The 105,000-nt window shown below is 36.2% G+C and overlaps 3 protein-coding genes across 5 annotated transcripts in view; 1 reads left to right on the top strand and 2 right to left on the bottom strand.

Moving 5' to 3' along the window:
* Positions 1–37,476: 37,476 nt before the first annotated feature.
* LOC115230230 (protein CutA homolog) lies at positions 37,477–68,023 on the bottom strand. Of its 2 annotated transcripts, XM_029800448.1 has the most exons (3): positions 67,855–68,023; positions 48,404–48,469; positions 37,477–37,997 (listed from the first exon to the last, which is right to left on the bottom strand). In XM_029800448.1, exons 1-3 carry the CDS (start codon positions 67,880–67,882, stop codon positions 37,570–37,572), a joined length of 522 nt encoding a protein of 173 aa, XP_029656308.1. In that variant the 5' UTR covers positions 67,883–68,023; the 3' UTR covers positions 37,477–37,569. The 2 variants fall into 2 exon arrangements, with proteins under 2 accessions (XP_029656308.1, XP_029656316.1); XM_029800456.1 differs by lacking the exon at positions 48,404–48,469.
* Positions 68,024–68,252: 229 nt separating this feature from the next.
* LOC115231323 (F-box/WD repeat-containing protein 4) lies at positions 68,253–91,258 on the top strand. Of its 2 annotated transcripts, XM_029801381.2 has the most exons (9): positions 68,254–68,742; positions 74,051–74,146; positions 77,912–78,103; positions 82,525–82,663; positions 84,301–84,398; positions 84,711–84,776; positions 86,381–86,521; positions 88,013–88,148; positions 89,842–91,258. In XM_029801381.2, the coding sequence occupies exons 1-9, from the start codon at positions 68,432–68,434 to the stop codon at positions 89,956–89,958; spliced, it is 1,296 nt and encodes a 431-aa protein (XP_029657241.1). In that variant the 5' UTR covers positions 68,254–68,431; the 3' UTR covers positions 89,959–91,258. The 2 variants fall into 2 exon arrangements, with proteins under 2 accessions (XP_029657244.1, XP_029657241.1); XM_029801384.2 differs by lacking the exon at positions 88,013–88,148 and having other exon boundaries at positions 68,253–68,742.
* An 11,264-nt stretch (positions 91,259–102,522) lies between these two features.
* LOC115224301 (tubulin alpha-1B chain) overlaps positions 102,523–105,000 on the bottom strand; it is a 33,405-nt gene continuing 30,927 nt past the window's right edge. Inside the window, exon 3 of the mRNA XM_029795136.2 lies at positions 102,523–103,910. Within this exon, the coding sequence (XP_029650996.1) occupies positions 102,781–103,910 (1,130 nt within the window). The 3' untranslated portion in view covers positions 102,523–102,780. The remainder of the gene's footprint in view (positions 103,911–105,000) is intronic.

Genomic DNA, 105,000 nt, shown 5'->3' with positions numbered 1-105,000 from the left:
GTAGGGTATTCTTGACTTAATCGAATCAATTGACTATGTCCCTGTCATAATCCCAAACTAAATGCCTTGTTTGCGTCTGATGTCTGCTGGGTCCAAATTACAGACCCGTGTGTTTCTTTTATCTATCCTACAAGAATGAAAGTTGAGTTCATTGGGTTTTGAACTTAGGAAGGCAGAACCAAATATAACAAAGCATTTTGTTTGGCGTTTCATAAATCTGAATCCATTAAACTTTCTTGTTATTCTAATCACTTTCTTTCTTTCTTTGTGCTGACTCTGGTTATAATTCTTTCTACTAATAGGCCTGAAAGGCAGGATATTGTCGAGATTACATCGACCCTAATGTTCAACTGGTTCTTATTTTGTCGACTCCAAAAGGATGAAAGGCAAAATCAACCTCGGCGGAATTTGAACACAGAACATAAAGACAGACTAAATGCTGCAAAGCATTTTGCCCGGTGTGCTAACGATTCTACCAGCTCGCCACTTTGCTGGCTCCTGTCATAATCTCAACTATTTTAGATAGTTCGTTATCTGATTTTGAACGACTTCTTTTATGTGCAATTTCCTTAAGTATGTTACGGATATGATATATTTCTATTCCCTTTAAATCTGAAACTTCATAACTAGGTAAAAAAAATCCTCCTGATAGACATATATACACATGAGTCTCTGTTATTCATCAGCGGATGTTGGATTGGCAGAATATTCTTTTCTACTCTAGGCACAAGGCCCGGCATTTTGGGAGAGGGGCCAGTCGATTAGATCGATCCCAGTACGCAACTGTTACTTAATTTATCGACCCCGAAAGGATGAAAGGCAAAGTCGACCACAGCGGAATTTGAACTCAGAACATAGCGGCATCTTTCAGTTTCTGTCTACCAAATCCACCCACAAGGCTTTGGTCGGCCCGAGGCTATAGTAGAAGACACCTGCCCAAGGTACCACGCAGTGGGGACGAACTCAGAACCATGTGGCTGGTTAGCAAGCTACTTACTACACGGCCACTCCTACGCCTCAAGATTTGAACTTAAAACATAAACTGATATAACGAAATACCGCAAAGTATTTTGTCCGGCGATCTCCCATCTGCTAATCTGTCTTACAGGAAAAATACTTTTCTTTCTTTCGTTCTTTCTTTTTTCATGTCTGTGTGTGTAGGTGCTGCATCAAACATATGTGCATAAGTCCACCTACTCTATCTCAGAATTCGAAAACATCTGGCTATTTCTGTGAGTAAAAGTAAAAATGTCTAAGCTGACTCACCGTGAATGTAATCTTAACCAACCAATTCAAATTTTTTTCTTTGTCTTATAAAATAGCTAATAACTGGAAATTATTAGTTTATATCTCCTCTACTAATAGTTAATTCCAAGCAGCCGACCATAGATATAACGTCCTTCAGATAAATCGACAGTAATATGATATTTTAATATTTTGTAGCAAATATTTTTTTCTCTCTACTTATTCAAAAGATATGAAAGTCATAGCTTAACATTTCCCGATCTCAGTGCGCCTGAGTCTTTGTCCTTGTGGAATGAAATTACATTTTGGGATTGGCAGAGTGTCAGAAAAAAATGGCTTGCGCTATTTGTTCCTGCTCTTTACGTTTAGAGTTCAAATCCCGCCAAGATTTGCTGTTGATCTTTTCGGGACCGATAAAAGAAAGTGCCAGTAAAGTACAGGAGTCGATGTATTGACTAACCCCTTTTCTCAGATTTCAGGTCTTGCGTCTACGATAGAAACATTTTCACTAGGATTGGATTATCAGAATCGTTAGAGGGTCGAAAAAGATGTCTTACGGAATTTGTCTTGACTTTTTTTTACATTCAGAGTTTAAATCTTGACTGAGACAACTTTGCCTTTTCTTTTCTAAAGCCGTTAAAATAAATTTCCAGTCAAGTTCATGTAGCCCAATATTTAAGACCTTGTGCTCATGTTAGTAATCATAATGATCGAACCAGTGGGTATCCGAATATGAAGAGTGACGACAACATGCCAGTTGTTTTGAAATGCTCACTGCGCTAAATCTCACAACCTTTTTTTTTTTTCTTTTTGTTTTCATGCTGATAAAAATTAAAAGAAAGATCTTCAACGAAAACGTCCTTCCAGTGATAATTTACAGCAGTGAAATATGGGCTCTCAACACTACCATTATGAAAGTCCTCATTGTAGACCAACGGAAAATGGAACAAATCATGCTCGGCATTACATTACGGCACAAGAAAACCAACGCCTGGAATTGACAGCGCATAAGAGTCGACAGCATTATAAGAACCATCAAGGAGAACAAATATAGATGGCCTGGCTATACCGTGTGGCAGAAGGGCAGCTGATGGACAATCAGGGTGACGGAATGGACATCAAGACAATGGACAAGATCAAGAGGCCGACTAAAGACAAGATGGCGAGATAATCTCACCCGCTACCTGGGGCCTAAATGGTCACGACTGGCCAGAGACAGATAGCTATTGAAGGAGTCCAGGGTGACTGAAACAAGTGAAAGAGTAAAAGAGTAATATGTACTTCTCTGATTTGAGCATAGAAGGAGTTACAATGTCTTTGTAGAGCTTATCATTTATTTTCGAAATTAGGTTGAAGTTTAATTATGAGTGGAGCGTAAAAGAGATTTTCTTGAGCTCAAAACAAGTCATAGAATCGATTCCAGTTTTAAGCACATCATCATTTCTTTTATTCAAGAATGAAATCATTATTAGAGCACCGAACAAAACGCTTTAGTTTTCATTCTGAGAGTTCCAACCCTGTTAAGTCAACTTTACTTTTCATCCTTCTGGGGTCGATAAAAAAAAAGTGCTGGCTTAACTTACAATGAGGAATTGTTCCGCTTTGTGGTACATATTTTCATATGCGTGAGCTGGGCTGTTAAAAAGTTAAGCGTTTGGATACAATGCAGAGCCGTTAATACGGTATGATTTGTCAACTGCTCGGTCATTCACAGTCTAGATGTTATGTACTCATTTATCTTAACTGGAAACAAAACCATTTTTTTTTTTTTAATATAAGAATATAGACGCATCCTACCCCCATTGTATTTAGTGGTGTATATTTTATCTACACAGAGCAGGTGAAAAGCAAAGTTGACCTTGTCGAAATTCTAACCCAGAACGAAGAATCACGAAAGGTGTAATAGACTGAGTCAAGTGTACATATGAGTAAATGCATGTGCATGTGTAAGTTTTTCATGCTGTAAGTGCTTCTTATATGTTGTGTAGGATTTATCTGTTTGCTGGCCAATGTAAGTAAGCAAGCAAGCAAACACATGCTAAAAATATTTGAGGCTGAAAACGTCTGAGAATATGGATGCCGTTATATCCTGTTTAGAAAATAGGCAACATTTTTGCTAGATCAAGGGGGAAAAATGGGAGGTCATTTAATTAAGTTACCAGCAAATAAATAGTTTGTAAATAAACAGCTGAGTACGAAGTTTGGAAACTGTCAGTAGATAGCCACTGTAACAAAAACTTTCAACTTTTTCTCTGAGACTGAATATACGAATGCATGAAAAAGAAAAGAAAATGGAAGAGCATAGCTTAGAACGGACGGATACTTGAGAGGATGGGAACTAAAATATCCCTCCTCGTTTCGAATATTGCCTGCAAGCCTACACGAGATGGAAAAGTAATAAACTGCTATCACAACATACTAACTACATTTCAGCCGGCTGACGCGCTCTGTTCGTTATCTTTTCTGTACCTTATCACTCAGCGATGTTGATGCTGGTGGTGTTGTTGCTGTGGGGATTGGTAGTGGTTGTGGATGCTAGTAAATTCGTAATAGTTGTAGGTGTGGCAGAAGTTGATATCAGTTGTAGTGCTTGCTACTAAACATGTTATTGTTTATACCGTTGGTACTCTCGGGGAAGAGCATGAACTTCACCACTTTCACTTACTCCAATTCTCTATAAATCCTAGTTTTCACACTTCTGTAGAATAAAGTTATTGTTGTTGTCACGGTGGTGGTTGTTGGTGTTTGTAGTAGGACTAGTAACAGAAACAACAACCACAGCAGGCATCTCTATTGCTAGCAGCAACTAGATAGTATTTGGTTTCATCAATCCAAGGTAAGTTATTAAGCTGCTATGAAAAGAATTCGCTTTATTTAAATAGCAACAATGTTGTTGGAGTTGGTGTGGGCAAAAATTGGTTATCATCTCAACTAAATATATTTCCCGACGCTCTATCATGTAAGATGATAAAGAGAAAGCAGACAGTGTAGTCACGGCAACAGTGTACTGATACCATAGGTGATGCCACAGAAACGCATATGTTCGTTGAAGATCTGAACAGATCGTTATGCAACCAGGTGAAATTTTAGTCGTTAACATTTTCTCCCAGTTTATAGAGCCAATAAAAGCGCAATAGCTCTAAGCCAGAGAACTTTCATTTCAAGAATATACGCATTACACTACTGCTGCGATACAGCTCAATCAAATCTTGTTTCATATAAAAATTATAATTAATAATTATTACTTTCCTCCGTATGTGTTGCTATCGCATTCAAACCTATTCTTTTATGAATTTGTGGAAGAAAGCATAGTTTTAACAACACTAAATAATTGTTCCACTTAAGCTACAAGAGGTGTACCTTCTGGGAATGCGTAGAAAATAAAGGAGAGTTATTTTTCATGTCCATTTCTAAATTGGTAGCACTGACTTACAATCGAAAGGCCATTTTTCTAATAAAGTTGACAACGATAAAGGTGATCACTCAAAAGATGTCATTATTTCAATCAGTGATCAGCTTAAAGTTGCCTCTTTGCTGTCCTAACAACCAGACAACTTGAAGCCTAGTTACATGACACGCAACAGAACATCAAAGGCACGTTTCAGTAAGTTATCGCTGAACGGAGACGATAACTTTGATGAAACGCGTAGCTACTAACTTAGGTAGCTGACCAACAGAGATGCAACAATGATGTAGACCAGTGCTTCTTAAATTCTTTTCATTCATTCATGACCCCGTTTTTCATCACGAGATTTTTCGCGACACCAGGTATTAAATATGCTTTTTTAAAGTAGCGTGTAAACTGAAATTCAAGTGTTTGAATTTAATTTTTGCGACCCCAGCATTTCGCTTCTCAATCCCAAAGTTTAAGAAGTGCTGATGTAGCCCAACACCTGATTAGCTAGAGCAGAGATACCTCGAACTTACACTAAAAACAAATGTGAACTGAACATCTTTACCAACCCATTACTTTTCTCAGCTTCAGTTTACAAACCGTATTATTTCTCTCCTAAAATGTGTGGAAGACAGAAAGGTAATCCTGCACGCGTTTACAGAAACACTAACACAATTGCTCGTTCACTTGACTAGCTTGGAGATCAGAGAATCTCTCCCGGTCGAGCCGTTATTTCTCCACATTAAGAAGTCACAGCTTCTATATTATGGGCATGTGATTGGTCACGCTTGGGAAGCCAGCCGGAAAGTATAATGACGGTTGTTTCTGATAGGGAGGGCCCAATGGTGGGGGTGCCTGAGGACCCTACCACAACGATCCGCTCAGGAATAGTGGGCGGAGAAGATCGATGGATAGACTTTCTACAGACTCACTTGCACGAAAGTAAACATACCATGCGAATCGCTTGCACACACTTGATGCAGGACTCAATTCATCTTGCGCGCATATCATGCAGAGCCTACATAAATCTTGTGCATGCGTATGGAGTATATTTCTGTTACTTCTTTGGTAACTCACTATCTATGACAATCATTCCCTTGAGTATATTTGTATCAGCATTTGGCAGCTCTTTTCCAGAGTAGAAACCGGCTCTTGCGTTTCAGTTGAACGAGATATCGATTTGGCGTATCTCTACTCAGCAGGTTACTCCCCAAGCATATTGCTACCTTTCCTTTCATCTCAGCGATATTTTCCATTCGCATTACAAATGTGATAATACTTTCAAAAACACATATGTAACATTACCTCTACTGTACGCTTAATTCTTATGACAGTTGTAATTGAAAATAGTTTCTATAGAAGAATTTCGGCGTACTTCTGGTGATGTTAGATGCTGACTGATATAGCCTGTCTGCTGATAGTTATGTCGCTGCTAAATTCTTTGTGATTCTCAAGGGATATGAGGGAAGACTAGATTGTTAAGCTTACCCAGCAAAAATATATTAAAAATGGTGTACACTAATTTATTTCATTAGTCAAATTCATTGAGGGGGTTATTTAGTATAATCTTTAACATAGTCACCTTGCAAGTGGTAGATACATGTCTGGAATCCCGTGGTAGATTCTGCTCCTTTTTTCTTTTTTTATTTTTCTATATTGGATGGAGTGAATCACACACACAAATGTGTGTACATCTGTGTTGCTATATGTGTGTGTCTGTGTACAAATATATATGTTCGCGCATACATGTGTGTGAGTATACATACATACATACATACATACATACATACATACATACATACATACATACATACATATATACATACATATGTGTATGTATGTATGTATGTATGTATGTGTGTGTGTGTGTGTGTGTGTGTGTACCAGATTCTAAGTATATACATATATAATTGCGATACATTGTTTATAATACGCATATTTATTTTTGACAGTGTTTTTAATGAACATCAAAATGATTTCCAGCAGGTAAAGAATTCTGGCAAGTGTGGTGTTACCACTTTAAAGCAGTGAGTAACTGGTCCCGACCAGTTGTTGCTATTCTAGTACTTTCTTGTGTGTGTGTGTGTGTGTGTGTATGTGTGGGAGAGAGAGAGAGAGAGAGAGAGAGAGAGAGAGAGAGAGAGAGAGAGAGTATCTCTGTAACTCGATATGCTATAAAGCTTCTTTTACGCAGCTTATTTCGGTCGGATTGTTTAAAGATAGCAAAAGATTTCACTCAACTCTTTATGACGCAGAAGGATCCAGTTTATCTGCAAATTGCAGTCAGCCCATGCCATTGTATAACGGCTCTTTCTTCATTTTATTTATTCACTTAAATAAAATAAAAAAAATAAAAATGTTATCTTCTTTCTTTCTCTTTTTTCTTTCTTTTTTGATATTGTTGCTCTCATAGGCTTCTATGTATATTTCTATTACTTTTTACTCTCACCCTGGTCTCTCTCACTCTTATTCTATTTACCTTTCACTCTCTCTCTCTCTTGTTTTCTCCTCCCTATTTCGGTCCCTACCCTCTCTCATCCTGCGCATATTTCTTTTCTCTTCCGTATACCATTGGTCTTTCTGCTGCAGTGCTCAAAAACAGTAACGCACATTTATGAATCTCTTTGACTAGTCGCGGACGAAAACTCCAAATGGTTACAGACTTGCGCTGGCATATAACTACCACAAACACAATGTGTCAAGAAACTAAGTATATCGATTAAATCTTGTGTATGTGTGTCTGTAGTTATATGGTCAAATGGTTAAATATTCGCAAATCGACAATATATTTTTAAAAATCTCTGTAACTCGATATTTAACTCATTAAAACAATCCTATTAAATAATTCCCGATTTATTTTAAAGGAGAAGTTATTTTATTTACTCGATCTTGGAGGGGTGAATGGCAAAGTTGACTTAGGCGAAATTTGAAACCAGAACGTAGAGAGCCGAAACAAGTGCAGCAAAGTATTTTTTCTGCTACTCTAATCATTCCGTCAATCCGCTGCCTTTAACAAATTCTATAAATTTCCAAGTTTGGTACAAGGCCAGCAATTTTAGGGGAAGGAGCTCTATCCTTTGCATCGACCCCAGTACTTGACTGGTACTTTATTTTATCGATTCCGGAAGTATGAAAGACAAAGTTGACTCAGAAAGTGAAGAACTGGAACAAATACTGCAAAGCATTTAATCCCGATACTCTAACGATTCTGCAAGCTCATTTCAGCTAATTCAGAACTTCCTGGCCTTAATTACTACTTCATTCTCAAACAGACTTGATCAAACAGGTTCACAGATATTAATTACCATAATATTGAAGTCAACTGAAAAAATAAAACTATGAGACACAAAAAGGCCAAAGAAAACGATCGTGAAAACACGACAAAAAACTATATAATATATCGGTACCTTATAGGCGGCGAGCTTGCAGAGCCGGTTGCACGCCTGGCAAAAATGTTTAGCGGCATTTCGTCTGTCTTTTCGTTCTGAGTTCAAATTCCGGCATGTTTAAGTCATTTGCTATTATTTCAAAATCAGAAATGTCGCCTTTTTTTTTTTTCTGTGATTGCTACAATTTTGAGACGTTTATAGATTTCTGTATCTTAACTACGATGGTGAGGTTTTATTCATAAATGGCTTCCTATATCTTAAATATGATGTGATGCTTTATAGATAGATTCCTATAGCTTCGCAATTCGATCTTAGTTACAGATCGATCTTCCCCGCTTTCTTCCTTATTTTTCTCACTCCCTCGCTTACTAATTGCGTTAGTCTTTGTCTTTCACCATCCCTCTCTTCTATCTCAGTGAATGTTTTGTTTTCCTAGCCGCCTTCTCTCGGAGATGATGCCGAAAGGACGACTTAGCTTTCCATCCTTTCGGGACTGATAAAATAAGTACCAGTTGAACGATGAAATTGACTTACTTCCTCCCACAAACTTGCTGGCCTTGTGTCAAAACTTGAAACTAATATTTCAGTCCTCTACAGCAATAAATAAATATTGACTAAAAAGCATGGAGTATATGTATCTGAAGATGGTTTCATAAAAACTTCGATTCACATATTTTAATAAAATCTGCTTTCTTTTGGCAGAAACTGCAAATAGCCATTCATGCAGGATAATACTTTCTATTGTGGTAAACTTTTCCAGAAGTAAAACAATTTGTTTTTCTTTGTAAGAAGTTGCTAATTCATTACCTTCCGACAGTAAAACAGCAATATTCAAAGATGAAGAGTAAATAACAGCATGTTTCTGCGCTAAAACTATTTTAATAGGTATTTTGACGTTACCTCTTGAAAGTGTTACCTCCCCAGGAAGTAGTTCGCATCCCAGCAAACGCCTAACAACTCCAGTGAAGTGATCTCTTTAGTTCTCAAATTTTCTACATTCTTTTCAGTGGTTTTGATGTCTTGGTTACGACATCTCTCCAGATCTTTTTTCTAACTGAAGAAGTTTTCGTATGTTTTTTTTTTATTTTGGGTTTTTTTTCGCGGGTTTGCAGTTTGCAATGTAGAATTTGCTGCAGTTATTGCGTGCTACGTGTGACACAGTGAAAATTGTTGTGTCTAGTATCTTGCCGTGAGGGGACCGATTTCTAGACGGGAATTTATTTTATTTTTAAAATGCGACAGCTTTTAAGAGAAAGTACAGCCGTTGATGGTATTAACCTTATCAGTGGGTTTATTGCAAAGAACTTTGGATAGCCGTTATCCTTTAGCACTTTTTGAAATTTTGACTCAAGGCCAGCAATTTCGAGGGATGGGGTAAGCCGATTAGATCGACCACAGTACTCAATTGGTACTTATTTTATCGACCACGAAAGGCTGAAAGGCAAAGTGGAGTCGACGGAATTTGAACTTAAACGGACGAAATGCCGCTATGCATTTCACCCTGCATGCTAACGATTCTATATTAGAATGGTTTTTAACAGGACGACGAATTTGTTAAAAGTTATATAGGAATTTATAAAATTATAATTTACCATAACTATTTTCTTCAAATCTAGCTGAAAATTTTCTTGCGCAAATCAAGAAATAAATACAGTGTTTATTTAGCTTGTGATGTACGACACGCACAGGGCGGTCACTTCATGTACGAGTATTTGTTGCAGTCGAAGATATGCTACGTTTAAGTAAAGAAGCAGCTAATTTGGCTACCACACAGGGAGATCAAAACTTACGTTACCACCACTGAGTAACGTTAGGATGAAATCTCAACTTTCCTGACAGACTAACAAGAAATTTAACTACAACAACAACAACAATAATAATAATAATAATAATAATAATAATAATAATAATAATAATAATAATAATAATAATAATAATAATAATAATGATAATAATAATAATAATAATAATAATAATAATAATAATAATAATAATAATATTTTAAAAAAGATTGACGTAACTCTTCACAAAGGTAAACAGTCAAGACGAAGAGCGCGATTCGATTGTAAGATATTTTATTAGTTGAACGATATTTCAACAGTTCGTCTGTCTTTGTCAAGTTCAAAATAAGAAGTGATAAAAACTGATGATGTTATTCCATCAACGTGTGGACGCTGGTTGCTCTCGTTCATACTTTACGTTTAAATTTCTGTAATTTTGAATTTTTATCACTTCTTATTTTGAACTTGACAAAGACAGACGTACTGTTGAAATATCGTTCAACTAATAAAATATCTAATAATAATAATAATAATAATAATAATAATGATAATAATAATAATAATTTATTCTTTTATTAGCCACAGGGACTCATATACAATAATATTAAAGGACATGCAACAACATATAAGACAAAACCAGGACGATACAATGGGCTTTCCGCAAGTACACAATATAAATAACAATCAAAATTGAACAAATTAAAACTCCCAATAGGGAAGGCGCTTTAAGGTCATCGTGGAGAACCCTACAAAAGCCACGGGTGCCTGATCAACAGGGCAAGAGCCCTCTTTTTTTTTTACAGGTGCACGCTCAGAGTTGGTTCTTTCACACTGGCCATTCTTCCAACATTATTATTATTATTATTGAGTGAGAGAGCAGTGTATGCCATCAAAGCGACACTGGGGTAAAATATATGAAGCCCAGTATACCCATCATGACTACCCGTCTGATAAGGGTACACTAGGCACATGCATCACAACCATATCTGCACGACATGGTGATCTCATATCAAGATAAACAGCGCATGACCTTGCAGGTGGGGCCCAGTTAGAATTTTCTTCGGGTCGAGTAACCCATCCCGTTCAAAAAGTCCCCGAATAAGGGTTGTTTAAGGATGTTGAACGAAACACCCATGTTTCCTGAAGAATCCCTCTCAATACATGGCTGTGATGCTCCCCCACTACTTCTGCTCGTGGTCAGAGATGCACATATCGTCAGCCACTAAGGGGCATGGTCAACTGGTTATGGTCAAACAACTGACAAGCAAATCTGTGGTATTGAGCAGAATATTTGCTGTAGCCCATCTTTTACACCAAGACAAAACAATGTACATAACACTTCTAATCAGTTAAGATCAGAAACCGCGAGAGCCACTGCCTAGTACTACATCAAGGCATTTATTATTATTAATATTATTATTATTATTATTATTATTATTATTATTATTATTATTATTATTATCATCATCATTAATAATAATAATAATAATAATAATAATAATAATAATAATAATAATAATAATAATAATAATAAGGATGAGGAAAATTGCAACAGACAGAATTGAGACATCATATTCGAAATAAAAAGATTAACTCATTAATTCTTATTCAGCGTCTGTGTTTCTTAACTGGTGTAGTATTCTACTGTCATTAACATAACGTAGATATTAATTCTACAATATGATACCTTAACCAACGGAAACAACACGTCTTAAGTTAGAAACTAAGCATTATATTTTATTCACGTTTAAAAATAACTCTTAGTGCGCATCTAATTCGTCTCTTTAACAGGCATACTTACTAGGATTGTTTTTTTGTAAATCTTTATAAGTTTTTAATTGCACAGAAGTAGTATTATTTTCCTGATATTCAGTACTACAGACATAATACTACTTCTATTAAAACACAATAATATATTTTTTCTCCAATTAGTGACCGGATATATACGTTTGCAGGCTTTCTTATATGTTTACCGATATATAGATAACCTTTTTGCTAGTGTTTTTAGTATCTGAAGCCAACTCAAAATGGACATTCCTTCAAAATCAGCCAAGAATTTGATACCAACTGTAAAAGGAGACCAACAGCACAAAAGCTGTTACGCTTCAGTGTCCGCCATTGCGATTCTGTTTCCTCTCTTTAAAAAAAAAATCTGCTACGAAATGGCAGAGAAGGGGAAGTCTAACAATTAGTCTTTCAGCCAAAATATCTCTAATATTTCCTGCTTTCCACTCAAATATTTTTCTCTGTTGTTGTTGTCGACCCTCAAATCTGTTCTGATTGATCAGACCCTATTATCAAAAGTGTTCCCATTTTTTAGTGCATTTAAAGACTACATTGTCTAATATTTTCTTATTAAAAAAGAATTTAAAAAACACGTTAAAGTGTGGCTTGAAGGTGTTTGACTGATATTTCTAGAAGAATGAACGACCGCATAATTTATGTTTGCAAATAAAGTAAGTATTGGAAAATACTGCATTAATCACTGAATAACTTATGTTGTTATGCATACTAAGTTTTTATATAAGAAAGTATAACAATAGAAACTGGAGTCATTTAAGAGTTTAACTTCTCAGAGATATGTCTTAGCGACATTTGGTCATTCCAAATGACGCAATATTCTATATTAAATTCAGTTTTTAACAAGTTTTCTTTTCTTTTTTTTCTCTCGGGGATAATTGCAACGTTCTTCCGTGAATGCAGAGAACAAGTTTAAACAAACTTTTTTCCAAGGGTCTCGCACCTTTTTTCAAGGTGCAAAGGTAATGAGCAGAGGAGGTGTAATATGTAGATTTGATTCCTGTCCCCCTGTTATTGAATACGTACACAAATATCTGCTCAAAGAATGTTGGTGGAACATTCCCATCAGAACAACTGTCAAGTGTAAGTATAACAGGCCGGATATTGTTCTTTGGGACTGTCAAGAAAGAGCATGCACCGTTATAGAGGTCAACTGCCCTACTGATGTGAATGTCTCTATGAAAGCCAAAGAGACAAAAGATAACTAAGGACAACTGTTTCGAAACCTCCAGCTTCTATACCTGGATTATAAGTTTATATTTATAGCCATAATAACTGGTGTACTTGATTTTGTAAGAAAATGCCTAACTGCCAGTCTGGATAAGGTTGGATTTTTAGAAAAAGAATTCAACCAACTGACTCACATATTACAAATATGATCTGTAAGTGGAACGGTAAAACTATGCAAGACTTGAAAAAAGTCTTGCATAGTTTGGAGCTTTGTATTTTTGTCAGAAACCAGCTCCTTCTTCACAGGAAGAAGTAAAATAATTAAAAGTAGAAAAGAACATACATACATACATACATACATACATACATACATACATACATCTGCATGTAAATATATATTTCTTTATTGTCCACAGGAGGCTAAACACAGAGGAGACAAACAAAGGGATTAAGTCGATTACATCGACCACAGTGCGTAACTGGTACTTATTTAATCGACCCTGAAAGGATGAAAGGCAAAGGCGACCTCGGCGGAATTTGAACTCAAAACGTAACGGCAGACTGAGCATTTCGCCCGGTGTGCAAACGATCTGCCAGCTCGCTGCCTTAAATATATGTACTATATGTATGTGTGTGTGTGTATATATATATATATATATATATATATATATATATAATATATATATATATATATATATATATATATATATATATATATATATATATTATATGGGTATGTATGTCTGTATATGCATGTGTGTTATGTATATATGTAGGTAGATGTGTGTATATTAGATTTAGTATTAGGTGTTGGGGAGTAGAAAAATAGAAACCTTAGTATACTCCACAGATCTTTCCAGTAAAGAATATGTTCACACTAAAATAGATTGTTTAGAATTATCTTAACGGTGCCTCACTATATTTTACAACAGTTTCTATCAAGTGTGTTTGTTATTGTAATGTTGATTGGAATGTATCTCTGAACGCTGGCATTAAATATCCTAATCAGCCTCGAATATATTTTAACAGAACCGGGGATATGTTGTCAGAAGTCAAATTAGCGTTATATGAAAACTACAGATTAAAAACTGAAAGTAATTGTGGCGTAACTTGTTGATTTCGCGAAAGACAGATGTTATAACGTTTAGACTGATTAAACCTAGAAAATGGTTAGCATATAGGCACAGGTATGGTTGTGTGGTGAAGTTAGCTTTGCAATCTTACTTCCTCTCTTTTAAATACACTGGTAGGTGATCCGATCCCTTCGTCGTCGCTTAGTATGCTAGAAATAGCAGTGATCACATGGGGCTCAAAACAACTTTTTTCAACAGGGCTGTAATTCTATCATCAAAACGATGAGGTAACAAAATCAAGATGCATGAAATATCCATCCCGTCCTTTTCTTTCTACATTAAATTCTTATATAATAGTAACTTAACCCATCTGGAAGTTATCTGAAGAAAATTTTATCAAAAAGTAACCATTTTTCAGAAAACTATGAAGAAACAAAATTGAGGCGTGTGAATTATCCAAAACTCCTTTCCCAAAAAACTTTTCAGCTCAAATTCTGATACATTTGTAACCTCCAGCATTTGAAACGCATTTGTAAAAACATTCATTAATGAATGTTCAATTTTCAGAAAGCTATAAAGAAACGATTTCGGCAGGGCACATTTCTGCAGTGATGCCCAAATTTATTAAGTGAGTAAGTACTATCAAACGAATAGGGGATTCGAAGAAAAATTAGACGTTACACAGGTTGGGAATCAAATGTGTAAATATCATTTAGCAACTAGCAGAAAGCCGTCCGGAGGGCAGTCTTACATTCTACATTTTTCTAGAGTATATATTTAATATACGTAAGGTGTACTAGCCATCTGAATGTGGCTAGCCACTGGGGGTGGGGTGTTACTGATGCTTTTAGCCCCAGGCGATCAACGTCACCAGATGGACTTCAGACACTATCTCAGTGCCCTTGTGTTATTTGCAAAGGGAGGTCATCCTCCCTCGAAGACCTAAGTACTACATACGGACTATAGTTTCAAGGTAATTGCCTCTCGTCAACGCATGGTATATATTAAACGTTATATATTATTTGCAGGGGGACTCCTTCATCGAAGACCGGTGCTTACCATGCTTACCATTCAGATGGCTAGTACACTTTACGTTGTCGAGCGGTTACTGTTTATATCTCGTTCAGAGATTTATTATATATTTAATATACTTTGGCAAGAAAGGTGACAGTATCCTTCTTGTGAAAGTATAGCACATAACGTGTGTGTGTGTGTATTATAGGAAAGAGAGAGAGAGAGAGAGAGAGAGAGAGAGAGAGAGAGAGAGAAGAGAGTTTAACTAGTTGCGACTATCGTAATCTTTAAATATAAGATGAAAGGGGGAAAATGATTACCGTAGAGTAATCTTTGTCGAAGTATGTGATTTACATGAATGTCCTTCATTTAGTAGACCTGCCAGATGATATATACGATCGTTTGTAGAACTTTGTGAGGTTATTTGTAAAGGTCATGTACCTATGATAAAAACAACATAACATTTATAGCGTCTTTGATGAGTTAGTTTACTTAATTCGTTATGTTGTACTGTTTTGTATAGTATTTACGACACACCATGACACCCTGGCAACGTTGGGAGATAAAAAAGGTCAAGAAAAACCAGCAGAACAAGGAAACCTTTCTGTATGGTCATTTAGATTGCTAGAAGTAGCAGCTAAATCGTCCTCTAATCACGCCCTCACTATCTAAGAGAAAGAGATACGTAAAGGATAGAATGATATACTGTTTGGAAAACTGGGTGCACTCTCTTATCTTCGGAGTTTTGAAAAGGCTACCACTATTTCATGGAGAAGGATGAGGGCAAGGAATTATGTGGATCTTTCCTTCCGTGAAAGAATATTTCGTCCAAAAAAATTAATCTTTTTTTACCTTTTTGTATCCACTTCCAATTCCTTGCTCGGATCTTTTCGGTTTGAACGGCAGTTTTTAAAAATAATTTCCACGTAACTAAACACTTTTAAACTTCGTATACTGGTAGAATGTGTTTATAAAACATCTTTTTCTCTTGGCTTTATTGAGAAAATTCTATAGTTTGTAAGATATTTGTTGTTTTTTTCTTCAATTTCTGCAATTTCAACCAATCACTGACGTCTATTGAGGTAAAAAAAAACATTCTGTGCCGTATGAATATGTCCCTCGTTTAAGAAACAGATTGGGTTTAAATAACATTTGTGAAGAAAAAAAGATATTCTTCCCCCCACCCCTAACCCTAACCCTAACCCTAAAACAGATTGAAATGCAATAGATCGATACTAGGGTCATAATTATGGGTGACAATTTCTTATGACACCGCTAGAAAAAACTGCCGTTCTAACCGAAAAGATCCCCGTGCTCTTGCAAGTTAATTTTTACAGTTATATTTATCTCATGAGATGGGTGTATTATTAACAATAAACAAAAATATAAAACTCGTAGGGTAGTCATAGTCGGAAATAGTGGCGTAGCTAGAGTGTGTGCCGCTCACAGTAGCCCTTGAGTTTGCTGCCGCCCCTATATAGGCTTTTCAGCAGATCCAAAAGTGCTAACCCGGTAAATACGGCCGGCCGCATACCTCCCACTTGTCCTCCCTCGTTTATGTTACAAGGTGGAAATACTTTTAAACATAGATGCTTGATAGGGCTGACCTGCAGTTAAACAACAAAGGGAAAGGCAGGCAGTTTTTCTTTGCCTGGTGGCCTGAGCTAAAGAGGTTGTATGGTGGACCAGATTGAAAGGGCTGAAGACAGATACTTGCTTTTTGGCCAAACCCTCAACTTTTTCAAGTTTCACTTAAGAATGAAAGTGAAGAGAGAAAGGGAAGTGCTGCCAACCAGCAATTTTGTGAAAAGGTGGATGGATGTTGAAAGAATGGTCCGAGTGAATTTCTCTAAGCATGCGCCTGTAGGTTGAAAGAGAACGATGTGGAGAAGGCACTTGCTCTAATCGTCAGGACATCCATGGTTTTGTGGTGTCTCCACAAGCAACCCTAGAAAGTTTCCATCGCTTGGGGAATTATGCATTGTTATAATTATTTTGTTGCTTTTTCTTTTTACTTTTTACAAGCTTTTTATGTAACCCCACATTGTATTGTTCTGTACCATCCTCAATGTCTTTAGTAAACTGTTAGTGGTTAATAAAGAAAACATTATTATTATTATTATTATTATTATTATTATTATTATTATTATTATTATTATCAAGGTGATGAGCTGGCAGAATCGTTAGCACACAAGGCAAAATGCTTAGCGGCATTTCGTCCGTCTTTATGCTCTGAGTTCAAATACTGCCGAGGTCGACTTTGCTTTTCATCTTTTCGGGGTCCATGAAAAAAGTACCAGTCGAGTATTGGAGTCGATGTAATCAGCTTATACCCACCACCAAAAAAAAAAAATAATAATAATAATAATCAGGACTTATGCCTGTAGTAGGGTGTTTCTCCCATGATCTAGCATCGTGATTTCAATTCTTAGTCCGGAAGGTGCGTTGTGTTCTTGAGCCACTAGCGTAGTTAAGGGGAGGGGGCGTGGCCCCGGGCGGCACACACTCTAGCTATATTAGTGTCTTGAGCAAAACACTTCATCTCACGTTGCTCTACGATCTGCGATCACTTCGACACCTGGCGAGTAGTACACAGCGCACGTGTTCAGACGACGTCGATTTGATGGAGAGAGTGAGCTAATGTGAGGCACAAATATTTGATCGCTATAAACAAATCATTTGTGCTGGTCGTTCGGCAAAAGCTGAATGCTCATTCGTCGTCTTCGACGGAAGACTCCATCGTTATTATTATTATTATTAAGGTGGCGAGCTGGCAGAATCGTTAACACGCCGGGCAAAACCCTTAGCGGCATTTCGCCCGTTCTTACGTTCTGCGATCGAATCCCGCCGAGGTCGACTTTGCCTTTCATCCTTTCGGGATCGATAAAATAAGCACCAGTTGAGTGCAGGGGGCGATGTAATAAACTATTCAGGGCTTGTGCCTATATAAGTAAAACGGATTATTATTATCATTTCAACATAACATGGAATAATTATCGCAAATGGTAATGATACGAAAATATATAATAGCCAGATGGCTTTTACTTCATCATCTCCACTTGTCTTGAGAGTAGCCTGCATAGTGAATCCTCCCCCTCCTCTTCATCATCATCATCATCATCATCATCATCTCCTCCTCCTCCTCCTCCTCCTCCTCCCCCTCTGCCTCCCTCTGAAAGGATTAATGAAGGTATTTTGGCTGTTGATATTTAGTTCATTATCTGAACTAGTTTCCTCCCCATCCTCCGCCCACCACCAGTTCTTTATCATTCACAGCTGGAACGATCATATTACATCAAGTCCTAGCTCACCTAGATAACAAAGCCGAAAAGGTTAGTTGAATTTTCACGCATTATGACGATTTGTTTAGAAAAAGACACCACATACCAATGAAAGACCGGTGTGTTTCGCACGAGGCAGAGGTACTTAACAACCGGAAAGCAAATCTGGAAGCCATTCTGGAAATATGTGATGCAGGCGAAATGGATTAAATGGTTAACGCTTCCAACTTCAAATTCTGTTTAGTTGGATATGTTAAGAAGTTTGTTCCGCAACTAAATGGTCTCGAGTGCGGTCCTTCTGCGCGGTATCTGAGACATTTACTGTTACTCCAAGTCGACCAATATCTTGTGTGTGAAACAGGTGAATTGAAACTGTTCTGAAGCACGCCGTATGCATGTATGTATGTACGTACGTCGGTACGTGCATAGGCCATCTTTCAGTACAAGTACCATAACTGCCAAATCTGTTTGTTTACATTTGAAGAAGAAGATCGTCACTTTCCGTAAAGTTTTTTTTTTTTATATATGTGGAGTTAGGGTTAGGGTTAGGCTTAGGGTTAGGGGTAGGGGAAAAAGGTTTCTTTTTTCTTCTGAAATGTAAATAAACCCACGTGGGTTTATAATTGGCAGTTATGGTACTTGGTCCGTAAGATTGCCGTATGGCAGGATGGATGGATGAATTGGTCGCGTCTCTCTCTCTCTCTCTCTCTCTCTCTCTCTCTCTACATTGATACCGTTTGAAAAAAAAAAAGGAAAATTGATCGCCAAATATTTAAGCACTAAGCTGAAACCAATACTAATTCACTAATAATCCTCAAAGCAGTGCCCCGTCACTATTATCTTCGGTTTTGACATCCATTTTGTCCATGCTTGGTTACATGTAATTTATTGAGATAGATATACTACAGCCGGATACTCTTCCTGGTACCAACACTCACCAATTTCCAAGCAAGATAATATATCCCTATTAGAAATGAATGACCCTGTTTGTATGGCAGACACTCATTTACAACTGTCACGTGATGTCAAGACAAGGACACATACTCACACGCATATGTGTGTGTGTGTGTGTGGAGGTGCGTGCCTTAGTGGTTAGAGTGTTAGCACCATGACCGTAAGATTGTGGTTTCTATTCCTGGATCGGGCGACGTGTTGTGTTCTTGAGCAAAACACTTCATTTCACGTTGCTCCAATCCACTCAGATGGCAAAAATGAGTAACGCTGGAGAGCACATACACCATAGAAACCGGGAAACTGGGCCCATGAGCCTGGTTAGGCTTTAAAAGAGCGCATTTATTTATTTTACACACACACACACACACACACATATATATATATATATATATATATACACGACGGATTTCTTTCAGTTTTCGTCAATCAAATCCACTCACAAGGATTTGGACGACCCGGAACTGTAGAGGGAAACATTTGCTCAAAGTTCCACGTATTGGGTTTGAATTCGAAACCATGTGGTCGGGAAGTAAATTTCTCGACCACACAGCCACACCTCGTCACATTGTCAATGTAAAATATCTAAAGCTTGAAAACTGACCTCTATAACAAATAACTACCTTATTAGTTATGTTTCTCGAGAAATCGATGTGATTATTACCAGTCTATTCTGTAATGGTCGACAAACATATTTTCCTCGTCTCCGGATTTCAATAATTGCTTACATCCATAATTGTTGTCATCCATCACCATATCGTGAAAATGATCAATGTTTTCCTCGGCGGTGGCAGTTGCAGGCCGCCCAGACCTGCAAATGCAATTCGAAGTTGGTTTTAATATGGAACAGCACGCAGTTAAACTTCATACTACTTCATAAAGACCTAACAAGCTGAACACTACAAAACCATAAAACTCTACGATAAGGGTGAAATATACACCAGAGATGCTTTTTCCCCTCTCAGAAATTGCAGGAGTTACTCAGAGGTTTCGCAAGCTCTTCTATATGCATTGCAATGCCGGAAATGCTTCCGTGTCGTCAACAGGTTTCTCAGGGCCACAAGCGTTGAGTTGGATCAAATAACATTGGAAAAGATTAAAATAAATGAGGAAAAAAAAGAAAAACGAACAAATTTATCTGACAACCCAATACATACCTACATACATACATACATACATACATGCATGCATACATACATACATACATACATACATACATACATACATACATACATACATACATACATACATACATTGTGGGGTCCTGGGATATGTAACACACTGTCTAAATACCAATCTTGAGAAATTAGGATTCTCAAAACCAGAAAGGAGAAAGCTAATTCGAAAACTACAGATCCAATCCATCACTGGAACTGTGAAAATCTGTAAAACTTTCCAGAAGTTTATCATTTAAATATATATGAGCATGTCTAGATATGTTACTATATGCATGAGAATAACTACATAAAACATACAAATATGCACATACATACATACATACATACATACAAAATACCCTGTTGTTGATATTAAAATTCCAATGAAGGAGCCTTGGATCTAGGTTAAAAACCGGTTCTTTCTCTATTGGCAAGAAATCTTGAAATAAACTGAATAATGACATACATACATACATACATACATACATACATACATACATACATACATACATACATACATACATACATACATACATACATACATACATACATACATACATACATACATACATTTTTAGGTATGTGCCTTTATCAACCAGGGTCATTAGTATATATTTCACGGACAATCGAGAGAAAGAATTGCTTTGAAACCATTAGGTTACAAACAGCCTGGCACAAAGACTTGCGTAGTAGAAATATAAAAATATGAAATAACATGATGTGTCTACGTGTCTGTAAAGCAGATACGTTGGTGGAAAAGCTACATCTACAACACCAGATATTGTGTCAATTGGAATAATAAAATTAAATTAGTTTTCCTCCTTCTTACCGTTGCCAGTTACTTATAACATATCTATGGTTAGTCGATGCGCAATTTACAGCTATTGTTGTCAGATGTGCACAAGGGTATGTATAAATAAATAGACGCGCAGGTAAAATTACTTCTATGGTGGAAATTTGGAAATAAAATTCTCAGTATTAAGTTTCTAACGTCACGAATTTACGTATATATATTGCAACAAAGTCCGACGCCCACGTATCGTATAATGTGTGTGTGTGTGTGTGTGTGTGTGTGTGTGTGTGTGTGTGTGTGTGCGTGTGTGTGTGTGCGTGTGTGTGTGTTGTCCCCACTCCCCTATAATAGTTCATACCCTTTGACTTCAAAACCCCAGGTTTTATGCCGTCGTATCAAAGTAATATAATTCCCTCGAAATGATAATATATAGTAATCCCTCGCCATATCGCGGACTCAGTACATCGCGGATTTTTCTGGTTAATATATGTAATTTATATCGCGGAATCCTCAGTATATCGCGAGTTTCTGTGGCCGATAGGTATTTATATTTTTTAGATTTTAATTATTTCTGTGGGAGGTTTTGGAACGTAAAACCCACGAAAGTCGAGGGATTGCTATAAATACACTGAAGACAAAATAAGTTTCTAGTAACTTCTAATGTTAATTTTATTAGTATTATCTTCGGTTGTTGTGTTTTTTTATCATCATAGAGCCATGTGGTGCTACGCAGTTTTCTGTTATCAGTCCATGTACCGCCTACTTAAATACGGGTTTACTTTTTTTCCTTTCCTTTGTAATATTCAAGAAATTTTAGAAATGTTACATTAGTGTTTAGAATTCATTTTGTGAAGTCTTTCCGCTGTTGCTGCTGACGGTGGTGATAGCGACGACGATGACGAAACATTTAAATTGCGCAGTTACGCCTCTTTATGAATCTAACAGTTAGTTTCAGTTCTCTACATCATATGTAAGAGATGTTAAAAGGTTTAGAAAATATTTCAGAATTAATATTCAATAGAGACAAACTTTTAAAAGTCCGAGAATGTCGAAGATTTCCTAAAGCTAGTGACAACATGTCCCCTGTTTTAATATATATGATTGTTACTAACTGGTGTTGCATAGAATATCGTTAACGAGAGTAAGTTAGAAGACATGAGTCAAACAAGAAGCCAAGGAGTTGATAACCTTTTAAATTAGGACAAAGTTTTCAACGCAGTACTGTTTTATATTTGTAATTAAAGGAGGTTTACTGATGTCGAAATATTTTTTCTTAATCTCTTATAGTCAAGAGAGAAGGCAACGCCCTTAATACTTTCGAAACTCCTAGGAAAGAGGGAGACTTCAAATTGAAAACCAGGCCCATTAAAGGCACCCATGATGCTGGATGATGTTAAGTCGGGTAACAGATTAAACCTGATACCCGAGTTGGCTACGGTGTGATTTGAACTCAGAACGCAAAAACTCGGGAGAAATACTGCGGAGGCACCCAATCTGACGTTTCTACAGTTCCGTGATTCAACCGTCTTGGATTACTTATTTTTATTTTTTATCGACTCCGAAAGGATGAAAGCCAAATTTAATCTCGACGGAATTTGAACTCAGGGCGCAGAAATTCGGCTCAAATACCGCGCGGCATTCTACTCAACACTCTAACGGCCGTGTCAAATCACTACCTGTTACATATATACACATTATATATATATATATATATATATATATATATATATATATATATATATATATATATACATACATATATATATATATATATATATATATATATATAGAGAGAGAGAGAGAGGGGGGGAGAAGAGAGGGAGAGAGAGAGCGATGTATATATATATATATATATATATATATATATATATTATATATATATATATATATATATGAAAGAAGGTTTGAAAATGCAAAGGTCTTTTAGAGATGTTTATTGACTTGACCGGTTTCACTTCTTTAGAAAAAGATTATCAAAAGTAAAATGTAAAGCTTTGTATAAGCTTTGTTGTGTTAAGTACTGGTTATCATAACAGTATTAAAATACAGTTATGCAGTCTCTGATAATGATAAGAAAATGCTTAAAACAGTTTACAAGAAAGTATTCAAGAAAGAGACTACAATATTTTCAGTTCAATAAAAATCATGTTTGTTTGGTAGTATATATATACAGAAGGAGATATATTTAAGAATTTACAAAAAAATTAGAGGGGAATAACTGAACTGTCTGTCTGACATTTTCTGTCTTGTGTGTGGCTAAGGAATGTTTGCTATTTTAAGGGATAGAATGGCAGGCTGGTTGGGGTGGAAGGAAGAACAATGTGGAATCAAAAGAATTTTTTTGCTTCTGGGCTGGTCTGTCATATATATATATATATATATATATATACACTGGGCTTCCATGCAGTTTCTGTTTACCAATTTCAATCACAAGAAATCAGTCACTCCGAGCCTACAGTATGAAGCAGTTTCTCAAGATACCACGAAGTGTAATAGAACTGAAGATCATATGGGTACGGAGCAAACTCCGTTTCCACTTAGTCATATCTGCTCTTATATACAAAAAATGTGTGAACGCATGTGTAAATGCATGTGTGTACGTGTGTATGTGTGTATGTATGTGTGTATGTATGTATATATGTATGTGTAGGTGTGAGAGAGGAAGGGGGAAGAGAGAAATAGTGAGGCGGCTGGCTCCTTCGTCTCAAAATACTTACTAATGATAGAATTACATACAACTATTTCCTCTGATCGGTCAACTGCAAGTAAATAGTTTCTTTACCTTAGGCACATAGCCAATTTCTTACAAGGATGAAACAGCTGATATTATTGTTCGTGGTACCTCAGAGAGCATTATTTTTGTGATTCTACGTAGAAGATGGATAAATTGTAAAGCTTACATCCCTCCAGCTTAACTTGAATTTAGACACAGAAAAATATTAAAATTAAATGAAACAAAACAAATTATGTAGTTTATAATGGAGATACACCTGGCCTGGTGACTAACGTGTCAGATTCATGATTATAAGGTCGTCGGTTCAATTCCTGGACCGGAGAGAGCAAGGCGTTTCATTTCACACTGTTTCAATTTCTTCGGCTGAATATGAGTACTAGTATGGTGCTAATGCAACTCTTTTTACCTCCTGTTCTAACTTCCTGGATATTCCGCTGGGTGAAGGATGGAAAGTCAAGCGTGTCTGTATCTGCTCATGACTACATGAGCCCCTAAAACAATTAGTGAAAGCATGGTACATGCTATCAGGTCATACACACTCGCGAGCGGCGGATGAGATGCACGTGCTTTGGATTGAAAAGGAAATGCGAAAAGTCTACCAAATAGAAATATGGAAATAGAACCAGAAAGGCAAATCAGTTGCAGATCCATAGCATCAATTCTCAAACTAACAAATAGCAGTCCCCTTAGCCTCGATTTATTAATTAGAAGATAAAACTGAATGTACATCCATATTAGAATAGGTAAAGGCATGGCGGTGTAGTTAAGAAGCTTGCTTCTCAGCCATGTGGTTTTGGGTTCAGTCCCACTGCGTGGCATCTTGGGCAAATGTCTTCTCGTATAGCCTCGGGTCAACCAAAACTTTCTGAGTGAATTAGGTAGACGGAAACTGAAAGAAACCCGCCGTATATGTATGTAAATATGCATGTATATGAGTGTTTGAGGTGGTCTCAGGTTGTCTTGATATCACGTGATGGTTCTAAATGAACATCACCGGCATACAAGCGATGTTGTTTGTTTCCAAACTTCCGTGAAAAAAAAATGTCTGACCATGGGGAAGTATTACCTAGCTTGGAAACAGGAGGGTTGGCAACAGGAAGGGCATCCGCCCATAGAAAATCTACCTCAACGAATACCGTCTGACCCATGCAAGCATGAAAATTTGTTTAAAACGATGATTATCATAATTTTTCTTTTTTGCCGGCAATTCGTCCCCCTCGTTTTTTATTTTCACAGCTATCCGCCTACACCTATGAGAAACACTGAGCTATAGGTTTGTCATTTTGTAATTTCATCAATTATTTTGTGCTCGTTGTACAAGCACTAACTGTTGTTTATCATTATTAGTTCACATATGACGAGGTGCAATCCACCAACAGCAGATAAGAACACAATGTATAGTTTAATGAAGTGGCCATTAGCTCAGTGTTTCTTATCGTGAGGATTGAAAAGAGCAGATAAATTGTCATGTTTTATATAATACTAACAAACGCACTCGTCCTTTGGACGTTTTAAGTTGCTTTGGTGGTATTTTTTTCACCAAATAATTGAACTACCGAGAAGGTTTATGAGTAGCGCAGTAATCTATGTTTTCGATTAACCTAGAAACGTAAAATCAAATTGAAGGCTAGTTATTGTGGATGTCGTTGCACTTTAATGATCATAGAACATATAAATTTGCAAGCGATGCAAAGTAGAGCTACTGAACTGATTTGGGAGTAAATTACGGATAATAGTTGTTTCACATGAAAGCGAAATTTCTTGTCAGAAACAGCCACATAAATAGTGTAAGGAAATTGAAGGAAGACGTTAAAACTTACCCCCTGTAGTTCATTTTATTCAACAGCAAAGGGAGCTATTTTATCGGAGAGATAAGCTAACAAAAGTCCCTTTATTCTGTCTTCCCACATATCCTGCGCATACACAAGCAGCGAATGCTGCATAAAGTTAAATTAGTATGGAGTTTTCTGAAAGATACATATAGCTTTCGCTAGTGGAAGCAAAACTCTTAGTTAAAGGTTGATTCTTTAGGACGAATCATATGTGGTTGTTTTAAAAAAAGTCTAGAATGACAATGCTAAAACGTATTTGAAACAATGAACAACAGTCGAAATATCATAATGGATGGATAAATTCTTAAAGTGAAACAACGCATTGGTAGGTAAACAAATATATCAACAAATAGAAGAGAGGGAAGGAAACATCACCTTTCAAGTAACTCAGAATAGATAAAGGTAAGCTTTCCAAAGTTTAATGCAGTTTAAATATGGAAATTAATATTATTTGGTATTGGATATTCATCGTGTACGCTGTTCCTAGTCAATTTAATAACCGTTGCAGATAGAAAGTCAAAATAGACAAAGTCCTTTCATTTTTATAAAAAGATTAAAAAAGTATGGTAGATCCTACATAGAAAAAAACTATGTTCATTTCTGTCTATTTACGCGGAAGCTCTGGGCAAAATGTTATAGTGCATGACCACCCTTGGGACATAAGTAATGTGTGTGTATATTTTGGTGAAAATCGGTTGAGAATTGTGGAAATGATATATGTTCGACCAATTTTCACCAAACTTTAAACACACATTACTTATGTATGCATTCGGTGTTCCTAGTCAATTTAATAACCGTCGCAGGTAGACAGACAAAATAAATAAATAGACAAAATCTTTTCACTTTTATAAAAAGATTAAAAATGTATGGCAGACCCTACATACAAAAAAACTATGTATATTTACATCCATTTACATGGGAGCTCTGGGAAAAATGTTATAGTGCATGACCATCCTCGGGACATAAGTAATGTGTGTGTGTAAAGTTTGGTGAAAATCGGCTGAGAATTGTGGAAATGTATGTGTTAGTCATTATACACACACATACTGGGATTTATATATACTAGATGATTTTAACCCTCATAAACTTATCCAGAACTATGGCTAAGAAAATATGATGATATGTATATATTATATATATATATATCATCATCATCATCGTTTAACGTCGTTTTCCGCGCTAGCACGGGTTGGACGGTTCGACCGGGGTCTGGGAAGCCAGGGGCCGCTCCAGGCTCCAGTCTGATCTGGCAGAGTTTCTACGGCTGGATGCCCTTCCTAACGCCAACCACTCCGTGAGTGGAGTGGGTGCTTTTTACGTGCCACCTGCACAGGGGCCGGGGGGTCCGGCATCGGTCACGATCGGTTCGAGCTTTTAACGTGCCAGCGGCACGGGGGCAACGGGATCCGGGGTACTTTGAATGGGTAGGGGGTATGTGGAATTGCTGCAGAAAGCAGCCCGGGTCTTTGCAGTCACAGCATATCTCCAGAGATCTCGGTCCTTCGCCATTGCCTCAGTGAGGCCCAATGCTCTGAGGTCATGCTTGACTATCTCATCCCATGTCTTCCTGGGTCTACCTCTCTCCCTGATACCTTCAACTGTTTGGGAGTGGCACTTCTTCACACATCTCTCTTCATCCATCATATATATATATATATATATATATATACATATACATATACCATATTTGCCGGCACATTGGACACACTCTCACATAAGACACATCCCTATTTTAGAAGGGTATCTTGTGGAAAAAAACAATTTTAGTATGTTTCACCATACACTTATTGAAAGATATTTTAAAGAGGTTTTGTAGTGAAAATTGTATGATTCTGTGCATGAAATACAATATTGTGACAGTGTACTGGAATAAAGCATGAAATCATATGTAGCTTTACACTCACCTTTAAAGGAAACTGAATTAAATTTGCCATAGCAAAAAAGAAATATACATTGGTATCAATGATTCCTGGTACATACAAACAAAAAGCAAATACACTGATAAAAACTGGTACAAACCAATGAGCAATGTACAATAAATGAGATAAATTCCTATAGATAATTACAATTGCTCATTCTCACTGTCGCCATCCGTATTACCAGTGCTCTCTTCATCAATAGGATCTGGGTCATCAATATCTTCTTCAAACAATAAATTATCCTCAGTACCATCAAGGGCATTACTAATGCCACATTTTTAAATGGTTTCACAACTATCTCTTCTTTTACAGCATTCCATGAACTTTTTACCCACTCACGCATTTATGTAATAGTAAGCCTCTTCCTTCTTTGTCTTTGTTGTCACTTCAAAATCTGAAGACTGCATCCACTTGCTCCCTCATTAATTTTTTAAATGGTCTATTAATTGAAACATTTAAAGCCTGTAACTGACTGGTTAGGCTGCCTGAAATTACAGCTGAGTCTTCAGTTCTCCAAGTTTCCTCTTAATAAACTCAGTTCTATGAGCCCGAAACTGGTCCCAAACTAATAAGGCAGGTTTCCTAAATAGCCCATCAAGATGCCTGGACCACATTTTATCAAGTCACAATTTTATTCTTTCCACATCCATCCAGCCTTTTGGGTGGACATGAATAAAAATGCCACTGGGTATCCTTTCTTTAGGCAATGACTTTCCTTTAAAATTTAAGAAGGTGACAGTTTTATGCATCCAGTGCAGCATGATAATGCAACTGTGAGGTGTGTCTTTTCATGGCCACATGTTTTAGTAGTCAGTTTTAGTACCCTTGCTTTCTACCGTCTTGTTTAATGGCACATTAACATCAAAAAGACTTCGTCAATATTTGCTATCCATGTAAGTTCAAAATTAACTTCTTTTTCTGCATTAATGACATACCTGTGAAACTTAAGTATTTGATCTTCGTATTCAGGGGACGTTTATTGTGCCATTCTTGTCCTAGCCCTCACACAGGTTATTTCTCCTCATAAATCTGGAACAGCATGATGTTGATCCTTTAAAACCATTGGTATATCTGTCCATTGCTATAAGTCTTGAATGGTACATAATAATTTTAGTGGATAGGGAAAAGCCCGATCTTCTTTGGTCTAAAACCCATTTTCTAAATTCTTCTAGTTCAGACTACTTTACAACTCCCATATGGAGGCAGGCAATGTTTGTTAAGTTTAGCAGCTTTCAGCTGCTCTTCTTGTTTCTTCCAAGTCCTTACCATTTCCTTGGTTGGTGGACCAAAATACTGCACAGCTGCCCTATTACCATGGTCTTTTCCATATGCTAAAGCATCTAGTTTAAATATAATGCTTTAACAATGAGGTTTTTGTTTTTCAGCCATGGGTTTGGAGTCTGTACGAAATTTACTGAAGACAAACTTACTGGTATGCTATGGGAAGCAGTACCCCAACTCTTGCCTCCTCTCAGATTAGCTGTATAGTTATTTATATTTTGGGCAATAGAGTTGATGTACAGGATTTCTAGATGTGATGTTTTGTGTTACCGTGACAGGCCACAATGTGGAAAATAAAGAAAAAAAGACTAAAGAAGCCAAACACGAATGACCAAGAAAGAGAAATGACAGGAAGGAGGTGCTGCTGTAAAAGCAAGGCCCCTGACACATCATCTGATCTGATCATTGCAAATTACTGCCGGGCGGATGAAAGTTTATTAACATTCCTTTCAAATTTTTGAGAACATTTTTTAGTTAGATAAATGATCAAATGTTTCTTAAAGGTAACCCAGTCGTTAAATAATGTAATACATATATCAGGTGTGGGTTATGTATGCTGAGAAAGGAGGTAAATTAGATGATGTGAGCTTCCCAGACTGTGATAATCCAGCTAGTTTTCAATATTTTATTAATAGTAACACAATTTACTGTAATAATTTGGCTTGTTTACATTATTTTATTACTAGCAACAATTTTCGTGCCTAGGGAACTTACCCAGTATTCTTGTTCAGCTCCCTAGCCTAGGGCACTTGCTCTCCCATCCGTAATATGGCCACATTAGACGTAGAGCAATAAGAAAATAAGAAAAGCACGTGCAATCTGCCAGCACATAGGGTATATCTCTCTCTCTCTATATATATATATATATACACACATATATATATATGTATGTATTTATGTATGTATGTATGTGTGTGTATCATGAGAGAGAGCGAGAAAGGTAGAACGAAATAAGTGTAAGTCTGTCAATACAGCACAACAGAGAGAGGGGGGGGAGAGATACAGAATTAAATGTTTCAAGAAAAAGAAACAGGTTGTTATTGAGCATGTTTGATCATTGTAGAAAGCTTCTGCTGAAGGATCTATTTCATCTTCACTTAGGTTGTTACTCGACAGCATAGCAATGGATAATGACTAGTATATAAAAGCCAATGTATATATGTATATATATTCTGAAACTCTGCATAGTTGTGGGTCTAGGACAATGTACTTTTTTTCTCTGATTTTTGTCCTTTTCAATTCCTAAAGGGAAACTAAGACTTCTGTATATCCATAAACATCACACTGGTAAAATTTACTGATTAGAAAAGTAAGCCATTTAGAGTAATTAAGTGAATTAATTCAATATTAGACATGGGGGAAAGTATGTTTTCTTAGACAACAGAAAAGTTCAAGAATAAAATTTTAGTCTCCCAACAATATGGTTTTGGGTTCAATCCCACTGTCTTCTATAATAATCTTGGGCACTGATCAAAGCCTTGTAAGTGGATTTGATAACTGGAAACTGAAAGAAACCTGTCATATACATATACGTGTTTGTACTTTCTTGTCTTGAAATCATGTGAAGGTTTGTAAACAAGCCCCATCGTTTTTACAAGTGTGATGTTTGTTTTCAACCTTTTGTAAAAACAAGTCCGGCTATGGTGAAACATTACCTTGTTTAATAAAGGTAAGGTAACAGGAAGGGCATCTGGCTGTAGAAAATCTACCTTAACCAATTCCCTCTGATTCATACAAGTATGGAGAAGTCGACATTAAAAAATCAGGATAATGGTGTATGCATGTATTTTTATGGAGATCAACTTGAACTCCTTACATACAATAAATTTGAATGAACTGACATTCTTAGTTTAACTGTCAATTGCTAGTATCTTTTAAAAGCAATTTATTCAAAATACAGCAAAATCATGTGACTGCATTTTGAATATTAACTAACCTAAGCAAGATCAAGTATGACTCCTAGTATATAAATAAGTCAAATAGTTTATTAACATAATCATATTTTAAATAAATTAGCAGCCTTAATGCTTCAAAATATTTTAATAATTTCACCACCATTGTTTAACGTCCAGTTTTCTATGCCTGCATGGATCAGACAGAATTTGCTGAACCAAATTTTCTTCTTATGGCCAACCCTCACCTATTTTCAAGCAAGTAAATTTCCCCTGTGGCTGGACATGTTTTCAAATCAGATTGAAAACAAAGGACACAATTTGTATGACAGTAATACACATTTATGGCTATTGTGTGATGTCAAAATACAACATACACACACTATGGGTTGCTTTCAGTTTCTGTCTACAAATTTCACTCATAAGGATTTGGCTGACAAAGGCTTGCAGTACAGAAAATACTTGCCAAGGTGCCATGCCATAGATGGGACTGAGCCAAAAACCATATGGTTGGGAAGAGAACTTCTTAACCCTTTTGATACCAACCCAGCTGAAACCGGCTCTGGCTCTGTAGTACAAATGTCTTGTTTTCTTAAGTTTTGATTTAAAATCTTCTACTAAACCTTAATCACAATTTATGTTCATAACACTAGCTTAATGATAACTAAGTTATTTTACTAAATTCTTTGTTATATTTAAAATTAAGTGAAAGAAACACAGAATATATCAACAGAAATATGGTAACAAAAGGGTTAATGACAACTTTTAAAATAACTTATTTTTAAGTAAAATTTAAAACACAGCCTAAAGAAACAACATTTAACAAAAGACAAACCTGTCATGTATCTAACTGATCACTCACTAGTGATATATAACAATTCAGGCTTTTACAACAGTTATTTCAGTACAAATACTAAGCTAGGTTAAAATTCTTGGCTGCTTATCATAAGGTTGAGGAGAATATATATAAACTAGCATCATGATTTCATGCCAAAATGAAAAGAAGAATCCTGTAGGAATGTTTATGATATTATGTTTTGGAAAGTAACAGAGCAGACAGAACTCAAAAGATATTGGATAGGAGCGCAATGGTACCAAATTGATAAAATTACATTTAGCTATAAGTATTACTACTGAACCAATTGGACCTAACTGAACTGATACAATGAAACAGATAACATAAAATATATAGTCTAATTCTCAAGGTACCATTCAATAACAGTTTTATATATATATATACCGGCCTAGAACATGGACTTTAAATGATTAAACACACATACACATTTCAGACTGCAGTCATGCTGGAGCATATATTTCATCTTTAAATTTGGTTTGCAAATTCTCAATGTGAACTTGAAACAGATTTTTTGGTATTTAGTGAGGGTCACTATGCTAATAAACACACACACTGGGCCTGTTCACCTCTTTTATTACTTTCGGTCAGTTAGTTAACAAATTGATCCATCAACTACATTTATCGAAGTCCTTTTCTTGTCATTTGCAACCTCATCAATGGCATGCCTTCTCTACACCAAGTCTGCTTCAGGTGTATCTACACACACACACACGTGAACTATCAGATTTCTATGAGCAGCTTAGGCAGAAAAATCATGAATTCTCAATGACTTTAGGTAAGATTTGAACAACATCAAACAACAAATTGGTGAACTTGTTTTTCAATATGCTTTTGGTTCTTGTTTTGAAAAGTATATTACTGGTTTATATTTCATCAATTGTCAGCAATTAAGTACCAATAATATCTAACTTGAGATGTATCAAACACCAGATTAGATAGATTTGTTTAATCTACTGTTTCCAAAGCTTAACCCTAACTAATCTTATAAATAAATCAAACTTGGTATGTTAGCATTTCATAAAGTAAATTTAGTCACTGGAATTAATGAGACCAAAGTTTATGTTAATGCACACAATATAAATTCTACAATTTATAGACACAGATATTGCTGTGGGGTTCAGAAGTTTACTTCCTAAACACATAATTTTGGGGTCAGTTTCAGTGCATAGCACTTTGAGCAAGTGCCTACTACCAGGGTCCTGAGCAGAGCAAGGCTTTGTGAGTGGATATGGTAGACAGTAACTGAAAGAAACCTGTCACAAATATATACAGGCATACATATGTGTGTGTGTGTGTGAGCCTAGTCATGTTGTTGATGACAGGAAAGTCATCTCACCTTAGAAAATCCATCTCAACAAATTCCATCTGATCCATGCAAGCATAGAAAAATGAATGTTAAAACAATGATGACGATATATATATATATATTACGGAGATGTACTTGCATAGCGAGTGACTTGATCTGAGATCGTGTGCTGGAACGAAAACAATTGCAGCGTGGAAGGTGTTTATAAGCCATTTAAGAAACACACAAAAAGCATTAGATTCACTTTAACATTTAAATTTAATTTGTCAAAATATTTTTGTCGCTTTGAGACTGCAATCTGTTCTCTGACAAAATTCTGTGCTGCATCAGCACAAAGTTTTGTCAGCGAACAGGTCGCGGTCTCAAAGCGACAAAAATATTTTGACAAATTAAATTTAAATGTTGAAGTGAATCTAACGGTTTTTGTGTGTTTCTTAAATGGCTTATAAACACCTACGCTGCAATTGTTATATATATATATATATAAATACATATACACACACATATGTGCGTACCTCCTTATCTTGACATCATGTGACATCTGTAAAATGAGTGTAATGCAGTGTCAAGCAGTGTCATTTGTTTCCTATCTTCCATAAAAAAAAAAAATGTCCTGTCATGAAGGAAATATTACTTTGCATGAGAAGTGAATGTTAGAAATGATAATGATGATGAAAGAGCATCAACTTCTCCTTACTTAGACAAAATAAATACCACTAATAACTAATGACAAAAAAAAAAACCAGAAGCTGTTCAAGAGTAACAAGTGAACATAAATTCTACAGAATACTCCTCAGTGCATGTTTTAATGAAAACGTCATTTACAGCGTGTAAGTTATTCCCACTTTCAAAGATTCCTGTTTGGAAAACTGCATCTGAGAATTTTCTGAGGTAAAAATAAGCAAAACTTATTTTTCATGTAATTAAAGAAAAAAAATTCACATGCAACTCAGTACGTGCTGCTCCAAATCAATGTTTGAGCAGTTGTGAATGTGCCTGACAGCTGAGCCAAAGGCCAAGTTACATTTGGTAAGAGCCAGAAACTTCCAGCCTCCCTTACTTGGCACTAATTTGCTTCAATTCAATTTGTTATTCTCTTATCAGGAAGCAAACATTAACAAGGCATCTTTCAGCAGTTTTATTTGGTTTTTTTTTGTTCATCTTGCAAAAATTTAGGTTGAAATTGTTTGATAAGAACCAAAATCCCAATTACTATAACATTTCTTTGGGAAAACTACTTCCCACTTTACATGTTCTCAAATTAGCAATGTTCTCCCTAGTATTGAAGAGACAGTGAGAATTTAAACTGCCATATCCAGCCAAAATATTCTACCTGTTTCATATGTTCAAACTGGCCAGAGCCAACCTTTCACATCTTCCCTACAATGTCATTCTAAAAAATAACCAATCATATAATCAAAATCTCGCAGCCACAAGATAATGCATGATTAATTCTAATCAAAATGAATATAGAAGCTTTACATTTGACAGAGTTATTTGAATGATAAAGAATTAACAACGTGACTATTTCTTTATTCTTTCACTTGTTTCAGTCATTTGACAGTGGCCATGCTGGACCACCACCTTTATTTGAGCAAATCAACCCCAAGACTTATTCTTTGTAAATTTAGTACTTATTCTATAGGTCTCTTTAGTTGAACTGCTAAGTTACAGGGACGTAAATGCACCAGCAGCGGTTGTCAAACACAGACACATAAACATTAGTTCTCTCTCTCTTCCTTTCTCTAATTCTTCTTTCTCCCCTTCACCGTTTTCTGTCTCTCTCTCTCTCCCTCTTCCTCCTTTATTCTCTCTCCTTGCTCACATCTGACCATCATTCATCTTTCTTTTCCTTTAGTCTGTCACATACACCAGACGCATTCTTATCTGGCTCCTCTATCTTTTCTCTTGCCAAACCATACTCCTCCAGTGTTCATTACCTTACCTCATCTAGCCTAATGGCCCTCCATCTTTGTTTTCGTTTGGTTTGTTGTATGTCTCCACTGTCTTGTTTTTGTTACCAACTTTGACCCTCCGCAAATCCCAAATTTTATTTTATTTTGCGGGAGCAACTGTTTTTTGAAGCCTCATATTGTTGTTAATTGCTCGAAATGTGGAGAAGATGAACAGCCAACAACTGATGAAGGATCGTTCTTTAAGTTACTTTTCCATTTGTTTCTCTCATCATTTGCATACCCAAGTTTGCCTTTGTAGTTCATGTTTTCATAATTCATGTTGTTTACGTTTTGTGACGTCCTGTACCCATATACGCAAATATATATGTATGTACACATATGTATGTATATATGCATGTATATATATTTTATATTTACATTATTATTATATATATATACGACGGGCTTTTTTCAGTTTTCTGTCTACCAAAACTACTCACAAGGCTTTGGTTGGCCTGAGGCTATAGTAGAAGACACTTGCCCAAGGTGGCATGCAGTTGAACTGAACCCAGAACCATGTGGTTGGTAAGCAAGCTACTTACCACACAGTCACTCCTGCACCTATGTAGGATATTTTTTATCTTTTACTTGTTTCAGTCATTAGATTGTGGCCATGCTGAGGTACTGGACTGCCATGGAGAATTTTTAGTCAAATTAATTTAAAGCCTGGTACTTATTCTATTGATCTGTTTTGCCAAATCACTAAGTTACAGGGACGTAAACACACCAACACCGATTGGCAAGTGGTGGTGGAGGACAAACCTAGACATAAAGATAAACACACACAATGGACTTCTTTCTGCTCACAAAGCTTTGGTCAGCTCAAGCTGCCATGCAGTGGGACTGAACTTAAACCCATGTTGTTGGGAAGCAAACTTCTTACCACACAACCACACCTATGCCAGGGCACAAAACAATTCCATGTATATTTAGTCTAAGTTCTTCAAAAGTTTTGTAACTAAGACATGTATGCCATGTATTTATTTCTATTAGGAGTAACAGCAAAAAACGTGTATTCATAATATTATTATTAATACAAAGAAATTCCTATAATTTTTGAGCCATGTTATCACCATAATTTATCAGATTCAGTTAAGTTTACATAAGATGCTACTCCATGGTGTTAGGGTTTCATGAAGGCATTTTAGTTGTGATATTGAAGCTAATCTATTTCTAGCTAAGTTGGAAAGGGTTTCAGATTAGAATAAACATATTCTACTACTTGAACAAAGTATTCTTTGTTGGCACTAAAAAATACCTTACAGCATTTGCCATCTCAAGTGTCAGGATAATATTCTATACAAAATACCACCCCTGGCTCTTTTATACCTTTCCTATAACATCAATAGAATGTGTGTAATAAACGTCTCTAAGTTCTAGCTAACATCTGATGTTACTAGGTAGCTTGTGCTACTCTAAGATATTATTACAGCCAAATAACATTTCTTATATTTCTTACAGAATATTTATAGAGCTGATACACACACACATGCATAGGTGAGGCTGTGTAGTTGAGAATCTTGCTTACCAGCTATATGGTCTCAGGTTCAATCCCACTGCATGGCACCTTCTATTATAGCCCTGGGCTAACCAAAACCTTTTGAGTGGGTTTGGTAGATGAGAACTGGATTTAACTGTTGTGTGTGTGTGTGTGAGAGTGTGTGCCCTTGTCATACAAGTGATGTTATTCATTTCCAGTCTTCTGTGAAAAGCTTGTATGGCCATGGGAAAAATATTATCTTGTATGGAAACAGGTGAGGTTTGGCAACAGGAAGGGCATCCATCTGAAGAAAATCTGCCTCAACAAATTCCACGATTCATGTAAACATGGAAAAGTGGGAGTTAAAACAATGAGGAAATGGTATTTCTTCAGACAAGCTGACAAAAAGAAACTATTATTTGTCTCTCAATTAATTTGATCATTTCAGTACAACATCATCATCAAGTATCAACATTTAACGTCCATTTTCCATGCTGGCATGGCTTGACAGGAACTGATAAGGTCAGGGGTGACACCTGGTTCTATATTGTTTTGGTTTGGTTTCTACAGCAGGATTCCCTTCCTAATGCCAACCGTTTTACAGAGTGTACTTGGTGCTTTTTACATGGCACCATCACCAGTGATTTTTACATGGCATCAGCACCCACACCAATACTTTATCATGTGGTACCTTGGTATTAGGATCTCAATTCTGTTGTGGTGGGCAGGTTTTCTTGAGTACTTTTAGGATTTAATAATGTATTATGTTTGAAGAACGATGTCCAAAACCCTGTAGCAATTAGTCTATTGCTTTAATTAACTTTCACATTTGTTATACAGGTTTGCTGATATCTTTTACTCACCGTGTGAATTAACTAAATCAAGAGATATAATATGAAAAGAAGGGGAAAATATAGAAAAAATAAAAGAAACAAAGCAATAAATACTGACAAACATTTTTAAAAAAGAAAAGTAGGCATTTAATTCTTCAATATTCCTACTCAGTAAATGCTTTTCAATAATGTAGCTTTAAAAAAAAATGTTTGTTCTCAATAATTTACTAAGTCACTTTTACAAAAAGTATTAGAACTTTAAATTTCAGAATAATTTTACTGTGCTTAGTTCTACTAGTTTGATAAATTAATACTGATGCAGAGCACAAATTCCAAGATAGAAAATAAGAACATTTTATTTCAGTTAAGTCTCTTTAAATGTCTAGATGGTTTACACAAACTTCAACTTCAGAAGTAAATTACTCTATTAAAATTACTTTTGTGGTACAATATCTGCAATCCATTTAAGATATGGAGCATTGCCTTTATCAATTGGTGTTGATATTACCTCTGCAACATCATATGGGTGGTTGCCACGAACAAATTCAACAACATCATTGACCCGAGAAGTCCGGGTCTTTATCATCAATAATATTTCAGGGTCTTCATTTACTTCATTTTCCCATTCATACACAGAAATAATACCAGGTATTATATTGACACAAGCTGCTAGCTTTTCTCGGACCAAACCCCCAGCAATATGTTTGGCTACATTAATATCAGGCACCGTTACAAATGCCATAGAGTAGACGCCAGATTGGTTGAAGTTCGTTTCACTACCAGACATCATCATGTTGGTTTGGTGTATAGGACCAGAAGACATAATTAATGGTGACAAGATACGGCTAAATCCAAATCGAGCTGAAAAAAGATGATAAAAACAGATATAATCAATTAAGCAACATGTAATGGAATTTAAATAAAACAAATAAGTATTTTTTGTAACATTCAATAACAGATGCAAACATTGGTTGAGTTAATATATAATCTTATATAAAATAAATAAAATATATTGTATTCACATCTCAGATATGAACAAAACAAAGTGGGGAAAAGTGAGAAGGTGTAGAGAAATGAGAAAAATATTGATATACACTATGAGAGGCAAGGAGAGAAAACAGAGTAAGTGTAAACATAAGAGAAAAAGAGAGAGAAGGAGAAAGAGTGATATTGTATGAAGGAGAAATTAGATACTAAAAACCATATAAACTCAAACTTTGGGTGGAGGAAAATTTAAAAATCTTTAAAATATTTTAAAAGTCAAAATGTTTAATGCTTTGAGTAAACAATAAAGTAAGGTTAGGTTGCTTAGTAACTGTTGTATTCAAAGTAAGCTCTGAGTAAATGTATAATAGCATTGGGTATAGGATTAAATTGTTTTAATTAACAGTAGCTGTTCAATTTTTATAATTTGCAATCAAACTATAGTGAAAGTTAAGAGTTAATTCAGATTAATCAAGAAACTTTGTTTTTATATAATTAGCATTCTAGTCCATGATCAGATAAATTCTTGATGGTGTTAGTATGTTCATTCTCAAGTACCCCATGCAGTTACATCAGAAATATGGCATCTGTCCCACGTATTGGTAAAAATCCAAACTTCATCCTATTTGTATCTCAATTCAGCCCTATATTACAAGTTTTCCTCTCTCCCTACTCCACTTCTCCCTGCCACCACCTATTGGGTCTATAAGCTTTTAGTGCTTTGTAACTTCATAACTTCAGTACATCCTCCCTACTTTTTAAGAATTTGAGTAGTGCAGAAGCAATCTCCAAGCAAGCTGAAACTATATAGCCTTGTTTTGATTCCCAACTCTAGCTATATTTCTTACCCTATAAAATCTATTTGTTCTATCTCCAAAAAATTAAATAACAAAACTGTTATCAGAGATAAATGTTTCCTGTTTGATCTGATTATATTTTAAAGTGAGTATAAGTGCTACCTCAATTCACATAAAGGTTTTCAGCAACCATAGACTTTCATAATTGCCTCACTAATTAACAACAAATTTTTATAGCAAGGCTTGGCCTTGATTACACATGCAAGCTCCACCCTTCATTTCATTTTCACATTTTGCTGAGTAACCTCTAAATGATTTATCAGAAGACCTATTTTAATAAGTGGACATTATAGCAAACTTAAACCCAGTATAATACTCACTGTATCATAGGCTTTTTGCATCACAATGAAAGTCTTTCCAAGCATAAGCTCTCCCAGTGGATGAAGTCAGAGCATTACTTTATTCTGACTTTCTCATAGTGTTTTCTTGGCAGAAACATTAAGGTGGTTTGCTATTGTCTTCCCCAACTGGATGACCATTGGCCCACAAGGAGATCATCCATCCTTCATCAGGTCTTGTTTTTAGTGTCTAGACACCTTCCTCTCATAAGAATAGCAAAGTGTCTAGACACCCTCCTCTCATAAGAATAGCAAGCTACTCAAGTGAGGGAGCTGTTCATTTGTTGACCACTTGACCATAGAACAGATACTACTGGTTTACATGGTACCAGTAGTAGGTCTTATCAGTAAATTACAAATTCTTTATAGCCAATAAAACAAGTGTAATACTAATGTACTTTTTAAATGTGCACAATGTATATATATATATCATAATGGGTACATCATGTAACAGCATCCAGATTAACACCAGACTTTTTTACATACCCCTTTCTAAATGTGTTGCTTACTTTGCACTTAGTCTCCAAAAATAATTCTACATTACTTTCTTCAAATAACAGTATATAATTAGCTGATCAACAGTTTTAATCAGTTAACAATAGTTAATTAACAATATTCTTTTGTCATAGCCAGCCATATCCACCAGAGATACTGAACTAGCCAAATGGATAATTTTCAATGTGGATACTGAGCTCTTCCACTATAAAAATGTTCTTTCTGAAATTATCAATATAAATTAGAGCATCATTTGTATTTCAGTTAGCAAACAAGGAAGAATTATCTTTGATAAACAGTACTATTGCTATTTTAGTCTATGTTTATATTAGTTTATTATACAGTAAGTGTTGTATCAATCCCCATATGTTCCAGAACCTAAGATATATTATTCTGTAACACATCCTTGACCATTTCTTCCTCATTATCAAATCAATCCACCATATTCCATATTCATTCTCTAAAAAAACCTATTTTTCTTTGCTACAATCTCAATAAAAAATAAACTATACTTCTCCCACTGTATATAGTACATAGCTGCCTATCATCTAACATGACTACTACTTCTGTTACTCCCCTGTGAGATTTCTTGGAGAACAATTTAACATAAGGAAAAAAATAAAATTACATTTTTTTTACATTAAACTTATTAAAGAAACACAAAGCAATTTGCTTCCTTGTATTACACACACACACACACACACACACACACACAAAACTAATAAAATACACAACTACAAGTGTATTAGAACAAGAGAGTTGAAGTTTCACTACCATAAATGTACAGTAAACTGGAAGCTGGTAGTCCAGAACAACTGTTTTACAGCTTCCCTTGGCAACACTGACAATAAATGCCAGCTATAAAGCAAAGTTCTGAGAAGAAAAAAGAATCTGAAATATAGATAAAGTAGCCAGCAGTAGATATTGGAAACTCTGAGTGGGCGTTAACTTTACACATACAAAAGAACTTGGTTTTAAGTAACTACGTTGTAAATAAATACAAGACAAAAAGCAAATTATAAATTCTCTAATGCCAACAAAATAATATTCTAAGAAGGTGGGGATGTAGCAGTTAGGGAAACAAAGATTTATAACAATGTATACGAAGTATTAATTTCAGAGTATTGTAATGGATATAGAAGCTGTAAATTTTAGCATATTTACAGTTTCAACTATTTTCCAAGCAAGTATCATCATCATCATCACCACCACCACCACCGCCACCAGCACATCAGTTACTTTTCCATGCTTGCATGAGTTGGACAATTTATTGAGATAGATTTTCTACAACCAGGTGCCCTTCATGCGACCATCTTCCACCTTTTTCCAAGCAAGGTGATATTTCCTCATGGTCAGATATGTTTTTGCAAACTACTGGAAATTAACGACACTGCTTGCATGGCAGTGACACACATTTACAACTAACATGTGCTGACAAGACAAGGAAACACAAATATATACAATGGGCTTCTTCTAGTTTCCATTACTCAATATATACAAACAATGGGCTTTTTCTATATTGAGCAATGGTTGCTCAATATATACAGACAATGGGCTTCTAGTTTCCATTGCTCAAATCCACTAATAAGGCTTTAGTCAGCACCAAGCATTATAAGTAGAAGACTAAGATGCCATGCAGTGGTACCGAACCCAAAACCATGTTGTTGGGAAGTAAACTTTTTAACCACATAGCCACACCTGCACCAACAAATTTCCTAAAAAGGCACAAACATTTTATTTACTAACTTTTTAAAAATATTTGTATTAGGACATATTAAAAATAATAATTATGCACATACATTTTGAGAGAGGAAGCACTTAATTAAAAAAGAGGATTAATAGTTTAAAATTTAAAAACTGATAATAAAGATACAAGAAGTTAGAGTTTTTATCAAAATGTTGCAGAGCAGAAGTTTAAACATTGATATAAAATATATCTAAAACATGTTTTATCAACCTGAGAACAGAGAACTGAACAAAACATTCTTAAGCCCGCCTTTTAAATGAGCCTAGATGACCAGAGAAAAGATAAAAGTTGGGAAAGTTAACACATTATCAAGTTATACTGTGTTTTTGTTTTGCTTCAAACAAAATGTTTGTATAACCCAACTTAAAGGAAAAGTGGATAAAAGCACAATCGTTACTCTTAAAATAGAATGATTATGACATAGAAGCACAAACATTTCAGTTTAACTCCAATAGATTATAAAACACTAGATGGTGATGTTATCTTAAAACACTGAAATCAGTTAAAGAGGGAATTTTTGAACATTTTAAAGAGAAGAAATACAAAGTTGTTCTTTATTAAAAGCAGGAGAGAGGCTGGGGAGAGAAATCTGCTTTCCAAACAAAGCTAAGTATTGCTATTGCTGACATTATAACAGCAAGAGGATGAAACTAAAATAGCTAAAACAATATAATAGTCAAGTTATTAAAGAACAGACAACATGCAAGCTCTTTAAATTTGTCAACCTTGGGACCTGAGCATTGTTGAGCTATGGAAAAAGGTTAGAAAACAGAAATTGATCACTAAGCCCCTATGTAAACATTGTCTAGCCATCTTTTGCCTTTCCTTGCCTTGCAAGATACATGGCCACCTCACTAGAGCTGGTGGCACAATAAAAGCACCTAGTCAGTATACATTGAAAAGTGGTTGGCATTAGAAAGTGCATCCAGTTACAGAAACCATGCATGGAGTTCAATGCAGCCCTGTCAAACTGTCCAAGAAAAAAGCTTAAAGCAAGAAACAATTGTTCATTCATTGTCTGTTGTTTGATGTTAGCATGGATCAGAATGGGGACTAATTTGAAGTACCACATGGTTGGATGCTTTTTGTGTTGCCAACCATCACCTGTTTGTCAGGTAGGAGATTTTTATATTCCAGCAGTTTTCAAAGGCATGGAGCAACCAGTTATAATTTTAGAGTCAGCACCACTTGGGTTACACAAGAAAATGAAAAATCAACATACACACTCGTTGAGGTAGATTTTTCTATGGCTGGATGCCCTTCCTGTCACCAACCTTCACCTGTTTCTAAGCAAGATACTATTTCCTTATGGCTGGGCATGTTTTCACAAAAGATTGAAAACAAATGACACTGTGTGATGGTGATGCGCATTTACAACTAATGAGCAATCAAAAAGAGGCAAAACACAAGCATATAATGAGCTTCTTTCAGTTTCAATCTACCAAATCCACTCACAAGGCTTTGGTTGGCAGATGCTATAGTAGCATGGGTTGGACAGTTTGACTGGGGCCTGCCAAGCCAGGAGGCCGCTCCAGACTCCAGTCTGATTTGGCAATGTTTCTACAGCTAGATACCCTTCCTAATGCCAACCACTTCAAGAGTGTAGTGGGTGCTTTTTACATGTCACTGGCACAGGAGCCAGTCAGGCAGCACTGACATCAGCCATGTTTGGATGGTGCTTTTAATGTGCTACCGTAAAAAGCACCATCTGAACGTGGCCAATGCCAGTGCTGCCTGACTGGCTGTTTTTAAAAAAACCACTAAATTTGAAGATGCAAACAAACCAACACATGTTAGAGATATACACATACTACATACTCTGTGTCTGTGTGTGTGTGTGCGCGCGCGCAATATCTGACAAAAAACCCGCAAGCCACAAGGAGGATTGAAGTGGCACTTGAACATTCATAATGAACAAGCGGAAAATGGAGCCATGCTGAAATGAGACATTGTTACAGGACATGTGATCAGCTTTACAAATACTTTTCAGAGCTCAAAAGTCATTTCAGATCTCCTACTATGAAAGAGCAATTATAGGTACAAAGAAGTAGTCAAGCTTTGCAAGGAGTAGATGTCCACCATAATATATCTATACACATACTCCCAAGTTTCAGTTTCTATGTACCAGATTCACTCTAAGGTGTTGGTCAGCCCAAGGCTATAATAAAAGGCACTTTCATAAGTTATGTGAGAGGGAGGGCAGAGCAGGGAGTATATTTAACTCTTTAGTATTCAGATTACTTTGTCAAATGTTTTAAAAAATTAATCATGTAGTATTTTGTAGCTTTGAGTTTTTAAAGATGTGATTGCTTATTTTTAGAATGACATTGTAGGGTAGGTGTGAGAGGCTGGATTTGGCCAGTTTGAACATAAGACAAGTAGAATATCTGGGCTGGATAAGGCCAGTTTAAATGTTAAAGGATTAAATTGATCTCATTATTAGTTTGTAGTTATTTATTTATTTATATCCTTTCCTTGAAAGTCTGTGTTGAAATATTTGGAGAAAGTAATTTCCAAAGTGTTTCTGTGTTAGAAATGACTGAAATCATAAATTTTGGAAAGTGAGCAAGAGATCTGTTCTGTTTTGTCTCCTTGTTGTTTACTTTTACTATCAACTTTTAACAGAAAGCCATTCCCTTAGGGCTTGTAGTGTTGCAAGTTGTATGGGAACCTCACTAGTGCTGGTAGTACAAAACAAAAAACAAAAAAAGCACCCAGTACATACTGTAACGTGATTGGTGTTAGGAAGGGCATCCAGCCATAGAAACAATGCCAAAGCATGATGCAGTCCTTGAGCCTACTGGATCCAGTTAATGCATGCAACCCATGGAACATCAACAGTAAATGATGATAATATATATCATAGAGGAAAATGTGAGATACAATAATCTGCTAATAAGATGTAATAGGTGTTCTGAAGAATAGATCCCTTGCTGACATAAAGATACAACTAGGCAGGGGATGGGCAAAAGATGTTCTGAGTGAGTTTACCATTTACATTGCTATCCCTTCCCTTTCCCTTACATGAAAAAACAGATGGAGGCTGATGATAGAAAGAGCATCCAACCATAAAATCCTGCCTTAAAATAACTCCTTGTCTAATTAATGCTAGCATAGGTTAATAAACAATGATGAAAAGATGAATGAATCAATGAACTTTTAGAACTATTCTATTTTATAATATATAAAATTCACTAAAAATAGACATATTTATGGATGGCTAAGAATATTTTAATTAAAATCTTAGTCACTGAAAGGAAGAGCAGAGAAAACCTGCAAACATGCCAACAGTTTAGTAAGATAACGAGGTGCTATTTATAGTAATTCAGCTTTCATTTATAATTAGAAAATATATTCAAAGTGTCAATGACAGTAATATAAATGTATTATTTGATAGAATTTAAAAGTAATTTTGTTTTCCAGCCAGTGGATAACTTTCAGTGTATTTCTTCAATAGAATTATAACTGAAAAGCTGAGAGAAAATAGTGGAAGTGTTTATGATGTTTCTGTATGTGTATGTTTGTGAAAGATGGGAAGGAAGAGGAAGACGAATAGCTTCAAATATTTAATGAATGCTGCTATGTCATACTGACTTCAGGTTTGTTGATTGAATGTTTAGATATATCCCATTGACTACATGGCACAAGGAGATAATAAAAGAAATGACAACAAACATCATTACTTAAGTATATCTAGGGCCAAATACTCAAAATAAAGAGGTACTTTTCTCCTTTCTATAAATTGTTACATTTGAAGTCTATCTCTAACAAACTTTTAACAGCCAAGTTAAAGCTAGTTTAGTACAGGACCTATATACTAGGGTAGGTATACATTCCATTCTATCCAATCAATTTTCTTTAACTCAAGGTCTATGATAAACTTTTGCTCCTTTTGAAAATCATAACAACAGGATAAACTCCTTTGGACTTGAAGCAGAATTTTAATAAAAAAAGAAAAAGGATCATCACATCAGTTTCAAAAGTGAGTATTCAGTTGTTTGACCAACTGAACCACACCTCTTCATTGAATTACCTGAGCAGGAGGGCCAAGATTTGGGTCTTCAGGTCTCTGGTCTTCCCCATCTTATTCTTGGACACCATTTAGGGCTTTTAGGACCATGGGTTACCAATGGTCTGATTTTATATCCAACCAATGATTATACTTAGAAATTAGAAGATGCATTCTATTACTTGTATGGTTTGGAAGCATCAGCTCAGACTGTATAGTCAAGCTGTTTAATTTTTCAAGTTGTAGCCTGCACATTGTGTTCTCTTCTGAGGATCCTGCTGGGGTGATGGCTTGTTGGTTGGCCACATACCATATGGTCACAGCAAATGAAGAGATATCTTGCAGAGATGGGGACTGCTCAGAGGGTTGCCTGGGATGACCCAAGCAAATACCAACAGATGGTGGAGGCAGCAATAGTACATTCTCCCATATGTAACCTAACCAAGTATTCCACAGATATGTACTCTTAACATAATATCGATGTGATTGATTACCAACTTGGATCTCTGAATTACAAGTACAATCCAACTGATGGGCTTCCACAGCTTCCCTCTATCCAATTTCATTCATAAAACTTGAATCAACACAAGCCATGATATAAGATATTTATCCAAGTGCAAGACCAATTTTGTATTAGAGCATAGTTACATGAACTGACCAGAGTATAGTAAATTATTAGTACTTCACTAAGTCCATGAGAAATGAAGGCAACAGAAAGAATTTTGATCCAAAACAACCAAAGTATTGAACTGTAAAGCATCACATCTGAAACTACTAACTTTATTAGTTCCACTTTTCTTGTATTAGTAACACATCACAATTGTTTATACAAATCATAGCTTTGCAAATAAAAATAAATTACACTAATATATTGTAGTTTATTATATGTACATTTTCCTATGCTAACACGGGTTAGACATATATACATATTACTGCAGCACTGTCTTACAATCAGATGTCCTTCCGTTTATTGACCCTTGGATTCTTATTCCACACCACTTCAAATGCAAGGAGCTAGTGGGCAATTTGTTGACAGAAAAATGTCAACAACTGTCCATAGTTCAGAACTTTTTCATGCACACTAAGGAAATATAAACATTCACACACAGAGGCACAGATGAGCTTTGTACAGTTTCTATCTAATTCACTCAGAAGGCATTGGTTAGTTTGGGGTTATTGTAAAAAAACATTTGCTCAAGGTATCAGGCAGTGGGACTGAACCTGAAACCACATGATTGAGATTGAGAAGCTGTACTGTTATGTCTATATTTCAATACTGCATTGTAATATCATGTAAATACTGACTATGCTTGCTCCAACATGTTAATAACAGCTATACAAGATATCTGGAAATGATACAAAATAAGAATCCACACATAAATATCATGCAATATCAAGACAAGGAGTCACAAACACACACACGTTAGGCTTCTTTCAGTTTCCATCTACCAAATTTACTCACAAGGCTTTGGTTAGCCTTGTTTTGTAAAAGACACTTCCCCATGCAGTGGGGCTGAAAACAAAATCATGTGGTTGAGAAACAAATTTTTTAAACCAGACAACCACATCTGCACCCATAGTTAATGAAAATAATTTGCAAACTTTTCCTTTCACAACATTTGTTGAATATGTAGTAAATGGTAAACTAGATTCTGAAAATGTATGGAAATTCAGGAGTAAAACAGGTAAAGGTACATTCTAAGGTCTTAGCTTTTTAAAACAGAAATGAAAATATTTTAAACAAACAAAACAGTTTTACTTCAAAAATGTAGGCACTAAAATATTTTGCTCACATTGCCTTAAAGATGAAATATAATCAATCAAAAAAATTACTTGTTAGAAAATTAAAGAGAAATAGCAACTAGAAATTCTACCTACCATGGTATTATATTGCACATACTCATTTCATTAACACCTATTAGAAATAATAGCCATTGCACTTGATATCTTTCATTTGTAGAAAGTAAAAAAAATCATTTCCATGTGGTTTTAAGTTCAGTCCCAGTGCATGGCACCTTGGGCAAGTTATCTAATATAGCACTGGGCTAACTAATGCCTTGAGAGTGAATTTTGTAGGCAGAAACTGTGCAGAAGCCTGTTGTATATTGTGTGTGTGTGTGTGTGTGTGTGTATGCTCTGCTATCACTTGACATCTGGTGTTGGTTTGTTTACATCCCTGTAACAAAGTATTTCAGTGAAAGAGACCAACAGAATAAGAACCAGATTTATCCAAAAGAAAAGAAAAAAAATACAAAAAAATCCCACAAGAGTCAATTTGTTTGATCAAACCCTTTAAGACAGTGCCCCAGCATGGATACAGTTCAATGATTGAAAGAAGTAAAAGATTAAAAAAAAAAAAAAGAGGGTATAGTAGTTCACTGGAAACATTGTATTTTTTGTGAAATGCAACATGTCTGGAATGGCACAACAATGCAGAGTGGCCAATAATAACTGTTATAAATAATTTAATTATTCATAGTCTATTCTTTTACTCTTATTTGTTTCAGTCATTTGACTGCAGCCATGCTGGAGCACTGCCGTTTTCAGAATATAAAAATTCCTTTTTCAAATGTTACTAGGAAGTCACTGTTATAGTTGGTTTTCCAACGGTTTACAACAGTGATTCCATTACTTCCTAGCAATATCTGAAGAAGGAATTTTTAATTAAATTATTTATAACAGTTATTGTAGTCTACTCTGCATTGTTGTGCCATTCCAGACACATTACATTTCATATGAAAAAAAAAAAAAAATTATAAAGGTTGAAATTTTAAATTCTGTCCCAAATTAATATGTATTGAAGCTATAGAAACCCAATAAAATAAGAAAACACTTACACGACAGTTGTTGGAATACTATTAGCAGCAAAATTACACTTATAATCCCTTTTGTACTAAATATGGCTGAAATCAAATGTGGAAACAAAGAAAATGAGTGTATAAATATGCAAATTCCACTTAAAATATCTAGTACTGAATATTATAACTGAAAAATTCATTTTAGAATTAAATACAAGAGAAATATAACACTTATTGCTACATCTGACAATGTTTAAATGTATTTGATACATGGTTGTAGCAGCTCCAGAGGGCTAAACACAATAATTTCACATAAAATAGGCTTAATAAATAAGTGAATAAATAATTTAATCAAGTAGAAACTAATTTTGAGTAGTGGTTTATTATCCAAATGTTCTTATATTTTTTCACTCAGTACATGCCTCCTTTTAGATAATGGGATAGTGCTCCCTAAGTTATATTTTTATAGAAATAACTTAAGAAAGTGAGGATTTATATAATGAAATATTATATTGGATCTTTATTTCCATAAGTCATTTTTCTGCTCATTGATAATATATCCTTCTTATATTTTAATTTTGATAAAATTTTTTAAAGAAATATTTTTAGGCGCAGATATGGCTGTATGGAAAGAAGTTTGCTTCCCTACCACCTGATTTTGGGTTCAGTTCCACTGCATGACACCTTGGGCAAGTGTCTTCTACTATAGTCTCAGGCTGACTGACAGTAGACAGAAAATGAAAGAGTGGTTGATGTTAGGAAGGGCATCCAGCTGTAAAAACTCTGCCAAAATAGACACAGAAGCACAAGGTAGTTTTTCTACCTGGCTAGCTCCTGTGAACCATCCTACCCATGTATGCATGAAAAATGGACATTAAACAATGATGATGATGATCTACAGGTGTCTGTGTTTGTCTCCCACCACCACCACCACTGCTTGACAATCAGTATTGGTGGGCTTGTGCCCTTGTAACTTAATGGTTTGGCAACAGAGACTGATAAAATAAATACCAGGCTTCGGTATCTCAGACAAGTAGCTTTTATTTATTCCCTTCCCCCGCGTAACCTTGTTTATGAGTAGGTGGATAAAAACTATATAGCAAAACCTGTAAAAATAGATTGTATTTGTACTTCAAAAGACCAGCCGTGCTACCCAATTTTGTCTGGAGATTACGTTAAAGGTACAACCACTTTTGAAATTTTCAATTACTTACACGCTAATTCAGTGATTAGGCATTTCAGTTAATCGAACATGGAATAAATCGACTAAATGAGTTAATAACAATTTCTGGAAGAAAAAGAAAAGGCCGAGTTGTTTCCCCTTATAATTGGAAATACAAGGGAGATAAATCACATATAATACGAGTACGGCTGAACTACCCAGTAACCACCCACGAGGCTCACGATTCGAAGTCCTAATCAAAAGCTGCGTTGTCCACGATAAACACACCTCATTCCCATTTATAAGCCAAGAGAAAAATGTCCACCAAATATAATAGTATTTCATAATTGGATAATTTCGTTTTTAAACTATTGTTCATTGAAAAATTCCGACAATAACCAACATTAATGAATAGTTCCATATTTACACGAACCCCCGGCAAATATCTTGCCAAACAGCATGGCCACACGTCTTAGCTGAAACCAGTAAAGGGCAGACAGGAACTTATCATGATCATCTGCCGAGTACTTGTCAATCTTTGCAGAGAGGTTGCAGCAGCAATACCTAGTAAGCATCGAGGCAAAGGCCAGCAAATAACTGATCCTGTGATATTTGTCGCTACAATATCTGCTATACTTGATAAATGATTTGGAAATAAAACATGTTGATGTTTGAAGAAGTATAATTCAAAACGTGTAACCGAGTGACACTTAAAACCCAAAGCATTCAAAAAAAAAAAAACGATATATTTCTATACTTTTTTTACAACTATAAAATAGGAGTTAACTCAACACATTGATTACGTCCAACACCAAAAAAAAAAGAGAAGCGTACAAGGGGAACAACTCTGAGATGTTTATCTGGACATGGAGTTTCCTCTCCAATTCCCTTTCTTTTAAAAGTACCAAAATTAATAGATAAATAAATATAAATAATGGCGATGGACCATAGTAAAATGGGTAACACACATTTGTAGATTTTTGGTAGATGTGCGAGGACATCATAGATTTGAGAAGATCCTTTCATCCTGTTTTGTCAATGTCAAGACAACTTTCTAGTGGTGGCATCATAAAAATGCACTCAGTACACACTGTGATGTGGTTGGTGTAAGGACATTCAGACTTAGAAATCTTGCCAAATGAAAATGGACAAGAGATATGTTCTAGTCATCCACAGGAGGGCAGTAACTCCAAACAAGCTCCGACTTGAGCCATGATGACCTGTCCAATACATACTAGAATGGAAGGAATAGCTATCACATTTAACTATTGGTTAACTAAATATATATTCACCTCTCATATTTCCTTGACGTTTTATGTTTATATATCGCCATCATTTAACATCCGTTTTCCATGTTGACATGGGTTGGATGGCAAGCTGGAGAGCTGTACCAGGTATCAGCCTAATTTGGCTTGGTTTCTACAGCTGGATGTCCTTCCTAATGCCAACCACTATACAGTGTGCTGGGTGCTTTTTACATGAACAGGTATGGGTGTTATATAAGGGCATCCAGCTTACCAGTTTCAGTCAAACCGTCTAACTCCTGTTGGCATGGAAAGCAGACACTAAATGATATCATCATCATCATCATTTAACGTCCGCTTTCCATGCTAGCATGGGTTGGACGGTTCAACTGGGGTCTGGGGAGCCCGAAAGCTGCACCAGTCCAGTCAGATCTGGCAGTGTTTCTACAGCTGGATGCCCTTCCTAACGCCAACCACTCCGAGAGTGTAGTGGGTGATTTTATGTGCCACCGACACAGGTGCCAGATGAGGCTGGAGACGGCCACGCTCGGATGGTGTTTTTATGTGCCACCGACACAGGTGCCAGATGAGGCTGGCAAACGACCACGATCGGATGGTGTTTGTTACGTGCCCTCAGCACGGAGGCCAGTCGGTGCGGTACTGGCTACGGCCACGTTCGGATGGTTTTCTTGTGTGCCACGTGCCACCGGCACTGGTACCACAAAGATACAAATTCCATTGATGTTCATCTATTTTGATTTGTTTTGATTTTCACTTGCCTCAACAGGTCTTCACAAGTGTCACAAGAAGGAAGGTATGCACAGGTGGACTGACTACGTCCCAGGTAGGGGCCACAGGTTATGGCCTGACTAGTCTTGCCGGGTCTTCGGATGGTGTTTTTATGTGCCACCGACACACAGGTGCCAGATGAGGCTGGCGAACGGCCACGATCGGATGGTGTTTGTTACGTGCCCACAGCACGGAGGCCAGTCGGTGCGGTACTGGCTACGGCCACGTTCGGATGGTTTTCTGTGTGCCACCGGCACTGGTACCACACAAGATACAATTCCATTAATGTTCATCTATTTTGATTTGTTTTGATTTGATTTGATTTGATTTGTTTTGATTTCATTTTGATTTTCACTTGCCTCAACAGGCCTTCACAAGTATCACAAGGAGGAAGGTATGCACAGGTAGACTGACTACGTCCCAGGTAGGGGCCATGGGATATGGCCTGACTAGTCTTGCCGGGTCTTCGGATGGTGTTTTTATGTGCCACCGACACAGGTGCTAGATGAGGCTGGCGAACGGCCACGATCGGATGGTGTTTGTTATGTGCCCACAGCACGATGGCCAGTCGATGCGGTACTGACTACGGCCACGTTCGGATGGATTTCTTGTGTGCCACAGGCACTGGTACCACAAAGATACAATTCCATTGATGTTCATCTATTTTGATTTGATTTGATTTGATTTTCACTTGCCTCAACAGGTCTTCACAAGTGTCACAAGAAGGAAGGTATGCACAGGTGGACTGACTAGTCTTGCCGGGTCTTCGGAAGGTGTTTTTATGTGCCACCGACACAGGTGCCAGATGAGGCTGGCGAACGGCCATGATCGGATGGTGTTTGTTACGTGCCCACAGCACGGAGGCCGGTCGATGCGGAACTGGCTACGGCCACGTTCGGATGGTTCTCTTGTGTGCCACCGGCACTGGTACCACAAAGATACCGATTCCATTGATGTTCATCTATTCTGATTTGTTTTGATTTTCACTTGCCTCAACAGGTCTTCACAAGTGTCACAAGAAGGAAGGTATGCACAGGTGGACTGACTATGTCCCAGGTAGGGGCCATGGGTTATGGCCTGACTAGTCTTGCCGGGTCTTCGGATGGTGTTTTTATGTGCCACCGACACAGGTGCTAGATGAGGCTGGCGATATATATATATATATATATATATATATATATATACAGACACACACATAATTGTAAAGAAGTACAGGGGTCTCCAATGGTTTTTATAAGAGCATTCCAGCTACTGATTGAACAAAACTGCTAATCCACTGAATTACAATGTAAGGATATTCCATAGACACTTGTACTAATATAATTCTCAGATAGAATCAGCATGGCATAGAGTGTAACATAGCTAGTTTTTTGAATTACAGGTACAGCCTATTCAATGGATTTTCACACATCTATCTAGCCACATGCACACAAGATGTCATACAGCAGACTATAACAACAAAGTTATGAGAAAAGTGAGATAAGAAAATAGGGAAGGTGATAAAGGTGGAGAAAGAAGAGGAAAGAATAAAACTGAGCAAAAGAATGTTGCTAAGTTCACCTGGGTCATATATGCTCAATTGAAACATCCTTTCTAACTCTTTACGAGTCACTAGGTTTATGAAGTACAGTAATCTCTCACCATATTGTGGTTCACCTATCGCAGAAACAGTACATCACGGATTTTTCTGACTAATATATGTAAATCTATATTGTGGACTCTGTACATATGGGGATCTGCGGCCAATAGGCATTTATATTTTTTTAGATTTTAATTATTTCTGTGCGAGGTTTTGAAATGTAACACTCATGATAGTCAAGGGATTACTGTAATAGGACATCACATACAAAAATATTGTTTTTTTAGAGCCAAGTCTGGGAATGAGTTTGAAGATATCACCATTATTAAGCACAGCTGTGACTGTGTGGTTAAGTAGCCTTGGGTTCAGTCACACTGCTCAGCATCCTGGGGAAGTGTCTTTACTAGAGCCCTGGGTCTACAAGGGATTTTAAGTGGATTTGGTAGATGGAAACTGAAGAAACATATTGCGTGTATACACACACACATGTATCATCATCATCGTTTAACGTCTGCTTTCCATGCTGGCATGGGTTGGACGATTTGACTGAGGACTGGTGAACCAGATGGCTGCACCAGGCTCCAATCTGATCTGGCAGAGTTTCTACAGCTGGATGCCCTTCCTAATGCCAACCACTCAGAAAGTGTAGTGGGTGCTTTTACATGCCGCCGGCATGAAGGCCAGTCAGGCAGTACTGGCAATGGCCATGCTCAAATGATGTATATATGTATGTGTGTGTGTATATATATATATATATGTTTGTGTGTATATCATCATCATCGTTTAACGTCCATTTTCCGTGCTAGCACTGGTTGGATGGTTCGACTGGGGTCTGGGAAGCCAGGAGGCTGCACCAGGCTCCCGTCTGATCTGCACCAGGCTCCCGTCTGATCTGGCAGTGTTTCTACAGCTGGATGCCCTTCGTAACGCCAACCACTCCGTGAGTGTAGTGGTTGCTTTTTACGTGCCACCGGCACAGGTATCACAACTACTATTTCCATTTGATATTTATTTTGATATTGATGTACTTGACACAATAGTTCTCCTCAAGCACAGCAGGTCACCCTATGATTCAAGGTAAGCACAGCGGGTCGTTCTGCAATCCAAGGTACTTTGGATGGGCAGGGGCTATGTGAAACTGGTGCAGGAAGCAGCCCGGGTCTTTGCAGTCACAGCATATCTCCAGAGATCTTGGTCTTTCATCATTGCCTCTATGAGGCCCAATGTTCAAAGGTCATGCTTGACTACCTCATCCCATGTCTTCCTGGGTCTACCTCTCCCCCTGATACCGTCAACTGTTTGGGAGTGGCACTTCCTCACACATCTCTCCTTATCCATCCATAGTACATGTCCATACCAGCGCAAACGTCTCTCTTGCACACCACATCTGATGCTTCTTATGTTCAGCATTTCTCTCAGGGCGCTTACACTCTGTCGTGTGTGCACACTGACAATACACATCCAGCGGATCATGCTAGCTTCATTTCTTTCAAGTCTACGCATGTCCTGCAGTCACAGCCCATGTTTCACTACCGTGAAGCATGGCGGTTCGCACACATGCATCATACAATCTACCTTTCACTCTGAGCGAGAGACCCTTTGTCACCAGTAGGGGTAGGAGCTTTCTAAACTTTGCCCAGGCTATTCGTATTCCAGTGGTGACACTCTTTGAGCATCCACCCCCACTACTAACTTGGTCACCTAGGTAGAAGAAACTATCAACTACTTCTAGTTTCTCCCCCTGGAGTGTGATGGAATCTGTTTTCTGAGTATCTGTGGTGTCTATTGCCCCTGTGCATCTGCCGCACATGAAAGCTATCTTATCAGTTAATTTTCTTTTGATGGTGCTGCACCTCTTATGCATCCATAGCTTACACTGGGTACATCTTATGGAGTTTCTACCTACACCTTTCCTACAGATCGAGTAGGGCCACCTGCCTGAGGGTGTGTGTCATGAGTTCGCCTTTCTGCTTACTATAACTTTGGTCTTTGCTACATTTACTCTAAGGCCCGTTGATTCTAAACCTTGCTTCCACACCCAAAATTTCTTTTCTAGTTCCAGTAGTGATTCTGCTATGAGGGCCAGGTTATCAGCATAGAGGAGCTCCCAGGGGCAACCCATCTTGAATTCCTGTTATTGCCTGGAGGACTATGATGAATAAAAGGGGACTGAGGGCTGAACCTTGGTGGACCCCTACTTCCTACCAGGAAATTTTTCACTATACTCATTGCTAATCCTAACCTTGCTGACAGCCTCTGTATAGGGCCTGTACAGCCCTTATTAGCCATTCATCAATTTCCAGTTTCCGCATCACCCACCAGATAAGGGATCGGGGGACCCTGTCAAAGGCTTTCTCCAAGTCCACGAAAGCTATGTATTTCTCCTGCAGTTGTCGAACCAGGAATATGGCATCAGTGGTGCTTCTACCCGGCACAAAACCGAACTGCATCTCATCTAAGCAAACTCTCTCCCTAATGAGATGGGCTATGACCCTCTCTGTGATATGTATATATTATGTATATGTATATATATATATATATATATATCACGTGATCATGTGACTGACCAGGCTATTAGATGTTGCTAGACATCGCTGGTCACAATGCGCTTCGCATTGTTTTAGCCTTCAAATGATGCCGCTAACAGAAGAAAGAGTACAGCAGGGATCGCCACCACTCCCTGCCAGAGCCTCGTGGAGCTTTAGGTGTTTTTGCTCAATAAACACTCACAATGCCCAGTCTGGGAATCGAAACCACAAGTCCGCTGCCCTAACCACTGGGCCATTGCACCTCCACACACACACACATATATATATATATACGTTTCCCTCCTGGCCCCTCTAAACTTCTCTTCACTCTCAACATCCAGAGCCTTTACACGGTGATCCCTCATCATGTGGGGCTGCATGCACTCCATCATTTCCTTGACCTTTGACCCAACCCCCAACCTGACACATCCACACTCGTTTGTCTGGCTGAACTTGTCCTCTCACTCAACTACCTCTCGTTCATGGTTGATTTTTACCAGCACCTCTCAGAAGTGGCCATGGGAACGAGAATGGACCTCAACTATGCAAACCTGTTCGTTGGCTACATTGAGACCCAAATATTTTCAAGTTTCACTGGTCCCACTCCCAAACTATATGAATGTTATATTTTTTAACTAAAATGTTACTGTGTAAATTAAAATCAAATAAGTTTTAATATTCAAATTTTATCCTTAGCTGCAATATTTTAAGTAGAAATTTTCTTGTTCTGTACTTTATCAGATGTAATAAGTTGTCCTGAGCTTTTCCAAGTGTAATAACTTGTCCTGTAATTTTTCCAGGTTTATAATCTTAAGAATACTATTTCTCTTGCACAGGTTGGACAGTTGAACTGGCAAAGTTTCTACAGCTGGATGCCCTTCCTAATGCCAACCACTCCAAGAGTATAGTGGGTACTTTTTATGTGCCACCAGCATGAGGGCCATGCTTGAATGGTGCTTTTTACATGCCATCAGCATGGGAGCCAGTCAGGCAGCACTGGCAACAACCATGACAATGACTTCACTTGACTCAACAGGTCTTCACAAGCACAGTTTATTGCCCAATGATTGAAGGGTACTCTCAAACGGGCTGGTTATGCTGCACTGGCATAGGCCACAATTACAGTCTCACTTGCCTTGCCAGGTCTTCTCATGCATAGCATATCTCCAAAGGTTTTAATCACTCGTCATCGCCTCCATGAAGCCCAGCATTCAAAGGTTGTGATTCACCACCTCATCCCAGGTTTCCACAGGTTCCCTCTACTGCTAGGGTGTGACATTTTTTCACACAGCTGTCCACATCCATATGCAACACATAACCATACAGTGCAGTTGTCTCTCTTGCGCACCACATCTGATGCTTCTTATGTCCAACTTTTCTATCAGGGCACTTATACTCTGTCATTACACATCAAGCAGAGTATATTAGCTTCATTTCTTTCAAGCTTATGCATGTCCTCAGCGGTCATGGCCAATGTTTCACTGCCATGTAGCATGGCTGTTTGCACACATGTCATACAGTCTACCTTTTACTCTGAGTGAGAGGCCCTTTGTCACCAGCAGAGGTAAGAGCACTCTGAACTTTGCCCATGCTATTCTTATTCTAGCAGCTACACTCTCAGAGCATTTACCCCCACTACTGACTTGGTCACCTAGGTAATGGAAGCTATCAACTACTTTTAGTTTTTCCCCCTGGCATGTGATGGAAGCTGCTTTCTGCACATTTTCATTGTTTATTGCACCTGAGCATTTGCCACACACAAAAAGTATCTTCCCAGTTAGCCTTCCTTTGATATTGCTGCACCTCTTATGTTTCCATAGCTTACACCAGGTACATCTTATGGAGTTTCTACATACGCCTTTTCTACAGATTGAGCAGGGTCATCTACCTGAAGGGATTTGTAATTTGTCTGCCTCCCTACTTATTAAGACTTTGATTTTTGCTAGATTGATTCTAAGGCCCTTTGACTCTAGACCTTTCTTCCACACCTGAAACTTCTCTAGTTCTGATAGTGATTCAGCTATTAGAGCAAGGTCATCAGCATAGAGAAGCTCCCAGGGGCACCCTGTCTTGAATTCCTCTGTTACTGCCTGAAGGACTATGATCAATAAGAGGGGGCTGAGGACTGATCCTTGGTGGACCCCTACTCCTACCCAGAATTCTTCACTATACTTGGTGCCAACCCTCACCTTACTGACAGCATTCCTGTATATGGCTTGTACAGCTCTCACTAATCACTCATCTATCCCTAGTTTCCACACTAACCACCAGAAAAGGGATCGGGGGACCCTGTCAAAGGCTACCCTCAAGTTTGAGGAACAAACACTCATAACTTTTTCTTTTTAAACTTCATTACATGAAACTGATACCATGAAATTCCTTGAATTGAGCTCTATCATTTAAGATTAATTAAAATAAAGTTTGTTTTTAAAATAAAAAAGTTAATTATACTTAAATACAATTTTTTTTTCATGATATTTTACCTCATAACATTTTTGATACAAATTTTTGTTGCATGGGAACAAAACTATGAAATTCTTCATTGAAGCTAAGATAAATATGTTTTGCTTTTAAAATAAAAAAAAACAGTTATTTAGATCCAAACCTGATCAGTGGTATTACTTAATCTCCTATAACGTTGCTACAAATTTTGATGTAAACTTTTTTCTACTGGATCAAATCTCGATTTTTTTTTAATGCCAAAATGTAGCTAGGGACCAGTCCTCTTCAAAAATGTTCACAATTTGGTTAAGAACTGAATTAGCGACAAGCTCTGAAAGATACTGACTGTGGATAAATTGCAGCCTTAATAATATTATTCAACTACTACTGTAGTTGAATGATATATCAGTTAAAAGGATTCATTAAGAATTGAGGCACATCAAAGTGTAGAATGCCACTGATTGACTAAAAGAATCACACAGAGCAGACAATGAAAAAATCCATTATTGTAGAATTATACAAAATTGGATACTGTTATTGGGTAATTTGCAATTCCAATTATCTGATAAATTAAGAAACTCTTAATCTGGAACAAGTATAATGAATTATTGGCCAACCATCAGTTAACTATCCAATGGATGTTAAGTGTTCATTATGATGTACATATGCATCTATGTATCTAGATATCACACGATGGTTATAAATGAGCATCACTGTTGTACAAACGGGGTTGTTTGTTTACAGTCTTCTGTTAAATATAATATTACCTTGTTTGAGACAGGTGGGGATTGCTGATAGAGAGGGGATCCAGTCATAGAAAATATGTCTCATCAAATTCCATTTGACCAATGTAAGCATGGGAAGTGGACATTAAATGATGATGATGAATGATGAATGACCATTCAACATACAGAGATGTTTGTTAACATGGTCATTGAAATAACAGCCTATTTATTCAATATATACAATAGGTTACAGTGTTTGCTTGTGATAAAATAAGTTGATATAATCAACTATCTTCTCCTTATATAAATTATGGGTTCTTTGCATGTTTGTCAAACTTGAGCATATACACTGAATATAGCTCACATGTCATGACCTGAACTCATGTTACATGCACATAAACTTCATTAAAAAAAAGCTATCCAGCTGATTAGCAGATTCACTCAATACAACCACTAGTTCTAATATATATATATCATCATCATCATCATCATCGTTTAGCGTCCGTTTTCCATGCTAGCATGGGTTGGACGGTTCTACTGGGGTCTGTGAAGCCAGAAGATATATATATATACATATTTCTTGTTAAGTTTTCCTTATTAAGTAGTTGTCCTTAATTGCTATATATATATATATATATATATATATATATATCTTCTACTGCTACTATAATGACTTTTGATCCTGTGAATATACAAATTGTGTCTACCTTCACCCAAGACTACCTGATCCCCCATCATCTCCTGTTGTCGTCCTTACTCGTCCCATGCCCTTGCAACAAAAAACACCTCTTTATTCCTTGCTACAATTCACTCTCAGCTCACACTATCTTTACAGGTATGAACTACATGAACAAAACTTAAATACCAGTCATATCAACCTCATCGACTCAATAAAAAATACCACTTTGGATAAAAGGTTGCTGTCAATGGTAACAGTGATGTATAGCTAAGTGACAATGATAAAAATATGCCAAATAATATCTGAAGGATTAAAATTGTTAATAAGGCAGATGAAGCTGACGAGTTTCTCCTTGACAAGTGGTAAATATAGGGATTTTCATGTAACAAAGAGGTCAGCCTGATTACAGCCTCCAGTAACTTGTATTTTTTTAACATTTTCCTCTACCCCCTTTGAATTTAATACTTATATTTAATAATCATAAGTTTCATAATTTCTGACACAAATCCCAATTATTCACTTGATGACTGACCTAGGTAACAGAAGTTTACAGAATAATTGCCACTAAAAGATATCTTGTTTTCTGGGATCTTTAATATCTCAGAGTAATGAGGTTACTGAAGCTAATATTACACAACCAACCACAGGAATGTAAAATCTTTCTTAAAAAATGTGTTTCTCAAAGGGTACTGTTACAACTTTGTTAGGTTGTAACAGAAAATTATATGTGTGGTAAAAACTGAAATTACTAGAAGCATTACATGTATATTGCACAAGAGTGGCTGTGTGGTAAGAAGTTTGCTTCCCAACCACATGGATCTGGGTTCAGTACCACTGCATGGCATCTTGAGCATGTGCCTTCTACTATAGCCTCAGGCCAACCAAAGCCTTGTGAGTGGATTTGGTAGACAGAAACTGAAAGAAGTTTGTTATCTATCTATTTTATCTGTGTGTGTATGTGCGCATCTTTATGTCTGTGTTTGCCTCCCCTTTCCATTGCTTGACAATTAGCCCTGGTGTATTCACATCTCTGTAACTTAGCAGACTGGCATAAAGACCAATAAAATAAACACCAGGCTTAAAAAAAAGTACTGGAGGTTCAAGTCATTTGACTAAAAATTTATCAAGGCATTGCCCCAAAACGACCACATTCTAATGACTAAAACAAGATAAAGGATAATATAAATACAGGAAGGAAGGAGTGTTGGTCATTTTATAAGATCAAAAGGAGCCATTTAAGCAAACACTGTTAAGAACCAGTGTTCACGAAAAATAATAGACCTTTTATTTTTTTACTTGCTGGACCTGGAGAAAAGGGCTATACCTATTACCTTTGCATTCCCTCCTGGACCAATAAGATTGATGTTATTAAATGTTCCTTTTGAAGCTTTGAGTCAACACCTGATGGAATTACATGAATGTAGTGATTAGTGCAGGGCCTGGGAGATTGAACACTCAATGAAATAACATGGAACTTGGAAAGTATATTTGAGATAACCTTCACAATAAATACTCTGCAAGAAAACCTGAAGATCAGAACTGTGGGTACTATAGAATAAAGATAACAAAGAAGAGACTTCTTATTTTTACTGGTGGTGCAGAGGCAATAACAAAACCATCTGAATCAACTGAATAACTGAATCTAGAGAGGATGCAGATATATGGAGATGATGCAATTATATCCAGAGGATCCACATATAATAATTACCTTAAGTGTTTGTTCACTACCATATAAATGATATAGTGTTGAAGTAGGAGGCTGTTGAATAATAAATATAACAGACATTTTATTTTTGATTTAGTTTTAGTATATTTTCTCTTATATTTGTGTGTGTGCATGTGCATGCATGGCCTGGCCCTCAGTCGTTTACGATGATGAGTGTTCCAGATGATTCAGTCAATGGAATAACCTGCTCAGGAAATGTGTGAGTGGCTGAGCATTACACAGAAATGCATACACTTAACATAGTTCTCAAGAGAGATTCAGCATGATACAGAAAGTGACAAGGCTGGTCCTTTGAATTACTCATTTTTGTCACTTGAGTGGATGGGAGCAATATGAAATAAAGTGTCTTGCCCAAGGACACAATATGATGGCAGGAATCCAGCTCACAACCTTATGATTGTGAGCCAAGTACCCTGACTACTAAGCCATATACTGTCATATACATACCCATCCACACACACACATGTAATCCTTTCATTTTAATAATTTTATGGCCTGATTTCCATGTTAGCACAGATTGGTCAAATATATTATTGAGCTTTTGTTTTGCAGCCAAATGTTCTTCCTGTCACAAATGCTTACGTGATTTTCAGGTAAGGGATCTCTTTTTTTTAAACAACTTCAAAGGCAAGAAACAAATAGATTATTTTTTGACAGAATTAACAATAGCAACAGTGCTTGTAGCTCATAAATTTTGTAGACCATAAATAAATACAAACACAACAGGCTTCTTTCATTTTCTGTCTTCCAAATTCACTTACAAGGCTTTGGTCCAAGCTTGGGTTAAAACAGAAAACACCTGACCAAGGTGTTGTACAGTAGAACTGAACCAAAGTCACATGATGGGCAGCTATACAGTGTATATGTATGTACATGTTTGTGTGTGTGTGTTTGTGTCTGTCCATCTGTCTGTATATGCTGGCATTGGTTGGACAGTTTGACTTGAGCACAGCTATACCAGTGTATATATGTACATACATGTGTGTGTGTCTGTCTGTATATGCTGGCATGGGTTGAATGGTTTGACCTGAGCAGGCAAGCTGGAGAGCTGCACCAGGCTCTAGTCTGATTTGGCATGGTTTCTATGGCTGGACACCCTTTCTAACACCAAACACTTTACAGAGTGTGCTGGGTGCTTTTATGTGGAACTGCTGCATGAGTGCTTCAAACAAGAAAAGATTTTGCCTCCTTCTCATGGGAAGACCTTGGTATTAAGCTGAACTCTAACTATAAATTGATCAACAAAGTATTTTGTTAGATCATATGCTGACTTGTCATTAAGAATTTGACTAGTGTTCTCTCTACAGAGAAGAGTTTCCTTGGGAGGTGGGAAAAACACTTGCTGATCTCTTAAATTCAGTTGCAATAAAATCTCTTGGAGGACATGAGATGCATCTAGAGGCAAAGACTAACCACACAGAAGTTAAAGTCAGAGATGGTTAAAGTACTCAAATGTGACAAGACTACTGGGGAAGAATGAAATTCAGCCTGAGATACTAAAAGTCCCAAAGTCAGAGAAGGTATTCTGATTGGCTTGTATATGCCAGGTCACTTGAACCCTTAGAAAGGCACCAAAGCAATGGCAATCCAAACTGATAATTTTAAAAACGTGAGAGAGACACAGGTGTGGCTTTGTGGTAAGAAGCTTGCTTCCTAACTACATGGATCTGGGTTCATTCCCACAGCATGGTACTCTGGAGAAGTGTCTTCTACTATAGCCCCAGGCCAACCAAAGTCTTGTGAGTGGATTTGGTAAACCAAAACTGAAAGAAGCCAGTTGTATATATATTTATGTGTGAGTTTTTGTGTTTGTCCCCCAGCACCACTTGACAACTGCTGTTGGTGTGTTTACATCCCTGTAATTTAGTAGATAGAATAAGTACAAGGCTTAAAAGAAATAAGTACTGGGGTCAATTCATATGACTAAAAATTCTTCAAGGTGGTGCTCCAGTATAGCCACAATCTAAGGACTGAAACAAGTAAAATATAAAAGACAAGAGAGAGTGCTCTAATTATAGAGGAATCTCTTTGTTGAACTTCCTGGTAAAGTCTATTCTAGATGCCTGGGAAAGAGATGTAGGTAACAGTCAAACCCAAGCTACATGAAGAAAAGAGTGCTTTCTATCTTGGAAGCAGCACAACTGACCAAATGTTCACTTTAAAGCAGGTCATCAAGAAACTGTGGGAATATTGCTAAGAGATGTGCACTTGGTTTGTAAATCTCGACAAGGTGTAGTACTACATGCCCTGCGACATACTGCAGAGGGCTTTGCAGGAGTTTGGGATTAACATGCAGTTTCTAGTTGCCATGGTGTTCCTTTACAAATGCCTTGATGTCTATGTTCAGGTAAATGGTGCTAAGCTAAAACTTTTCAACATGTGTGTTGGCAGGGGTGTGTATTGTCACCTCATTAGGTGATCTCCAACATGCACTGAATTGATTTGCTGTCGATTGCTGCAAGGCAGAGATGAAAATTAGCAATGCAAAGACTGAGGAATTGATTCTGTCAAGAAAATCTTTCCTGTGCACTCTGTATGCTAGTGGAACACCACTAAGACAAGTGAAGAAGTATCTCAGGGCCATATTCACAAATGACAGAAGGCAAGAGGTTGAAATAGATGCTAGGATTGCAGATGCAAGCACAGTAATGCACAAGCTCCAGCATTTGATCTTCAGAAAATGAAAGGTTGATAAAAAAGCCAAAACTGCATCTTCAGTTTGGTTTCTGTGCTTATCTTCACTCATGGTCATGAATGTTGGGTAATGACTGAAAGAGTACAATTGCAAATGCTTGCAGCTGAAATGGGGTCCTCTGAAGGATCTCAGGGAGTCTCTCCAGATCAAGATACTGCTTCTCTGTACTGAGAAGTCACAGCTCTGCTATTATCATCATCATCACCGTTTAATGTCCACCTTCCATGCTAACATGGGTGGGACAGTTCACAAGAGCCGGCCATGCAGAAGCCTACACAAGACTTCTGTGACTGTTTTGGCAGGATTTTTACAGCTGGATGCTCTTCCTAACACCAACCACTCAGCAGAGTGGATTTAGTGCTTTTTACGTGGCACAAGCACAAGTGAGGTCAGTTTTGGCAAGGTTTACAGCCAGATGTCCTTCACTCACTTTACAGTGTGGACTGGGTGCTTTTAAGTAGCACCTGCATTGACAGGGTCACCAAGTATGAAACAAAAATTTTGAAGAGTGGAGGAGGCGATCTTTGTTGGATGATGAAAGATTATAGTGAGACAGATACAGTTTGTCTTGTAGTAGCGATAGTACAAGGTTACCTGTCCGGAGAAAAAGAGAGAGAGAGAGATCAGGAATGAAGACAGAAACAAGTGCACAACTGCAAAGGAAATATATGGTTACCCAAACTGAGGGAAGTGCAGGAGAAGAGAGAGAGTAAGAGACAGTAAAATAGAGATGGTGGCAAAATGCCAGACATACTCACAAGGAACAGGGATCATAATATAAATAGGATAGTTGAATAAAGGAAGAGAGAGATATAGATGGTGGCAAGTGCCAGAGCAAACCTTTGCAGTTCCAACACCATAATATAAGTGGCAGGATATTGTGAAGAAAGTGTGATTAAAGAGTACAAGTGACGAAAAACCTGGGTATATATAGAGTGTGTGTGTGGAGGGCTACTGGATAGCAATGATACAAATGAACAGGGCCATGAGGATAGGATTGGGGAGGGAGAGCTAGCTATAGTGTATGAAATGTGAGAAAGAGATGTGGAGATGTAGATTGGTTTGTTGGGGTAGGGTGAGGGAAAAGTTTTCTTGTTACATGTGGCTGGAACACACAGGTTGGGGGCTAGCAGATAGCAATAATAAAAAGGCGGCGAGCTAGCAGAAACGTTAGCATGCTGGGCAAAATGCTTAGCGGTATTTCATCTGCTGTTACGTTCTGAGTTCAAATTCTGCCGAGGTCAACTGTGTCTTTCATCCTTTCGGGGTCAATAAATTAAGTACCAGTTAGACACTGGGGTCTATATAATCGACTTAATCTCTTTGTCTGTCCTTGTTTGTCTCCTCTATGTTTAGCTCCTTGTGGGCAATAAAGAAATAAGATAGTAATAATACAGTGAGACAGGGCATGTGGATAGAACACACAGGTCAGAAGCAAGCAGAGAGCAATGATACAGTGGCACAGAGTCAAGAGGACAGGATTGGGGAGTGGGAGGTAAGCATAGAACATGAAGTGGAAATGTGAGGAAGAGATATAGAGACGTAGTTTGGTTTGTTGTAGTAGAGTGTGTGAGAAGTTTTCTTAAGTGTCGGTGGGACACACAGCACTTCTAGAACTCAGTTTCGCTGACGTGGGCGGGTCATCTCAAGAACTTCATATTGCTAAACATCTCGGTCCATTGTTATTTCCTCTGTGAGACCCAACTTTCCGTGATCGGTCCTTACCACTTCATCCCATGTATTCCTGGGTTTCCCACTTCCATGGGCACTGTCCACTTTCAGTGATTGGCACCTTCTTTATGCAGCTGTCCTCATTCATATGCATCACATGTCCAAAGCAATGTAGTCTTCTCTCTTGCATGCTACATCTGATTCCTCTATTATCTCAATTTCAACCACTCCAATGTTTCAACAGGTTCATTATTTTAAGAGAAGAATGAACAGAGATAAGGTAGGGTGGAAGGGATAGCCAAAACTAAAATACACTATTCATTAATAATTCAAGACATGGACTCCAGAAGCTACATTGCAAGGCTACACACCTATGAGAGCAATACCCAACTAAAAACAGTACAAATTAGAGGGAATCCTTTAGTTCTTGTGTAAAGAAACCTCTTTGCTGCTGGTGGCATGATAAGCTCTGTACACCTAGTACATGTTATAAAGTGGTTAGTGATAGGAAGGACATCTTGTAGAAAACCTGCCTACCTAAGAAATCAGTTATTCCAGATAAGAACAAATTCAGGGAAGAAAGAAGACATCAATCCCCTTCATGTGGGACAAGCTCTCTATTGCCAGTAGCACAATAAAATACATCCAGTTCACACTATAAAATTAAATACCAAGGGTGACAGGTTGTTGTTTAGCTCCAAGTTCACGTATGTGAACTCAAATCAACCTCTATAAGACTAAGTATATTTTACATACAAAATCAGGACATAAATCCCTGTATTGCCCATGATTTCCAGCATCTCTTCCTACACAGGAGATTAAAAGATGATACGAGAAGGATGTTATTCTTGTAGGTTAATTGTAGCTGGAGAAGAAAAACGAGCTGAAAGTGTGTACACCTAAAACGCAGTTGAGGAAAAATTGTTTTGAATGTTGCCTGGAATGACACAATAAAGTGTGCAAAATGCGGGGGAGAAGAGACGGATTCACTGACTTGAATAGAAGTAGCGGTAGAGGAAACAGCGACAGATAGAGCTGTAAGCTCAAAACTTACTTATTTGGTACTGTGAAAGATTTTAGGTAGGGTACAATCTAGCGTGTTCAGGAAGATGGTGGGGTATAGTCATCTCATGCAAAAATACCTGAGTACATTTTCATCTTAGACAAACCAATCAATTTCCCTACCTACAAAATTAGTCTTGTGACTAATCAAAATAAATTATTAGTTTTGTTTGTTTGTTTTTTCAATATTTATTTTAAGATTTAACGCGATCATGACTTTAAGGGGTTTAGATTCAAATGGAAAAAGCAAGTAAATTGCATTTCATTGTCTCTTCATCTGAAGATTTAAAAAAATTAATGAAGACATTAAAAAATATTAAAAATAAAAGAAAATCAATACTCCATGTCAGTTATCAATTTAACCATCCAATTATCTCGAGTTATATTGTTCAATATATTTTCCCATCAATACATGTTTACAACGATAGTGAACATCGTATCAACGCCACACCGATATATCTAGAATTAACAAAAATAAGCACCATTTTTTAAATAGGGAGTCCGCTTTGTACCAAGACAAAAGAAAAATTACTCTTCCAATACCTAATAAATCGCTATGGCTATATATACAAAATAATTATTTTATATGTACAAATATCCGTTACAATTAAAGTGTGTATATATATATATAAGTGCCAATGAACGAAACTTTCGGCCCTTACCTCAACCCCAGTGCACCTCCAGTACTTATTTCATCGACCCCGAAAGGATGAAAGGCAAAGTCGACCGCGGCGAAATATGAACTCAGAACGTAAAGACGAACGAAATGCCGCCAAGCATTTTGTCCGACGTGCTGTCAAAAATTAACTATATATAATATGCATACATAAACTCATAATTCGAGTTCTATTTTTCTGTTAGCATCACCAAGCCTATATATATAAATATATATGTGTGTGTGTGTTTCCAAAATGAGATACAAAGTTTGGGTGAGAGCCAAGCGCGAAACTCGGATGCCCCACTCAATATCTATTTGTATTACTTTAATAATACAATATTAGTAACAAATTCAGGAATATATAATTGTTTTTCAGCTTTTCAAAAATTTTGTTTCTGATTTAGATCTAATAAGTCCGGCATCTATATATTCAAATAGTTGCTCACAAGATGTTAAATAGAAAGTTGTCTTCAAGTACACATTAGGAAGATAGAAAGACACACTGAAGTCTATATAAACAATAAACATACCTGGCCGTAACAACGTGGTCAACGCCATCGACTTATTGCTATATTCCGGTGGTACGGAATGATCTTATATATCAACACCAGTAATAAATATATGTGCCCAGTTTTAAGAAGATTATCCAAATTAGATCATTTACCAAACTGGGTCGTGAGATGAAAAAAAAGTAGAATAACCTACCTCACTTCAATGAAAATCAAAAATGTTTAAATAAAGAAGTACATGTGAGAGTGGGGAGTGACGAGAATCTCGAAATAAAACAAAAGTGAAAATAATTCACATAATATTTTTAAATTTGAAGTCTATTTAATGCAATTTTACTTAAAATGAAATACGAAAAATACCCGTGCAATGATTTTTTTTGTCTATAAAATAAATGTATTTATATTCTCTCGTCTGCGATATTTAACTGACGTTAAACATAATTTAGTTCGCAACAACAATGGCGATAAGTGTTTTAAAATATTGACCACAGTGTTTAACATTTATATATAAAAGAGACGTCTAAGATGAGAAAAATCGCAGATAACCGTGAGGGAATATATTTACTTCTATCAAAGGGGCACATTTTGTCTGGCTGTGATGTTCAAAAACTTCGTGATTCCTCCACAATCGGAGAATGGAGTCCTGGAATCACCTATGGCAACAATCGAAAGTCAATCTTCATACGAGGGTTCGACACAAACCCGATGCTTAAATGCAGAAAAGCAATTGATGGAGTTGCCTGAAGATATACTTTATCTATTGTTTCGTTACTTGGATCTTTGTTCCTTGGGACGCCTATGCCGTGTTTGTCGGAAACTGCGTCGTCTGATATATACAGATAGTGTATGGCTGCGATTCACCAGACAACAGATGGTGATTAAAGATCTGGGTCATCGGCCTAAAGGCAAGTACGTATCTCACTTCTAATCATTCTCTAGTTTCTTTCTCTCTCACAACACACACACATATTATATATATATATATATATATATATATGAATATATTTACATATAATGTATACAAGCTATTTAAAAACAATTACTCTGGTCTATGTCAAAATCATGTCAAATATTTTCAAGCGAGGGTGTTGGCATTCCTTATGATCTTCATTTGTTTCTTAAATCAACATATCCTTCAGGGTAAAAAGTGACATTTTAAACCGACACTGTACTGTCATTTATACTAAAACAATATGATGTATGCCTCAAATCTTATTTGATCGAAATTTTGGAAATACTAATCAATTGCTCCTTCATTAAACCCTTAGCATCTCGACATAGAAAGTATGTTAGCGATTATCGTCCTTTACATCTTTACGTGGACCAGTTAGAAAAAATTGACCAAATCACCAGCTTATGAAAATTTGATGTCTCACGAAAGATATCTAGAACCCTGAAAGATTGATGACGGCATAATAAGCAGGCAAACATTTCGAAAGATCGCCTATCGATTCCGAAGCGATTTAAACTTAGAAGAATCAGCTGGAAGGAATACCGCAAGACAAAACTATCAGAAACACAACACAGATACTCAACCAGACCCGTCAAAGAAGCAGGCTATTCGATGAATCACCCTCAGTCCTTATGATGGCCACTGAAGCGACTGCATATCGGAATTAGCCAGGTGACCCCTGCCCACGACGCCCACGATGACTGTGCTCCTACTCACCTTGAAGGTGCTTCAGGTGCAGTGCCGGATTTTAGATAGATGAGGCCCTGTGCTAGTTAAGTTATGAGGCCCCTTACTCAGGCATACATACTCAGGAAATTCATCGTAAAAAATTCTTTGGATAGGAAGATGGGCCCGCCTGGTGCCCTCCCCGCCAAAGCAGCTGGTCTTGTGCCTAAATTTCATAATAGAGTGTATAGTTCTTTGTGATAAAACTATAACTCTCCTCATAAATATTAGTGTTTCTTGATTATAAAAACTACCATAAAGTATATTGATAATACAACTTATGCATGAAATTTTGTTGTATCTCGGGAGGGTCATTATGCTAATAATAAATGCATGCATAGGCTTTATTTCACTTCTTTATTATTTGTCCATCGTTTAACTAGTCAAGCAATTAATCGATTGTTTGATCAGTCGTTCAGTTAATCAACCATGTTTGTCAAAGTCTGTTCATTGCCCTTCATGACTGACGACCACAAGGATTGTTGCACCAAACCGCCTAAGGCAGCTGTTTTGAAAAGTTTTCAGGCCTTTTGTTTCATGAAAATACTTTTGTTTTTGAAATTAATAAATTTATTTCCATTAGTCCAATTTTGTTTAATTTGTTACATCTCTTTTGTTCTGTAATGGAGCTTAAGGATGTTTTCAAAACAAACAGTCGCATTTGGTTTACAACTGTTTTTACCGCCTAAAATAGTAAAGATGCCATGAACTGCACTTTCCTCATCAAGCATTTTCTTCCAATGGATTCCCTCATATGAAAACCCAAACAAAAGTCTCTTCTAGACAAAAGTTGCATTTAGTTTATGTACCTTTGCAATTTCTTTTATGATCCTGGTTTGAAAAACTCTGGTGTATGATCTGTATCCAATATCCTTGTGCACTACATGTCTGATAACAGGCTGTTCAACGAGGTGGAGTTGTTGATTATGCCCTGGACTTACCTGGTTGTCCTAACCTCTGATCTCTAAGAATGTTCCTTTCTTTTGGTCTCACATGACACATCCTCACCAAAGGCTTCCATCTCTTTGCCAATGCTGAACAAGAAGAACTTGGCCTTATTCAAGAAACAGGTAATCTCTAAATCAGTGTAGTCAATGGCTAGAGTGTGACCTCAGCATGACTTTTCATTTCTTTTGCTAGATTGGTATCTGCCATGTTGATGCTGCTGGTGCATCTAAAAGACAAATGTGGAACTTAAAATTTAGTATGATATCCTGCAACATTATATAAGATTGTCTTCTATTTATGGTCATCAAAAGTTTGTTCACAAATATCCAGCACACCCTGCATGTAAATAATATACCATTATCATCAGCATCATTTAGCATCCATTTTCCATGCTGGCATGGGTTAGATGGTTTAACTGGAACTGGTTAGCCAGAGAGCTATACCAGGCTCCAGTCTGATTTAGCTTGATTTCTATGGCTGGATGCCCTTCCAAATGCCAACCACTCCAAGAGTGTAGTGAGTGCCTTTTATGTGTCACCAGCACTGGCCACAACTATGATTTCACTTGGCTTGCATGTCTCCTCAAACACAACAACTTGCCAAAGGTCTTGATCACTTGTCATGAGATCCAACGATCATGCTTCACCACCTCATCCCATGTCTTCCTGGGTCTACCTCTTCCACAAAACCAATGCCAGTATGAAAATTAGATGTTAAATGATGATGATAATGAGAATTCATCATCGTTTAACATCTGCTTTCCATGCTAGCACGGGTTGGACGATTTGACTGAGGACTGATATCATCATCATCATTTAGCGTCCGCTTTCCATGCTAGCATGGGTTGGACGGTTCAACTGGGGTCTGTGAAGCTGGAAGGCTTCATCAGGCCCAGTCAGATCTGGCAGTGTTTCTACGGCTGGATGCCCTTCCTAACGCCAACCACTCCGTGAGTGTAGTATATCTATATCTATATATATATATATATATATACACACACACACACACACATTTAGCACCATTTAATGTCCATGTTCCATGCTAGCATGGGTTGGACAATTTGACAGGATTCAATAACTGTATCATGCTCCAATGTCTGCTTTAGCATGGTTTCTACAGCTGGATGCTTTTTACATAGCACCAGCACTAGTGAGGTTGACATGCAGCTTGCAAGACTAAGGTCACCTACAATTAAGTGGGATTGCAGTAGAGAGGGAGGTGGATTTATAGGGCTCTAGGGTGAGGTATTAAAGTGAGAGAGAGAGGGCAAAAGCAGAACAAGTTCCTTGCTGTAGGGGAGTTACTCACTTAGAAGTGAGAAAAATGGTGATTAGGTATCAGGGTGGACCTTGAAATACAAGGTGAATGGAGACAGGAGAACAAGAAGTGTTAGTTGATAGAGGTTGCAAGAGTGTATGAGTGAATGAGAAATGATTCGAGATAGGGAATAGTGAGAACATGAATATGAAGAGCAAGTGTTGAGGGATGATATGTAGAGGAAGTAAGAAAGAATAGGTGACAACTGTGGAAATAGGGTAGGGTTGATAGGGGTTCAGGAATAACCAGTGATGAGTTGAAGAAGAGAGATGATGGATATGCAGAAAAGAGGATGGGGTGGTGAAGGGCAGCAGAATAGTAATACTAATCCTTTTTATCATAGGCACAAGGCCCAAAATTTTTTTGTGAGTGGGTAGTTGATTGCATCAACCCCGAAAGGCAGAATTTGAACTCAGAACGTAAAGATAGATGAAATACTGGTAGCATATAATAATAATAATACATCAGGCAAGGCAAGAAAGAGTGAGGATGAGCAAAAGGGAAAGAAGTTGGGTAGAATGTAAGAACGTAGTGCAGATGTAGTGTATGCAGAGAGGAGGAGGTGCAGGAGAGATAATTTGGTGGCTCAATAATTATTTGGTGATCAATGTAAAATGTGGATAACGAGAACAGTATTAAGAATGAATGATGGATAGCAAGTAGAATGGTTCTTGGTAGTGAAAAAGATCAGTGCCTTCAAGGAAAGTATGCAATTCTGCTCACATATGCAGCAGCAGAAAGGATATTACAGTTAGAAAGATGATGAGTGATGGGAATATCTTGAGGAAGAAATTATCCAGGTGGTGGTGAGCTGTTTTGCATATATATATATATATATATATATGTATATATATATATATTATATATATATATATGATAGGCTTCATAGAAGGAATGACAGGAGACTGAGACTCCTGGCAATTTGCTGTGCTTGAGATGTCAAGCTAAGTAAAAGTGTGGTTGTCCTTGCATACAGGCATGTCCCTTGCGTCCCCCTCCAGTTGAGCATTCTTAATCTTGTGATCTCATGGGTGCTGGTGCCATATAAAAAGCATTCTTACCAGTTCCACATAAGCACACCTGTGCTGATGCTGTGTAAAAGCACCCAGTACACTTTGTAAAGTGGTTGCTGTTAGGAAGGGTATTCAGCCACAGAAACCATGCCAAAACAAACATGGAGCCTGGGTAGCTCTTCAGCTGGCCAGCTCAAGTCAAAGTGTCCAACCCATGGAAAACCGATGTTAAATGATGAACTGATGATGATGATAAAAATAAGGTACATCTAGTTTTTAATCATTTCAATGGGTTTAATTCAGACTATTATCCCTGGGATGTCTGATCTTGATCAATAAAACTGAAAAGAACTGCTAAACTCAAACATTGTAGACACTGGATAGTGTCATGTTAAATAAACTGGAGGGTCATATCTAAAATGCCTTTAATTATAGGTGTTTAATTAGATTTGATGTATAGCTAAACAAAACTTAATTGGAGTACATGGTATCTACCCATATATTGCCAACTTCCATGTTGTTTACCCCAGGGCAGCTATGATCAAAAGCATTTCATTAATGATCATCTCATCCTTCTTCTAACAATGTATTTATACCTAGGACTTTATATTATCCTCTGCATCTTTTCTTTATGGTGTAAATTAAAAGAAATTTAGCTATTGTTTGAGGCATCCTCATGTCAGGTTGATATACTACATACTTTAATATATTATGTTACTTCTGTTTTCTGTACACTTTCCCTAGTAAAATTGAATGATGCATTGTCAAGTGAATAATTTTTATTTCAAGTGAGCCTTATAGAAATAATTTTACACTTCTGTCTTCCAATGAGATCGTTTCCCTGAAAGTATGTTGCTAATGCATTTTGGCAAATGAACGTTACCACTTCCTTTCTCCTTTAAAAATCTCAGACATTGTGTTAAAATTGACACTGTTTCAGTTGTTTGGTGTCATGGTAAGTTCCCAGCAAAATTAATCTTAAAATTAGTCTTGATGCTCAGTTGGAACCATTTCATTTCAGTTTCTTAGTTAAACCTGTAAAAGCACAACATTACAATTCACTGTGTTATTTTTTTTTAAATCATTGGCATTGTGGTAGCTTGTTTTTGTTTAACTTTTACTTATTAAAAAGGCTTATGCTTCTAGCCTTTTGAGTTGAAAAGTTAATCTGATTCATTTCTCTTAAGACACATCTCATTTTACCTCTCTAATGCCTGATGTTTCATAATTATGTTTGAAATTCTTTTTTTACTCAATTTAGATCCTGCACACCTAACTTGAAAGAACAGTACCGTGTGACTAGAAACTGGATTAAAGGGAGGAATCGAGAGACTGCAGTTGTGAAATATCGTTCAAAGTAAGTTAAAACGCATTCATTTTGTATAATTTTTATATTTTATCTGCCTGCTTACAGCTGAGTTGAAGGATGTCCATGACCAACGCACTTAGTTCTCTACGACTAGCTCTGGGTAGGCATCATAAGCTTGTATAGTACATTAATGAATAATTTGTTGGTTTGTGCTAGTTCTTCATGACCTCACTATTGTCTGGAAGTCATCGCTCTCAGTTTCTTCTGTGCTACTATGGAATCAGTGGTGTTGTATGAGTTTACTATTTGGACATTTACTAAACACATAAAGACAAAAATTTGATGGTACTTCATATGTTGTGGGGTGTTTTAAATATCATCAGAGAAAAGGCATTCATTCAAACTCAGACTGCACACCAATCTTCTTGCAGTTACTAATGTCATTAGAAAGAGACATATGTACTTTGTGGGACACTACTGTAAGGCTAAGCAAGAACTTGTTAGTGATATACTCTTAGGGACACTTCAACATGAGCTAGTTTTACAGTTTTATGGGGACATGGGATGTTATCCTACTAACCTACCAATCACTATTTAAGATTATAATTGAATCAGGCAAAGCCAAACAAGCTTAAGCAGATGATGATGATGATAATAATGTTCTACTACTTAAGTTCAATTCCTCTAAAGGGAAAAATTAACTGTCTGCTTGTAATAGGCCAGAACACAATCCTGGAGATTTCCTTCTCATATACACAGAGCTGCAGAGTTGTTACCCAAAATCTGTGACTCAAACTGTGACTGTGGTTCCTTTATTTGTAATTAGACTAATTATATATTTCTTACATTGATTGAAAGCATACGACATATGTACCCAACTATTGTCAGTGTGGCTTTTTTTTAATATTATTTATTAACAAAGTTACAAACATATGATACAACTTACCAAATTAAAAGAGGCAGTTTTTATGAAAAGGATGTAAAAGAAAAAAACAGATCAGAAAATCAGTAATGTATTTGTTTACTGTTTCAAAAATCTCAAGTTTATCAAACTCAAAACTAAAATATTGAACTTAAACCAACTATAAGTTGGTGAAATCAACATCAGAGGTGCTTTGCCCCATGCAGAAATTTATGGAGCTACTCAGAGGTTTTGCAAGCTCTTCTAAATCCACTGTAATGCTGGAAACCCTTCCATATCATCAGCAGGTGTCTCAGGTCACAAGCATTTCATCTCTAAGCCTGTACATTTCACATGAGTGGAGCAACAATGACAGAGCTAGTCTTCACCTACAGAAGGGTTTCACTTTTGGTCTCTTATCAACCAGAGTCATCTTGAGCTAGCTTCAGCTGCTGTGTTTATTTCCTCGATAGCTTTCCTCAGTTGTCTGGGTTCCAGACCTATTTTCTGCCAGAAATAGTCCACTGATCCAGCTGGAAAGCCACAGCAGCTGACTTCAGTGAGGAATGAGGCTGCATGCCATCCCTTGACAAGAGCCTCATTGACTAAATCCTGATATTTCGATTTCTTTCCCTGGTGGGAAATACTGAGTCTATCCTCCCAGGACATTGTGAGTTTGACCACAATGATTGTTTTTGTATTCTTGGAGAGCAAGAGCATTTCTGGTCAATTAGATATATAACTCTAATTTTTTGAGATTAAAATATTGTTTGCATATAAAATTCAAATGAAAGCAACATGAAAGGTTACATGAAATGAAATAAAAATTGTGACATTAATAGTTGAAATGTCTTTAGAGAATTTGTTAAAAGAATCATTATATCTATAGAATAAGAATTAAATTAGAAATCCAAATTCAAAATTGTTCTTGTTCCTATGAAGTGCTTCTACCAGATATTCCTTCATAGAAGCCCTTAAATCTGACCTGGTTATTTTCAGTGCAGAAAACATTTGAAATTTTAATGCTGTTAAAATATTAGTTTCCATTTAGTTGGTGTCCATACATTTTTACTGACTCTAGTAATTCAGTAATTGCTTCCAACTCCAACTCCCTAACCTTGCATATACAAAATACTACAGAAAACTGGAAGAAGCGTTAGCCCTGTAGATCATTGTAATTCACAACAGATTACCCAATTTTAATCAATAGATTAATTTATGTTGAATTCTGTCTTTTGCTGGAACATTGTTGTAGTGAAGATGGAGAGTTTCATGTATGGATAACTTATAATCTTCCCCTGAGAGAAAATTGCTTTGGCTTACTTCTTAGAAGAAACTTTCGCAGGCTTAATCTATGGTTTTGAGAGATATGTAAGAATTGCTTTGCCACCACCAATTATCTAGTATAATAATTTAAGTAATTCATAATTATTTTCCTTGGAACCTATTCAAGATCAGTCATCATTGTCTTTTAATGTCTGCTTTTCTTGCTGGCATGGGTTGGACGGTTTGACTGAGGACTGGCAAGCCAGGAGGCTGCACCACGCTCCAATCTGTTCTGGCAAGGTTTCTACAGCTGGATGCTCTTCCTAATGCCAACCACTCCAAGAGTGTAGTATGTGCTTTTTTACATGCCACAAGCACAGGGGCCAGTCAGGTGGCACTAACATTGACCGTGCTCAAATGGTGCTTTTTATGTGCCACTGGCACAGGAGCCAGTCAGGCAGCACTGGCATCAACCACTCTTGGATGGTGCTTTTTACATGCCACTGGCACAGGAGCCAGACAGGCAGCATTGGTATTGACCACACTTGAATGGTGCTTTTTACATGCCACCAGCATGAGAGCCAGTCAGGTGACACTGGCATTGGCCTTGACAATGATTTCACTTGACTCAACAGGTCTTCTCAAGCACATCATATTGCCCAACAATTGAGGGTTACTTTTAAACAAGCCAGTTATATGACACTGGCAAAAATGTGAAACTTGAAGTGGAATTTTCTTTTTCTTGCACTCCAAATTTCAGTCACTATTTATGGACATTAAAAGTTTTAATAGTTTTTTAAATTATGTCCTATTTTCGACTGTAGCTATACTGGGATACCACTTTATAGAGTTTAATTGACTACAATGCTTATTCTATCAGTTTCTTTTGCTGAACTGTTGTTAAGTTAGAGAAGCAAAAACAAATCAGTGGTTGTCAAGTGAGTCAAAGGCTGGAATAAACAGCACGTGTGCACATGCACAAACTGGACTTCTTACAGTTTTCATCCACCAATCCAACTCACAAAGCTTTGGTCAGCCCATTACTTATTTAGGAGATACTTATCCAAGATGCCATGTAATACGAAACCAAAACCATGTGGTTGTGAAACAAGCTTCTCAACCACATAGCTATGCCTGTGTGAATCAATTTGTGGGTCTATAATTTATTTATTTAAGAAACTAGAGAGCTGTTTAATATATGCTTGTTTAACATACATAATGAAAGCAATTACAGTAATTATTTCAATTATTCTATTGAGACAAGAGCATTCTTGTTAACAATTTAGTGGCAGATATTATAGGAAAGCTAATTACTATGAAACTGCTGGCAGTCCATCATAAACTTAGTTAAATTATGAAAAATCATCCAGTTCATGCCAGTATTAAAAGAAAATGAGCATGTCAAAACATTTAATTTCAATAAAATAATATTCTACCATCTAAAAAATTTTTTTCATGCATATAAATACCATTAAGTAAAATTAAAAATATAAATTATTTTAAAATTCTTGTAATGTATGTTAAGTATGTTGTTTTATCTTATATATATACTGCAAAACCTTTAAAGTTAATTGAATGTACTTTACTTTATTAATGTGGTTTTGAATGAATATTTTCATGAGATGTCATTTTGATATATCTTTCAGACAGCTTCCATGGATGCATTTTGATGACGATTATAATAAAACAATGTGGTTATCTATTGGCTCATACATAAAGTGCTATAAAGTTCTTTCAAATGGGCTCTTTCATGAAAACTGTCAACGAATGCTTGGACCATTGCCCAGTGATGTGACTCGATTTGTATTTAAAGATTCTGTAATTGTCACTGGATGTAGGTCAGTAGTAATTTTTATTTGTTTGCATACATATATCTGTTATCATTATATGACTATTAAAAAGGCTGTGAGCTAGCAGAATCATTAGCATACTAGATGAAATGCTTAGTGGTATTTCACCTGTCGCAGCGTTGTGAGTTTCAAATTCCACCAAGGTTGACTTTGCCTTTCATCCTTTCAGGGTCGATAAATTAAGTACCAGTAAAACACTGGGGTCGATGTAATTGATTATCTCCCTCCTCCAAATTTCAGGCCTTGTGCTTATAGTAGAAAGGATTACATGCCTATTGAAACTCTCTTTTTAATCAATCACTAAAACCTCATTAATACCCATATCAGAGGTTATAAAGAAACATTAGTAATTTTATTTCAAATCAGTGTAAATATAAGTTTCATGGAGTATTTCAGTTTAAATACTGATTCTCAGTAAGGAGTTTTTATAAATCTTTGTTCATGAAAGTCTTGCTCTGTGTGTGTGTGCATAGACATGGTTGTGTGGGTATGGAATATGCTTGTCTCAGATTCTATCCCATAACATGTTTGTAAGTGGAATTGGCAGGCAAAATATACAGAAGCTCATCATAAACATTGTGTGCATAATATATATATATATATATATATATATATATATATATAAATACACACACACACACACCACACACACACACACATATATATATATATATATATATATATTATATATATATATATATATATATATATATAATAATAATAAATATTAGGGAATAAATCCAAATTTACAGGAAAAAAAATCAGATTTAGGATTAAATCCAATTTTATAGTAAAATATTATATAATATTAATTAGAGACAAAACCACTATTTTGCAAAACAAACAAGGAAAGACTTAATCAATACATAAAATTTTAATAAAAAGTTAAAAAACCGCCACTACAATTGTTTCATGTCCTGATCGACAATCTTCAGGTGGATTTCCAATCTAAAATATCAATATTTTAAAATATAAAAAATAATAATTTTAAAATAATTAAAGTATCAATGAAAAAATATAAATATATAATCTATATATAACCTATATATAATCCATATATAATCAATATATAAACTAAAATAAACCTATCAACAATTAAATATAAAACAAAATAAAAATAAACTAAATATACACCCATACACATATAACTAATTATATATAACCATATCTAAATACATACACTAAATCACACACCTATATATATATCCCTATACATACACATAAAAACGTCTAGGCAAGGATAAATAAATAAATAAAATAGCCAAATACTTCAACACAATACTTATTCATACTCCCTCACACACACATACAACCCACATTCATAAACAATATACGTATACCCGCTCACACATACATATACAAACATACAGAACTCGATATATACACCAATATATTCACACCCACAACTATACAGATAAATAACTTACGCAAATAATTCCCCACACACACACACACACCCATTCACACATACATAAACACTCAAAAGCAAAATAAATAATTCTTTGCACTTGTTGATCGAACGTTTTTTTTTTAAATTATAAATGGAATAATATATAATCAACTTAAATATACAGAATCTACTACAAAACACCAATAAACCATCAAGATAAATGAAACCCACATACATATTATGATAAAACTCCCCCTACCATACACAATTACACATTCACACACAAATATACATACGTAAAACACACACACACAACATATACGTATACCCCCTCACATATACATATACATACTTACTAAACTCGACATATACAACAATATTTTCACACCCACACTCATATCTGTATGAGTGTGGGTGTGAAAATATTGTTGTATATGTCGAGTTTAGTAAGTATGTATATGTATATGTGAGGGGGTATACGTATATGTTGTGTGTGTGTGTTTTACGTATGTATATTTGTGTGTGAATGTGTATATGGGATTGCTATATAGGTGTAATTGTGTATGGTAGGGGGAGTTTTATCATAATATGTATGTGGGTTTCATTTATCTTGATGGTTTATTGGTGTTTTGTAGTAGATTCTGTATATTTAAGTTGATTATATATTATTCCATTTATAATTTAAAAAAAAAACGTTCGATCAACAAGTGCAAAGAATTATTTATTTTGCTTTTGAGTGTTTATGTATGTGTGAATGGGTGTGTGTGTGTGTGTGGGGAATTATTTGCGTAATTTATTTATCTGTATAGTTGTGGGTGTGAATATATTGGTGTATATATCGAGTTCTGTATGTTTGTATATGTATGTGTGAGCGGGTATACGTATATTGTTTATGAATGTGGGTTGTATGTGTGTGTGAGGGAGTATGAATAAGTATTGTGTTGAAGTATTATATATGGATTATATATAGGTTATATATAGATTATATATTTATATTTTTTCATTGATACTTTAATTATTTTAAAATTATTATTTTTTATATTTTAAAATATTGATATTTTAGATTGGAAATCCACCTGAAGATTGTCGATCAGGACATGAAACAATTGTAGTGGCGGTTTTTTAACTTTTTATTAAAATTTTATGTATTGATTAAGTCTTTCCTTGTTTGTTTTGCAAAATAGTGGTTTTGTCTCTAATTAATATTATATATATATATATATATATATATATATATATATTTAAGTAGTTGAATGAATTATCCTAGTATGGATAATTCGGTTAACCGATACCTGGGTAGCAAATTCATGCCAGAAAAACACGGTTGAAGCTACATGCCAAGGGCAGAGATCACGTGCTTTCGTGTGTAAATTTGCGTGTTTTTTTTCATACAAATAAATGAAAGAATGGAGTTGAACGACGATTTAACAAAATTCCTTTATTCTCGACATATGTTTCGAAGACTGCATATTCCTAATTTCGAAGGAATAAGGGGTGCATTATGCCGCCTTCTCATCAGGAAAGACAAGGAACTTATGTCAGCATCATGATGAACAAAAACTTTTAGATGACTGCCCATACGGAGTCCATAGCCATATGCATTATGCCGCCTTCTCATCAGGAAAGACAAGGAACTTATGTCAGCATCATGATGAACAAAAACTTTTAGATGACTGCCCATACGGAGTCCATAGCCATATGGACTCCGAATGGGCAGTCATCTAAAAGTTTTTGTTCATCATGATGCTGACATAAGTTCCTTGTCTTTCCTGATGAGAAGGCGGCATAATGCACCCCTTATTCCTTCCAAATTAGGAATATGCAGTCTTCGAAACATATGTTGAGAATAAAGGAATTTTGTTAAATCGTTGTTCAACTCCATTCTTCCATTTATTTATATATATATATATATATATATATATATATACATATGTGTGTATTATGTATGTTATCATCATCATCGTTTAACATCCATTGTCCATGCTGGCATGGGTTGGACAGTTTGACTGAAAACTGGTAAACAGGAGAGCTGCTCTAGGTTCCAATCAGATTCTGCCTCCACGAGGCCCATCGTTTGAAGCTCATGCTTCACCATCACATCCCATGTCTTCCTGAGTCTGCTTCCTCCACAGGTTCCTGCCTCTGTTAAAGTTCAGCACATCTTCACACAGCTGTGCATATATATATATATATATATATATATATATATATATATGGGATCTTCTATCAACATTGGTCATAATTTGTTAGATTTCATTTGTAAATTTAAAATGGTAAATTATTTCATGGTTATAAATGCTTTGGAAGATAGTGTAGCCAGGTCTTTGACATTGAGTAAATTATTGGTAACTGTTGTATTGACCATTGAGTGCTAAAGACTAAAATTTATTTAACAGATGTCAGGCCCTTCTCCTATGAGTCTTTCTCTGTAAAAGATGACTGTGTGTGTATGTATGTTCAGTCATGGGCTAGATTTTTTGTGGAAGATTGACAGCTGTCTGTGCAATCAAGTCTCACTTCTCCACATCACTGATGTTCATCCAGAAGAGAGGCCAGCAACTTATGCTGATACAATTTAGCATCACTGATGTCACAGGCATTTCTCTCAGAATGCAAAATGCCTGAACAGATACTACAAAAGGTATTTCCTTAACCTTCAGATAGATATAAGATTAAAGTAGAAACAAAGTTGTTTTGCTTCATTCTATGAAGTAACAAATGATAATTATTTTAACTATGTTATTTCTTTTCCTTTACTGTCTTTTAAATTGCCCTTAACTGCTTTTTGTCTTATATTTTGCATTAAACTCCATTCCACTAAAATATTGATTTTTTTATTAAATTAATTTTGGACATCAAGTACATTTTAGAATATCTGTTTTCAGAAATGTTTATTTTTTCTTTACACTTGGGATATAAAATTAGAAAAGAAAATGTTTTTATTCAAATGTGAACATGATCTTGTAACACTGTATTTTCTGTAATAGTAATTTTAAAATGTTTAACTTTCATCTTTCAGAGAAGGGAGCGTGGTGGCTTGGGATTGCAACACACAAGAGAAGCTGTTCCACTGTGCAAATGTCCACAAAGAAGATTCTCAATGCGTGGATTTTCATGGTGACATCATTGTTTCAGGTTCTCGTGATGCAACTATCAAGGTAAAAATTATCATAATTTCAGATTCTTCTGTAGTTGGTTTATTCTCAAGCCTAACAAGCTAGAAATGTACCTCTATGTGGCAGGAATTGACTATAGAAAAATATATTACCCAACATTATATGCATACTAGCAGGATACAGTGCATGAGGTTGAGTGAGGGAAAGATGTTGAGATAGGGGCAGGAATTTTGAGAAACTGTCTTTGTAATTTTGTTGTAATAGAAATTATTCATTCTAAAACTATTTTTAATGTAAAAATAATAACCAATAGTTGTTTCAAAATATTTTTTAAGCTATAATTACATTAATATCATCATTATCATATGCATAATATTATGTAAAAATGAAGCAAAGATTTGATATTGGTTCAAGATTATTTGGGCATTAATTTTCTCAGCTAGTCTGCATTAGATGAATCTAATAATTCATTTCTGTACCATAATCTTGTCTCATCTCATTTGTGAGGTCCTGTATTCTTAGCACTAAAGTCCCAATCAAGTACTCATATTGGTTCTTTTCCCCATCTCTATGGAAGAAAACAAATGTGTTTAGACTTGAGAGAGAGTTGGGTTCCACCAAATTTTATAAATGTTCAAAATGTACCATATGTTACAATGATGCCCCTACAACTCCATCAAAACTTGAGGGCTTCACCAACTCTACCGCCACTGATTTTACATAACAATAGACAATATTGGTTCCTCTAAATAAAACTGAACTTATTGTTGATTTTATGCATTCGTTGCCAGATTTCATTTCAATACAGCACCACACTGCTGTATGTATATATATATACACACACACACACACACACACCATGGCCAACAAAAGAGCCTTGGCATTGTCACTTCACCTGTTAGAAGTAGCAAATTCAGTATTTGTACTGAATGCCATAGAGCAGTTGTCCAAACCTTTTAAAATGAAAGATCCAGCTTGTAGAGCTGGATTTGTAGCAAGGCTGAATAATGGTCAAGTTCTGTAAAACAACTGGAAGTTTGAGAGAAATCTATCACATGCCTTTAATTACTAGAATTACCTGTAAGACCAAAATCTGCAACCACCAAAGGGAATAACTTGGTTCTAATATATCTCCTGTTAAAAGTTTTAATATTTCTAAATTTATATAATCTTTATCTTTCATGCTGTATTGATGTTTCCTGTTTGGAGTTAGATTTTTAAAATGTTTAGCATAGAACTCATCATTATCACCATCATCGTCATTATTGATGATGAGTTCTATGCTAAACATTTAAAAAATCTAACTCCAAACTGCAAACATCAATACAGCGCGAAAGATAAAGATTATATAATTCCAGAAATATTAAAACTTTTAACAGAAGATATATTAGAACCAAGTTATTCCCTTTGGTGGTTGCAGATTTTGATCTTACAGGTAGTTCTAGTAATTAAAAGCTAGTGATAGATTTCTAGAACTTGTGTCAATAGTTGATAATTTCATTTATGTCATCCAATTTTTTTTATGGCTTGAAAGTCTTAAACTTTTAAGAGAGTTCAAATGAAATCAATGTTATTTTAATTTTATAATATACTTATCAGTTTAATAATATACCATTTACCAGCAGTTACATGTTCATGTCAGCATTAGCAACCACTTATACGTTTGTTTTATATTCCAGATTTTAAACATGCAAGAGAAAGACAGCAAGAGACAAGTTCGAGCAACACTTCATTCTGAAGATCGTCTATGGTCTGTGGCAATGAATCCAGATGGAACGTAAGCATGTAACTCTGAACTTTTTTATTTTAGTTTTGTATGAGGAGAAAGAGTATTGGCCATATGTTGTAGGCATGATTTGCTTATGTTAGCAGTGAACAGAGCATAACAATTCAAAACAAAAGATATTGGAGATTTTTATTCTTGATATAAATTAAAGACTTCTATGTTTCACTTAACAGATGTCAGGCCCTTCTCCTATGAGCCTTCATCTGTAAAAGATGACTGTGTGTAGTAATTTGATAGTGTTTCAAAAAAATATTTTGTTGATGATGTACTTACTGATTTCTTTCTAATTGATGATTTATCCAGGTCTTTTACATCAGGAAATGCTTGCTGTAACAGTAAATTTCCCTTACAAGTTTGGGACTTGTACAAGTAAGTTTAGTTGATTTTATTTCTTAAAGTCAAGACTATCAATTCTTTCATTATAATTTCAATATAAAGTTACTACTACCACCTGTCATCTTTTGAAGTTATCTAGCTCAATTTATTTCTCTTCGAAGTTACCCTCTCTTCTGATTTCAATATCTACTACTCTTCTTGGCTCTTGCACTTTTCCAACATTAACGCTGATGCCAAGATAGAAGTTTTTGCTACCCCTAACCATCAGTATCTACTCTAACTTGTATTTCTAACAGTTGCATTAATACACCAAGTATCTTTAATCTGCTTTTCACTCAAGCTCAATCTTAACTCAGTTATCACTATCTGCACTTATTGGATTGTCTGATTACAAGGCAATACTTTTCAACACTAAAACTCTCAGTTGGAACTCTGCCAATTATATGTTAACTACCTCAGGACAGCTTATAGATTTTATGTCCTAACCCCACTGAGACAGCTAAGCAACTGAGTGAAGCAATCTCTTAGTTATGTTTATTCACATTTTGTACACAATCAAAGCCTGTAAACTCTAAATGATTTACCTGTAGTTGTACAGACCTAGAACATTGCCTACATCACCTGAAGACAGTCAGTTGCCACTACTAATGTGAAGGTTTTTACCTACTTCTAACATTAAAAAAAAAGCAGGGGATGCTTTGTGCATCACAAAACAGCTTCTAAACTTTGCTAGTAACCAAACAAATTGCAGCAGAGGGTTACCATCAACTTTGTGGAATCCTCTTAACCACCACATCTCAAATAAGATGGCCTTATTAGCAGCACTCACTAAATAAGCCTTTACATTTACTACCTACTTCTCTTCCAGCTTTACACTGCACACTCTCAACAAAGCTCTGCCAAACATCTGTTTTCCAAAGCACCAGTTTCAACATACAGACACACAATTGCAATATCTAAACTCTTCTAATCTTTTCAACCCAATAAGATGGTTGATTCTAGTAGCATCTCTTCGAGCACATTTGAATGGTGGGCTTTGGAGTTGGTCATCTTATTACCAAACTACTTAATTTCTAAAATTGTTCTAATTCCTTAGGTCATCCCAATATTTGTCACATCCCCCAAATGAAGCAATTGTCAGCAGTCACTTCTTTGATCATTTTCAGTCAGGCTGTCTCTTCAGTAATCATTAGTGCAAGTTATGCTCTCCCATGTCACTCACCAATGATCCCTTGCTTTTGACCATTTTGACAGCAGAACCTTACTAGCTTTGTTGCTAGCCTATGTAAACTTTACCCTTCAAATATTCACTGCAGCAATCTCATTGGTTGAGGTGGAGACTGCAAAGATCACAGGTAAAAAAAAAAAAGAAAGTCTCATGGCACCAAAAATATTTTAGTTGCTAAGAATGTGTAAGGTTTTTATTCAATTCTTTTTCTAGTCCATTTTCCATTTTCCCTTTGTTCATTTTTGTTGCCCTATTTCTATGTGGAACCCTACAAAAAAGAAAAGTTTGCATCAGCTTACCTTTAATATTTATAATTTATTTATCAGCTTGTATTGCTTTATCATCAAGGTGTGGATATTCTGTGTAGATGTTTGAAATAAAATATTTCGTATTTTATGTTTCATTACAGAGGCATTCTCGATTGTAGTTTGGGGAGTAATCATCGACATGGAGCTGGTGTATTGGATATAAAATATGAAACACCTTTTACTCTGCTCTCTTGTGGTTATGATTCTTTTGCTCGTCTCTGGGATCTTCGTACCAACAAATGGTGAGGATATATATATATAGTTCATTATTGATGCTGCTGTTGTTTATAAATGTCAAACAAGAATTTTGAAAAGATAAGAAGAAAAAAATTGAAATACATTAGTGTGAAGATAACATATTATCTTGCTTCAGAGCTGAAATATAACAGTAATTAAGACTGGGTTTTCAAAACTAGAAGGCTGGCTGAACAAATATTGATTTGACCAAGATGCTACACAACTCATGCATTGGATGTATAAACATAAGGAAAAGTGCACTCAGACCTCACAAAAACACAAATATTTTGTGTAATGATATAGGTACTTTTTCCAATTGTGTACTACTGTACTTTCAAGTCAGTTTAATACAAATACACTATTTCATATCCTGTAATAGGGAAAGCTGGATATATATATATTGTGTGTGTGTTTGTGTCTTCTTCCATTGGCATTGTGTGAGAATATATCTAGTCATGGGGAAATATAACCTTACTTGGAAACAGGTTAGTGTTGGCAACAGGAAGGGCATCTGACTAGAGAATTTGCCTCAAATAAACTCCAACCTATGTAAGCATGGAAAAATAGACATTAAAAAAAATTATGGTGAGAGTATTTATTTTATTTGTTTATTATGTTAAGGATGTGTGTGTCTCAGATTTTGAACTGGTGCATCATTTCCTTGTATCTTGTAAGAGATAACAAAATAAGTTGCCAACAGGACTGCCTATGTCTATTAAATACTGCTTCATAAAGGGGACCATGATAACTCTCATGAACCTCTATGGTTACCACATCTTTAGTAGGGAAAATGGCCTTAAAACATTTGTTGTATTAAGGATGTACTATGATTTTTTTCCTGAAGCTTTTCATGTTATGAATTTTCATTAATTTGAATTGAGTAATTTTAAAATAAGACTTCACTATTTCAGTTTTTAAATTTATCGAGAGATCTCTCTTCATTCTGTTCTTGCCACAATATACTCTACTTCTTGTCTTTCTGGAATGTACCTAATAAAGTTACCATAAATTGTTATAAAACACGAATATGTATTCTATGTATTGAAGTACCTTATCACTCACATCTTCATAAGTATCATTTCACTCAGAAGTCAGTTCAGTCCCTTGTCTCTTCCACTTCAAAAAAGAAAAAAAGGAAAAAAGCACAAACAGTGTAGCCTGTACCAATAGTTAGAAAAACTGTTATTATTGCTATAGTTTTAAGGTAGTGAACTGGCAGAATCCTTAGCACACTGGGCAAAATGCTTAGAGGCATTTCGTCCATTTTCGCGTTCTGAGTTCAAGTTCTGCTAAGGTCAACTTTGCCTTTCATTCTTTCAGGATTGATAAATTAAGTACCAGTGAAACACTGGGGTCAATGTAATTGACTAGTCCCCTCCCCAAAATTTCAGGCCTTATGCCTGTAGTAGAAAGGATTATTATTGTTAGTTATTTAGTGATTTGAACTTGGTTATCTTACCAGTTTAAAAAAAAAATTACTTTTAATACATTTTCAGTGAATTAATGTGGGAAGAACCTTTCAATTCTGCTGTCTATTGTGTGAAAACTCATGGGAACTACACGATGTTGACCGGTACTGCAAGGCATGGTATGACTAGGCTATGGGACAAACGAGTTACAAAGTCAATACAGGTGTGAGAAATTAGTCATTCATTTTTCTGTATTTCTCTTACAGTAAAATCTTTATACTTAGATTCTTGTGTTTTTGGAATAATTACTAATATACTTGCAATTGACAATGAAATATAAAATAGTTGTAGTTTCAATTTTGATTGTTGTCCTGACATATTCTTATTTGAAATAAATAAAGTTTACAGATACAAAATAACTCTGGTAATAGGTGTAGGCATGGCTACATGATTAAGAAGCTCACTTTACAGCTGCAAGGTTTCAAGCTCATTCCCACCATGTGGCACCTTGGGCACACATATTATATCCCCAGGCCAACCAACACCTTCTGAGTGGACTTGATACATGGAAACTGTGTAAAAGCCCATCATATATATGTGTGTGTCTTTGTGTCCATATTTGTCCCCATCCTCACTGCTTGACAACCAATGTTCATTTGTTTACATCCTCTGTAACTTAATTCATCCAGCAAAAGAGGCTGATTGAATAAGTACCAGATCAAAAAAAAAAAATAGTGGGATCAATCTGTTCAACTAAATTCCTTCAAAGCGGTATCCCAGCATAACTGCAGTCCAGTGACTGAAACAAAAAAAAAAGATGTTTACAAATAGACTATAAATGGAGGAGGTCTCAGATTAAAGACAAAACACAACAGTAATGTATTGTGTGATTAGATCTTATAAATTACAATCTGTTCCAAATATATCTGTGGAGATATACTCAGATAATAGCATGTAACATCCATCATAACACCGGGGGACTTTCATAATCCATACCTGAGATCAATTATATATTTCAGCATGGTGAAATGAATCTAGTTCAATCATCACTGGTTGATCAATTTTCTGTTTGTTGGTATTATAGATAAATAGTTCATTTTTATAGTAGGACCTTAGAAACTCAATAACTCCATTCTTGTGTGTTCTAGCCTTATACAAAGTTGAGTACCTTCTAACAATCCACATTGACTGAAAACTATTGCAATATAACTAATTTAGTTGATTGGAAGTTGATGGACAATACATAATCCATTTTTCATTAAAACTTATAATTTCTTTATCAGTCTTTTTTATCAATTTTATTGAAAATTTTATAAAATGAACCTTTATTTTGAAGTCAACTATTGAACTGTATTGGCCTTCCTAATTTTCACAAAGGCCAACAATTTTGAGGAGTTGGGGGAAATTAATTATATCCACCCCCAACACTTTGACTCCAAAAATATGAAAGGCAAAGTTAACCTCAGCAGAATTTGAACTCGGATCATAATGAGTCAGAAGAAATATCAAAAGTGTTTTCCTTGACATAACAGTTTTGCCAACTTGCTGCCTTAACTAGATCTACTATTAAAAAAGAAATAAGACAGTGAGCTGGCAGAATTGTTAACATCTGGGGCAAAATGCATTGTAGCATTTCATCTGTCTTTACATTCTGAGTTCATATTCTGCTATGGCCCACTTTACCTTTCATCCTTTCAGGGTCAATGAAATAAGTACCAGTTGAGTACTGGGGATGATCTGATTGACTTAGCTTCACCCTTGAAATTGCTGGCCTTGTGCCAAAATTTGAAACCAATATAAAAAAATAATGTTTCATGTCTTGCAAACTCCTGTAATACCTAATTCAGAACTGTAATATTAATGTGTCTTTTGCTACAAAATATATTAAATTGTTTCTTATCTTCTTTTTTTTCCAGTTTTACTATGCTGGTCAACGAAGTAGTCCGGTGTATTCAATGGCTTTTAACTCTAAACATCTTTACCTGGCTTTGGACAAAGGTGTTAGCTTGCTTGACTTCACAGTTTATAAATAATAACTAGTCAAAAGGCTTTACAGTATTACTAATGCATTGAAGTACAATTTTTTATTCTATCATGAACATTGTTGAATTATATAGATATATAGAGCAGTGCTTTCTTTAAACTGAGACTAGTTCAAATTTTGTTTAATTTCTCAGCTTTTCTTTGTAAACAAAGAATACACATCTTAATCTTGAAATTTTCAGGGTATACACTATAACATTAATAAGATTATGTATTATAATTTTGTATTCTAATCAGTCTTTTTTTATTTATTTATTTTTTGTGTGAATTGAATCAGAACAGAATGAGTTAATTATATAGCTCTACCAAATATTGATAGTTTTTTCGTTTTTGATTTTTTGTGGGAATTGAATCAGAATTTGCAAATTATATGGCTCTAGCAAATGTTGATAGTTTCTCCTTTCCTCCTTCCCCAGTTGAACCCTTTGAAAGTGGTGAGACTAATGTGGTTTGTATTTAACTTTGAATTTCTGTGAATCAGTATCTGTCTGGAACATGTGGGCAGCGAGGGAATTTTGGAGGATTATGTGGAGAAAGGCTTAGGCTAAGTGGTCAGTGTGAGATATGTTGACAAAAAAGAGGGGAGATGCACATTTCAGGTTTGCTTGAGTGGGGGAGGTGTAGTATTTAATTTTTCTTGCAATCAAATACATTCTGCTTGTGACCATTCCTACCTTTTTTTCTTTCCATGACATAGTACATCAAGAATTGCATATCTGATGTGTCCTTAATTTTTTTTTAAGATGGTAAGGTATGATTTCAGAGAGATTTGATTGCTATTTCTTGCATGTTGGGTGACCATGCAGAGGCTCCTTTGTTGTCTCTTTAAATCAAATGATGTTTTTGTCTTCTGGTTGATTCATATTAGCATTTACTTATAAACTGTAATTAATATGAATATTTGGGCATTTATCTCAAGGTGATATCTTCTTTTATAAATTTATCTTATATATTCACTAACATCTATATGAAATATAAGTTTCTGAAGCTAAAGTCTTTTAAACAAAGAATACTTTATAATGCATACACTCAGTGGATACTTGATAAAAATCAGATGGTTTTCTGTTTTCCTTTTCAACTTAGCCTGAATTCTATAAATAACTTAATTTTTCCATTATGGAAAGAAAAAAATTATTTCTCTGGCAGGTGTTTTGATGCACTCTTAAGATTTCCAAAGACCATGTTTGTGACTTTGATTCAATTCCCAGTTTGAATTGTTTTTTATACTTCAGATATTTTTTTTTCTGTGGAATAGGGCATCACCAAGATATCTTAAATCCCCTTCCCTTAGAAACCCTGGTCTGTTGTTATTATTCTTATTTTAGGAAAGACTACATTACTAACTAGTTAGAAAATGTGATAAATTTTTTGCAGTATTTGAATAATATATACACTTATTAGTTTTATTATTATTACTATTATCTCTATTGTTCATTTTAACAGTTGTTGTTTGAATAAAATATTCATAATTTTCGAGTTTATTTTTTCTTTTTATTCTAAAAATAATTTATATTTACCATGTTTTTGTGTGTGAGTGTGTTTTAAATAGGCTTCATGTAAACAAAGTCATTTACAGCAAAAGGTCAATCTTTTATATTATTTCATATCATTTTGAATAGAATATCTCTCTTTGTGTAAGTTGTGTAATCACTTCAGTTGTAGAGATACCAAGGTAAGATATCATCAACATTATCATGATCATTTTAATGTCCTCTTTTCCATGCTTGCATAGTATATTTTCTATGGCCAGATACCCTTCTTGATGCCAACCCTCACTTGTTTGCAAATATAGTAATATTCCCATGGCTAGATATGTTTTACAGTCTATTGCAAAGGAATAACACTGCTTGTATGACAGTGACACTTGTTTACAACTATCACATGATATCAGGTCAAGGAGACATGAACAAATACGTAATCACACACGTACATATATAGCCTGAGTCTATAGTAGAAGATAATTGTCCTAGGTGTCATGCGGTGGGCCTGAACCTGAAATCATGTGGATTGGAAACAAACTACTCAACCACACGACCTTTGCACATAATATATTTCTATGTGTCAGTGTTTCAGAACCCAGCTCTTTTTTAAACACTCTCATGGAAAGATTTGAATGTATTACTATAAGTTAAACAGGTCTTTCAATGATATAGTATTTCTGCTTACACTGGTATGTTGCACGCTCCATGTTGCCTATTGAAGGTAGGTGAACTGGACCATTTGAGGGTTAAGAATCTTGCTATGAACACAACACACCACCAGTTTCATACTAATTGTGGATCCTTTACCAAGTCAGCCAACACTGTGACTCTAACAAGTTATCTTGTCTGTTAATAGTACCGTAAATCCTCGAGTATAATCTGCACTTTTTTCCCAAAATTTAAAGGTCAAAATCCTTAGTGCGTACTATATACAAGGTTAAAAATGAAAAATATTTTCTAAGCAATGTCCGAGTCTATTCGGCAATGTTTATTCAGATGCATTTTGTGATGTCGGGCGCGAAAATACCTTAAGCTAAGCCTGAAAGCAATGAAGTCATAAAAGAATCATCCATAACTTGCAGTAAACAACATTTATTAGAAAAAAAGTATTCAGAACACAGAATAACATGTAGCAAAAACAATTTGCAAACATATTTACATTCCCATATAACAGTTAAGAACATCACCATTATTGTATTACGCATGCACGGAAGTGTTTGTTCAACTAGGTGCTGCTGGCTTAATTATGCATGGTTCAAGTTAGAGAAGGGGTGCGTATTATACACAAGGTTTAGGTTTTTCAGAAGTACAGCCCCCTAAAAATCCCCTGTGTATTATACTCAAGGACAGACTATATTCGAAGATTTACGGTAATTATTTTCTTAAATATCAAGAGTTAATAGTGCAAAACTTCTATTGTTCTGTTTAGTGCTAACATTTAATACAGGGGTCAATAAAAAAGTTCATGTGAAACAACTATGTGTTGAAGAAAACAAAAGAACAATATTAGTCAATACCTAATGTAGCTTTAAATATTTCATTGAGTATGCGAGGCAATTCTGGACATATTTCAGTCTCATTTTGGCTTTGTCAGCAAAACATGGACAACTTAATACTAGCTGAAGTAGTTATCTATATTTATTTTTACTCCCTTACAACATAATTATTTCTAGTTAACCTTGTAGTATTCCTTGCATAAAATATATTAACAGCAACTTTATTCCCAAAGTGATTTTACTGTTCGTCAACCAATAAACATTCTTTATATATTTACGAGGGACGTTCAATAAGTAATACCTCTGACCCACTTGCAGTTGTTTGATCTAGCTGAAATTTTGCATGTGCAATCATTTATATCTCTATAGAGTAAGTGGCAAATTACAGCTCTGAATTAATTGTGGTTTCTGATTTACAGGTGTTTGAACCGAGTCAAGTGTGAAATGGAGCCTGTTGAGTGTCGAGCAGTAATCCACTTTTTGTATTTGAAAGGACGCACACCACGGGAGACTTTTGATGAAATGAAAGTAACTTATGGTGATGATGCCCCATCATATGACCTTGTAAAACGCTGGCATCGTGAATTCAAACATGGTCGGAACTCTGTGGAAACAGCTCCCAGATCTGGTCGCCCCCTTCTGCCATTGATGAGGCATCTGTCCGTCAAGTTGAGGCTGCCATTTTTGAAGATCGACGCATAATTATTCGCCAAATAGCCCATGAGGTCAAGATTAGTACCGGGTCTGTGGAAACTATCATTCATGACCATTTGCATATGCAAAAGGTGTCTGCCAGATGGATTCCCAGGTTGCTCACGCTTTTCCAGAAGCAAGAACGCGTCGAGTGCTCGAGGGTGAATTTGCCAAGAAGATGAGTCAAAATTTTTCAAAAGACTGATTACACAGGATGAAACCTGGGTCCATCACGATGATCCAGAGACCAAAGCCCAGTCAATGCAGTGGAAGCACCGTGACTCACCCCCTCCAAAGAAGGCAAGGATGCAGCCCTCCGCTGGCAAGGTCATGCTCACAGTCTTCTGGGACCAGGACGGAGTAGTGATGACAGATTTCCTGGCAAAGGGTACCACAATTGCAGGAGCCTATTATGCTTCACTTTTGAGGAAATTAAGAGAAGTTATCAAAATCAAGAGGCAGGGCAAGATCAGCAAAGGCATCCTCCTCTTGCAGGACAACGCTCCGGTCCACAACTCGCTTGTCGCCAGATCAGAAGCACAGGCGTATGGCTATGAACTCCTCCCCATCTTTCCTGATCTTGCACCCTCTGATTTTCACCTCTTCCCAATCATGAAGTTGTTTTTGAAAGGAAAGCGTTTCCCAGATGATGCAGCCTTGATTTCTGAAGTCACGTTGAGGTTGGAGGACCAAGCTGGGTTCTTCTACATAAACGGTCTCCAGAGCCGCATCAAACGATGGGAGAAATGCGTAACTCTGGATGGTTCCTATGTAGAAAAAGACTAATAACTGTGCCAAGTTTCGTTGCTCTACTGCTATGGGAAGTGGGTCAGAGGCATTACTTATTGAACGCCCCTCGTACTCAATGATTCTCTCATTATTACTTAATTACAGAGAACCTTGTTCTTTGCTAATGAGGTCATAATAAAACTTAAGAGTTGTTTCCCATACTTTCTGAAATAAAAATTTATTCATCATCATCATCATTGTTGACATCCACTTTTCACATGAGTTGGACAGAATTAGTTGTGACAGATTTTCTACTGTTAGATGTCTTTCCTAAGTGAGAGAGTAATGTTACTGATTAAATTTGTCTTGTTCGCAGTTCAACTGTGAAGTGATTCCACATTCTCTCATGCCTAAGTTTGACAGATATTAATCATCATTGTTACAACACTAATTTTCAGTGTTTGTATAAACACAGGCATAACTGTGTTGTTAAGAAGCTCACTTCCCAGCCACATGGTTTCAGGTTCAATCCCACTGCATAACATCACGTTCAAGAATTTAATTGACTATATTTGACAGTACTTATTCGATCAGTCTTGGGAGGTTGAAAGGAAAGAATGCAGTTGGGTAAATCAAAACTTGTGTATCAATTATATACTTTTGTCAATGTCAGAGACATGGAAGCAAATTTGATGTTGATGGATTTTTGAACCCCAAAATATCAAGATATGGAACTAGTGAGTAAAAACATCCACTTCACTGCAATAGCCCTGGACCAACTGAAGCCTTACGAATGGACTTGATAGATAGAAAGTGAAAGAAGCTTACTGTGTGCATGCCTCTTTGTTTTGACATCATATAATAGTTGTAAATGAGCATCACCATCATACAAACAGTATTATTTATTCATAGTGAAGAAATATTACCTTGCTTGGAAACACTCAAGGGTTTGGTGACTGGAAAGATATTTACCAAAGAAAATGTACCTCAACAAATTCCATCTGATCCATGCAAGTGTGGAAAAGTGGACGTTAAAATAATTATGATGATGTATTTTAGGGTGTTTCTTAACATGATCCAAAAATCCAAATTAATTAGTTAATTTCAAGGGATTTGTTTATGCAGGAGTGGCTGTGTGGTAAGAAGCTTGCTTCCCAGCCACATGGTACCGGGTTCAGTCCCACTGTGTGGCACCTTGGGCAAGTGTCATCTACTATTGAATTGTGAGTGGATTTGATAGCAGGAAACTGAAAGAAACCCTTCGTATATTTGTATATATATGTGTGTATTTGTATGTATTAGTGTGTCTGTGTTTGTTACCCACCATCACTTAACAACCAATGTTGGTGTGTTTACTCCCCATAACTTAGCAGTTCAGCAAAAGAGATGATAGAATAAGTACTAGACTTACAAAGACTAAGCCCTGGGATTGATTTGTTCGACTGAAGGCAGTGCTCCCGCATGGGAACAGTCAAATGACTGAAACAAGTAAAAGAATATATATATACTAGGCTACCCATGTCCCATTGAGTCACCAATTATTCAAGGTATCAGGAAAGTCTGAGTTTTGTTTTGTGTTTATTTATTTTCTTTTCCAGGTTATTTTGCATGCTTTCAACGAATATGACATTGGAATCGCACGTATATGACTCCTTTCCCCAGAAAAGGAAAGATTTGGCTGCTATTTCTTGCATGTCATGTAACAGGTATTTTGGGTCCTTTATTGCAATTAGTTGTTACGTGATAGCAGAGTGTGCTAGAAATAACAGCCAAACCTTTGGAGATGAGTTATGTTGAATGCACTCGAAAGAAGCCTATGGAAAAAACTGTTTCACACCAAGGTTACGAATGGGTCTTTTACGAAATATTTACCGTATTTTTAAAGTCATTTTCACTTTAAAATATTTTGCCCATCATAATGTGTCTAATGGAAAGGCCGGAGTTTCTTCCCTTGCAGGGTTAAGTTATTTTCTGAGTATTTTCCCATTATGCATTTTCAAAACCCCGAATATCTCAATAACCACTGGTCCGATTTACGCAAAACTTGTTTTATTCCATTTGTATTCACATTTCAAGGACAGTTTACTTTCGAAGTATTTTCCCATTATGCTCTGGTTTGGCTGTGTAACAATTGCAAGCAAGATTGAAGTTCATTTTTAATGTAATACAAGACTACCTGTAACCTGTTGAGTCACCAGGAAACTCTGAGTTTCCCAGCAATGGAGTTCTGTTTTGTGGGGGGGGGGGTTTCCAGGTTATTTCGCATGCTTTCAACGAATGTGACTTCGAAATCACGCATCAACAGCTCCTTTCCCCCAGAAAAGGAAAGATTTGGCTGCTATTTCTTGCACGCCCTGCTACCACGTAACAGGTATTTTAGATCCTTTATCGCAAATAGCTGTTATGTGGTAGCAGGACGTGCTAGAAATAGCAGCCAAATCTTTGGCGGTGAGATACGTTGAATGTACTTGAAAAAACCCATGGAAAAAAAGCTATTTCACACCGAGGTTACAAACGGGTTTTTACGAAATATTTACCGTATTTTTAAAGTCATTTTCACTTTCAAATATTTTTTAGATATGCCAAAAAAATTTTTGTAATGTTATTCACTTGAAAATGATTTAAAAAACATTAAAATATTGTTTGTTTAAAGAAAGCTAAAATATAAATAATTGCTATACACATAACTTACATTTTTGAAATGACATTCAATTAAAAAAATTTCTAAATGATTAAAATATTGTGTTTAACAAAGCGAAAATAGAAACATTTACTGTAAAAAAAAAAAAACATTGTATTTTTTCGTTGTCAAATCACTGTCTAATCGAAAGGTTAGAGTTACTTCTCTTTCAGAATAAAGTTATATTCGGAACATGTTCCCATGATACACCGTTTTGGGTATTTATACCACCAAACCCCGAATATCTCAATAACTACTGCTCCGATTTACGCGAAAGTTGTTTCACTTCGTTCGTATTAACATTTCAGGGTAAACTTAATTCTTAGTATTTTCCCATTCTGCACCAGTTTGGCTGAGTAACATTGCATGCAAAGATTCAAAATGACTTTTAATGTAATATATATGGGTGCTAATTTGGCGTGTGATCTACAATTTAAAGGGAGATTACTTTAGGTTTAATTTTCAAATTCTAAATTTTTTTATAAATTCTTTTATACATACTTAGCATTGTAGAAGTATTTTTTGAAAATTCTTACTATTTTGATAATAATGAAACCATGTTTCATTTATGTCTTAATAAATAATAAGAAGAAACCAAGAATAAACGATATGATAATTAAAATAATCGCTTAGATCACACAAGTTTGCTAGCCTCAAGTTTTGCAACGTAATGTTGGCAAAATTTCCCCGTTTTTCCCTTTTCTTTGAGCTTCCTTCATTTCTCCACCACATTTTCTTCATCATCTAAAAGGCCATTTCTTTGTAAAAATGCAACTACCTTCTTCTCGTCGTTGATCACATTGAAAAAATTTTTAGCCAACCTCTTACGGATTTTTAGAAATTGAAAAGTAACCTAAAGTAATCTCCCTTTAAATTGTAGATCACATACCAAAGTAGCACCTGTGTGTATGTGTATCTTGCCTTAGTGTATGTGAAGAGTTTCTATCAACTTAGTTTGAATGGATTTATTTCCCTTGCTTAGTTTGTATTTAGGGTGTTAGCTGAATATAGCTGCTAATATCAGGAAACATACTTTTGTCAATATTGGTAGCATCAAGTGATATTACGTCTGCAATCAATTGACCATTAAATCGTATTATTGTAGTTGGTAATATGTATATATTGCAAATACACAAATGCGAAATTTATTTCAATCTTATTTTAATTTATCTTTTACTCGTTTCGGTCATTTGACTGCAGTCATGCCGGGGTACCGCTTCGAAGGGTTCTAGTCGAACAAATCGATCCCAGTACTTTTTCTTTTCAAACCTAGTACTTATTCTATTGGTTACTTTTGCCGAATCGCTAAGTTACGGTGACGTAAACACACCAACACTGGTCGTCAAGCAGTGATGGGGACAAACACAAACACATGGGCCGGGCTTCTTTCAGTTTCTGTCAACCAAATGCACTTACAAGGCTTTGATCAGCTACAGGCTATAGAAGACATTTGCCCAAAGTTCTATGCAGTGACACTGAACTTGAAACTACGTGGTTGGGAAACAAGCTTCTTACCACATATCCATCACTGTAATTTAATTAATATTTTTAATTAATTTGAAAATTAGTTTTTATTTGCTATAGAATTTGGAAAAGGTAAAATCATAATTATTGTACTTCTGTAACATTACTTAATTATACAGGTCGTCGTCAACTTACGACCGATCGCCTTTACGACGTTTGGCGCGCCAGCTCCCGGTAGCAATAATAGATAGTCCAGCTGAGATCTAATGGGTTTAATTTCTTAGAAATTAACCTGTCTACGAATGATGTCAGCTAACAAACGCTTCCCCTAGGTTTGGTTATTGATTGCGACAGTGTTGGATGACTATCTTGTCGCGAAGACATCGAGGCAACCTCGTATTTGTTTATAAGACGACTGCTTGAGACTCCTAAATTTTTGACTAACGCCATTATAATAGTATAATACAGAATGCTGCGTGTGACTTTTACCTGAGAATGTACCTTTAGAAAGTAAAAATATAAAACAAAGCTATGTGGGCCTGTAGGTCGACTTATACCTGTCAGTCAGAACCAATTGTGGTCGTAAGTCGACGACGACCTGTATTACATTAAGTATCAAAATACATACTCGTAACATTACTCATTACATGATGGTAACACTCTAGTTAATATATTAACATTGTAGCGTATCTGATATCCTCACTGTTTGAGAGACACAATAAGAATGATCTCGTTTGAGATTATAACCATCTTTGGCTGGTTTGACCCTGTTGTGTCCATTGATCTGATTGTTTGGCATCTAGTGCGGTTTGTCTCTCGACTTATTTCGCGCCAGTGTGTAAGCCAACCAATCACGGCCTTTAGATAAGGTCTCGTGACACTGTGTTTCAGATGCTCCCTTTTGAGCCATTTTAACCCTTTAAATAAGCCTGCTTTCACTATTCTACGTCTTTCGACTTCAGACCTTTTAAGGTCTAGTCACTGACCACAGAGCTACTTAGCCATGTTCCACTTCCAGCGACAGATGACCAACCTGCCAGCCATGCTCCTGCTTCAGTCACGACGACACTAATGTACACCCGCAACAGGACGTTTTCCATCTCCGCCGCTGTCATCACCATCGTCGTCCTTCAACTCTATGTCGTCTCCATCTCCGTCGACTTCAACAACATGTACACATCAACCACGACCCGGTTTGACTCCACGCTGTTTGTGCGAATCTTTTCACCGAGAAGGAACAGTCAGTCTACATCATCATCATCATCATCATTTAACCTGAAAGAATATCTGTATCAAGAGACTCGTGCACGTCATTGAGGTCACAACTTCTACACGTGTAGTAATCGGCCTCTGCCAATCTGACCGCTAACATCTTGTTATAGAACTCTTGCTATTGTGTACCTTATGAACTGGTAAACTAACTCTATCTTAATTCAATAGGCTGAGACTTATCTTATGCTCTGAATTTCTGTTGTAGATGCATACACCTTTGTCTGTACCTTCTGTCGCACACACGAACACACAGACACAAATACTATGCGCACCCATTCATACACAACACTTCGCTAGCACTCACAACACTTTCACTTTGTACACTGTGTAAATAAAGTCTTCTTCTCTCTCAAACAGTGGAGCGGCTTGTCGTCCTTCATTATATCTTTTGGCACTGTATTTATATCATGTATTTGGCTTCAATATTATGTTAGGGGCGACCATGCGGCGTTCAAAAGGAGACATTTGTCACCAACTCCTTACGTACGGTCGTATTTTTCTCTACAACATCATAATCATTGTTTTAAAGTCCACATACGTTTTTCGTTTGCGCAGATACGATTAACTTACTTCTTTTTAATATTAGTTTCAGTAATGAGGCAGCGAGCTAGCAGAATCGTTAGTACGCCCAGTGAAATGCTTAGCAGCTTTTCGTTCGTCTCCCCGCTTTGAGTCCTTTCGGGGTACTGGGATTGATGTAATCGACTTACCACCTTCCCCCGAAACTTTCCTTGCGAAATGTGCCGGCAGTTTTTAATGATTTCCTGCAGGTGATGAAATCAAGAATATTGCCAGCCACTGGCCTAGAGAAAAGAAACCAGCATTTACATAAAGTTCGCAAAGTGGAATTAATTATTTTTCCTGTAAAATGATTTATTCAACATTGCTTAGATTTTGTACGAAGCAGACGACACAGACCAGTGACTATTTCCATGTCAATAATTTTTCTTTTGTTTTGTTTTCGGACGGTGGAGATTGACAAGACAGAAAAATATTGAGGCACAGGCGTGGCTGTGTGATAAGAAGCTTGGTTCCCAATCACATGGTTCCGAGTTCAGTTCTATGGTGTGACACCTTGAGCCAGTGTCTTCTACTATAACCTCAGGCCGACCGCAGCTTTGTGAGTGGATTTGGTATACGGAAACTGGAAGAAGCTCGTCGTGTATATATATATATATATATATATATATATATATATTATATATATATATAATATATATATATATATGTGTGTGTGTGTGTGTGTGTGTGTGTTTGTGTTTGTCCCCCCACCATCGCTTGACAACCGATGCCGGTGTGTCTACGTTCCCGTAACTTAACGGTTCGGCAAAAGAGACCGAGAGAATAAGTACTAGGCTTTGAAGAAAAATCCTGGGGGTTTGACTTGTTCCACTAAAAGAAAAAACCCTTCGAATAAAAAAATTACATGCTTTACTCACTAGTTCAATATCTTGATACTTTGGGGTTCAAAAATTCATCTGACATTGACAAAAGTATATAATTGATACACAAGTTTTGATTCAACCAACTGCATCCTTTCCTTTCAGCCTCCTAAGTCTGATAGAATAGATACTAATCAAATACTAGGGTCGCTATAATCAATTAAACTCTTCAACAGAACAAAAGTCTGATTGTATTAATTTTTATTACCATTTCCGTTTCCAGTCTTAATTACAAACATATTGATCAATCAGTGTGTGTGGCATTTGAATATACGCCTCTTTTTCTTTTCTTTTCTTTTTTTTTTTTTTTTTTCTTTTTTTACATTGAATTTTGTTTGCCGACTGCATTCGGCTCGTACCAGCCAATATTTAGAAAAGTACCTTTAGATGGCCATCATTGAAATTAGTTACTAAAAATACTCTTCCATATCATGCATGAATCAGAAAGCGCTCAAGTATTTAATACTTTTGCTATTAAACGAAAATTTCATGAGATTTGAAAAATATGAATATCAATTAATGTTGGACCTTGAATAGAAAAGAAGAACGAAAAATATTGAACTAATTAGAAAATAATGAAAATAACCTTGATGGACGAATATATTCAGTTTCAACTTTTTTTTTATATACGGTCATCAGTTTTGAACAAGTCTATTTAAAATAATAAATTGCTTTGTACAGTTGATATAATTCTGTTGACTGGAAACTGATATTAGATGCAGTCTACTTCTTGGAATTTTGTCCCGATTTCTTACCTGATTTTATTTTTACGTTTTCGCGAACAATTTCATGAATAGAATAATCGAAATGTAGATTATAACGTATATATTACGATAAACTACAAATTTTAACAATTGCTGTGACGTCTATTCAGACATTCGAATACAAATATGAATAAATGTCTTTTTTTTATTATCTCTCTCTGAATAGAGATTTTTCGCAGTATGTTCTGTTCACGGAAAGATGTAAGATAAAACAAAAAGGCATTTGTTCACATTTGTTCCTGTATATTAGGTTAAACACCACAGCGATGGCTAAAATTTTTTGTTTATTATTAGATAAACCTTACCATTTCAGATTATGCAATATACGCTGTTTTAGTGCATCATTAATTAATTATAAAGTCTACGACATTTTCATTTTATACAAACCAAATTGGAAATAAATAAAAGACACTTCGACACAGAAATATATTTTCTGGTGTTTTAGTCAGGTTTTTAAAAAAAATCAAATACTAACAAGCTCTCTCTCTCTCTCTCCCTTACACTCTCTCTTTCTCAAATACTAACATTCTTTCTTTCTTTCTTTCTTTCTCGCTGTTATTGTTCAAGGAATAAAATCCATGTTTGAATTTATTTTGTTGTCATTTAGATTGGTATCTTTTTTCGTCTCACTCTTCCGAGCCTGGTTGGGAAAAATGACGTTTGAGAATAATTGGCTCGAAACATTGTTTCATACTGTCGGAAATCTCCACAAAATATCAGTGGACGACTTTTCTTATTACTAAAATAAGTCCTCTCTCCTTTGTCGCCATTTTAAACGTTGAACAGCCATTTTAATATTCTTCTCCTTCTTCTTCACCTTCACCTTCAATAGAATCAACACCGACTTCTTCGTAATCTTTTTCTAATGCTGCCAAATCCTCACGTGCTTCGGAGAATTCTCCCTCTTCCATACCTTCCCCTACATACCAATGTACGAAAGCTCTTTTAGCATACATTAAATCGAATTTGTGGTCAAGACGTGCCCAAGCTTCAGCAATAGCTGTGGTGTTACTTAACATACAAACAGCGCGTTGGACTTTGGCAAGATCACCTCCGGTAACAACAGTGGGTGGTTGATAGTTAATTCCAACCTTGAAACCAGTGGGACACCAATCAACGAACTGAATAGAACGTTTTGTCTTAATAGTGGCGATAGCTGCATTGACATCTTTAGGTACAACATCTCCTCTGTACAGCAAACAGCACGCCATGTATTTGCCATGGCGCGGGTCACATTTAACAAGTTGATTAGCCGGTTCAAAACAGGCATTGGTGATTTCAGCAACTGATAGTTGCTCATGATAGGCTTTTTCGGCTGAAATAACCGGAGCATAAGTTGCGAGCGGGAAATGAATTCTAGGATAAGGAACCAAGTTAGTTTGAAACTCAGTCAAATCTACATTAAGAGCCCCATCAAAACGTAGAGAGGCAGTGATTGAACTGACAATCTGAGCGATTAGACGGTTGAGATTTGTATAACTAGGTCTTTCTATATCCAGGTTTCTACGGCAAATATCATAAATAGCTTCATTATCAACCATGAAAGCGCAGTCAGAGTGTTCCAGAGTAGTATGCGTTGTTAAGATGGAGTTATATGGTTCAACAACGGCAGTTGAAATTTGTGGTGCTGGGTAGACTGAGAACTCAAGCTTGGACTTTTTCCCATAATCTACACTAAGGCGTTCCATCAACAGGGAAGAAAAACCGGATCCAGTACCTCCACCAAAACTGTGGAAAACTAAGAACCCTTGAAGCCCTGTGCACTGATCAGATAACTTCCGGATTCGATCTAGTACTAGGTCGATTATCTCCTTGCCAATGGTATAATGACCACGTGCGTAGTTATTTGCTGCATCTTCTTTGCCGGTGATTAGCTGTTCGGGATGGAAAAGCTGTCGATACATACCAGTGCGGACTTCATCTAGAGAAGATATAAAAGAAGAACACATGTTAATTCATTAGCAATATCGTATATAAATATTTTATATCTTGAAAAAAACCCGAAAAAAATGAATTAATAAAGCATAAATTAGAACGTGACAATAAATAAGAAATATATATACACATATATACACAAGCATACAAACGTACATACATACATGCATATATCTGTACATGTATATACACATACATGCACGCATACGCACAAATACATACATACATCATACATACATACATACATACATACATACATACATACATACATACATACATACATACATACATACATACATACACGCCTAATCTCAAAATAATAAATTGCTATTTGAAGTTGATTCCAGATGGACATGTAAATGTATTCTGGATCCTAATCTCGTAGACATCATGAAACTACGATAAGAGAATAAAGTTTATATGTTATATGTCTGTGCCGCCATATTGAAGTTTGAAGTCGTTAATACGATTATTGGGAAACCATTAAGTCTCTTACAGGCTTTATATTTCATCAACTATCATAAGTCAGAATAATCTGCATCAATCCTTACTATCGGCTGGAGTTTTTTATTTGTTTTTTTTTTTTTGCAATTTATCCTAATTAATCCTAAATTACTACGATTTAGATTGCTCCATTTACGGGTCTAAATATCATTGTGTCTATCTATAATTAGGACTATATGTGTAACAATCCAACAAGGGTAAAATTTTCGTAGTCGCCTAAACGGTTAGGAAAACACAGCCAAATCTACCTAGATTCACATCCTACCGGCTTATAAAAGAAAAAACACATGGGTTAATGTAGTCCTTGATGTATAAAAATATTAATGGTCATAGCCAGATTTCTTTTAATCACATGGTTAACCATGCGCTATACAAGACAAAATTTTAAAAATATGCGTATGTGTTTTAAAGATAGCCTTGTAGTATTTTAATCTTTAAAAATACATTTTGTATCTTTAAGTTCATTATTTTCACAACCGCCCACATTCAGACTAATTAAAACTGTATCATATGTCATACATGGCATATATCGGTTTTTATGTCATTAAAGGTATGGCAATTCCTTCCTGACA

This window comes from Octopus sinensis, linkage group LG2 (genome assembly GCF_006345805.1).
Source record: "Octopus sinensis linkage group LG2, ASM634580v1, whole genome shotgun sequence".
NCBI classification, from domain to species: domain Eukaryota; kingdom Metazoa; phylum Mollusca; class Cephalopoda; order Octopoda; family Octopodidae; genus Octopus; species Octopus sinensis.
This window is presented reverse-complemented; position numbering and strand designations above follow the sequence as displayed.

What these genes read in the sequence shown, in the direction of transcription:
- LOC115230230 (XM_029800448.1), bottom strand. Translation starts at nt 67,882, where the DNA reads ATGGCGTTGACCACGTTGTTACGGCCAG. An exon ending in GACCACGTTGTTACGGCCAG is followed by an intron (nt 48,470 to 67,854) that starts GTATGTTTATTG and finishes ATTTGATTTCAG; the next exon opens with CCATATTTAGTACAAAAGGG. An exon ending in AGTATTCCAACAACTGTCGT is followed by an intron (nt 37,998 to 48,403) that starts GTAAGTGTTTTC and finishes ATCTTTTTTCAG; the next exon opens with CTCGATTTGGATTTAGCCGT.
- LOC115231323 (XM_029801381.2), top strand. Translation starts at nt 68,432, where the DNA reads ATGTTCAAAAACTTCGTGATTCCTCCACAATCGGAGAATGGAGTCCTG. An exon ending in CTCGTGATGCAACTATCAAG is followed by an intron (nt 82,664 to 84,300) that starts GTAAAAATTATC and finishes TTTATATTCCAG; the next exon opens with ATTTTAAACATGCAAGAGAA. An exon ending in GCAATGAATCCAGATGGAAC is followed by an intron (nt 84,399 to 84,710) that starts GTAAGCATGTAA and finishes TGATTTATCCAG; the next exon opens with GTCTTTTACATCAGGAAATG.